This window comes from Lynx rufus, unplaced genomic scaffold, assembly GCF_022079265.1.
Source record: "Lynx rufus isolate CCGP_SWC_20201006 ecotype Redwood Valley unplaced genomic scaffold, mLynRuf1.p SCAF_6, whole genome shotgun sequence".
NCBI lineage: Eukaryota > Metazoa > Chordata > Mammalia > Carnivora > Felidae > Lynx > Lynx rufus.
The window spans coordinates 115,521,941-115,643,836 of NW_025814878.1; the positions used below are offsets into that span (position 1 = coordinate 115,521,941).

General features: G+C 53.5%; 9 protein-coding genes and 1 long non-coding RNA gene across 14 annotated transcripts; 4 read left to right on the top strand and 6 right to left on the bottom strand.

Annotated features, from left to right (window-relative positions):
* The first annotated feature begins 8,175 nt into the window (after positions 1-8,175).
* On the top strand, positions 8,176-55,436 carry TNXB (tenascin XB). The gene is made up of 42 exons (XM_047101946.1): positions 8,176-8,575; positions 8,939-10,777; positions 11,262-11,377; positions 15,912-16,068; positions 16,251-16,514; positions 17,360-18,109; positions 19,279-19,647; positions 20,716-21,009; positions 22,790-23,080; positions 23,435-23,740; positions 25,631-25,990; positions 29,021-29,323; positions 30,569-30,868; positions 32,323-32,610; positions 32,873-33,181; positions 33,714-34,022; positions 34,154-34,456; positions 34,851-35,201; positions 36,732-37,055; positions 37,447-37,797; positions 39,410-39,706; positions 41,457-41,807; positions 42,200-42,550; positions 44,592-44,924; positions 46,455-46,778; positions 47,170-47,520; positions 48,113-48,400; positions 48,789-49,064; positions 50,308-50,595; positions 51,393-51,716; positions 52,016-52,351; positions 52,632-52,754; positions 52,873-53,016; positions 53,162-53,281; positions 53,385-53,528; positions 53,626-53,756; positions 53,889-54,021; positions 54,118-54,269; positions 54,370-54,466; positions 54,558-54,719; positions 54,799-54,962; positions 55,326-55,436. The coding sequence occupies exons 1-42, from the start codon at positions 8,176-8,178 to the stop codon at positions 55,428-55,430; spliced, it is 12,978 nt and encodes a 4,325-aa protein (XP_046957902.1). The 3' UTR covers positions 55,431-55,436.
* Positions 55,437-55,554: 118 nt separating this feature from the next.
* On the bottom strand, positions 55,555-58,150 carry LOC124528377 (steroid 21-hydroxylase). Of its 2 annotated transcripts, none has more exons than XM_047101948.1 (10): positions 57,952-58,150; positions 57,778-57,867; positions 57,520-57,674; positions 57,335-57,430; positions 57,120-57,221; positions 56,935-57,021; positions 56,580-56,780; positions 56,186-56,364; positions 56,005-56,108; positions 55,555-55,914 (listed from the first exon to the last, which is right to left on the bottom strand). In XM_047101948.1, the coding sequence occupies exons 1-10, from the start codon at positions 58,148-58,150 to the stop codon at positions 55,649-55,651; spliced, it is 1,479 nt and encodes a 492-aa protein (XP_046957904.1). In that variant the 3' UTR covers positions 55,555-55,648. The 2 variants fall into 2 exon arrangements, with proteins under 2 accessions (XP_046957904.1, XP_046957905.1); XM_047101949.1 differs by having other exon boundaries at positions 57,329-57,430.
* A 2,871-nt stretch (positions 58,151-61,021) lies between these two features.
* On the bottom strand, positions 61,022-75,913 carry LOC124528092 (complement C4-A-like). Its single transcript, XM_047101452.1, has 41 exons — positions 75,837-75,913; positions 75,499-75,697; positions 74,810-75,011; positions 74,530-74,600; positions 74,361-74,449; positions 74,065-74,147; positions 73,787-73,883; positions 73,521-73,626; positions 73,288-73,420; positions 72,699-72,814; positions 72,417-72,593; positions 72,082-72,264; positions 71,764-71,949; positions 71,490-71,648; positions 71,087-71,213; positions 70,835-70,909; positions 70,359-70,556; positions 70,156-70,267; positions 69,994-70,064; positions 69,579-69,718; positions 69,254-69,463; positions 68,955-69,006; positions 68,749-68,838; positions 68,403-68,612; positions 68,148-68,223; positions 67,829-67,985; positions 67,611-67,727; positions 67,333-67,504; positions 66,902-67,134; positions 66,661-66,828; positions 66,230-66,289; positions 65,140-65,233; positions 64,874-65,060; positions 64,661-64,751; positions 64,450-64,524; positions 62,497-62,599; positions 62,247-62,336; positions 62,065-62,163; positions 61,881-61,964; positions 61,467-61,599; positions 61,022-61,303 (listed from the first exon to the last, which is right to left on the bottom strand). The coding sequence occupies exons 1-41, from the start codon at positions 75,899-75,901 to the stop codon at positions 61,162-61,164; spliced, it is 5,232 nt and encodes a 1,743-aa protein (XP_046957408.1). The 5' UTR covers positions 75,902-75,913; the 3' UTR covers positions 61,022-61,161.
* Positions 75,914-76,527: 614 nt separating this feature from the next.
* On the bottom strand, positions 76,528-82,926 carry STK19 (serine/threonine kinase 19). 2 transcript variants are annotated; one of them, XM_047101451.1, is made up of 7 exons: positions 82,724-82,926; positions 82,457-82,593; positions 78,740-78,835; positions 78,277-78,416; positions 77,371-77,468; positions 77,116-77,263; positions 76,528-76,970 (listed from the first exon to the last, which is right to left on the bottom strand). In XM_047101451.1, exons 1-7 carry the CDS (start codon positions 82,821-82,823, stop codon positions 76,925-76,927), a joined length of 765 nt encoding a protein of 254 aa, XP_046957407.1. In that variant the 5' UTR covers positions 82,824-82,926; the 3' UTR covers positions 76,528-76,924. The 2 variants fall into 2 exon arrangements, with proteins under 2 accessions (XP_046957407.1, XP_046957406.1); XM_047101450.1 differs by lacking the exon at positions 78,740-78,835 and having other exon boundaries at positions 82,724-82,899.
* Positions 82,927-83,010: 84 nt separating this feature from the next.
* Positions 83,011-85,362, top strand: DXO (decapping exoribonuclease). 3 transcript variants are annotated; one of them, XM_047101447.1, is made up of 7 exons: positions 83,011-83,348; positions 83,497-83,865; positions 84,036-84,271; positions 84,360-84,579; positions 84,697-84,832; positions 84,974-85,068; positions 85,151-85,362. In XM_047101447.1, exons 2-7 carry the CDS (start codon positions 83,510-83,512, stop codon positions 85,299-85,301), a joined length of 1,194 nt encoding a protein of 397 aa, XP_046957403.1. In that variant the 5' UTR covers positions 83,011-83,348; positions 83,497-83,509; the 3' UTR covers positions 85,302-85,362. The 3 variants fall into 3 exon arrangements, with proteins under 3 accessions (XP_046957403.1, XP_046957404.1, XP_046957405.1); XM_047101448.1 differs by having other exon boundaries at positions 83,011-83,277; XM_047101449.1 differs by having other exon boundaries at positions 83,011-83,249.
* Positions 85,363-85,419: 57 nt separating this feature from the next.
* Positions 85,420-96,929, bottom strand: SKIC2 (SKI2 subunit of superkiller complex). Its single transcript, XM_047101445.1, is given in 29 exon segments — positions 85,420-85,661; positions 85,750-85,890; positions 86,083-86,301; positions 86,381-86,491; positions 86,647-86,857; positions 87,008-87,134; positions 87,230-87,377; positions 87,717-87,821; positions 87,966-88,103; positions 88,270-88,407; positions 89,121-89,351; positions 91,342-91,452; positions 91,535-91,747; positions 91,930-92,026; positions 92,104-92,250; positions 92,822-92,928; positions 93,118-93,202; positions 93,334-93,480; positions 94,051-94,196; positions 94,421-94,549; positions 94,728-94,856; positions 94,858-94,919; positions 95,019-95,072; positions 95,356-95,430; positions 95,549-95,663; positions 95,751-95,868; positions 95,968-96,077; positions 96,692-96,795; positions 96,875-96,929. Coding segments are annotated over 29 exon segments (3,741 nt in total). The 5' UTR covers positions 96,897-96,929; the 3' UTR covers positions 85,420-85,460.
* On the top strand, positions 86,228-88,780 carry LOC124528093 (uncharacterized). The gene is made up of 3 exons (XR_006966082.1): positions 86,228-86,314; positions 86,980-87,260; positions 87,723-88,780. It is a non-coding gene; the product is annotated as an uncharacterized LOC124528093 (long non-coding RNA).
* A 155-nt stretch (positions 96,930-97,084) lies between the features above and the next one.
* On the top strand, positions 97,085-103,062 carry NELFE (negative elongation factor complex member E). Its single transcript, XM_047102687.1, has 11 exons — positions 97,085-97,195; positions 97,637-97,719; positions 99,122-99,191; positions 99,295-99,440; positions 99,930-100,004; positions 100,127-100,164; positions 100,352-100,695; positions 100,815-100,959; positions 101,114-101,168; positions 101,415-101,517; positions 102,749-103,062. Exons 2-11 carry the CDS (start codon positions 97,645-97,647, stop codon positions 102,844-102,846), a joined length of 1,149 nt encoding a protein of 382 aa, XP_046958643.1. The 5' UTR covers positions 97,085-97,195; positions 97,637-97,644; the 3' UTR covers positions 102,847-103,062.
* A 54-nt stretch (positions 103,063-103,116) lies between these two features.
* CFB (complement factor B) lies at positions 103,117-109,305 on the bottom strand. Its single transcript, XM_047102686.1, has 18 exons — positions 109,242-109,305; positions 108,910-109,143; positions 108,318-108,503; positions 107,999-108,172; positions 107,654-107,755; positions 107,417-107,553; positions 106,981-107,119; positions 106,523-106,654; positions 105,872-105,973; positions 105,646-105,783; positions 105,071-105,168; positions 104,829-104,946; positions 104,428-104,581; positions 104,246-104,322; positions 103,937-104,049; positions 103,700-103,832; positions 103,570-103,619; positions 103,117-103,272 (listed from the first exon to the last, which is right to left on the bottom strand). Exons 1-18 carry the CDS (start codon positions 109,303-109,305, stop codon positions 103,117-103,119), a joined length of 2,307 nt encoding a protein of 768 aa, XP_046958642.1.
* Positions 109,306-109,838: 533 nt separating this feature from the next.
* Positions 109,839-121,416, bottom strand: C2 (complement C2). Its single transcript, XM_047102825.1, has 18 exons — positions 121,282-121,416; positions 120,943-121,149; positions 120,146-120,331; positions 118,243-118,416; positions 118,058-118,156; positions 117,728-117,861; positions 116,476-116,614; positions 115,750-115,890; positions 115,004-115,093; positions 112,031-112,171; positions 111,811-111,905; positions 111,603-111,714; positions 111,320-111,485; positions 111,134-111,210; positions 110,901-110,992; positions 110,570-110,696; positions 110,360-110,409; positions 109,839-110,206 (listed from the first exon to the last, which is right to left on the bottom strand). The coding sequence occupies exons 1-18, from the start codon at positions 121,379-121,381 to the stop codon at positions 110,030-110,032; spliced, it is 2,307 nt and encodes a 768-aa protein (XP_046958781.1). The 5' UTR covers positions 121,382-121,416; the 3' UTR covers positions 109,839-110,029.
* Between the last annotated feature and the right edge of the window lie 480 nt (positions 121,417-121,896).

The following is a 121,896-nucleotide window of genomic DNA, read 5'->3' on the forward strand; positions in this document are numbered from 1 at the left end:
GGGAAACACAAGAAACACCCAAGTCCTTTGCTTTCCTAGTGCTGAGAGAAGAGCAGAATTCTTCCCAGAGTTGGAGGTGGGGAGTGGAGAGGTGGTGACAGGGCAGGAGTGGGGGTGGGGAAGGAGGCTCCAGGCTGTGAACTGGGGAGGCAACCCCTATCCTCTCAGGCCTGCCTTGCTACCTTCCAGCTTCTCTCCTTCCTGCAGCAGGGAACCTGTCCCCCTCCCCCACCCCACCACTGAGTAGGGAAAGATGCAGGATCCAGTGGTGGGGAGGGGGACCAGACAACTGACAAAGGCCCTCAGGGGTGTGGGGCACCAGGTATCTGCTGCTTCCCTTTAGAGCAGGGCCTCCCATCTGGTTCCAACTATGTTCTTTGCCTCACACAGCTGCCCCCTGAGCCAGTGAGAAATCAGCTTTCTTAGGCATCACCCAATGAATACGTGTGGAGGAGACGTGAAGAAGAGATTGTGCACACACACACCTGTGCACACACTCACACATGCGTGCCTGCAAAGATGCAGGTTTATTTGTGTATAAGTGTGTTCATACTTGTATTTGTGGATGAGTGCACACTCCGGTATATTTGGATGTGTACATGTGTTTGTGTGTGCATGCACCCCTTGGTTTGCATGGCCTTAGACACAGAGTGACAGGATTTGAGGGTAGGTCAGAGCCCACCTTGTACCCAAGGCTACACTCCAAGCTGACAGAAGGGCCAAGGGGCCCAGGGAAGGGCAGCTGTCTGCATGCCAGGCCTCTCTGCCTGGACCTTCTCCGGCACGGTGCCTCTTAGTGTGGAAATGCTCTTTCACTGTTGTCCAGCTTTCCCTCCGTCTCTTCTGGGCTGGTGGCGGGGAGCCCTGAAAACTCCCTTTTCTCAGACTCAAGAAGTTTATGGGTAGGAAGCCAGGAAATGTGTGTGTGTTGGTCACCGTCCCTTCCCTCCTCGCCGGTCAGCGTTTCCACACTCACCCTGCCCTCCTCTCTCCAGTCTCTGGTCCAGAAGAGCTGAGCGCCTGCCTACACCTCTCCTTAACCGTTCACCTGGACTGAACCCTCCGTGTCCCTTTGCCGCAGCCCCCTGCCCTGGCTCACCCTGAACACCTTTTGTCTTTCTGTGCGGCCCAATCCTTGCTTCAGTGGATTCCACAAACAGCTGGATACCAGCACCTAGATCAAGACACAGGATATTCTTGGCACCTCAGAATTTCCCCACTATGCCCTTCTGGTCGCTATTCCCCCAAGAGCACCACACCTCTGACCTGTAACACTACTGATTAACGTTGTCCCTCCTCAGACTTCATATAAATACAATTTTACAGCATGTTCTCTCTTGCGTCTGGCTTCTTTTGCTCAACCCCATATTGGTGAGATCCATCCATGTTACTACATATAGTTGCAGTATGAATAAACCATGCTTCATTTAATCCATTCTACTGAGGTGAGATATTTGGGTAGTTCCCGGTTTGGGCTATTATGAGTAGTACTGCTCTGATGGGTATATTCCTGGGGGTGGAATTGGCGGATCATAGGGTTCTCGTAGAGCTCTGGTAGATTTCATAGATTCTGCAAAATGGTTTTCTAAAGTGCTTGCACTATCCGGCCCTGCCAGAATCCACACCTGGCCTCTCTAGCCAGTTTCTGCCTGTGCTGTGGTTTCTATCCAACTTCCTGTCCCAGACACTGTCCGTGGTCCTAGCCCTGACCTTGGTCCTGTTCTTGGTTCTAGCCCTGATGCTAGTCCTCAGCTTAAACTGAACTTTTCACTCACTCATATGGTCAATATTTATCGAGCACCTAATACGTCTAGATGCAAGGATACAACAGCCAAGAAAAAAATCAGGGCCATGCCTGCCCTCATGGACCTTATAATCTAGTAGGTAAGATTGAGTGTAGACAAAAAAGTATTAAAATAATCCCACCAATAAATATATGATTATAAATTGTTATACATGGTACAAATGGGAGTTACATGGTGCTTTGATGTGAGGGGGAACCTGACCTGGGCAGGAAAGGTTCCCTGAGGAAGCAACATGAAGTTGAGACATAAGGGATAAGGAGGCCACGAGGGAAGGGAAGAGGGTTTCACATATACAAAAGTCTGGGAAGAGGGTGAGGGATGTAAGGTCAGTGGGACTGGAATGGAGAGAGGGAGGGAAGTGTTATGGGTGATGAGGTGGGAGAGGTCAACAGGGGCCAGATGAGGCAGGGCTGTTTGTCAGCCTTTGAAAGGAATTCAGAAGAGAGACACTGGAGAGTTTTTAGGGGGAGTGGGACATCCTAGTTGTCTTTGTGAGATTGTATGGGGTGACAGGGGAGCAGAGGGACCAGCTAGGAGGCGAATACAGTTGTCAAGCAAAGGGCAGGTGATGGCTTGAATTCTAACAATGTCAAGAGGGAGAGAAGTGAGCAAATTAAAAAGATGTTAATGAGAGGGACACCTGGGTGGCACAGTCAGTTGAGTATCTGACTCTTGATTTTGGCTGAGGTCATGATCTCACCATTCGTTCATGAGTTTGAGCCCTGCATCGGGCTCTGAACTGACAGTGTGGAACCTGCTTTAGGTTCTCTCTCTTTCTCGCTCTCTCCCTCCCCAGCTCTCTCTGTCTCTCTCTCAAAATAAACAAATAAGCATTAAAAAAAAAAAACAAAGGGCAAATATGTCAAAATATGGTGGTGTTGATGGGGGTTAGGTTTCTAGTTGTAAAGCTGGATGGAAGGTGGCACCGTGAGCTGTGGTGGAGAACACAGTGGAGAAGGGATGGGGCACAGGAAGGGTGACCATAGTTCAGTTTTGGACATGTTGAATATGAGGTGCTCAAGAAGCGATGCCAAGCAAGTAGGCAATTAGATATATTACTTGGAGTTAAGAGGAGAGGACTGGGCTAATTTATAAATTGGGGTATAATTTGGAAATTAAAATCATGGGTCTGGGTAAAAGTACTGGGTGAGTGACTAGAGAAGTAGATCTCCACTATGGTTGCACATTACAATCATCTGGGGAGCTTTTAAAAAATACTGAATAGGGGCACCTGGGTGGCTCAGTCGGTTGAGTGTCTGAGTTCGGCTCAGGTCATGATCCCGTGGTTTGTGGGTTTGAGTCCCGCATTGGGCTCTGTGCTGGTGCTGACAGCTCGGAGACTGGACTCTACTTTGGGTTCTCTCTCTCTCTCTCTCTCTCTCTCTCTCTCTCTGCCCCATCCCCTGTTTGCACTATGTCTCTCTTTTTCAAAACTAAACATTTAAAAAAATTTTAAATACTGAGTAAAATCAGTGTTTCAGTTACTCTAGGCACATTTCAAGTATTCAAGAGCCATATAGCTCTCCTGGCTACCATATTAACAGCACAGAAACAGAATGTTTTAAAATGGAAGATGTGGTGAACTATGTCCAGTGATTTTTAAGACAGGTCAAGTAAGGTGAAGACAAATGTTTCTTAGATTCTGTGACATTGAGATCTTTGGGAGATCTTAGGGAGGGCTGTTTGATAGGTTGAAAGGAGGTGGGGAAGCCAGAGGGGAGTGCAGAGGGGAGTGCAAATTCATGGGATTTGGAGAAATGGAAACAGCAAGTACAGGTAAATCTTTTTTTCTTTAATTTTAATTTAATTTTTTATTTTTTTAAAATCTACATCCAAATTAGTTAGCATATAGTGCAACAATGATTTCAGGAGTAGATTCCTTAGTGCCCCTTACCCATTTAGCCCATCCCCCTTCCCACAACCCCTCCAGTAACCCTCAGTTTGTTCTCCATATTTATGAGTCTCTTCTGTTTTGTCCCCCTCCCTGTTTTTATATTATTTTTGTTTCCCTTCCCTTCCATTCATCTGTTTTGTCTCTTAAAGTCCTCATATGAGTGAAGTCATATGATTTTTGTCTTTCTCTGACTAATTTCACTTAGCATAATACCTTTCAGTTCCATCCACGTAGTTGCAAATGGCAAGATTTCATTCTTTTTGATTGCTGAGTAATACTCCATTGTATATATATATATACCACATCTTCTTTATCCATTCATCCATCGATGGACATTTGGGCTCTTTCCATACTTTGGCTACTGTTGATAGTGCTGCTATAAACATGGGGGTGCATGTGTCCCTTCGAAACAGCACACCTGTATCCCTTGGATAAATGCCTAGTAGTGCAATTGCTGGGCCGTAGGGTAGTTCTATTTTTTGCTTTTTGAGGAACCTCCAAACTTTTCCAGAGTGGCTGCACCAGCTTGCATTTCCAGTACAGGTAAATCTTTTGACAACTGAGGCCATGAAGTTGGGGAGCGAAATATGTGCTGCCTGGAAGAAGTATGGGATTGAGGGAGATGAGATTGTTGTTGTTGTTGTTGCTTTAAGACATAACTTTCAGGGTCTCTTGGGTGGCTCAGTCGGTTGAATGTCTGACTCTTAATTTCTGCTCATGTCATTATCTCATGGCCATAAGTTCAAGCCCCGTGTCAGTTCCACTCTGGGTGTGGAGCCAGTTTAGAATTCTCTCTCCCTCTGCCCTTTCTCCCACTCATTCTCTTTCTCTCTCTCTCTCTCTCTCTCAAAAAAAAAAAAAAAGATGTACCTTTCATATTGTGAAATGCACAAATCTAAAGTGTATAGCTCAATTAATCTTTGAATATGTATACATCCGTTTAACCACCACCCAGATCAAAGTACAAAATATTTTCAGTAATCCTATCCTGTCTTCTAGTAAAGATTAACTCTGTCTGTTTTGGAACCTCATGTAAACAACATCATTTACAATGTTCTCTTTTTATGTCTGGTTTCTTCTGCTAGCATTATGTGTGTGAAATTGTTTATGTTGTTACATGTAGCAGGAGGGTGTTTTCATCACTGTATAATAGTCCATTGTATGATTGTGCCACAATTTGTTTATCCATTGTACTATTAATGGACACTTAAGTTGTTTCACTTGGCTAATATGAAAAAACTTCATGAACATTCTTGTACATGTCTTTTGGAGGATACATGCAGTCATTTCTGTTGGATATTTACCGAAGTGAAATTGCTGGGTTATAGGCTATATGTCTTAGCAAATATTGCCTAACAGTTTTCCAAAGTGGTTGCACTAATTTTTGCTCCTGCTGGCAATAGATGAGAGTTCCATTTGCTTTACATTCTTGCCAATATCAAGCAACAACAAGCCCTTTAATTTAGCCATTCTGACGGCAAAATAATGGCAGCTCATTGTGGTTTTAATTTGCATTTCCCTGTTTGCTAGTTTTGTTATGTACATATATATGTTTATTTTCCATATGTTTATTGGCCCTTTGGATATATTCCTTTCTAGAGTATCTATTTAAGGCTTTTGTCAATTTGAAAGACTGGGTTGCCTGTCTTTTTGTTTGTTATTTTTTGTTTTGCAGATTTTTTTTGTATCTCAGATTTTAATCATCTCTCTCACTCTCCATCAATATCCATCTCTACCTCTCTCCCTCCCTCGCTACCTCTCCGCATTTCTCATGTATTTTATTTCAGTCTATGGCTTGTGTTCTTATTCTCTAAATGGTGTCCCTGGATGGCCAGAAGTGATCAACTTCATGAGTCCTAATGTATCTGTCTCTTTTTTATGGTTAGGTTTTGTGTGAAATCTTTTATGGTTATATCTTGTGTGGTCAGGTTTTAAAAAATCTTTGCTTACTCTAAGTTTGTCAAAAATTTTCTCCTATTTTTCTTCTATATGATACTGTTCTGAAAGGTATTGCTTTACCTTTCATAATTAGGTCCCTGAGATTCACTTCAAATTAATTTCTGTTGGTGGACATAAGGTAGAGACAGATTTTTTTCCAGTTGGATCTTTTCTCATTTATCAGAAAGAGCATCTGTTTTTAATCACAGTGTCACCTTTGTCAGGTGACCGACCACATGCATGTGGGTCTGTATCTGGACACTATTCTGTTCTATCCTTCCTTGCACATTTCTAATTGCAAGGTTTTTGGTAATGTATGAACTGAGGAAGAAGGATTCTTTTATTTTTATTTTTTTACATGAAATTTATTGTCAGATTGGTTTCCATACAACACCCGGTGCTCATCCCAACAGGTGCCCTCCTCAATGCCCATCACCCACTTTCCCCTCCCTCCCACCCCCCATCAACCCTCAGTTTATTCTCAGTTTTTAAGAGTCTCTTATGGTTTGCCTCCCTCCCTCTCTAACTTTTTTTTTCTTCCCCTCCCCCATGGTCTTCTGTTAAGTTTCTCAGGATCCACAGAAGAGTGAAAACATATGGTATCTGTCTTTCTCTGTATGACTTATTTCACTTAGCATAACACTCTCCAGTTCCATCCATGTTGCTACAAAAGGCCATATTTCATTCTTTCTCATTGCCAAGTAGTATTCTATTGTGTATATAAACCACAACTTATTTATCCATTCATCAGTTGATGGACATTTAGGCTCTTTCCATAATTTGGCTATTGTTGAAAGTGCTGCTATAAACATTGGGGTACAAGTGCCCCTATGCATCAGCACTCCTGTATCCCTTGGGTAAATTCCTAGCAGTGCTATTGCTGGGTCATAGGGTAGGTCTATTTTTAATTTTTTGAGGAAACTCCACACTGTTTTCCAGAGTGGCTGCACCCGTTTGCATTCCCACCAACAGTGCAAGAGGGTTCCCGTTTCTCCACATCCTCGCCAGCATCTCCTGATTTGTTCATTTTAGCCACTCTGACTGGTGTGAGGTGGTATCTGAGTGTGGTTTTGATTTGTATTTCCCTGATGAGGAGCGACGTTGAGCATCTTTTCATGTGCCTGTTGGCCATCTGGATGTCTTCTTTAGAGAAGTGTCTACTCATGTTTTCTGCCCATTTCTTCACTGGATTATTTGTTTTTCGGGTGTGGAGTTTGGTGAGTTCTTTATAGATTTTGGATACTAGCCCTTTGTCCGATATGTCATTTGCAAATATCTTTTCCCATTCCGTCGGTTGCCTTTTAGTTTTGTTGATTGTTTCCTTTGCAGTGCAGAAGCTTTTTATCTTCATGAGGTCCCAATCGTTCATTTTTGCTGTTAATTCCCTTGCCTTTGGAGATGTGTCAAGTAAGAAATTGCTGCGGCTGAGGTCAGAGAGGTTTTTCCTGCTTTCTCCACTAGGATTTTGATGGTTTCCTGTCTCACATTCAGGTAGAAGGATTCTTTTAAACAATGGGAGATATTTGAGCTCCTGTGAAAGTTAAATTTTTTTTAAATATTCATTTATTTTTGAGACAGAGAGAGAGGGAAAGAGAGAGACTGAGCGTGAGGGGGGGTAGAGGGAGAGAGAGGGAGACACAGAATCCGAAGCAGGCTCCAGACTCCGAGCTGTCAGAACAAAGGCCGATGCAGGGCTTGAACCCACAAACCGTGAGATCATGACCCGATCTGAAGTCACCCAACCAACTAAGCCACCCAGGCGCCCCAAGCTCCTATGAAAATTGATGGGAAGGATTTAGTGGAGAGTGAGGGATTGAATAAAAGGGAGAGAGGGGGTAATCTTCACCTAAGAAGACAGTGGACGCTGAGAGCCAGATGCTTGTGGAAGGATTGGCCTCACACACTTATCTGCTGATCTGTTCGACATAAATGTGTTGGGTAGCCCCTGGGTGTCAGGCACAGGTATACAGCAGTGCCAGGACAGACGAGGTCCCTGTTCTGATGGAGTTCCCACTTCAGTGGTGGGAGAAAGATAACAGGCAAGTACCTAAACGAACAGGTGATTCAGGCAGCAGTAAATGCCATGAAGAACATAGGCAGGATACTGTGATAGAGAGTAATGGAAAACATTCCTACTGGGCTGCAGGGAAGGTATCTGGGATCAAAGACATGTGAGTTAAGATTTGAGCAAGAAGGAGCCAGTCTTGAAGAGCATCCCAGACGCAGAGAACGTACAGCTAAAAGGTCATTGGGCTAATGTAAGCTTGTAGTATCTGTGGCACAAACAAAAGACCAGTGTGGATGGAACGGTAAAAAAAAAAAAAAAAAAAAAAAAAAAAAAAAAAAAAAGGATGCCCTCTGCTCAAGGAGGGTATCCCTTAGGTTGGGTTGAATGTGGAGTTTTACATGCATGTGAGTTGGGTAGATTGGTTGTGGGTGGTGGGACTGTGGATGTGTATATTGAGGGAGGTGGGGAGCCATCTTGTCTCCTCTGAGAACTGCTCACATGTGTCCTCTCTCCTCACAGCCTCCTGAGTGATGCCAGCCCAATGGTTCCTAATCTCCAGACTGGCCTTCCTGGTACTGCTGGGCACAGTCAGAGCAGGCCCTTTCTCTCCACGGTCCAATGTGACACTCCCAGCCCCACGCCCCCCTCCCCAGCCAGGAGGCCGCACAGTGGAGCCAATAGGGGGAAGCCCCTCTTCTCGGCTTTATGAGCACAATGTGGAAGGAGGGGAGAAGCAGGTGGTGTTTACCCACCGCATCAACCTGCCCCCTTCATCTGGCTGTGGTTGTCCCCCGGGCACGGAGCCCCCAGTCCCTGCTTCAGAGGTGCAGGCCCTGAAGGTCCGGTTAGAGATCCTGGAGGAGCTGGTGAAAGGCCTCAAGGAACAGTGCACTGGGACATGTTGTCCTGCCGCTGCCCAGGCTGGCACAGGTGAGCAGATGATGGTGCGAGGGGGCACAAAAAAAGAGGAAGGTGGGCAAGTGGGGCATCACTAGTCCCTAAAGGACCTTGGTATGAATTAGAAAAAGGCATCCCATCTTCCCCCTTGGGGGTGATGAGTGCAGCTGGGGGCACAAGTCGGAGAGAGCAGCGACCAGGCTTGATGTCAGCACCTCCCTCTCCTGTCCCCAAGCATATGCTGGGGCCTCCAGAAGCCACATGTATTGACTAGGAGCACCTGGACACAAAGATGACCTTATGAAACGAGCCTGGCCCTCCTGGCCAGGGGAGCACTGCATGGGCTCCATCTCTCTCCCCAGAGAGACTGAAGCCTGCCTCTCCCTCTTCCTCCAGGCCAGACAGACGTTCGTAGCCTCTGCAGTCTCCATGGCGTGTTTGACCTGAGCCGCTGTGCCTGCTCCTGTGAACCAGGCTGGGGTGGGCCCACCTGCTCAGACCCTACAGGCGCTGGGGTGCCCCCATCCTCCCCACCCTCAGGCTCCGGGTCCTGCCCAGATGACTGCAACGATCAGGGTCGCTGTGTCCGCGGGCGCTGCGTGTGCTTCCCTGGCTACAGCGGCCCCAGCTGCGGCTGGCCCTCCTGTCCCGGGGACTGCAACGGCCGCGGGCGCTGCGTGCAGGGCGTGTGCGTGTGCCGGGCTGGCTTCTCTGGCGACGACTGCAGCCTGCGCTCGTGCCCCCGGGGCTGCAGCCAGAGGGGGCGCTGCGAGGACGGGCGCTGCGTGTGCGACCCCGGCTACACTGGCGACGACTGTGGGAAGAGGAGCTGCCCTAGAGGTTGCAGCCAGAGGGGGCGCTGCGACAACGGACGCTGCGTGTGCGACCACGGCTACACCGGCGAGGACTGTGCGGTGAGGAGCTGCCCCCGGGGCTGCAGCCAGAGGGGCCGCTGCGAGGACGGGCGCTGCGTGTGCGACCCCGGCTACACCGGCGACGACTGCGGCTCGCGGAGCTGCCCGTGGGACTGTGGCGAGGGCGGGCGCTGCGTGGACGGCCGCTGTGTGTGCTGGCCTGGGTACGCGGGCGAGGACTGCGGCACCCGGACGTGCCCGCGAGACTGCCGGGGCCGCGGGCGCTGCGAGGACGGCGAATGCATCTGCGACGTAGGCTACAGCGGGGACGATTGCGGAGTGCGCAGCTGCCCGGGCGACTGCAACCAAAGGGGCCGCTGCGAGGACGGCCGCTGCGTGTGCTGGCCGGGGTACACGGGGCCTGACTGTGGCTCACGCGCCTGCCCCCGCGACTGTCGGGGCCGCGGGCGCTGCGAGAACGGCGTGTGCGTGTGCAACGCGGGCTACAGCGGCGAGGACTGCGGGGTGCGCAGCTGTCCCGGGGACTGTCGCGGCCGGGGCCGTTGCGAGAGTGGCCGCTGCGTGTGTTGGCCCGGGTATACAGGTCGAGACTGCGGCACGCGCGCCTGCCCCGGCGACTGTCGTGGGCGCGGCCGCTGCGTGGACGGCCGCTGCGTGTGCAACCCGGGCTTCTCGGGCGAGGACTGCGGGAGCCGTCGGTGCCCTGGGGACTGCCGCGGTCGCGGCCGCTGTGAGGACGGCGTGTGTGTGTGCAACGCGGGCTACGAGGGAGAGGACTGTGGCGTGCGCAGCTGCCCAGGAGGTTGCCACGGTCGCGGCCAGTGCCTGGACGGGCGCTGCGTGTGCGACGATGGCTACTCAGGCGAGGACTGCAGCGTAAGGCGGTGCCCGCGCGACTGCAGCCAGCACGGCCTGTGCCAGGACGGTGTGTGCACCTGTTGGGAGGGCTACGCAGGCGAGGACTGTGGCCTTCGTACCTGCCCCTCCAACTGCCACCAGCGCGGCCGCTGTGAGGACGGGCGCTGCGTGTGCGACTCGGGCTACACTGGGCCCTCCTGTGCCACCCGCACCTGCCCGGCAGACTGCCGGGGCCGTGGGCGCTGTGTGCAGGGAGCGTGCGTGTGCCACGTGGGCTATAGCGGCGAGGACTGTGGGCAGGAGGAGCCTCCCGCCAGCGCCTGCCCTGGGGGCTGTGGGCCCCGGGAACTGTGCCGTGCGGGCCAGTGTGTATGCGTCGAGGGCTTCCGAGGACCGGACTGCGCCATTCAGACGTGCCCCGGGGACTGCCGCGGCAGGGGAGAGTGTCGTGAGGGCAGCTGCGTCTGTCAAGATGGCTATGCAGGGGAGGACTGCGGGGAAGGTGAGCAGGCAGCCTTCCCCAATAGGATGGGTCAGGAACTGGGATCCAGAGCCCGTGGGAAGACCTGAGCCCGAGGCCTAGGAACCCAGGGACTGGAGAAAGTGTGAAGGAAGTCAGTTATTGGGGTTTGGGGTGGGGGGCAGTCATAGAAGACAGAGAGCCAGTGTCCACCAGGAGCAGCAGAACCATGGGGGCAGGGGGGTCCTGCAGGCAGGACCTGCTTTCAAATCTCTAATGGGCAGGTTGGAGCTCCTTTAGTTGCTTTTAGAGAGATTCTGTGTTCCCGGAGATTGGGGGGGGGGGGAGGTGAAGGAGACCCCAGGGCCTGTTGAGGCCTCTGCCAGCTTTGTCCCACCTCCAGAGAGGAGCAGGAACTGGGATCCATCTTTTGGTGTGACCCTGAGTAGGGGGGGGTGTAATAGGGGTAGGGGGTGAGGGGCTGCCTTAGGCTAACCACCTTCCCGTATCTCATTCTCCTGGGCAGAGGTGCCAGCCATCGAGGGCATGAGGATGCACCTCTTGGAGGAGACGACGGTTCGGACAGAGTGGACCCGGGCTCCTGGCACTGTGGATGCCTATGAAATTCAGTTCATTCCCACGGTGAGAGCCCAGCTGCAGGAGGAGGTTGAGTGGGCAGGCCTCGGGGGAGGGAGTTCTCACCTCAAGCAGGAAGTTCTAGGTAGTCAGGTGGCTAAGTTCCTGAAGCTCCTATGGAAGGCCTTCTCGTCCTACCGCACACTGGGTCCAGAAGGCCTCTGCAGCATCAGTTCACTGCTGCTGGAATACCTCTGGTGACAGTGAGCTCACTACTTCCAGAGGCTGTCCAGTCTGTTGTTGGTCATCACTGGTAGTTCTTTCTGTTGTTGCTGAATCTAAATCTGCCCCATTCTGACATCCATCCATTGGCCCTAGTTGGGCCTCCACCAGCATCAGAATGTTGCCATTGCTTTCCCCACGTCCTCTACCACAGGCTTTCAGGTATTTGGAAACATCAGTGATCACCACACTCTTCATTCTCTCCAGGCCAGACCCACTGGTCTCTTCACCCCTTTTCCCTAAGGCTTTGTTTCCCGAATCCCACAATTCCTGGGTTCCCTCCTCTAGTGCCTCGTACTTTTTGCATTTGCCCCCAAAATGTGGGGGCAAGGAGGAGTCCAGTAGTTCTCCTGGCTAACTCTGGAGACACGGGCACTTTTTTTCAGAGTCGGTGTGTATTAACTTGTGGTCACAAAAACTGTCAGCTGTTTTCAATCAAAACTGTTTTTAAGTAACTTTTATTATAAAGGTCATGTAGGCTCAGTGTAGAAACTTTAGAAAATGTAGATAAACACGGAAAAAAGGAAAGAAGAAAAGAAAAAAAAGGATAAAAAGATGACATTCAACTATATACACTTTCTCAGCCTAAATATAGGCCTCTGCATGTGGCTCTGTTCAGTGTTATCTTTTCTGGTTTGGGCCAAGCTGTCTAGGCTGTTGCAATAATTTGAGTCTGTGAACTGCTTCTCCCGCCTCCGTGTCATCAGTGCACTGCAAAGCATTCTTTCTCTGTCTCCTTCCAACTCGCTCTTAAAATATTTGGGGGCACCCTAAGGTCAAAGCCTCATGGCCTCTCATTAGAGACCTCCTTTTATGCAGATTGGGCTTTTATGATATGTTTGGCCTCCCAGCTCCAAATCATTTGACATCTCTACTGTCTAGCTCATGTTTTCCTGCATCTTCCCACAAATGCCATGGGTGAGTAGGCCATTTATCCTAATCTCTGCCTGGCCAGAACTCTGGAAGAATGAAAAACTCCCAGGGCCTAAACCCTAGGAAGGGTCAAGGACAGAAGGGACAGTTCAGAGGTGCTGGCTGTCAACCCTACCCTAATTGACCTGATCATTCTTTTTTTTTTTTTTTTTTTTTTTTTTGGCAAGGGAGGGGGAGAGGATGTTCATTCTAAGTCCTTTTGTTATAGCCGCAAGACCAGACCCCTGCCATGCTCTGTCTCTCCTTACTGTCTGGTAGAAACAGAGGCAGAAATCCCAGCTTTGCAGTGCAACCAGTACAGCTTAGATTTTTTCTTCTGTGAAGTGTTTTTGTTGTTGTTTTTTGTTATAAAAATAATATAATCACAAGACAAGAATTTGGCAACTAGAGGAAAAAGCAAATAATTCTTGGCTGCTTCACACTAAAACAAGCACTGTTAACATTTTTAAGTGTTGCTCCCACTCTCTTCTGTGTGCATATTATTTACATAGCTCTGATCTTGAGAGGATAGGACTTTTAAAAGGAACAACTTTCTTAAGCAACTGCAGGGAAAGAAGAATTAAACACTTGAGATAGAAGGGACTTGCAGGAAAGCTTTGTCCTCTGCTCTTAGTAAATACAAACCCATCCTCGGGTGTTTTCAAGAAGTGTTTCCAAGAAGTTTCCCAGCCAAAGCTCTAGGCTTCCTCCCTCACCATGGGGCCAGGTGAGGTCGAGCTGGCCTGGGTCCAGCTCAACTCATCTCTGGGTATGAACCTCTGTCACATTCTGGGTTCCCTTTGAGCCCGGTGTGGAGAATGCTCCTGTAAAGTTGGTCCCCGACACCTCTCTTGGACTCCACGTTAGCCTGTGCTACTGGCCTTCAGACTGCTTTCTAAGCTTTCTGTGGCTGGCCTCTGGAATCCTGCCTCTTGCCTTGGCCAGCGCTCTCTGCCCATTTCTGTTGGCACAGAGTATTGGTAGCTGGCTGTCCTCGGGCACTGCTATCTTCTTAGAAGCCTATCTCTACCTTATCCACTTCCTTTTCCAGAAGCACTCCATCGCAAAGCCCAGCCTCTGCTGTTGCTGGCAAAGGGACACACCTAGTCACTGGAATGGTTTTCAGAACGTGGAAGAAGAAACATTTCTCCTTCTCCATGCATACGTGGCATTGCTACTCTGACTCAGTGGTTCTCAAGGCATATTCCCGGGACCTGAAGCATTAGCATCACCCAGGAGGGAGCTTGTTACACATGCCAACGGGCAGACTCCAGCTCCAGAGCTACTGAATTAGGAGCTCTGGGCCTGGAGCCCAGTAACCTGCACTGTAACAAGCCCGCCGGGGGATTCTGATACACCCCAAGCCTGAGGGAGGACCACTAACTCAAGGAATGTTGCTATTTTGCAAAAGGCTGGTTCCTCTCTGAATGTGAGAGGAAGCATGAGGAAACTCAGGAAGGTGAGCCCTTGAAGAGGAGGGCCCAGCATTCTTGATTTGGCTGTATTCTGCAGCCTAGAAACTGGACTACACCACGCTTTCATTGGGACACCAGACCTCATGGCCTTAGAAAAGTTTGTGTTTGAGGTCTGGTCTGAAAGGTGGAAGATGGTGGGGGACACTCCAGCACCCAAGCAGGGTGGCACCCCCACCTGGAACCATGAAGTTGGTATCAGAAATAAGGTTAGAAACTCGCCAAGGACAGTGAAGCAGCAAGGGACGCCAGCATCTGGTAGAGCCTGTCTCAGACCAGGCAAATGAGAGAGGTCGATTAGACTGACAGTGGCACTTTCAGGGGACGATTCCCAAATTGATCTTAGCAGAGACTAAGAGGTGTCTAAAAGGTTCACGTAGGCAGTCTGAAGGGAGAAGGTGGTCTGAAGAACAAGATGGCTTGTCTTGCTGGAAGGACCAGACATCATCAGGGAGCACCCAAGGGCCGTGTGTGTGTGTGTGTGTGTGTGTGTGTGTGTGTGTGTGTGTTGTTGGGTTGGGGGAATAAGGGGAGAAAGAAAGAGAAAGAGAAAGTTCTAGGAAGGATGAGGACTTCACGGGTCTTCAGGTGAAGCCCATCCAAAGGCCTCCTAGACTGGGGTATCCTAGGGCAGGGTGAGTAGGAGAGGAGCAGGGGTCCTGTGTGCCCGGAAAAATTTTCAACCAACAAAACTCTGACAAAGCTTTCTTTCATCCTCAACCCAGAAATCTCTACGTGGCCTCTCATCTGGTTTTGTACTTTGCTATTTACTGTGTTGGTTTCCCCACAATTTTCTTGGTTTAGGAGAGTACCTTTTGAAATTTCCAATCCTACTTGGCTGGATGGAGGTGTCCTCATCATGGCCAACATAGCTAAACAGAACAGAGCGTCCTTATTAGCTGTCCTAGCTAGACAGCCCAGTGAAATTCGGGGCAGTTAGACTGCTCACAGATGTCCATTCCTCCTGTTTCCCCAGTGGCTGGCACTCCAGGAGACCCTTCTGGAGCTGGTATATTTCCTGTGGGGTCACCACAGATAATCATAATACCTTATGTGTGCACTTGGAGCAGTGGTTCACTCACAGGCATGTATACCACAGAGATTTGGGTAGAGATCTAATCAGCTTTAACATGAGCTGAGGACAGGGGACATGTCTTTCATCATGCCCGGCACAATGCCAGGTACAAAACTGGGAAACGTTTGTAAAGAATTTAGAGCAGGTGGACTTTGTTTTTGAGTGGCCTCCAACCCTGCTCAGGAGACCAGAGAAGTGCCTAATGCGTCATGACAAGGGTCACACCCACATTACCCAGCCAGGGGCGGGTGTCTGTGGGGAGGCTGAGGCTGGGGCAAATGTTGGGCAAGATACTTAATCCTTTTGTACCTTGGTTTCTTCATCTGTCCAATGGGAATAACATGATCTACCTCATACGGTTCTTATGAGGATTAAGTGAGTTGATATACGCAAGTTGCCTTGAATAGCACCTGGTACGGGCTAAGCATTTTATATATTATTTTATTTTATTTTATTTTATTTCATTTTATTTCATTTCATTTCATTTCATTTCATTTCATTTCATTTCATTTTTTGAGAGAGAGAGAGAGAGAAAGGGTGCAAGTGAGCAAAGATTAGAGAGGAAAAGAGAGAGAGAAGCAGGGCTTGAGCTCACCCGATGCGGGGCTCCATCTCATGAACCTGAGATCATGACCTGAGCTGAAGTCAGATACTTAATGACTGAGCCACCAGGTGCCCTGGGACTAAGCATTTTAGATGTGTTTGCTGCTACCACCACGCTCCCCAGCTGCACAGGACCAAGTTCTACACAATTCCGTGTTGACAGCAACTGGAGTTTGGAGAAAGAAGAGATAAGGAAGATTGGGCAGCAGGGGTGAGACTATCAGCCTTAAACCACCTGGTGCTCTCTTTCTTGCAGACAGAGGGGGTGAGCCCCCCATTCACAGCACGAGTACCCAGCTCTGCCTCAGCCTATGACCAGAGAGGACTGGCTCCTGGCCAGGAGTACCAGGTCACTGTCCGTGCCCTTCGAGGGACTAACTGGGGCCCTCCTGCTTCCAAGACCATCACCACCAGTGAGAGCTGGGGCTGAGGGAAGGGTCCTGGTTGGAGATTTGGATTTGAGAGGGGTGGCTGGGAATCTGTCCCCCAGGAAAGCAGAAGGGAGGAACTGGATGGTGACAGAGCTCTTGGAGTGAAAGCTGGTGACTGAAGAACTAGACTCCCACCTGATCCCTCTTCTCTCTAACCTGGCTAGTGATCGACGGCCCCCAGGACCTCCGAGTGGTGGCTGTGACACCAACCACACTGGAGCTCAGCTGGCTGCGACCCCAGGCTGAGGTGGACCGATTCGTGGTGTCCTATGTCAGTGCCGGCAACCAGAGGGTGCGGCTGGAGGTACCCCCTGAGGCAGATGGAACACTGCTGACCGACCTGATGCCAGGCGTGGAATATGTAGTGACTGTCACTGCAGAGCGGGGCCGGGCAGTAAGCTACCCGGCTTCTGTCAGGGCCAACACAGGTATGCCTGGCCAGGGGTTAGGGAAGGACCCAGTTTCTTTGTGGAGCAGCCCCTTCCTTGGGAGCCCATATCTAGGGTTCACAGGCTCCTCTGAATGCACCTGGGCAGGGCAGGGGTAGTCACAAATCACCTGCTGGGGACTTGCTCTGTAACTGGGGCACGGGAAGACAAAGCCCTAGGGTGCTTGGAGGCCTGTTGTAGGAAGGCTGCAGGTTGGAGTAAGGGGGGGGGGAGGGGGGAGGAACCTGCCCCATGGAGAGAAGCAGTAAATAGAAGATGATGTCTGACTCACGCAGATGGGGTAGATTTTGCTTGAAATTTAGACGCAGGCCTGTGCTCACAGTCGGTGGTCAGACCTTGTAGGGACTGGAATTGGGCAGATCAGAGATCCGCATTCCTGTTGACTTTAGGATTGGGGCTGGGGGGAATTTGGTCTCAGAGCAGTAATTTTCCACTAATCCTCAAGGTCTCTTAACAGATGGATATTTAATTTCTTTTCCTGTGACAGAGGGACGCCCACCTCGCTGTAGCTCACATTCTCTCCTCCCACTCCCCTTTCTCTCCTTCAGACACAGGGCCCCACCTGCTGGCTTCTCTCTTCTTTCTAGGGCAGCACAATGGCGGGCTTGGAGGGCGAGCGGGGAGGGGCTCCTGGGACACTGACTCCTTTCTCTGGTTCTCTTTCCAGGTGGGGCTGGGGCACGAGCAAGAGGCCTCTGGCTCCGGTTGGGGGCGGGGTGCGGGGGGGGGTAGTGCGGGGCTGCCATGGGGAGGAGCGCAGGGGCGGTGGGGAGGGGGGCTGCCACTGACCTGCTCTCCCCTTCCCCCTTTTTTGCCCCCGGCAGCACCCGGCCACTACAGTTACCCGGAGGTTCGCCCCCCAGCCCCGCCCCCCAAGCCCCGCCCCCGGCCTGCTCCGGCCCCGCGGCCCCCTCGGCCCTCACGTCCCGCTAGGCCCTCGCGGCCGGCGGAGGATGGGGAGGAGGAGCCTCGGCCTGGGCCTAGTCTGCCGCAGCCCCCCCGGCGGGCGTGGGGCAACCTGACCGCCGAGCTGGGCCGCTTCCGCGGCACCGTGCAAGACCTGGAGCGCCACCTGCGGGCTCATGGCTACCCACTGCGGGCCAACCAGACCTACGCGTCGGTGGCGCGCCACATCCACGAATACTTGCAGCGGCGTCGGGCGGCTGCCGCCCCCGTCGGCTCCCCGGCCCCCCCGCCCCGTCGCCCCCGCCCCACCGCCAGCCCCGACCCCGGCACCTGGAAGCGGGACTCCAACCAGGGCATCTACGGCCTCTCGCCCGAAGGCGTCGATCGGGTGGCTGCGCCCCGCCACCCCAAGCCCGAGGTCCTGGGCAGTTCCGCGGACGGCGCACTACTCGTATCCCTTGACGGGCTTCGCGGCCACTTCGAGCGCGTGGTGCTGCGCTGGCGGCCCCAGCCGCCAGCAGAGGGCCCCGGCGGGGAGCTGACTGTGCCGGGCACCACGCGCACCGTCAGCCTACCCGACCTCAGGCCCGGCACCACCTACCACGTGGAGGTCCACGGGGTGCGGGCAGGGCAGACCTCCAAGTCCTACGCCTTCATCACCACCACAGGTAGCATGGGCTGGGGCCGCGGGACCACCCATTCCCTGCCCAGCCTCACCTGCCTTTGGAGTCTGCATCCAAGAGTTCCTCCCACTGCCTCACTGCTCAGACTGCCACCCCACCCCCACCCACCACACTCCTCGGCCTTCAAGCCCTTCCCGGTCCAGGCTCCAGGGGACACCACAACAAAGCATGCCCTTCTGTGTTCCTAGAAGCCATCTCCACCCCAGGGCCCTCGGGCATACCGGGGGCCAGGGAGACCTGGTCTTTAAGGTTCCCCAGACACTTTGTCAGGATTGCCATCCTGGGCAAGGGAAGGGGCATTTAGGGGGATGGGAGGGTCTGCAAAAACTCACTGGAGCAGTTGGGGTGGGCACCGGAGTGAAACCAGCACTCCCCAACTCTGACTCACTGTAGTGAGGGTGGCAGAAGGCTGTGGTCAGCGGTTACTATTTTCCACAATTTGGCCTTGACCTCAAAGGGACACATGGGGACTGCGGCGTGGGGATGGCCTTGAAACCATCAGGCAGCTTGTGTCTGTGAGAGGTGAAACCACTGCTTCTTGAGCTGTCTTTCCAGACCTCCTGGCTCACTTCATGCTTGTCTCTTCCACAGGAACGATGCCGGGCTCAGGGGAGGGGTGCTCTCTGGCTGCCCTGGGGAGGGTTGTGGACCTGTTCTTCCCCCCTAGGGCCCAGATGCCACCTGAGCTGGATGTACCCCCCATACACACCCTCTTTTCCCTCTCTCCTCACTACCCACTCTCTACTTGCATCCGCCTTCCCTAACACCACATCTCCTCCTTTCTTCCAGGCTTCTCACTGCAGCACTAATGGAAGCCACGACCACCACCCAGTAGGGAAGGGGATGTACTTAGGGAAGGACATGGAAATCTGTGGGGCTGGGGGTCATAGGAGCCTTGTGAGGGGAGGGATGGCCAGATTTAGTTCTTTTATTTATTGCCTGCAGGTTTGTCTGTTTAAGAATGGGGTGGACAGGGGTGTTGGGAGGATGGGGCAGACCCTTGGAAGGATGAGGTGCTCCAGCGAGTGGACTCAGAAGCAGAAGAGGGAGGGTCTATAGGCTCTGAGAGGCTAGAAGGCAGAACCTGGGGGCTGGGATTTCCCTTCTTGCTCTCATTCTTGACTCCCTTGTTTTCTCTCCCTGCCCCTTCCCAGGGTCCTCTCCCTCAGGCCTCTTGGCGGCCACGGATGAGCCTCCTCCCTCAGGCCCTTCAACCACTCAAGGGGCCCGGGCCCCTGAACTACAGCAGCGCCCCCAGGAACTAGGAGAGTTGAGGGTGCTGGGCAAAGACAAGACAGGGCACCTCCGCGTCGCTTGGACTGCTCAGCCTGACACATTTGCCCACTTCCAGCTGCGCCTCCGGGTGCCCGAGGGGCCAGGGGCACATGAGGAACTACTGCCAGGGGACGTCCGCCAGGCTCTGGTGCCCTCACCACCTCCCGGCGTCCCCTATGAGCTGTCGCTTCGTGGGGTCCCCCCGGAGGGCGAGTCCTCTGCCCCTCTTATCTACCAAGGCATTATGGGTATATCCTAAACTCTGTTCAGATTAGTGTCCTGAGGGCGGGGGAGGGGCTGGGCCATCAGGGCTTCTGAGGTGGGAGAGGATTGAAGGGCAGCGCTGGTGTTTGGGTTGGAGTGGTAAAAGCAAACAAGAAGAGAAAAGGTTGGAGTTGAGGGTTCAGAGGAAAGAGGAATAGAAGGGGTCTTAGAACAATGACAAGGTGGGTAGGGAAGGGGAATAGCAGATGGGAGGAAGGTCAGAGGGTACGACAAGGAGTCAAGGAGAGAGGCTGTAGGCTTCTGGCTCTCCACCTGCAGCTTTCTTTGCCTGTGTCCTCCCCAATTCCTGGTCACCCCTCTGTCCCTCCCACCCCATAGATCTCTGTGGGTAGGTGTGGGAAGGCCTCTAGCCCTGAGGATACTGACCCTTAGCCCCCTCTTCCCCTTCTCTTCCCCACAGCCCCCGCCATCCCTTCACTGGGATGGTAGCCCACCACCCTGGGAGCCTGGCCTGAAGTGGACAGTGCTCCATGGTCCCATCAGCCAGTTTCTCCCGGGGATGGAAGTTCTTTAGCGTGGGGGACTCCACAGCCAGCAGGGCATCAGAGATGGGTGAGGTTTGTGAAAACAGTGAGGGATAGGGCCTGGGCTTCCCGACTCTCGTGTTCCCTCCTGGTCCCTCTTTACGGGACTAGGGTAAGTCGCTCTCCCTGCCACTCCAGATCAAGCTCAGCACTAGGAGAGAGGGTGGTGAGGGAGAGAAAAGTCCAAGTGGGTGGAGGAGTCTTCAGCTGCTCCAAAACAGCAATGAGGAGGTTCTGACTCAGGAAGAACCAGGGGGACCTGAAACTCCCTCAAAGGTCTTGGTATGGAGAGGGAGGGGCGGGGAGGCTAGCACAAGGGAAGGGCTAAAGTTCTCATTCCAGAACAGAGATGGCTGGCTACTCACAGAGGGCTGAGGGTAGGAAAATGGAAGCTTTGAGGGAGGGAGCTGTCCAGGAAGGAGGGACCTAATGGGCTGAGGAAAGGGAAGGAGACCAGGGACAAGGCAGGGGTTGAATCCACTTTTACTTTTGTTCCCCACATTCCAGACAGGGATGGGGCAAAGCCTGGGAAGCCCTTGGCCCCGCCACATCTGGGCGAGCTGACAGTGACTGGCATGGCCTCCAACTCCCTGCTCCTGCAATGGACGGTCCCTGAGGGCGAGTTCGACTCCTTCGTGATCCAGTACAAGGACAGGGACGGGCCCCAGGTTGTCCCTGTGGAGGGGTCCCAGCGCTCGGCCCTCATCACGAACCTGGACCTTGGCCGCAAGTACAAATTTGTGCTATATGGGCTCCTGGGCAAGAAGAGGCATGGCCCCCTGGTGGCTGAAGCCAAGATCTGTGAGTGAGAGCCTTCACACACACTCCTATGTCTGCCCCCGTGCAAAGTCTTGAAGGAGGTCTTCCCAGTGCTTTGGGAACTCCAGGAAGGCTTCCTGGAGGCAGTGGTGCCTGAGGTGAATCCCTAAGGGAAAATAGTGGCAGGTCAGGCAGAGAGGTTGAGGAGGGCAGTGCAGACAGAGGGAGCCATGGAGAATGAGGTGGCAGTGAGTGTGGCCCTGTACAATCTGTTTCCTCTGGATGGAGAGCAGGGTACCTGGAGAGCTGAAGGGACTGGTCTTGTGTGTCTGACTGAGGAGCTTGGCACTCATTTGAGGGCCCCAGGGGGCCTCTGAAGGGTTTTAAGTGGGAGTGACATGATTTCATGCTTATCTTACAAATAACACTGAGGCCGCTGCAGAGAATAGCTGGAGAAGTGAGTTAAGAGCCAGCAGGAAATGATGCTGGTCTGGCTGGAAGGGTGGCAGTGAGGCTGGGTGTGGGAGGTGAAGGATGATGAGGAGGCCCAAGAACTCCCATGTTCTAGATCAGACAGTTCCATTCCCTGAGGCAAGGGACAGCAGAGGTGAGGAACAGCACAGCGTGAGCATTTAACTGTCAAATGTGTTTAAGATGTTCTCAGTGCGTCATCACACTTACTGCCTACAGCAGCCCCATGAGACATGCCCGTTTATGGATGAGGAGAGTCAAGGCACTGAGAGGGAGAGGGCACTCAAGCAGAAAGTGGTGGGCTGAGGGGTTATCTCTGCTGCCCTCACAGGTCTGGAGGGCAGAGAGAAGGCCTGAAGAGGGTGCTTGGGTGTCCTCAGTGCCAATGGGCAGGAGCCAGAGTGAGGTTGTAGGGGGAGAAGAGATGGGGCGGCTGGAACCCTGGAGATGGACAGCACTCAGGGCCTGAGCAGAGAAAGAGGAGTGTGCAAGGTAGCCCAAGGAGGTGATCTGGGGAGAGGGGCACGGCCAGAGAGAGTGGTGTCCTGGATGCCAAAATCAAGGGTGTGGCCAGACATGTCAGATTCCATAAGAGTGATTCAGGGCTACAGAGTGTCCGCAGGACTTAGCAATGGCGAGGCCACCACTGACCCCGGGGAGAGCTGCCAGTGGAAGGTGGAGCCGGATTGAGAGGGTGATGGAGGTGCGGACATGGCTACAACCAGTATAGACGTCTCTTTCTGGAATCTGGGCAAGGAAGAGAGAGCAAGCAGGGAGGGTGGAAGCTGGAGAGAGCTAGCAACTGAGAGGAGGAGCTCCTGTCAATGCTGAGGGCACAGTGGCAGGGAGTGAGGGGTTGGTGGTGCGGTGTGAGAAAGGAGGAAGTGGGGCCCAGAGCACAGGTGTGGAAGGCTCTCCCACAGTAAAACGCTCCAAAGATCGCACTTCCCTCTCTTGGAGGAGAGAGCAGCTAGTAGTTAAGCCTGGAAGCAGTAGAGATTGTCCTGGAAGGCTTCCCTGGCTACGGAGACACAGAAAGGGATGGCTGGGCTCCCTTCTCTCTGAAGTCCGTCACTAGGCTGCGGATAGATTCAGGGCCGCACTAGTCCATGAGGTGCTTCTGTGCCATTTAGAAGAAGGCACCCCTTCTCTAGGTGAGCGTAGCCCCATGCCAGGGCACACAGCTTGGCAAGGAGAGGCTGGCTGAATTTTAGTCTCTTGGTCCTCCCTCAGCCATGCGCCTTTGTGCAGGGAACAGCCTGCACAACCTCACCCAGCATCCCAATGTGGGAGATGGATCTCCCTTCTCCTTTGACCTGTGTTCCTCCTTTTTCTCTACCCCTCCTCCCAGTGCCTCAGAGTGATCCCAGCCCAGTGACTCCACCCCGCCTGGGAAAGCTGTGGGTGACAGATCCCACCCCAGATTCACTGCACCTCTCTTGGACTGTCCCTGAGGGCCAGTTTGACTCCTTCGTAGTCCAATACAGGGACAGGAACGGACAGCCCCAGCTGGTGCCCGTGGAAGGGCCTGAGCGCTCGGTCATTGTCTCCTCCCTGGACCCTGACCACAAGTACAGATTCACTCTGTTTGGGATTGCCAACAAGAAGCGGCACGGCCCCCTCACAGCTGATGGCACCACAGGTGAGGGGCAACTACCTAAGCTCCCCCGTGACCCCTCCCAGCCTTCCACACCCTTGCCCTCAGCCAGGAACCAGCTGGGGCCTCCCAGTGAGATGGCGGACTCTGAATCCTGGCCCCACTCCCAGGCTGAGGGATAGCCAGCCTCCCCTGTACTGCTGGGTCCCTTCCATCCCATTCAGCTGTTCCCCGAGGCCCAGAAGATGTATCATACCCTGGCTCTGCCAGACTTCCCAGGAGTTCAGCACTCATGCTGATTGATTAGTGACCCACCCTCCAGGTATGACAACCCCTCCAAACCCCAAACACCAATCTGGGGCTGCCAGTATAGCCCTCAATGGATCCTCTTATTTACAGCCTCAGAGAAGAGAGAGGAGCTCCTCCACCCAGAGTCCCCAGAGCGGCCCCTGCTGGGGGAACTGATGGTGACTCATGCGACCCCAGACTCCCTGCGCCTGTCCTGGACAGTGACCCAGGGCTCCTTCGACTCCTTCATGGTCCAGTACAAGGACGCGCAGGGGCAGTCCCAGGCAGTGCCCGTCAGGGGTGATGAGAATGAGGTCACCATTCCTGGCCTGGAGTCGCACCGGAAGTATAAGATGAACCTCTATGGGCTTCATGGCAGGCAGCGTGTGGGGCCTGTGTCTGTGGTGGCCGTCACAGGTGAGTCAGGGCCACACAGGCCTCCGTCCACTGCCAGCCCCCGGTCCTCTGGGCAGGACCTGGCCCCGGGACTCCTTCGTACTTCTCTCCACCTTCTCTTTCTGGGCTCCAGTTCTGCCAAGCCTCTACCCTGGACTTCCCCACATCCCAGGACTTCTCACCCAGCCAGCAGCCCCTGACCTTCTCCTCAGCCCTGCTTCTCCATCTCCAAGAACCAGCCTCATTTTTCCCATTCCGAATGCCTGGAATCATCCCTCCGCCCCAGGCTGTCCTCCCCACAGATATCCTCAGCCACTGTGTTCCTTCCCCTATCATGGCCTGGCTTGGGGTGCTGTCATTTCTGAGCTTCTGTTGCGGGCTCCCTGCACCTTCCGGCCATTGCTTGCCCTGTTCAGAGCTGGCGGATCCAGGGGACAAGAGTCCCATGTTTCCCATGTTTCTGGCATGAAAAGGCCTCTTCCCAGGCCCCCACATCCCTGGTTCCCAGCCACCTTGGAGCAGGGCAAAGGGCTCCCTCTCAGTCCCCCTACTTGTCCTCATTCTCCCACCTGTCCAGCCCCCCCACCCGCCGCCCTGGGTCAGCACCATTTCTGTGGTTTTGTAGCATCATGGGTGGGAGCATGGGCTCTGGATCCAACTGCCTGGATTTTAATCCTAGCTCTACAGTTTATTCCCTATGGGACCTTGCACAAATTACTAAATCTCTTTGTACCTCAGGTGGGTCACTTATGTGTACCTTATAACGGTCACTGCTGCTTCACACAGTCATTAGAATTAAATCAGTTAACGTACAAACATACATACTTAGAACAGTGCCTGGCACATCGAAACCTATAAGAATGAGCTGCTAGGGGCATGCCTGGGTGGCTCAGTCAGTTAAACATCCGACTTTGGCTTGGGTCATCATCTCATGGTCTGTGGGTTCGAGCCCTGCATCAGGCTCTGTGCTGACAGCTCAGAGCTTGCAGCCTGCTTCAGATGCTGTCTTCCCCTCTCTCTCTGCTCCTCCCCTGCTCTCTCCCTCTCTCTCTCTCTCAAAATAAATAAACATTTAAAAATTAAAAAAAAAAAAGAATGAGCTGCTATTTCTCCCTGATTCTCTCCCTTCCCAGTATCCTTTTTTGTCTCCTTTATCTCCCTAACTTCCCCATTGTTGCCTCCTCCCTCTTCAATCTCCTGTCCCCTGAGTAATACCCTGTGGATCAGGGAGTGGGTTACAGAAGCCAGTCTCCCGTCTCCATGGAGCCTCAGCAGAGACCTAGTTGCCAGACAGTGGATAGGTACCCTCAGGGCTGTGATTCTAGACCCCGCCAGGGAAGAGCATGGCCCTCCCTAGCCTTCTACCCCGAATCTTTCTCCCACTCTTGTCTGAAGTAGAAGGAGGGACAGGACTGTCCAGGAAGGCCCTAGCCAAGGTATATTCTGTCTGGTGTCTTGGTAAGTGGGGTGGGGCAGCTGGAAAGCCCTAGGGAGGTGCTGGAGCTGAAAGGGAAGAAGGCAAATGTGAAGACACCTTACTGCCCCCTCGATTTCAGCACTGTCAGAGGACATGGGAGAAAGTTCCCCAGAATTTCCTTTCTTCCCATCTCAGCTCTTTTCTCAGACTGCGGTCGGTGGGGGTGGGGGTGGGAGTGGGGGTGGGGAACACCCACCCCCACTCCCACCCCCACCCGCACAGAATCCACCAGTACAATTCCTGCCAGCAGTACCTATAGGGTTCAGGGGCCTGTCTCAACTCTCTCCAATGAGTTACTGAATGGCTGATACAAATGCTACCCGAACCCCAAAGCCTATGGCTTGAGGACTTTATTTGCTGGATATACTTGATTGTCATAATTCGCCAACAAAGCAAGTTAGGCTGTAAGTCTGTATCCTCATCTCTTCTCTCAGCCCCCCAGCAGGTTGTGGAGGAGACACCCAGCCCCACCGAGGTGGAGGAGACCCCCAGCCCCACAGAGCCCAGCACAGAGGCCCCAGAGTCCCCCGAGGAGCCCCTGCTGGGGGAGCTGACAGTGACAGGATCATCCCCAGACTCGCTGAGCCTCTCGTGGACCGTCCCCCAGGGCCACTTCGACTCCTTCACTGTCCAGTACAAGGACAGGGACGGGCGGCCCCAGGTGGTGCGTGCTGGGGGTGAGGAGAGTGAGGTCACCGTCGGGGGCCTGGAGCCGGGGCGCAAGTACAAGATGCACCTGTATGGCCTGCACAGGGGGCAGCGCTGGGGCCCTGTGTCCACCGTGGGCGTGACTGGTGAGTGAGAGCTGGGGCCTGCTTCCTTTTCCTCCCACCAGTGGCCCCCAGCCTTCCTGTGGCCATTGCTCTCCCTTGCTGCAGTGGTAGTATGACCCCTTGCCCCCACCACCTCCTCCTACCCCGCCCCTTACCAAGGGAGGACCTAAAAAGAGCAGTTCGCCAGGGACTGGGCTATAACCAGCTTTGTGACCTTTAACAATTTTAAATTTTCTGTGCCTGTTTCCTCTTGTGTAAAATGAGGACAGTAACAGCCGCCCACAGAATTGTAGTGAGGATTAAATGAGTTAACAGACATGAAGCACTAAGAAAGGGCAGGCACAGAGTACACATGCTGCCAGTGTTGCCACAAAGATGATTATAATTATCCTGAGTCTGGGGTTTGCTCTGTCCTCTATGGCTGGTTTAGCTGCTTAGGTGGTCAGATGTGCATGAGGCATTGGGCCTCTCCATCAGTAGCTGGAAACTTTCTTTACCACTCATCCAGTGAGTGACTTTGAAGCAAAGAGGGACATCCGTTCCACTCCCTGCCTCGGGCCCAGGTTGGGGCCACCTGGGCACCACAGAGGAAGCAGCCTGGGGAATCCCTCCAGGGCCTCAGCAGCTGGGGACCAGAACCAAGGCAGACCTCTGGGACTTGGCTATTCTGCTGACTTGCCCACCTCGGTCACAGGAAGGGGTCTCTCTTTTCCCTTTGCTCACTGAAACAGACACACCTTTTTCAAAACAACTTTTAGTATAAGGAGAAAGATTAAACACTTAAAAGCAGAAAAACAAGTTTTCAGAGCATGGTTTCTGTACTCCCACGAAGCCCAACCTTACAGTGACTTGGCTGGCTTAGTTTACAGAACCTTCTACTCCTAATTTCTTTTTGTTCTTCAGTTAGCTCCATTATCAGAGTAGGAAAAGTGATGGGTAGCTGGAGCCTGCTGAGCTGACCAAGGGGCTGTGCCTGGCATAAAGCACATGCTGTACCACTGCCAGGAGAAAATATGTACACAGCCTATTAGAAACATTTCTAGGGACCTCTGGGTGGCTCAGTCAGTTAAGTGTGTGACTCTTGATCTCAGCTCAGGTCTTGATCTCAGGGTCATGAATTTGAGCCCTGCATTGAGCTCTGTGCTGGGCATGAGGCCTACTGGAAGGAAGGAAGGAAGGAAGGAAGGAAGGAAGGAAGGAAAGAAAGAAAAAAAGAAAGAAAGAAAAAAGAAAAAGCGAGGGAGGGAGGAAGAAAAAGAAAGGAAAGAAAGAGGAAGGGAGGGAGGAAGGGAGGGAGGAAGGAAGGAAGGAAGGAAAGAAGGAAGGAAGGACAGAAAGGAGAGACAGTGAGAGAGGGAAGGAGGAAGGAAGGAAGAAAAGAGAAGGAAGGAAGAAAAGAAACATTTCTAAATTAGAAAAAGATTACGTCAAATGCAGCATGGTACTGCCATGCCCATGGGTAGTTGTAGTTCTACCTTTTCCAGGTAAGCCAAGCCACAACAGTAAGGCTTATTTGACAGTGAGGGACAGTTTCTCTTCCTTACAGAAAGAAGTACAGACAGGGCACAAATGAGCAGGCAATGGATGCTACAGGACCTATCAGAGCTAGAAGGAACATGAAATACAATACCAGCTCTCATACCTGGTACTGAGTAGATGCAGCCACTCCCACCCACCTTAAGCTGCCTTCAGCCCTGCCCTCCCCGCTCAGAATCATTTCTGTCTTTCTGAGGCCTCACCAACGGCCCATTTTTAAAGCAGGTTTTATCTGTCTGGAGCTTAGTCTTATCCTCCTGCAGACGCCAGAGAAAACAGCTCTTGGGAACCACACCCAGCAGCCTCCTCCACTGTTTTACTTCTTGGGACCACCTTCCAGGTTTGGTCACTATTGAGGAATGCCGCCCACACTCAGCTGATTCTGGGGCAGTGGGGACCAACAGGTTCTGAGCTCGGCCTTTCCCAGCAGAGTCGTGCAGACCACTCAGTAATTTAGCAAGCATTTGTGGAGCACCCACAGTGTGCCAGGGCCTGGGGACACAGCCGTGAGCAAGGCTAAGCCCCTGCCCATGGAGCTCACATTCTAGCAGAGGGAAACAGACACCAAACTGCACAAATCTGTCAGCGCTACTGAACGTGACAGTGATTAGCCCTGGAGAGAAAAGCCAAGTCCAGCAGGCGAGACGGTGAATGGGTAGAAAGGGGGTAGGAAATGGCCTCTCTAAGGGAAGACCTGAAGGAGGGAGAGGACAAGGCACGCGGGCCTTTGGGAAGAAGATCCAGGGCAGAGGGAAAGTGCCCTGGCCATTTGTGGGCAAGCCAGGAATGTTTGGAATGGGGGGAGGGGGATATGTGAGAGATGATCAATCACTTGGGACCTCAGAGGCTTTTGCCCTGAGTGAGATGGAAGTCATTTTGGGAACAGGCTCTGACTAACATTGATCGGAGGCAGGATGAGGATGGAGGAGGGAGATGATTTAGGAGACCCTGGTAGTCCAGTAAGAGCCGGTGGCACTTGGTGCTTGGGGATGGAGGCAGCAGGGCGGAGTTAGTGAGGGGGCATCAGCTGCTGAAGGGGACAATAGAACTTCCTCACAGGCTAGATGTGGGGTGTGAGAGGACTCGGACAATGCCCAGGATGAAGTTGTGGCTTTGCCAAGGTGGGGAGGCTGTGGACTGAGCAGTTGTGTGTGGGGGGGAGTCTCTGAGCCCGGTTTTGGACTTAATGAGTTTGAGACACAGACCAGGCACCCAACGAAGATGCCAGGCAAACACTGAGTCTGCAGGTCCCGGGAGAGGGGACTTGGAGCACTGACGCACAAGGGAAGTTCAGCCACTTTACCAGGGTCTCAGTGATGGTGCACACCCCTCCCCAGCCCCAGCACAGCCCTAGATCCTGGCAGGGACTGAGTGAGGGGTTGTGGCCAGACAGATGTTGCCAAAGTAGTGTAGTTTTAATCAGAACCACCTCGTGGACGCCACAAAAACAACAGACATAACTACTAACAAGGGAAAGAGGGGCTTTTCCTAACGGTCTCCCACCGTCTCTGTCAGCTCCACAACCGGAAGAGACTCCAGCCACGGAGCCCCCCCTGGAGCCACACCTGGGAGAGCTGACAGTGACAGATGTGACCCCCAACTCCGTGGGCCTCGCATGGACAGTCCCAGAGGGCCAGTTTGACTCCTTCATGGTCCAGTACAAGGACAAGGACGGGCAGCCCCAGGTGGTGCCTGTGGCCTCAGACCGGCGTGAGGTCACCATCCCCGGCCTGGAGCCTGCACGCAAATACAAGATGAACTTCTATGGGCTACATGGTGGCCAGCGTGTGGGCCCCCTCTCTGTGGTAGCTGTGACCGGTGAGTGAGCAGGGATGAGGCAGTCCCCATCCCTGGTTACCCAGAATCCTCCCCACCCCACAACCCTCTCTGAGATCCTGCCTCAGTGGCTTCCACAGGTCCTTCCTGAGGTCACAGGCACCTTACTCTGTTCCCTGGCCCCTTGGCGTCTTCCCCAGCTGGAACCTTCCCTGCCCTCCCAGTCCCCATCTCCATTCTGCCCTTTCCCCCAGGCAGGAATGTCTTGCTTCCGTTTGATCTAAATCCAGTTGCAGACTGTTTGTCTCCCCTGATTGCCCACAGTTGTTCCCTTCCTTTCTCTTTACAACCCTGCTGTGACCTGGACACAGCTGCCACCTTCCCCTGATGTCCTTTTTTTCTAGTTGAGCTTAAATGGCACGCATTCCTTGAATCTCCTCTCAGAGGCCCTTAGCACCCTGGGTGCTATAGCCTGCCTTCCTCCCAGAAGTGGCCCTTGCTCTTAGCACAGGTTGCCGCCGTTTCTTCTGCCAGTGTCTGGTGAAACCCATGGACTCCTCTCAGAGCAGTGTTTTATTATCTTTTTTAAATTAAGTTTATTTTTTTAAGTTTATTTGAGAGAGACAGAGAGAGTGAGTGGGGGGTGGGGCAGAGAGAGAGGGGGGACAGACGATCCAAAGCAGGCTCCATGTAGACAGCGGAGAGCCTCACATGAGGCTCGAACCCGTGATCTCAAGGTCATGACCTGAGCTGAAGTGAGACTCTCAACTGACTGACCCACCCAGGCACCCCTCAGAGCAGTGTTTTAAAATACATAAAATAAAGGCATAGGATTACAGAGGAAGCCAATTATATTGATATTCAATTATCAAAATATTTTAAATTCAAATTTATGATTTAGTAATACAGGAACGTCTTTATTCATTAAATAATAAGAGTTAGAGGATTGTATAATAACATACCCACATTTAGGAGTAGTTGGTCATGGAGTAAACGGTATTTTGAAGTTTCTGTAGTAATTCTAAGGTGATGGGAAAACATCTGTTGATTCCTAATAGAATCACAATCCAATAGAATCACAAGTACTGCTGGTACCTCAGTGGTTTGTCACCTATATTCATCATTGAAGGAAATGCTACATTTCAGTTACACGTCAGGGAAAATATGGATGTAACTGTTTCTTATCTTAGTTTAAGGATCCCTTGAGGCCCTGGGAGGCCAGGAGTTCAAGGGGGAAGTTCTCCTGCCCAAGACCTCAGCCATGTTCTTTGTTTTCCTGGATCCTAGCTCCCCTCCCTCCAGCCCCAACCACAGAGTCCCCCCAGGAGCCACGCCTCGGGGAGCTGACAGTGACAGACCTGACCCAGGATTCTGTGAGCCTCTCGTGGACGGTCCCTGAGGGTGAATTCGACTCCTTTGTGGTCCAGTACAAGGACAGGGATGGGCAGCCCCAGGTGGTGCCTGTGGCCGCAGACCAGCGCGAGGTCACCATCCCTGGCCTGGAGCCCAGTAGGAAATACAAGTTCCTGCTCTTTGGGATTCAGGATGGGAAAAGACGCAGCCCAGTTTCTGTGGAGGCAAAGACAGGTGAGAGCCCCCCAGCCCCCCAGCGGCCTTCCCACCATTTTTCACACTGCCTTATCTCTTTCCTTCTGCTGGTCTGGCCTCTGTCCATCTCTTTTGAGTCATTTGAAAAGCCACAGTGGGACCCCTGGGTGGTTCAGTCGGTTGAGAGTCTGACTTTGGCTCAGGTCATGATCTCGAAGTCTGTGAGTTCGAGCCCCATATCGGGCTCTGTGCTGACTGACAGCTCAGAGCCTGCAGCCTGCTTCAGATTCTGTGTCTCCCTCTCTCTCTGCTTCTCCCCTCCTCACGCTCTATCTGTCTCTCTCTCAAAATAAAAAATAAACACTTAAAAAAGAAAAGAAAAGAAAAGCCACACTGCCTGCCCCAGTTCAAGGAAAACGAGCCCAGTTCCTGGGTCTGCTCCGCCGGTTGATTTTTTCTCTCTTTTCATAATTTCCACTTCTGTTGAATGGGGGAAGCCCCTTCAGAACACTTCCTGGAAGGTGGGACAGACTGGGGGTGCTGGGGGAGGGGTGAAGGGAGCCAGGAGCCCTTTCTGCCTGCCTGGGTCTTGCCGCCATCAACCTTGTGCAGCCGTCACCTCCTGAGAGTTTTGCCATCACCCAGTTTTCTTATGCTACTGGCTTATGCTCATTGCATCCCCTATCTGCAGCCCCCAGAGGACCCTTTCCCTCCTGTGGCCTCTTCCTGGAGCCTCAGAAACTGGGAACCAGAGGAGCCCAGGGCTGGCTGCCCAGCCAGTCTCAGTCAATTCCAGCCCAGCTGTGCCCCTTTCCTGGGTTTCAGTCCAGGCCCTCCCCTGCCCCTGGGGGCTCCCTGATGCCAGAAAACTCTAGCAATAACAATGCTGTCAGCGTCCTCTCTGGCCAAGAAGGCAGTGGGCCAGCTCCTTCTCAGGCCTCAGGATGGCTTTGGGACAGACACCAGATCCTTTCTCCATGTGAGCTCCCCTTCTCCTCCCCCCACCCCAAGTTGGCAGCCCCCACTACTTTCCCAGGTCCTGTGAGGGCCACCTCCATCATAACATCCTGCTTTCCCACCTGCTGTCTGCACTCATTGGGGATCCTGTGCCCCCTCTGATGTCCCCAGGACCCTCAGAATTTCCCCAGGGGCCAGTCAAATCACAAAGGGTAGGCTTCTTGGTAAAAGAAAATAAGTAAACCAAGATGCACCCTACTACGAAAATAGTCTTTAGTTGGTGGGAAGAGTCTGGAAAGTCGGAGGAAAAAGATAAGCAGGAAGCTAGGGATTCTTTTTTCCCGGAGATGTCACACTGGCTAAGTGGAGGGAGGCATGAGCCAGTTGGGGACGGTAGCAGAGATGGGAGGGTGATGGAAATATTTTGGGGAAGCACTGATCATTTGGGCAGTCCTGGGTTTTTCCAGCTCTAGCGGGAAGTAGTCAAAGAGTCATCCTGGAAAAAAATAAACATAAGAATCTTTCCTCTCTTTTAGCTGCCCAAGGTGACGCCAGCCTTGGGGCCCCGCCCCGCCTTGGGGAGCTGTGGGTGACAGATCCCACCCTGGACTCGCTGCGCCTCTCCTGGACAGTCCCTGAGGGCCACTTTGACTCCTTTGTCGTCCAGTTCAAGGACAGGGACGGGCCCCAAGTGGTGCCTGTGGAGGGCCATGAGCGCTCAGTCACCATCACCCCTCTGGACACTGGCCGCAAGTACAGATTCCTCCTTTATGGGCTCCTGGGCAAGAGGCGCCATGGCCCCCTCACTGCCGAAGGCACCACAGGTGAGAACATGCCCTGCAGGGCCAGGCTCTACTCCTGGGACTCCCCCAGGGAAGGCATCAGCAACCTGCCAGGCCAGGGAAGCAGGTGGCCACTTGTGGTGGCTGCCATCACAGTTGTTATTCTCCTTGCACAATCCCATAGCACTGGCCCTATAGGACTCAGCTGTGGCAAAGCCCTGTCTGCAGACCTCTCAGTCCTGCCCTTTGAGGTCACCCAGGCCACCAGAAACACGCAGCTCTTTCCTTTCTGTCTCCATCTCAGAGATCCGGAGTGCGGTGGATGATGCTAAAGCAAAGCATCCCCTAAAGCCCCGTCTTGGGGAGGAGCTACAGGTGACCAGCGTGACCCCAGACTCTGTGAGCCTCTCGTGGACAGTCCCTGAGGGCCAGTTTGACTCCTTTGTGATCCAGTACAAGGACAGAGACGGGCAGCCACAGGTGGTGCCTGTGGAGGGCAGCCTCAGGGAGGTCCGCATCCCGGGCCTGGACCCAAACCGCAGGTATAAGCTCCTGCTGTACGGACTGCACCAGAGCAAACGTGTGGGTCCCATCTCTGCCATCGCCATGACTGGTGAGTGAGGCTGTGGCCAGAGTATGCCGTCCCTCCTTCTGGCTTCAGCTCGCCTGGCCTGACCCAGTCAGGGGATTTCTGAGCTTCCCATTTCCCTTCTTTTAGGGGAAGGGATGAGGTTTATCGAGGCATAATTTACATACAATTTTGTGTGAACAATGAGTGTTGGTAAATGTCTAAGTCATGAAACCATTGCAACAACTGAGATATAAAACATTTCCATTGACCCAAGAAACCCATTTCCCCATGCCCCTTTGCAATCAGTTTTCCCAAACCCAGCCTCTGGCAGCCACTAACTGTTTTCTCTCCTTACAGTTTTGCCTTTGTAAGCATCTCTTTTAACAGAACGTACAATACATATTCTGTGCTTGGTTTCCAATCCCTTGGAAATTCATCCCCCTGTATCATAGTTGGTCCTTTTTATTGCTGAACTCTTGCCATCACGTCCTTCACTCTTTCCCTCGTTCTCTCTTCTTGGAGAGTCTTGCAATGACAGACCGGTCACCCATCTCTCCCTGTCTCTCTGAACCAGCCTCCAGAGAAGATATCGAAACCGAGGCCCTAGGTCCTCCAGGGCCTGAGCCCCGCCTAGGGGAGGTGACTGTGGAGGAAGCCACACCAGACACCTTGCATCTCTCCTGGACAGTGATGGAGGGAGATTTTGACTCCTTTGAGGTCCAGTACACAGACAAAGATGGGCAACTCCAAGTAGTCAAAGTAGATGGTGATCGGAATGACATCATCCTTACTGGCCTGGAATCTGACCACAGATACCTGGTGACCCTGTATGGTTTCCATGGCCAGCAGCGTGTGGGTCCTGCCCACATTGAGGCCCTCACAGGTGAGCAAGGAGAGCTCTGCTACCTTCCAAATGGCTGTGAGAGCCCAGAGGAGAGCAGTGTCCCCATGGTCATCCTGCCTCTCTCTCTCTCTCTCTCTCTCTCTGTCTCTCTCTCTCCTGTCTCTGTTCAGTCCCAAGGGAAGAGGAGGATGAACCTTCAGAACCTCCCATCAAGCCACAGCTGGGGCAGCTGGCAGTGACAGACGCCACCCCCGACTCCCTGCACCTCTCCTGGACTGTCCCCGAGGGCCAGTTTGACCACTTCCTGGTCCAGTACAAGAACGGGGATGGGCAGCCCAAGGCGGTGAGGGTGCCAGGGAATGAGGACCAGGTCACCATCTCAGGCCTGGAGCCAGACCACAAGTACAAGATGAACCTGTATGGCTTCCACGGTGGCCAGCGCATGGGCCCCGTCTCTGCCTTTGGGGTGACGGGTGAGTGGACGGTGGAAGCCCCAGGGTGGGGCCAGCCGGGGGGGGGGGGTCACCTCTCTCAGGTGATGGGTGAGTGGGGTGCAGGAGGTCCCTTAGCTGGAGGCTGAGCCATGGTGCCCTTTGTGCCTCCCCTCGGGGACCAAGGGGTCCTCCTGGGCAGAAAGGGCCTCCATGAGCTATGCTGGTGTCTGTTCAGAGTTCCCCACTGCTGACCCTGGAAGCCCCCAAGCATGTTTTTGAGATGTCAGCTGAGCAAGCCCAGCCAGCCCCAAGCATGGGCTTCTCTGAACTGAATTTGGGGCCCCCAGACATGGTCACAGCTCTCCATTCTCCTAAGATCCAAGGACATCTCTTGGGGATCCTGCCTCATCCTTTCTGTGTGTCTCCTTTTCAGCTGCAGAGGAAGAGACCCCAACCTCTACTGAGGTGGAGGACACCCCCAGCCCCACAGAGCCCAGCACGGAGGCCCCAGAGTCCCCCGAGGAGCCCCTGCTGGGGGAGCTGACAGTGACAGGATCGTCCCCAGACACGCTGAGCCTCTCGTGGACCGTCCCCCAGGGCCACTTCGACTCCTTCACTGTCCAGTACAAGGACAGGGACGGGCGGCCCCAGGTGGTGCGTGTCGGGGGTGAGGAGAGTGAGGTCACCGTCGGGGGCCTGGAGCCGGGGCGCAAGTACAAGATGCACCTGTATGGCCTGCACAGGGGGCAGCGCTGGGGCCCCGTGTCCACTGTGGGCATGACTGGTGAGTGAGGGTGAGAGCTGGGCTGGTGGGGAAGAAGGCCCTACAACACTTTCCCATTATTACCACCTGCATGAAAACAAATACTCGACACAACACATCTTCTTCTGCACATCAGATGGCCCGAGGATCTTGGTAAAGGGCACGCTCAGATGGTGCAGGTTTGGGCTGGGGCCAGAGATTCTCATTCTAATGTGATGAGGATGCTGCTGGTCGCAGGACCACACTTTGAGTAGCAGAACTCCTCACTCACAACAAAGCAATTGGATGCTTTCCTAGAATTTTTTGACAGAATTGTACTTGCATCCCTGATTTCTCCCAGAGGCTCAGCCTCTCTGTAGTTCACTGGAGGCTGAGGGGGAGGGGGAGACAGAGGGTGTTCAGGACGCAGCATGCTGATGGAAGCACCTCCGGGCCCCATGGTTGGGGTATTACCAGACTTAGGATTCCCAAGGGCCAACAAGACTGGATGCCCTGAGCCAAGCACTGTGGGAGTTCCCTGGGGTAAGCCTGATCATGGCAGAGAGACAAGTTCTTATGGTGATGGGGCTCCCAAGCACAGGGAGACAGGCTGTGAACCAGCAGTCAGGTAACAGGGGATATTTGTATGACAGGAAGCCCCAGGGCCAGGCCAGACTGGGGAGCATGCCTAAGCCAGCCTGCTTGCGGGAGTCCACGGGACAGCTGAGAACCGAAGTTGGGCAGAAGTTAGCTTGGTGACAGTGTTGGAGTCAGATCCACATCATAGCTGGTGCCAAGGACTGGAAACTAGTGGCCCATGAGAGGGACCAAGAGGATTTTGTGTGAGATCTTCTGAGTTGGAAAGAGAGTCTTGAGATGGGGGTGGGCGGTAGGAGCAGCTCAGAAGCCAGGGATTTCTCCCGGGGATAGAGAGGGTTGTTGCATAGTTAAGCTAAGGCTGACACCATCAAATGTTCACTGAAAGGCTTATCCTGGCCCCCTGTGAGGAACAGGTGAGACAGGGAGGCAGGGAGCCCAGTAGGGACGTGGAGATTCAGGTGAGAGGCAACGGTGTTGGGGGAGTGCAGGTGAGGCAAGCCAGGCTGGTGGGGCTGCAGGTGTGGGGAGTGAGGAGACCCAGGAGGAACTTGAGAGTGAGTTGCACACTGTTGAGTCTGATGGCAGCTGGGGACAGGAACAGATCCAGGAAGATTCCAGGCTTCCAGTTGGGGAAGGGGGTTCTGAGCTGTTTGGGAGCACTCAACATGAGCTAAAGGGAGTGAGGTGCCAAGGAGACCCCAGTGGAGGGAGGCCCAGGGCACAGTGTGCAGGGGAGGTGGGTGCAGGAAAAACTGGGAGAGGTGGCGGGGTGTGGGTAGGGGTGGGTGAGGGCAGGGCGAGATGAGGGTAAGGGGCAGAGAAGGCCAACATTGAGGGACTGGGAAGAGTAGATGAGTTAGAGCCACTGTGGCCAGCGATGCTGTGTTCCTCATTATCTTATGTTTGTAATACACCTGCTTATACTCTGACCTGCCTGCCTGTCCTCACCTGTCCCTGTGTGTCTCTGCGCAGCTCCAGAATATGAAGCCATGACCACCCAAGCCCCGTCCACCATGGCCCTTGAGCCTCCCATGAAGCCACGGCTGGGGCAGCTGGCAGTGACAGACGCCACCCCTGACTCCCTGCACCTCTCCTGGACTGTCCCCGAGGGCCAGTTTGACCACTTCCTGGTCCAGTACAAGAACGGGGATGGGCAGCCCAAGGCGGTGAGGGTGCCAGGGAATGAGGACCAGGTCACCATCTCAGGCCTGGAGCCAGACCACAAGTACAAGATGAACCTGTATGGCTTCCACGGTGGCCAGCGCATGGGCCCCGTCTCTGCCTTTGGGGTGACGGGTGAGTGGACGGTGGAAGCCCCAGGGTGGGGCCAGCCGGGGGGGGGTCACCTCTCTCAGGTGATGGGTGAGTGGGGCGCAGGAGGTCCCTTAGCTGGAGGCTGAGCCACGGTGCCCTTTGTGCCTCCCCTCGGGGACCAAGGGGTCCTCCTGGGCAGAAAGGGCCTCCATGAGCTATGCTGGTGTCTGTTCAGAGTTCCCCACTGCTGACCCTGGAAGCCCCCAAGCATGTTTTTGAGATGTCAGCTGAGCAAGCCCAGCCAGCCCCAAGCATGGGCTTCTCTGAACTGAATTTGGGGCCCCCAGACATGGTCACAGCTCTCCATTCTCCTAAGATCCAAGGACATCTCTTGGGGATCCTGCCTCATCCTTTCTGTGTGTCTCCTTTTCAGCTGCAGAGGAAGAGACCCCAACCTCTACTGAGGTGGAGGACACCCCCAGCCCCACAGAGCCCAGCACGGAGGCCCCAGAGTCCCCCGAGGAGCCCCTGCTGGGGGAGCTGACAGTGACAGGATCGTCCCCAGACACGCTGAGCCTCTCGTGGACCGTCCCCCAGGGCCACTTCGACTCCTTCACTGTCCAGTACAAGGACAGGGACGGGCGGCCCCAGGTGGTGCGTGTCGGGGGTGAGGAGAGTGAGGTCACCGTCGGGGGCCTGGAGCCGGGGCGCAAGTACAAGATGCACCTGTATGGCCTGCACAGGGGGCAGCGCTGGGGCCCCGTGTCCACTGTGGGTGTGACTGGTGAGTGAGGGTTAAAGAGCCTCCTGGGTTGCGTCAGGTAAGGTTCCATTGGTAGAGCTCCGGGGTGTCCTACACTGGAGAGCCAGGATCCTCAAACCCCACCTAACCCACCCTTTGTCCAGTAACATCTCAGGAAAGTGTGATGTGGTGTCTGGAGTGGAAGCCTTTGAGGCAGTGATACCTTGACCCATTTGTGGCTTTCTGCTTTGCCTGGGCACTCTGGAAAGATCTTTTGTGTGTGTGTGGTTGAAACAAATGCCATGAAATACTAATTCATTCAGCAAATATTTACTATACACGACTCGAATTTACACACAAAAGAGAAAAAAATAGCAAATGAAATCCTATGTGTCCATTGCCATCCTAGTGTTACCTCCTGGCCAGCCTGGCTCATCCCACTCTCTTTCTGCCCTCCTCCCACCAGAATATGTTCTTTATTAACAGCTTAATTGAGATATAATTTACATGCCATAAAATTCGCCTGTTTTAAGTATACAGTTTCATGATTTCTAGTATATTTACAGAGTTGTGCAACCATCAGCCCTATCTAATTTTAGAACTTTCCTTCGGCCCAAGAAGAAAACTGGTGTGCAGATGTGCAGATCCAGGCCACCACTAATTTACTTTCTATATCTGTAGATTTGCCTTTTCTGAACATAGACACGTGGTATCACCCAATATGTGTTCTTCTGTGTCCGGCCTCTTTCACTGAACGTGTTTTTGAGGTTCCATGTTGTAACCTGTAGGTGTACATCATTCCTTTTGTCCAAATAGTATTCCAGTGTATGGATATACTGTTGTAAGCTCATCCCAGACACTCTATACTTCATTGCTTCATATTTAAGTGTATTACTCTTTTCAAAAAGACTAAAAATAGAGGCACCTGGGTGGTTCAGTTGGTTGAGCCTCCAACCTCGGCTCAGGTCATGATCTCGCAGTCTGTGGGTTTGAGCCCCGTGTCAGGCTCTATGCTGACATCTCAGAGCCTGGAGCCTGCTTTGGATTCTGTGTTTCCCTCTCTCTCTGCCCCTCCCCTGCTCATGCTCTATCTCTCTCTCTCAAAAATAAATAAACATTAAAATTTTTTTTAAAGACTAAAATTTAAAAAAATGTTTAAAGACTAAATATAGCCACACTATTATTTTTTCTTTAAAAATGAACATTCGTTAATATCATTACGTATGTAGGTAGTGTTAGTTTCCTGATTGTCTCATAAGTGTTGTTTTGCAATTTGTTGCTGGGATCAGGTCCAAAAACGGGAGGATACATTGCAATTGGGAGAATTGGAATTTTATATAGGGTGATCAGGATTGTCCCTGAAGAGGTGACATTTGAACAAAGAGTTAAAGGAAGTGTGGACATGAACCACGCAGGCATCTGGGGTCAGAACATTCATGCAAAGGGGATAGTCACTACAAAGGCCCTGAGCTAAGAGGCTGCCTACCAAGTTTGACAGACCATAAGGAGACCACAAGAAGTTTGATGATAAGCAGAAATGGGTCTCAAGTTAGGCTTACAGAGCTGGCCCACCTTCTGGTCTGAATCCAGGAGAGCCGGGGCCTCAACTACTTCTTCTAGCAATAGGAAAGCTTCTGTTTGCATCTATTCCCAGATCCTGAAGGGGAGCCCCCTGCCAATACCCTTCTGAAGCCACACTTGGGAGAGCTAGCAGTGACGGACGCCACCCCCGACTCCCTGCGCCTCTCCTGGACTGTCCCCGAGGGCCAGTTTGACCACTTCCTGGTCCAGTACAAGAACGGGGATGGGCAGCCCAAGGCGGTGAGGGTGCCAGGGAATGAGGACCAGGTCACCATCTCAGGCCTGGAGCCAGACCACAAGTACAAGATGAACCTGTATGGCTTCCACGGTGGCCAGCGTGTGGGCCCCGTCTCCACTGTTGGCTTAACTGGTGAGTGTGCAACAGGACACTGGGCCCTGCCCTAGCTGGACTCAGTTTCTCTTTCACTGTTAGTGTTCAGGTATTTTTGTCCCACTGTCCCTGAGACTGAGCCTCCCAAGCTCCTGAGAGTGGTTCTGCTAGTGTCTCTACTCCAAGTCTTTGGTGTTACCCAGACACCTCAGCCTTTACACACAGGCTTTTTTTTTTTTTTTTTGAAGTGAACTCTATACTCAACATGTGACTCAAACTCACAACCCCGCGATCACAAGCTGCTCACTCTACTGACTGAGCCAGCCAGGTGCCCCTACGTACAGGCTTTTTGGTCCTTGAAGAGGCAGGACATCAGGGAAATAACATAGACTCAGGCAGACCTGGGTTTGAAGCCTCAGCCTATTTGAGCTGTGTGACCCCAAGAGAGTCACTGAATGTCTCAGTGCCTCCTTTTCTTCATCTGTAATGAAAGAAGAGGAAGAAAATTAGTCTCTGAAAATTCTTAGAATGAACTCTCATAATTATGAGAATCCTGCCAGCATGTATGCTATTACTTCAATGGTGAGTATTAGTCAAATGTGCAACTTCACAAGGCACTTCGCCTCCTTCATTACTCACTAACAGGGCTGTTCGTTGCTTTTGTTAAGGTCCTTTGGAGCTATTACCCTTCAATGCTTAAGACCCAGTTTCCAAACAGAACAGATAGGAAACAAGATGCTTTTGTAATTCAACGATTAAGGAAGAATGAAGGGGCGCCTGGGTGGCTCAGTCAGTTGAGCATCCAGCTTTGGCTCAGGTCATGATCTCACAGTTTTTGAGTTCGAGCCCTGTGTCGGGCTCTGTGCTGATAGCTCAGAGCCTGGAGCCTGTTTCAGATTCTGTGTCGCCCTCTCTCTCTGCTCCTCCCCTGCTCGTGCTCTGTCTCTGTCTCTGTCTCTCTCTCTCTCAAAAATAAATAAACATTAAAAAAAATTTTTTTAAAAAGAGGAAGAATGAAACCCTATGCAGAACAGAAAAGACAAAAAATCTAAAGGCGTGATGGGTCATCTGTACCATAAATTACTGAGAGAGCTAATACAAGGTCCAAAACAACCCAATTGCAAAGATGATCACATGTGGTCTCATCTCTTTGGCCTCAACTGTGAAATCTAAATTCATCTCTAAAAATGCTCAGTAGGGGCACCTGGGTGGCTCAGTCAATTAGGCATCCGGCTTCAGCTCAGGTCATGATCTCTCGGTCCGTGGGTTCAAGCCCCGTGTCAGGCTCTGTGCTGACAGCTCAGAGCCTGGAGCCTGCTTCGGATTCTGTGTCTCCCTCTCTCTCTCTGCCCCTCCCCCACTCATGCTCTGTCCCTCTCTCTCTCTCAAAAATGAATAAATGTTAAAAAAAATTAAAATGCTCAGAAGCCTTCTAAATCAAAGGAGGTATTAAAGGAAAATACTCACAAAGTAGAATTTCCAAACCTGAGTAGATGTACCTTCTGATGTGACTTATCTGCTATGCTTGGTGGTATTATAAAGCCTTAGTTCTGTCCCTATGCACAGATTTGCTCTGCAGCTCCCAAGGGTTCAATGCATGCATGTGTTGAGTATCATGGCAGTCCCAGCCTACCACCATGGTGTCACCACAAGAGTATGCTCTGTCTGTTGGTTACTGAACATTCAAACCAGGGAAATGATGTCTTAACCCTGGGGAGATGCCTTGGTGTGCCTGGGAGAAATCCAATATCTTTTATGAGAAGGGAACCCACAAGGTATTTCCACACAGTCTCTTTATCTCCTGATCCAGCCCCAGGAAAGGACCAAGAAATGCCAGCGCCAACAGACTCACCCATCATGACTCCCAAGCCTCCCATCAAGCCACGGCTGGGGCAGTTGGCAGTGACAGACGCCACCCCCGACTCCCTGCGCCTCTCCTGGACTGTCCCCGAGGGCCAGTTTGACCACTTCCTGGTCCAGTACAAGAACGGGGATGGGCAGCCCAAGGCGGTGAGGGTGCCAGGGAATGAGGACCAGGTCACCATCTCAGGCCTGGAGCCAGACCACAAGTACAAGATGAACCTGTATGGCTTCCACGGTGGCCAGCGCGTGGGCCCCGTCTCTGCCTTTGGGGTGACGGGTGAGTGGACGGTGGAAGCCCCAGGGTGGGGCCAGCCGGGGGGGGGGTCACCTCTCTCAGGTGATGGGTGAGTGGGGCGCAGGAGGTCCCTTAGCTGGAGGCTGAGCCACGGTGCCCTTTGTGCCTCCCCTCGGGGACCAAGGGGTCCTCCTGGGCAGAAAGGGCCTCCATGAGCTATGCTGGTGTCTGTTCAGAGTTCCCCACTGCTGACCCTGGAAGCCCCCAAGCATGTTTTTGAGATGTCAGCTGAGCAAGCCCAGCCAGCCCCAAGCATGGGCTTCTCTGAACTGAATTTGGGGCCCCCAGACATGGTCACAGCTCTCCATTCTCCTAAGATCCAAGGACATCTCTTGGGGATCCTGCCTCATCCTTTCTGTGTGTCTCCTTTTCAGCTGCAGAGGAAGAGACCCCAACCTCTACTGAGGTGGAGGACACCCCCAGCCCCACAGAGCCCAGCACGGAGGCCCCAGAGTCCCCCGAGGAGCCCCTGCTGGGGGAGCTGACAGTGACAGGATCGTCCCCAGACACGCTGAGCCTCTCGTGGACCGTCCCCCAGGGCCACTTCGACTCCTTCACTGTCCAGTACAAGGACAGGGACGGGCGGCCCCAGGTGGTGCGTGTCGGGGGTGAGGAGAGTGAGGTCACCGTCGGGGGCCTGGAGCCGGGGCGCAAGTACAAGATGCACCTGTATGGCCTGCACAGGGGGCAGCGCTGGGGCCCCGTGTCCACTGTGGGCCTGACCGGTGAGTGATCGGGCAGGGATCAGAGGTTTTCAGGAAGAGCTACCTTTTGTCATCAGTAACCTGGATGAGTCTTCTGCTCTTTTGCTAGTCCTTGAGGATCCAGACCTTGGCCCCCATTCATGCCTTTCCTCTATGGTCTGTGGCCTGTGGTTAGTAGTGTGGCATTTGCTGACATGAAGCTTCATCGTACACACCAGCATGACCTCCTTCTGATGGTCAGCCCCTGGGCTGCTAAGAAGTGTGTCAGGCACAGGCCAAGCACGCGTACACACATGCGTGTACAGGTGCATTTGCACATGCACACACGCAAGCATGCACACACACACAAGAAAGAAAGAAACACGACAACATCCAATCACATTGGGACGATTAAGTAATTAGGCATCATCTAGAAGATGAGCTTTTATGCCATCACTGAAATGTTTTGACATAAGACAGTTACTTGATAATATTACATTGAAAAAGGAGCCCCCAGGTTTTGTAAGGATGCTAATCACAGCCACTGGAAAATAACATGGCATGGCAAGAAAACTGGAAAGAAACACGTCTCACAAGATGCATGTTTTGTGGGGCAGGATAGAATGTTCCAGCCCTTTTCTTGCTTTATTCTATTCTGTGTTGCCCAAATTTTGTTAAATAATGAGTACTTCTTTTATAGTCAGGGAATATTTCCTTTAAACATAATATCTTCTCCTTCCTTGTGCTCTTTTCATCTCTTCCCCATCACTCTCACACTTCTTTCATTCCTAATTTTGAAAAAGTTATTTCTAATGTAAGAAATTAGGGGGGCAAATCACAAGGTGAATTAAATTCTAAAAGGGCAGTCAGGGTGGCTTTTCTAAACCAGTGTGAGCCCAATGCTGATGCCTGGTGAGAGCCCTTCACAGAGATCATCTGCCTGCTCCAAAGGCCGTCGTGTGAAGGCCTCTCCGTGAGCATGGGGCTCACCACCTTTATGACACCCAGTGAGCGGCTCTGGGAGGTTCACTGTCCTCTCCTGAACATACTCCAGACAAAGGAGCGATTTCACACAGCCTCTCTGACTCCTGGGGGATGGGCCTCTTTCTCTATGTGCCTTCTTAGGAGTGTAGCAGGATGGGGAGAACGGGAATGATCAGAAAGTGGACATGATAACAGCTCCCGCCCTGAAGGAATGTGTTACTTTTGATCCACTGGTCAATTTTGTTGCCCTCTGTCACAGCAAATCACAAGCATACACAAAGTAAGGAGGACAGTGTAAGGGACCCACGGCCTACCCCCCACACCCACTATCCGATGATGAATTTTTATAGTCCAGGGTTTCTTTCTAAGTCTACATTATTCTGGTGAAATAATATCAACATTATAGAATATGTTGGTATGGAATAGGGAAAAATAGGGGAAAAAGTCTCTCATGAGAACACCTTTTGACCCAATAATTGCCATTAATAACAATATCAATAACACGTCCTCTCTCTGCATTTCCCATACAGCGCATGTTTTCACATTACAGAGTGGTCATATGATTCTTGGCTCATCCTTTGTTTTTGTACATCGGTTATATTGTGAGCATTTATTTTGCGGCTGCACAACCTGAATTAATCATCATTTTAATGGTTATTTGATGCTTCATGGTAAAAGCGCCACAACAAAGTTAATCATCTTCTGTGGGCCATTTGGGTCCCTGACACATCTTGTTGTTATGAGTAATCCCGTAATGGACCCCCATGACACAACTTTTTCCTGCTTTTTCATAATTTTCTTAGGATCGCTGCCCAGAAATGGGATTATTGGGTCAAAGTAAATGAGAATTATTTTGGCTCCTGGCACATGTCTGAATGACCTTCTGAATGTTTATGTTGCCTGCCAGTCCGTGTGTGATGGGAATTGGGAGCCCTTCTCAGCACTCTCCATCAACGAGTTACTAGCTGGCTAATCCAAAGGCTCTCCAGCCTCTACTCCACGGCTGGAGGAGTTATCACTGGATGCATTTTGTTGTCCTAATTGGCATCAGCAGCAGAGAAGCTGACAACTAAGCCCCCATTCCCCTGTCTTCTCTCAGCCCCCCAGGAGGTTGTGGAGGAGACCCCCAGCCCCACAGAGCCCAGCACGGAGGCCCCAGAGTCCCCCGAGGAGCCCCTGCTGGGGGAGCTGACAGTGACAGGATCGTCCCCAGACACGCTGAGCCTCTCGTGGACCGTCCCCCAGGGCCACTTCGACTCCTTCACTGTCCAGTACAAGGACAGGGACGGGCGGCCCCAGGTGGTGCGTATCGGGGGTGAGGAGAGTGAGGTCACCGTCGGGGGCCTGGAGCCGGGGCGCAAGTACAAGATGCACCTGTATGGCCTGCACAGGGGGCAGCGCTGGGGCCCCGTGTCCACTGTGGGCGTGACTGGTGAGTGAGGGTGAGAGCTGGGCTGGTGGGGAAGAAGGCCCTACAACACTTTCCCATTATTACCACCTGCATGAAAACAAATACTCGACACAACACATCTTCTTCTGCACATCAGATGGCCCGAGGATCTTGGTAAAGGGCACGCTCAGATGGTGCAGGTTTGGGCTGGGGCCAGAGATTCTCATTCTAATGTGATGAGGATGCTGCTGGTCGCAGGACCACACTTTGAGTAGCAGAACTCCTCACTCACAACAAAGCAATTGGATGCTTTCCTAGAATTTTTTGACAGAATTGTACTTGCATCCCTGATTTCTCCCAGAGGCTCAGCCTCTCTGTAGTTCACTGGAGGCTGAGGGGGAGGGGGAGACAGAGGGTGTTCAGGACGCAGCATGCTGATGGAAGCACCTCCGGGCCCCATGGTTGGGGTATTACCAGACTTAGGATTCCCAAGGGCCAACAAGACTGGATGCCCTGAGCCAAGCACTGTGGGAGTTCCCTGGGGTAAGCCTGATCATGGCAGAGAGACAAGTTCTTATGGTGATGGGGCTCCCAAGCACAGGGAGACAGGCTGTGAACCAGCAGTCAGGTAACAGGGGATATTTGTATGACAGGAAGCCCCAGGGCCAGGCCAGACTGGGGAGCATGCCTAAGCCAGCCTGCTTGCGGGAGTCCACGGGACAGCTGAGAACCGAAGTTGGGCAGAAGTTAGCTTGGTGACAGTGTTGGAGTCAGATCCACATCATAGCTGGTGCCAAGGACTGGAAACTAGTGGCCCATGAGAGGGACCAAGAGGATTTTGTGTGAGATCTTCTGAGTTGGAAAGAGAGTCTTGAGATGGGGGTGGGCGGTAGGAGCAGCTCAGAAGCCAGGGATTTCTCCCGGGGATAGAGAGGGTTGTTGCATAGTTAAGCTAAGGCTGACACCATCAAATGTTCACTGAAAGGCTTATCCTGGCCCCCTGTGAGGAACAGGTGAGACAGGGAGGCAGGGAGCCCAGTAGGGACGTGGAGATTCAGGTGAGAGGCAACGGTGTTGGGGGAGTGCAGGTGAGGCAAGCCAGGCTGGTGGGGCTGCAGGTGTGGGGAGTGAGGAGACCCAGGAGGAACTTGAGGGTGAGTTGCACACTGTTGAGTCTGATGGCAGCTGGGGACAGGAACAGATCCAGGAAGATTCCAGGCTTCCAGTTGGGGAAGGGGGTTCTGAGCTGTTTGGGAGCACTCAACATGAGCTAAAGGGAGTGAGGTGCCAAGGAGACCCCAGTGGAGGGAGGCCCAGGGCACAGTGTGCAGGGGAGGTGGGTGCAGGAAAAACTGGGAGAGGTGGCGGGGTGTGGGTAGGGGTGGGTGAGGGCAGGGCGAGATGAGGGTAAGGGGCAGAGAAGGCCAACATTGAGGGACTGGGAAGAGTAGATGAGTTAGAGCCACTGTGGCCAGCGATGCTGTGTTCCTCATTATATTATGTTTGTAATACACCTGCTTATACTCTGACCTGCCTGCCTGTCCTCACCTGTCCCTGTGTGTCTCTGCGCAGCTCCAGAATATGAAGCCATGACCACCCAAGCCCCGTCCACCATGGCCCTTGAGCCTCCCATGAAGCCACGGCTGGGGCAGCTGGCAGTGACAGACGCCACCCCCGACTCCCTGCGCCTCTCCTGGACTGTCCCCGAGGGCCAGTTTGACCACTTCCTGGTCCAGTACAAGAACGGGGATGGGCAGCCCAAGGCGGTGAGGGTGCCAGGGAATGAGGACCAGGTCACCATCTCAGGCCTGGAGCCAGACCACAAGTACAAGATGAACCTGTATGGCTTCCACGGTGGCCAGCGCGTGGGCCCCGTCTCTGCCTTTGGGGTGACGGGTGAGTGGACGGTGGAAGCCCCAGGGTGGGGCCAGCCGGGGGGGGGTCACCTCTCTCAGGTGATGGGTGAGTGGGGCGCAGGAGGTCCCTTAGCTGGAGGCTGAGCCACGGTGCCCTTTGTGCCTCCCCTCGGGGACCAAGGGGTCCTCCTGGGCAGAAAGGGCCTCCATGAGCTATGCTGGTGTCTGTTCAGAGTTCCCCACTGCTGACCCTGGAAGCCCCCAAGCATGTTTTTGAGATGTCAGCTGAGCAAGCCCAGCCAGCCCCAAGCATGGGCTTCTCTGAACTGAATTTGGGGCCCCCAGACATGGTCACAGCTCTCCATTCTCCTAAGATCCAAGGACATCTCTTGGGGATCCTGCCTCATCCTTTCTGTGTGTCTCCTTTTCAGCTGCAGAGGAAGAGACCCCAACCTCTACTGAGGTGGAGGACACCCCCAGCCCCACAGAGCCCAGCACGGAGGCCCCAGAGTCCCCCGAGGAGCCCCTGCTGGGGGAGCTGACAGTGACAGGATCGTCCCCAGACACGCTGAGCCTCTCGTGGACCGTCCCCCAGGGCCACTTCGACTCCTTCACTGTCCAGTACAAGGACAGGGACGGGCGGCCCCAGGTGGTGCGTGTCGGGGGTGAGGAGAGTGAGGTCACCGTCGGGGGCCTGGAGCCGGGGCGCAAGTACAAGATGCACCTGTATGGCCTGCACAGGGGGCAGCGCTGGGGCCCCGTGTCCACCGTGGGTGTGACTGGTGAGTGAGAGCTGGGGCCTTTCTTTGCTCTCTTGATTTCTCCCTTTAGAGATCAGCACTCCTCACAAATGGTCCTTTAGGCCCCTCTCTTTCCTCATATGGTGCTGGTGATCCTGCCTCATGCTTTCATTGAATGAGGATGATAGAGACTGTGTTTAGGGTGAGTAGGCATGTACCCTGTGCTTATAAGTTTTACCTCATAAGTTCCCTGATATGGAACCTCAGACTTGCTTAGTTTTTCCTATATGGCTTCCTCAAGCTCCCTGGCTGGGTGTTTTAGTGACTCAGAATGTGGCTGCAGGGTCTCTGGGTTTGAATCCTGCTCTGAACGTACTAATTGTGTGAATTCACAAACATTTCTTAACTTCTCTGTGCTGCAGAGCCACACAAAATTGGCATGATAATGATATTGGCACCCACGTTGTTGTGTGAGGCTGCTTTGTGAGCTGCTAATAGCAATGCCTGGGACACATTAAGCACTCTAGAAGTACCCGCTATAAAACATTCATTTCATAGCCTGAGCAAGGCAGTCCCTCTCTCTCTTTTGAAGGGTCCTGCCAGTGACCCCTCGGCCTCCTCTGCTCTGTTCCAGCCTCCCAGCCCACAGAGCCCCCTGTGGCACCCCGCCTAGGGGAGCTGGCCGTGGTAGCCGTGACCTCTGACACAGTGCACCTCTCATGGACCGTGGCCCAGGGCGTCTTCGACTCCTTCCTGGTCCAGTACAAGGATGTGCAGGGGCGGCCCCAGGCAGTGCCTGTGGGTGGACACCTGCGTGAGATCACCATTCCGGGTCTGGCCCCCGGCCGGAAGTACAAGTTCCTACTCTTTGGACTCCAGGATGAGAAGCGGCATGGCCCTATAGCTGCAGATGCAAAGACCCGTAAGTGAAGGCTGGAGGCCACCTTCAGCACTGGAGCCTTCCCAGTGTCCTTCGCCCCCTTGTGGTGACCGTTAGAGTTCCTTGTTTCCGTGCTCCACGCTCCAGACCTATTTATTTACTGAGTCCAGTGAAATCCAGGTCTAGGGCTCCCCGCTTAGCCTTCATTCTCATCCTTCTCCCTACTTTTCCTACATCCCGAGGGACACTGCTTTCTTCCTCGGCTCATCTTTTATCCCTACTCCTCTGCCGCCCCACTTCCTAACATGTGGCCTAGCCATTCCCTCTAGCTCCCGGAACCAGCTCCCACAGCCCTAGCACCCTGAGGAAGCTCTGTCTGCCTCTGTCACCATTTCTGTCACTCTCCCATACACCTCTCTCTCTTTTCCAGCCCCAGACACAAAACCTCCCCGCCTGGGGGAGCTGACAGTGACAGACCTGACCCCGGACTCTGTGAGCCTCTCATGGACAGTCCCTGAGGGTGAATTTGACTCCTTCGTGGTCCAGTACAAGGACAGAGACGGGCAGCCCCAGGTGGTGCCTGTGGCCTCAGACCAGCGCGAGGTCACCATCTCGGGCCTGGAGCCCAGTAGGAAATACAAGTTCCTGCTCTATGGGCTGGCCGGTAGGAAGCGGCTGGGCCCCATCTCTGCTGATGGCACCACAGGTGAGTCCCAGCCCTGTACCCCATCTTTTCTAGAGCTGCCTCCTATCCAAGCCCCCAGAGCTGCCCCGAACCCCTGCCTATCCATGCAGTTTAATTCTCCTGCCTTCAGCCTTTATAACACCAAAAGCAAACATTTACTGAGTCCCTGTCACATGCTAGACACTATTCTGAGTATTTTACATGCATTATTTCCTTCATTCGCCGACCGCTGATGTAATAAAGAAAATCCAGTCTTTGGAGCCAAGCAGACCTGTGTTCAAATTCCAACTGCCAGTTTTGTGGCCATTGGCAAGCCACTTCTTTCCCTTGAACCTGAGTTTCTGCACCTGCATAATACTTATGAATAATAATACCTATTGGCACTTAATAAATGATCACATCCTCCTCCCTGTGTCCCAATGGAGGCAAGAAGTGGAAAATATGGAAGGATTTGGCTGCAAAAAGACTATGGAAAAAATCTGCTGTCATTGTGCCCATTACTCAGCCCCCTGAGGAAGGGTGGAGGTGGGTCACTGACCCTTACTCCACTCCCAGGACCATGAGTCACCCTGGCCAGACAGGGATGGGGCACATGGTCACTTGGGGCCTGGGACAATCAGACTGCATAATTCTCTTCCCCAAACCCTCACTATGGGGAGTGACTACAGTCTTCTCCTCTGACCCCGTCATCCAATACCCATCCCCACCTGGGCAGGTCTCTTCTGTGTTCTGCTCTGCCCTTTGTTCTTCCAGTGTTGCCCCACCCGGCTGCCCCGGTCCAGTGGTGTTAGTGCAGGGCTGGGGAAGTGGGTAGAAGGATGGCCCAGGCTGCTTGCAAGAGAGGGGGACGTCCTGGCCAAGCTCTGGCTGCCCAGCCCAGCCCAGTCCTTAGTATTTAGGGGTGTCTCCCTGACAACCCAGATACCCTCTGGGAGCCTTTTTCAGCTCCAGCCACATCCCTGCTGAAGGGGTTAGGAGCCAGGGGGAAACTGAGGCCCTTCTCTACACCCCCAGGCACCCTACCTCACAAGGTGATCTTTTATGCATTTACAGCACCCTGATCACGCCGAGGAGGGAGTGGGCGCAGGAAGGAGTTTGTTCAGTGGCCTCCAGAGGAGAGATCAAGCTGCTCGCTCTCCTTCCTTTGGGCAGACTGCAGCCACACTGCAGGGACCCTTTCCTAGACCCTCATGCCTCCCCGAAGTTGCCAGGGCTGGGGTAAAGGCAGCTCTTGACCAAGAGTTTCTCCTCCCACTCTCCACAGCTCCCCTGCAGAAGGAGCAGCAGCGCCCGCCCCGCCTGGGGGAGCTGACAGTGACAGATGAGACCCCAGACTCCCTGCGCCTCTCATGGACAGTGGCCCAGGGCCTCTTTGATTCCTTTGTGGTCCAGTACAGGGACACAGCTGGGCAGCCCCGGGCAGTGCCTGTGGCCAAAGACCAGCGGGAAGTCACCATAGAGGGCCTGGAGCCTGGCAGGAAATACAAGTTTCTGCTCTATGGGATCCACGGAGGACAGCGCCTGGGCCCCATCTCCGTCCTGGGAGTGACAGGTGAGCAGGAGGACCTGGGGCGTAAGGAGGCCTGCCGAGGGCTCTGGAGGAACGGAAATGCAGTGGGGCCAGCTCTGATGGTAACCAAGGAGCCCATCAAAAGCTGGAACCAGGGCAGGCGTGAGGAAAGGCCCTGGCAGCCGTCCCCAGCGTCCCGGCCCCCACCCTGCTCAGCGCCGCCAGCTGTGCCCCATCACTCTATTGAGGCAGCTCTTTCCTCCCCGCAGGGTGGCCTTGCCAGATAGGGGCAGACCCCTCCTGTGGGTGAGTCAGGAGCACTTTTTGTCAAATGGAAAATAACTGGAACAGAAAGTAGGCAAGGGGCATAGCAACCCGTAGAAGTGGCTGCCATGATGGAGCAGGCTCCTCCTCGGGAGTTACTAACACCCAGCTCAGGTCAGCAGGACGGGGCACTTGGGCCCAACATGGCGGGCGTGATTTGCCTTTCTGGCTCACCAGCCAGCTCCTTCCTCAGCTTTTCTCAGGAGGACCACGTGCCCCGAGCTCAGGGAGTGAGCAGCTATTCCCACCGCAGACCGTCAGCCTAGGCACCCAGGGAGGGTGGGGAGGGAGCAGGCTGTGCAGACATCTTGAGGCGTAAGAAGACACAGGTAGAAAAGGGGAAGCAAGCCCCTGATTCAGACACAGCAAGGGAGCCAACAGAGGGTAATGGGACCACAGTGCTGACTCAGAGAGGCCCAGGGGTGGCAGGGAAATGACAGAGTCAAGAGAAGGAAGGTGCCAGAAGAGCCTCAGTCACCCCTGCTCAGCATCTCCCCTGGGCTTCTTCCACACAGCCCCAGAAGAGGACACGCCAGCCCCCTGGCGCCCAGCCACAGAGGCCCCCGAGCACCCTGAAGGGCCCCAGCTAAGGACACTGGCAGTGAGCGACATAACCCCAGACTCCCTGCACCTCTCGTGGAGTGTGGCTCAGGGCCCCTTTGACTCCTTCGTGGTCCAGTATCAGGACACGGATGGGCAGCCCCAGGCCTTGCTCGTGGATGGCAACCAGAACAAGGTCCTAGTGTCGGGCCTGGAGCCCAGCACCTCCTACAGGTTCTTCCTCTATGGCCTCCATGAAGGGAAGCGCCTGGGGCCCATCTCAGCTGACGGCACCACAGGTACTGCCGGTTGAGGGCCCTGTATCTAGGCCTCCCCACCTCTAGTCTGGGACTGAAAGGGCTAAAGGGGGTGCCCAGAGGTGGTGACACATAAGCAGGGTACTATAGAGGGAGGAAGGCGTGCACTAGCAGTCCTTGGCTCTACACATGCGTGCTCACTGTGGGTCCCACCTGTCAGTGCCAGCCCCGCATTAGCTCCATTTCGCAGATGGGAAACGGGAGGCCGTGGTGGGGTGGTAGAAGAGACTGCCCCAGGCCACCGAGGTGGTGTGCTTCTGTCTCCCACCCACTCTGTGCAGGGCCTGCTCCTGCCGGTCAGACCCCAGGGGAGCCAGGGCCCCGCCTGTCCCAGCTGTCGGTGACTGATGTGACCACCAGTTCGCTGCGACTCAACTGGGAGGCCCCATCTGGGGCCTTTGACTCCTTCCTGCTCCGCTTTGGGGTCCCATCACCAAGCACTCTGGAGCCCCACCTGCGTCCCCTGCTGCAGAGGGAGCTGATGGTACCAGGGACACGGCGCTCAGCAGTGCTACGGGACCTGCGTCCAGGGACCCTATACACCCTTACGTTGTATGGGCTGCGTGGGCCCCACAAGGCCGACAGCATCCAGGGCACGGCCCGCACCCTTAGCCCAGGTAAGGCCCCCACGTTGGGCACGTTCGCGTGCTGCCCCAAAGTGTGGGGTGGGGGGTCTTTGTACTCTGTAGGGTGGGACCTAGTGCCTCAGCCAGAGGGAAGGTCAGTGAGTGGTGGAAGGCTTGGAGGAATCTACAGAGACTTCCTCTTCTAGATCTAGAGGAAAGGGGTGGTGGTGAGCAAGTCTGGAACCACTGGGGCCTTGGGGTGTGGATCCTGGGGCCAGAGGCCCCCTGCCCCGTGCCCTCACTGCCACTCCTTGGCACCCACCCCCCTCAGTTCTGGAAAGCCCCCGTGACCTTCAGTTCAGCGAAATCAGGGAAACTTCGGCCCTGGTCAGCTGGACGCCTCCACCATCCAGAGTGGACAGTTTCAAAGTTTCCTACCAGCTGGCAGATGGAGGTGACACCCTTTTGCCATGTCCTCACCTGCCCTCATTTCTCCTGCTCCCTGCACTCTAACAACCCTGCAGCCCTTCCTTGATTCCCTGGGCAAACTCCCAAGCCCGACATGTTTGCAGGGGAGCCACAGAGCGTGCAGGTGGATGGCCGAGCCCGGACCCAGAAACTCAAGGGGCTGATCCCAGGCTCTCACTACGAGGTGACGGTGGTCTCCGTCCGTGGCTTTGAGGAGAGCGAGCCACTCACAGGCTTCCTCACCACAGGTAGGATGGACTGAGACCCGGGGCAGGCGGGAGGTAGGGGGAGAATGAAGGGAGAGGGAAAAGGGGGTGAGGCCAGCAGGGCTTGGGAAGGTGAGGGGTGGGGAGAGGAGCAGGGGACAGCTCTGAGCCCCCTCCCTTCTCCCAGTTCCTGACGGCCCCACCCAGCTTCGTGCGCTGAACTTGACGGAGGGATCCGCTCTGCTGCACTGGCAGCCCCCCCAGACCCCTGTGGACACATATGACGTCCATGTCACAGCCCCAGGGGGTGAGCGAGGCTGAGGCCTCTGGAGAAGACTCGCTGAGGGTGGGGAGAGGGGCTCTGGCAGGGCACGAAGGGGACAGATGCTGATGCTCACCCCCACTCCCAGCCCCCCCACTGCAGGGCTCAACCCCTGGCAGTGCTGTGGACTACCCTCTGGGTGGCCTTGTGCTCCACACCAACTACACGGCGATGGTACGGGGTCTTCGGGGCCCCAACTTCACCTCCCCGGCCAGCATCACCTTCACCACAGGTACGGCCTGTGAGGTGTGCATGACAGGGGGAGGGAAGGTCCAGGGGAGCTAGGATGGGCCTCGTCTCCATCTTCTGTTCCCACCTTCACCTCCCAGGGTTGGAAGCCCCCCAAGACTTGGAGGCCAAGGAAGTGACCCCCCGCACGGCCCTGCTCACTTGGACTGAGCCCCAAGTCCCGCCGACTAGCTACCTGCTCAGTTTCAACACCCCTGGTGGACAGACCCAGGTGCCCCCACCCCTCCCTCACTGGCCGACTCCCCTCCCGGGCCCCCCTTCAGGAGGTACTGCCCCCTCCTCTTCTTCTCCCAGTGGGGCTCCACCTCCCTCTCCCCTGACCTGCTCCCTGTGTGTCCCACAGGAGATCCTGCTCCCAGGAGGGGTCACCTCTCACCAGCTCCTGGGCCTCTTTCCCTCCACCCCGTACAGCGTGTGGCTCCGAGCTATGTGGGGCGAGAGCCTCACACCGCCCGTGTCCACCTCCTTCACCACCGGTATTTGGGCACTGGGACCTAAGGTCAGGGGCTGAGCAGGCAGCAGGGGTCTAGGGTTTGGGAAGAGGACTCGGCCCCTCATTCTCCTCTTCTCAGGTGGACTCCGGATTCCCTTCCCTCGGGACTGTGGGGAAGAGATGCAGAACGGAGCCAGCACCTCAAGGGCCACCACCATCTTCCTCAATGGCAACCGCGAGCGGCCCCTGAATGTGTTTTGTGACATGGAGACCGACGGGGGCGGCTGGCTGGTGGGTGGCAGACGGGCCCCCGAGGCTCTGCACGGGGCGGGGGCTGCTGAGTCAGGAGCCGTAGGCTGACGGTGCCTCCACCTGCTTCCCTGCTTCCCAGGTGTTCCAGCGCCGCATGGACGGACAGACTGACTTCTGGAGGGACTGGGAGGACTATGCCCATGGCTTTGGGAACATCTCTGGGGAGTTCTGGCTGGGTCAGTGCCTCACAGGGATTGGGGACCGGGGAAGGGGTGGAGGCCCTGTGGGCACCAGAACCCTGATGAGAGCACTCTCCCTTACCCCCAGGCAACGAGGCCCTGCACAGCCTGACAAAAGCCGGCGACTACTCCATGCGCGTGGACCTGCGGGCTGGGGACGAGGCCGTGTTTGCGCAGTACGACTCTTTCCGAGTAGACTCTGCTCCCGAGTACTACCGCCTCCATCTGGAGGGCTACCATGGCACAGCAGGTGAGGGGTGGGCCTGGGGGCTGCGGAAGGTGGGGCAGGGGGAGGGGAGGCCCTCACTGCTCCTTCTACACCTGTGCAGGGGACTCCATGAGCTACCACAGCGGCAGTGTCTTTTCTGCCCGTGATCGAGACCCCAACAACTTGCTCATCTCCTGCGCCGTCTCGTACCGCGGCGCCTGGTGGTACAGGAACTGCCACTATGCCAACCTCAACGGGCTCTATGGGAGCACAGTGGACCACCAGGTGAGGGGCCTGGGAAGCAGCCCAGAGCGGGGAGTGGGTTGGGGCCCAACCTGCTGGGGTGTGGCAGGACAAGTTACCGAGCAGCTTGGCGCCTCAGGGCCCTCATCTGTGAAATGGAAGAATGATGCCAATCTCACCAAGTTATCTGAAGGGGGAAATGAGCACGCTTTATTGGGTGTGAAGGGCCAGCCCAGATTAAGCCTCAGTCTTTGCGGTTGAGGATCATTGAAGCGGGTGGGGGAGAGGAAGGGCGATTGACTTCTGGGAACCATCTCCCGGGAGGGGCGGGGGGGGGGGAGAAGGGGGTGGTGGCAGCCAATGGGATGTCTGCCTTTGACTCCTTCTCAACAACTCCTCGCCCAGGGGGTGAGCTGGTACTACTGGAAAGGCTTCGAGTTCTCTGTACCCTTCACGGAAATGAAGCTGAGACCAAGAAGCTACCGGCCCCCAGCGGCCCGGGAAGGCTGACCACTGCTCACCTCTCCGGCGCCCCAGTATGACTGCCGAGCACTGAGGGGTCGCGCTGAGAGAAGAGCCAGGGGCCACCTTCACTCTCCAGCCACCGGAGGGAGCCTTCTCCGTCAGCGATCTCACAGCACCATGTTTACAGGGGGGGAGGGAAGGGGTTTGTACGGGAGTAATAAAAGGTGAAACTGAGGCATGTGTCCGGCGTGCATCCTGCCCTGTCACTGGTGCTGGCTCGGCCCCGGGGCCACTGCTCCCCGGGGCTGCAGCTGCACCTGGAAAGGCTGCATTGTGAGGTTGATGCCACAGTGGGACCTGGGTCGCAGAGAGGGCAGCGGGCCCGTGGGGGGCAGCAGCGTGAAGGCGTGGAGCAGCCGCGCCAGCACCACAAAGAGCTCAAGGCGTGCCAGCGGCTCGCCCAGGCACACTCGCGCTCCGCAGCCAAAGGCCAGCACTCTCGGGCTGGTGCCTGGGACCAGGAAACGATCTGTGGGCAGAAGGACAGACCCAGGGTTTGGTAGCCGCCGGGACTAGCCTCTGCCACCCCCACACCACGGGCGACCTCCCCGCCACACACCCGGCCGGAACTCATGTGGCTGCTCCCAGACTGTGTCGTCCAAGTGGGCGCCTTGCAGGTTGGGGATGACAACCGTGCCCTCGGGGATGTCGTAGCCTAAGATGCTGAGGAGAGGGTGGAGTTAGAGACCCGCCACGATTCCCCCTTTCCATCCCATGCATCCTCAGCTCTCAGAAGTCACCTGCTATGCCGCGTGGTGCGGTGAGGCAGGGCCAGGGGCACAACAGGCCGCAGGCGCAGCACTTCAGCGATGGTGGCGGTGAGCAAGGGCAGCCGTGAAGGGTCTTTGAGCGGGACTCGGGAGCCTGAAGCCCCAGGGCCCAGTTCACAGTCCAGCTCCTCCTGCAGTCGCTGCTGAATCTGGGAAATGGGAGCAAGCCTGGTGTCTGGGGCCAGAACCTTGTGCTAGCTGACCCACAGCCGCCTGGCCTCCCAGGCTCCGGCCGCTCCCTGAAGCAACCCAGCGGAACCTTCCTGCCAGCTAGGAGAAACCGCCCCCTGGGTGAACAGAGTCTGCGTGAGCGCCCTGGGGGCTGAGTTCCTGTGGCCCCGGCCAGGCTGCCCCCAGGGTGCACCTCAGGGTGGTGAAGCAAGAACGCCACAGCCCAGGAGAGGGTGGTCGCCGTGGTCTCAGTGCCACCAATGAAAAGGTCCACCACAGACATATGCACGTGTCCTTCAAGGAGCCGTCCATGGCCCTTTTCCGCTCTTGGCTTCCCCATCCCTTGGAGCATGTAGTCGGTCATGTCCCTCCACTGGCCTGCCACCATGCTGTCCTGTGGGGGGGAAGGCAAACCAGCCTGAGTGCCTGGCTTGGGGAGAGGAGTCTCAGGGGGGCAACGGGTCCAGGACTGGTGGGACGCCTCGCTCTGAGGCAGTGGTATCCCTGGCTGCGGGCTAGGGGCAGCCGGGTCCACACAGCGTTCCCACCTTGTGCTGCCTCAGCTGCTTCTCTACAATGCGGTCCCTGTTCTCCAAGGCCTGCTTCAGCCTCCGGAGGCCTGGGTTGGGGAAGAACTGGGGCAGGGAGCAAGAGAGTGGAGCTGCTGGCAAGGAAGCCTGCTCTCCCAGCCCTTCCTCCCAGGACCCAGGGAGTCTGGGCTCCACCTCCTCACCCTGAGAAAGGGAACTATGTCCAAAACTTGGATGGACCAGTGCTCCCAGCTTTTCATCAAATCTTGGACACAGTCATGAAAGGCATGTACTAAGGTGTCCTCCTGCCAAAAAAAAAAGGGGGGCGGGGGCAATCCTTTCAGTTCAGGACCAGAGAGGACCAGGGAGGGGCTAAGGAAGGGCCCAGGCACATAGGTGAGAGCAAGAGAGCCTTTACCTTGTCTCCAAAGGTGAGGCAACAGATGACACTGCAGGTGAGGAAAGAGAACTCCTTCTGGATGGCCACAGGGGTGCCGGCCTGGGCTCTCATGCGCTGTGGAGAAGGAGCGGGAACTAAACGGGCCACGGAGCTGCAGGGAGAAGTGAAGCTGACCCGGGGTGCCTGTGGGAGTCCAGCCTCACCTCACAGAACTCCTGGGTCAGCTGCTCCACCAGTGGCTCCATGGAGTTGCGGATGCCCAGCAGCAGGGCCGAGCGGGTGAGTTTCTTGTGAGCCTTCCAGAGCAGGGAATAGTCCCCTAGTGAGAGGTCCTGGTAGGGCTGAGATACCAGCTTATCTGCGAGTAGGGGAGGGGTCGAACTGACCAAGGAAGCCACAGGCCTGACCTTTCCTGCCTCCCCCAGCCTGGTATTTCCCTCAAGAAATGCCCCGATGCTTACAGGAGGGCATCTGGGGTCTGCCAGCAAAGTCCACCCATCTCCTGATCATGGCCTCCTCAATGGTCCTCTTAGAGTTCAGCACCACCACATCTGGGGGACAGCCAAAGCAAGATGTCAGCAGGGAGAGGCCCCTACCTCCCCACCGTGGTGGGGCCAGGGAGGAAGCAGACTCACCTTGCAGCCCGAGGCGGAGCCTATAGACAGGGCCCAGTTTCTGAGTCAGACCAAGCAGATAGATGGGAAGGTCGGGCTGTAGCAGGTGTAGGAAGCCGGGGGCAAGAGGTGGGAGGTGGAGGCTCCTGTACTTCCACTTGTTCCACAGCAGGCGGGCGCCGGCCAGCGCGGTCAGCAGCAGCAGCCCAAGGAGTAGCATGGCCAGAGACCCAGGCACAGGCCCTGGCGTGGCCACTTATAGCTTTTGAGGCCCTTCATACACCTCGCTGCTCGGGCTCTTCTGGGGCCTCCTTGGTCTCCTTCCCTCGGGTCCCTGCCCACTGTCCCGCCCACACAGTCTTGGCAAGACACCAGTCGACCTGGCCTTGGAGAGTCCACATTTTAAAGAGCAAGCTTCTCATCCATCAAGAAGAAAGGAAGGGAAATGCAACGCTGACCTTTTCTCCCACAGCTGGAATCAGTTTTCTGGCTGCAGGTCAACCAGGCAGAAACACGTAGTCACTCTCTGGCCTGAGCCCTCTCGTCTGGCCTGAGCCCACCACCACCCCACCCTGGACCACGTTACTGCCACGGACTTTGTCTCAGGGAGACAATGGCCGTCTCTACCTATATGCTGTCCAGGATCACCTGAGGAACAAAATTAGTTGAAAGTGGTCTGCGTGTTTTTAACTTACAGATGGGGTGGCCACGCGGCCTGCTTTGCCTGGGTCGTCCCAGTGTAATTATTCACTGTGCCGTATTTCAGCCTCAAAAGTTGAAGAAGATGAAGAATTATGTGGTCCCCCAATTTGGAGCTCTTGCTATGTACTTGATATACTCTTTGGTCGCAAGGAAAAGAGACCAACTAGAGCTGGCTTGAGCCAAAAATAAGAATTATTCTCCAAACACAGTGGTATCTCAGAGAACTGAATGAAGAGCAGGAGAGGGGACCTCACTGGCCTTGGAAGGACAGGGACAGGGGAAGGAAAAGCTGAAGAGAGGGGCCAGCTCCTCACTTGTCGCTCCTCCCTCCTCCTTGTCTGCCGCCCACCCTCTGGTCTCTCTCTGTGGTCCAGCTGTGTGTGACCCCAGGTACAGGCAGAATGGGGCTGCCTTCAGGGTCAGAGGCCACAGGTTATAGGTCCAGCCCCAGGGCGAGGGAGGGTTCCTGGTATGACTGAACGTGCCCCCCATAGATGCCAAAGTCCCCAGGAAGGAACCAGATAGCCACAGCTGGGATCATGGGTCCAGCCCTCTCCTGGAAGCTGTTGCCATAGGGGGTGGGGACCTGGCAGAGCAATCAGGAACCACCTTCTTTGAGTGAGGAGGCAGTTGAGGGGCTCAAAGGAGGGGCTTGGGGGAGAGAGCATATCGAAAGGGTGACAGTGCCGAGACGTCAGGGCTGCCTGGGGGGGGGGGGTGGGAGGTGACCTAAGGCCCAGACCATTCCCCAACTCCCCATCCCTGGCTCTGTAAACTGATCCCAGCACCCAGGACTCATTAGACCTTCTCCCCTCGAGCTTTACTCAGAGCACAGGCTATGTGGCTGGAGACCCTGAGTAGAGACACTGGCTGTGCCACCCGCCAGCTTAAAGAGGTAACTGCAGGAAGTCCTGGTGGAAGAGGCTCAGGCTCAGCCTGGACCCATGCCCAGGACCGGGAGGCAGAAGGCAGGGGTGGGATTCCTAGGGTTGGGCAGGCAGTAATAGCTGCTCCCTTCCTCCTAGTCGACCTCCTGGACCCAGGCTGCATTTTGCCACAACTGCAGCTGAATCCCTGGCTCTCATAAGTGGGTTTATGCCACCCATGCTGACTAGTTTGGGAAGAGAGATCTGATGGGCAACTACAGGGCCATGGAGACAAGAGCCCTAGGAAGCCTCTGAAATCCCAAAGAAGGCCAGAACGTCTCAAAGTTGCATGGAATAGGAGGGGACTCCATTCAAAAGAACAGTGACCTGGAAAGCTGGCATGATTCTGAACAAACCTTCACAAACTGACTTGAGATCTGGTATCTTGAAAGCCTGTTGATGCTTGATCTTGTTACCAATGGCATTGTTGCCAGCCCCATCCCTCCACCAGCCCCCACCTCCAAATCCAAGCTTCAGACATAACGGATTACATGCCGTGCCCCCAGTTGTGCCCAGTCCTGCCCCTGGCCTCTGGGCCTTTTATATTCTCTTCTGTCTGCCTCAAATGCTCCTCGTGCACCCCCAGTCTCTTTGCCTGACTCCTCAGCCTTTGGAACCCAACTTACATGTCACTTCCTCCGGGAAGCCTGTCCCTCTTCACTTCTCCCAGATCGGGTCAGATGCCCCAACTGTGTGCCACTTGGGACCATTCAGCTCCCGGGCATCACACACTTCACAGGGGATGGGGACCTGGCACAAGGAAGGTGTGGCAGGGAGTGAGAGGCCCACAAATTGCTGTTGGACGATTGAATGGCAGGCTGCTGAACAGACTCAGCTTCCATCAAAACTGATCTCGGCAGATTTCTCTAGAAGGATTTCTAGGTCGGCCTTGAAGACCCAAGGGGTGCCCCCACACAGGGGGCAGCTAGGCAGGCAGGTGAGAAGGGTTCATCCAGTAAAAGAGCAGTCTCCTTAGTGTACTGACATGCATAACACTGGGAAAGTTACCTAATGCCACTGGTAACAAGACCAAACATCAACAGGCTTTCAAGAGACCAGATGTCAGCCAAAAGCGGGAAACCCCAGAACTCCCAACTGCACAAGGGCAGAGCGGGAAACATGTGGCCAGACAGCCATTCATAAGGCAGAAGAGCTGAGGTATTAAGCTGAGCACAAGCCCTGCGTGAGGCCACAGTGACTGGCTACAGCGGGACAGTGGAGCGCCCCACAGGCACAGCAGAAGAGAGGCCTCGGTGTGGTGCTGGATCCTGTGCAGGCTGATGGGTCACAAGTCTACTCGGGGTGGTCCTATGATGGATTGAGCTCGCAGTGTGTCATCTGGGAGTGTTCAGGGAGAGCTGGATACCCCAAGGGTCATCCAGGCTCTGACAGCCTAAGACCATGCAAATCCTGGCCTGGGCCCCCCTGGAGGGGGGCACTGCAGTCAGTCCTGGAGACACACATTGACACTTTGCCGCCAAAGACCTTTATTGAGTCCCTGGTCCTTCTCAGGGACCACGTCCAGGGGTCCGGGCACAGCAACAATCCAGGCATCACCTTTCCCTGGCTCGGGCTCCTCCTGGGGGAGATGGGAGGGCAGCCCTTACACCTGGCACCCCTGAGAGCCATACACCTCAAGGAAGTCATTGAGCTGGGCGCAGGCTTCCCGATGGCGGGTGCTCCGGCACAGGCGTTCAGAGGGCATCTCCTCAACCCAGCTATTCGAGTCCAGCAGGTACTGGGGGCTGTAGGGGCAAAGGGACGGTCAGCAGGGGTGGGGAGGATAAGCTGGTGGGAGAGGAGAGCATGAAGCACCTGGCTTCTGTGGGGGTAGGGTCTGGGTGCTGGGGATCTGTTCCCTCATGAGGTGTGAGGAGAGCAAGAGACAGAGGGGCCCGGAGAACTCACTCTCCCTTGAGGTCATAGGTAGCCCCGTCCAGACCCAGGATCAAATATTCTTTCCCAGGTTCCAAGCGAAGGCGGCAGGAGGCTCGAACCAGGAAGTTTCGGGTCTGACCAGCAGTGGCCTTGGTGTCCTTGGCTGAGAGGATAATGTGCATGAGGGTTGTCAGAGGAGAAGAGAAGGTACAGGACAAGCAGGGACCAGGGGCTATGCACGGACCCGTTCATTTTGCCCTCACTGTGCCTAATGGGGAGATACAACTGCTTTCCTATTTATGGACAAGCCCAGAGCTTCTAAGATGCTGAGGGGCTTTGAGCTCAGACTCTGAACTTGAGCTATTCCAAGCAGCCAGGCCGCAAACCCTGACCTCAGCTCCCTAGATCCCCCCAGCCCCACCCGCCCAACTATTCCCTTCATACTGAAGTGCAGGACTTGGCTGATTCTGGTCTCGAAGAGGCGAAAGGCAGCTCTGCCATCTTCTCGGAGGACCTTAACCTGGAAGCCTACAAGGGAGTTCAAGAGACGGGAGCACAGGTTTGTCCCACCTGAGGCCGAGAGGAGCAGGCCCAGGCAGAGAGGCCTTGGGTGCGAGGGAAGACTGACCGTACTGCACTCGGGGGTAGTAGCAGGCAAACTTCATTCTGTACCCGGCCTCTTCCTGCAGGCCCCGCTCCAGGGCACGACGCTGTCGAGGACACTTCCCTGGTGTCAGGGGGCCCAGATGAGACAGTGTAGGCCCCAGCCTCGCTGTCTTCCCACCCCCTGCCCCAGGCCCTGGCTCTCACCCTCAGCACACTGGCAGACGTCAGCAGAGCACAATGTGGACAAGAGTTTGCTCTTAGTGGGTGCCCCATAGAAGATAGAACATTTGTGCTCTGGAGAAGAGAGAGGGCAGTTAGAATGTAGGTCCCCCTCACTGCCTCCCCAGTCCCAAGGAGCCACAGGACACCCCTGCCATCCTGCATTGCCCCAGGTCCCAATGTCCCATATGGGGACACCTACTCCAAACCTCCCAAGTGTCTCCCAAGTCCTCACCGGGGTTGTAGTAATCATACAGGGTTGCACTGGCCGGCTGTACTAGCCCCACGGCCACCTCCTGCACAGCTCCAAAGCCCACGCACTCCCGGGAGGTGGGGACCTGGCACAGTGGGGAGGAGCGGTCAGGGGCGCACACCCTGGACCCTGAAGGCCACTGTGCTGCATATCCTTGACCTGTCTCTGGTACTCGTTGGTCTTATCTCCAGTGTCCATCACATTCTATTACCTTCCGGCTGCCAGAACTCTAAGAACTGCTCCCCAAGGTCTCTGCTGACCTCACTGCCAAACAGTGACCTCATTCCAGTCTCCAGTGCCCCTGGCCCCTTGGCAGAGTCCCACATAATGGACATATTCTGCATGAAACTCTCCAAGCTTAAGGTTAGTTTTTAAGGTTTTTAAGGTCATCCCTGGTTCTGACCTCGCCATTCCTGACCATCCCCCTTCTTCCTTCCCAGAGGCGCATTCCCTGGCCCTGGCTCCCCCTGTCCCCTGCACTTCCCTGAGGAGGTCTCAGCCACTCCCTGGCTTTCACCAAACCCTTCCAGGCTGATGATTCCCACACTAAACATTCAGCCTCATTCTTGCATTAGGATTTTTGTGGGACCTATAAGTTCTCCAAATTCACTCTGCCTGCCCCTGAAGCCTACCCACACTCCTGACAGCCTTGCTTCCTCACCGATGCAACTGGGTCCTCCTTTATCTGTCACCCTAACGGCAGCTGCTGTCACTCTCCCATGCTCCATGACTCTGCAGCTCACAGCTTAGACCCAGACTCCTCTCCTCACGCACACACTGGTCCAGTTCAGCCCCTACCCTGCCCCTTTCCCTCTTGCGCTGGGCTGCCTAGGTCAACTCCTTGCCTAGAAATCTTCCTGGCTCCTCATCTTCGATGGTGTTCAACCAAACTCCTCTGCCTGGCTTCCCAGGCTAACAAGGTCTATCTTCCCTGACCCACACACACCTGGCTAATGGTGTTACAGTATCGACACAGCTTTTTCACATTTTCCCCAAGAGATTACAGTTGATGTTCAAAAAATGCTTGAGGGCACTCAAAGGGTTAATAATTCTTTGTTTTAGCCAAATAATGGCACGAAAAGACAAAAACTCATCCAAGACCAGTATCACTTTATAAAAGAAAATACATTTTAATATCAAAAACAAACCCCAGGGGCGCTGGGGTAGCTCAGTCAGTTGCTTAACTGATTTTGGCTCAGGTCATGGTCTCGCTAGGGCTTGGAGATGACAGTGCGGAGCCTGCTTGGGATCCTCTCCTTTCTCTCTGCCCCTCCCTGGCTCTCGTGTGCACATGTGCATTCTCTCTCTCTCTCTCTCTGTCTCCCTCAAAAATAAATAAACTTTAGGGGTGCCAGGGTGGCTCAGTCAGTTAAGCATCCAACTTTGGTTCAGGTCATGATCTCGCAGTTCATGAGTTTGAGCCCCGCATCGGGCTCTGTGATGACAGCTTGGAGCCTGGAGCCTGCTTTGGATTCTGTGTCTCCCTCTCTCTCTCTCTCTGTTCCTCCCCTGCTTGCACTCTGTCTCTCTCTCAAAAATAAATAAAGGTTTAAAAAAATTAAAATAAATAAACAAACTTTAAAAAACAAAAACAAAACCAGAAAAAACTAGGAAGGTCAACAACAAAAAACAAAGGCAGCCCTCAAGTTGAACCAATTCAGCTTTATGAGCAGCTGACTCTCAAGTCCTTTCCTGCTGACTGGCACTGGCCCCCACGCCGCATTAGGGGCTCAGCCCCATCGCCTACAGGCAACACAGACTCCCGGGCCTGCCCCTGACTCTGCTCTGGCACACTTTTGTCCTGTCTCCCTGCTCACATCCCAAGTTCTCTCTAAGAGCACTGGCTGCTCATACAGCTGTCTCCTGGGAAACTTCGTAACACATGCTCAGTAAATCTAGTGTGGTCTATTCCCTGCGTCACCTCTCCCTGCTCACCGAGTCAAAGTACAGCAGGACGTGGGGCCCCTCAGTCTCGAAATGACTCACGTATTGGTCAGAGAGGGAGGTCAGCTGTGGGGAAGGAGAGATGGTCACAGGGAGGTGGCCCCGGGCCCTGTACAAGACAGGGCTCAGCAGCTGGAATGGCTTCAGGGATGGAGCAGGGCTCCAGAGGGCACAAGGGGTCCCTCTGGGCAGGTGACCGCACCTTCTCCAGGTCAGCACGCAGGGCACTGAATCCACTCAGCAGGGTGATATCAGCAATGGCCATGCCCGAGAGCCCCACCTTGTCTTTCCGCCTGCAGAGACATGTCCAGGTCCCACTTGCACTGGGTTGCAGATGCCCAGCCCCAGCCTCGGTCCTGCTTCCGTCTCCCAGCCCAGCAGCTCCCCCATGTCGGGTGCAGCCCCCAGCACCCACCAGATGCACACGGTGTACTGCACTCTGGACTCCTGTTCATCAGCCACCTTGGGTGCCTCCCGCCGCCGGCGGCTCCGCCGTCTCTCAAACAGCTGCAGGGGTGTCACGGTCTGGGAACCGGTGTCTGGATCATCCTTAGCTGGGAGCTCCTCATACACATAGTCCTCATAGTCCTCATTTGCTTCCACTGCACAGGGATGGCATTGTGGCTTGGCCCCTGTCACCAGCCCCCTGAGGGCCCCACAGCCTCCAACCCCAACACTCACTTGTGTATTCGACATGGCCCATGACCGTAACTTCAATCTGAAGATCCTCACAGGTTGTGTTCTTCATGTCCAGGACATTGTAGGTACGAAGGATCTGGCTCGACAAGGAGTGAGAACAGAGGACATTTGGGGCCCAGGCCTTTCTCCAGAGTCACAGCTGGGGCATCTCCTGGGCTGAGGGATTCCAGGCCTTTCAGCCCCTCTCACCCCTCCTGACCAGTCCATAAACATGGGAGGCCCGGGAATTGGGTTAGCTTGTGTGTCATGGGGAGCAGGGACCAGTACTCAGGGGCAAGCGCTCTACACGGTGCACAGAGGAGGCTGGGATGGAAAGCTCAGGAAAGGCTTCTGGCCAAAGCTTGAAGGAGAAGAATGAATGTGTCACTTGGGGAAAAAGCAGCGTAAGGACACTGAAAGCGAGGAGAACTATGTAGATGAGTGGTTTTGTCTGACCGGGGAGGTGGGCAGGGGTTCGATCGTGTATGTGGAAGAGTCTGACTTTTCTCCAGGGCTAATCTGACTAGTGTTGTCAGGAGGTTGATCTCATGGCAGTGTGGACAATGGATCAGAGGGGTAAGATATGGGGGTAGGGAGAAGTTCCCAAATCATCGTAGCAGAGTCCAGGAAACAAGTGACAAGAGCCCAGGGTGGCAGGGGAGCAGAGGAGGAATTACTGGGACCGTAAGGAAGTGCTGGGACGGGGACACTTAAGATGGCCTCCAGAGTGGCGGCTGGGCTCTTGTGGGGAAGGGGCTCTGTCAGCCAGATGAGGGGCACAGGAGGAAGAAGGGGTTTGGGACGTGCCATGTCTGAGGTGCTGTGGGACACATGGGCCTGTGACTCAGGGGAGCAGCCTGGGTTGAGGTGCTGCGTGTGTGCACCGTCAGCACTAAAGGGTAAAAGGAAATAGCAGGTGCCCAGAGAAGGTAGAGACCAGAGTGAGGGAAAATGCCCAGGAAAGAGCAGGGGGGCCACCAACCTTGTGGTGTCTCTCTCCTTCCCCAACCATGAGCTCTGCCCTCAGGCCTCCCACTCAAGACCACAGCCCCTCCCTGTTGGGCCCTAGGCATCCAGTGCTGCTGGCTCTCACCTTCAAGGTCCCTTTGCTGTTTCCTCCTATCTTCACGTTAATCTTGCTGCCCAAGGAAAACTTGCAGGAACAGAAAAGGGAAAGGATGTCAGAAAGGCACAAGAGGGCACAACGTTGCTCCAATTTACTTCCTCCCTGAAAACCACCTCTTCTCTTCCACCTCACACTCTCACACATCTTCATGTACAGTCTCACCTCAGCCTCCTAAAAACGCTGTTTGGTACCCTCTGCATTTATTAATTTTGAGGTGGGAAAAATGAAGCTCGGAGGTTATGTGACTTTCTCCAGGTCACACTGCAAGTCTTACCACGAGGATATCAGCAAGAGAGGCCATGGGGATTCCACAAGGGGGGAGGTGGGCTGGGGATGGCTTCTGGCCTGGCCGCAGTAGGCCCAGGTGTCATGGCAAGCCAGGTGAGGGAGTGGCTCACCTCCAGCTCCTCCTCTAGGCCCTGAACTTGGTGGTTGTTCAGCTGCAGCTCATGGGACTTGAACCCATTGCGGCCTATGGAGCTGAGAGTCACATTGAGCCCCCTCTCTTCCATGGTGTGGGAAGCAATCCAGTATGCAGACAGAGCATCCAAGGCCATCACCGTGTCCTGGGGAGGTGAACCAGGACTCAGGTACTTGGTCTCAGGGCCACCTACCCCAGAGCCCCAGGGCAGCCCCTACCTGGGTGCTGCGGAATCCCCCTTGGAAGCTGCCCTGGTGAGTAAGCCAGGCTGCAGCATGGTCGGCCGTCTCTGACTTGCCCTCCTGTAGCAGCAGGTGGAGCAGGCTGTAGGCTGTGGTTTCAATCCACAGGGCTGGGGCCTGGGGCAGGGGGTCTGCCGGGCTGTGAGGAGCCAGGGTGGGTGGGACGACATTGCTCTGAGAACCAGTGACTGAGCCCCAGTACACATTATCTGGAAGTGAAGGGAGATCCACAGGTGAATGGGGGCCAGGTCCTTGTTGCCTGGCCCTGTGACGCTCTCTGTGTCGGGCTCTCCGGATTCTACCCCAATTATCTTGCTTATGCTTTCATTCCCTCTTGAGGTGTTCATTCAATTTCTCCCTTTGGGCACACTCAGGGGTCCCTGGCTCATTGCCAAAACTTGACTCACCTCCAGTCTTCTGGGCCATGGCCATGAGATTGTTGTGGGCAACACGCCGCAAGTCCTCGGGAGCCTTGGTGAGAGTCAGGGCGTAGGCAGTGATGGCAGCTGCATGGGCCCCCAGGATCCCAGCGCTTGCTCTCTCTCCCAAGAAAGTATTTGCTTTTGAGATGGAGGTTTGCTAGGAGAAAGTGGGAAGGCAGGTCACAGAGCTGGACACCTGGGTTCCTGAAGAGAAAGGGAGAGAGCTGGGGAACAGGAAAGGGCAGACCCCTAGGTGCTCTTACCACTTTCTGCTTCAGCTGCTCTGCGTTGTCGTCCTGGAAGACGGCCAGCCCATGCTGAAGGGCGATGACCACAAAGGCCGTGAGTGCTACAGTCTCATCATCTCCCACCAAGCCCCCCTAGTTGAAGGGGGTAGAAAAGGAGATGTCAACTAGGAGCAGGGAGGGGCAAGGAGAGTCCTCCCACCTAGGCTCCTCTGTCCAAACTCCCAGCCCCGAACCTGCATGGCCCTGTGTATGACCGGGTGGGGGTCCTGGAATGAACCGTCAGCCTGCTGCTGGGACAGCAGCCACCTGGCCGTCTCCTGCAACTTTTCAGGTGAGCCGCCCACCTGCTCCTGAGCCAAACTCAGTACCTTCAGCACAAAAGCCGTGAGCCTAGAGGGGAGGAAGGGATAGTGGGGAATAGTGACTGGTCCCTGTAGGGGACACATCCCCATTCCCTCAGACACCTGGTTATTCACCCTCCCAGGGTACCTGGCTCTGCCCCCACCAGCCCCAGCCCCTCTCTGAGACCCAGAAACACTCTCCCAACCTCACCAGGTGCTGCTGTCCCGTTGTATCCAAGCCCCATAGGAGCCATCTGTCTTCCGAAACTGTTGGATCCGCATGTAGCCTTGGAGAGGAGAGGCAGCTGCTGAGGCGACACTCACTCTCCCACTGTATGTGCCCGAGGCCACACTCCCCATTCCCACCAGGTGCCTCCCTTCTTCTCCCCTCTAGCCACTTGGGTTGCCCCTCTTCCTTTAACTGCCCTCTCTCAGCCCCATGCCTGCTTGCCCCTGTGCCCAGAACCTTTCTGGATCAGATCCACAGCATGGTCCTTGGTCTCGGGGGGCAGTGTGCTCCACTGCTCTGTCTTGTCCAGGTAGCGGGAAGCGGCCAGTGTTGGAGCCAAGAGGATCATGGTTTGTTCCCCGCAGCCGGTGGGAACTCTCAGGAGGGAGGCAAGGCCTCCTGGCGACAAGGCCCCTTTAGAGCCCAAAGTGTCCAATGGATCTGAGGCTATAGGGGAGGTGGAGGGTTAAGGATCAGAGAGCAGGTCTGGGAACCCATTGGGATCATGGGATCAAACAGGGGTCTGTGGGTTTCACATGAATCTGAGGGTGCTCCCGGGAAGAGACTGGAGGACAGCTCCCACCTGTAACCCTGACAAAGCTGCTGAAATCTCCATCAGGAATGATATTGGGATCAGAGTTGCCAGGAATCTCCAAGGTCCGGCCTCGGTGGTCTGTGGAGATGGGGGAAGTTGGCAGTCTGTTTTGCTGCCCATACTGCCCCCCACCCCGCCCCCACCACCTACAACCCCATTAAGACACTAATGGCTGGAGGCAGGGGGCTGCTCACCCAGGGGATTGAGTTCATAGACCATCTCCTCCGTGTGGATGGCCCCTTCCTTCTGTCTCAGGGAAAACATAGCTGTGAGAGGTCACATAGTACCACAGCCTGCCCTTCCCAGGGCATATTCCCCAGGACTTAGAGTTTGAACTTCAGGGACAGAGTTGAATCAGAATCGTAGAAGATGTAAACAGACCAAGGCATTGGGTTTGGGTGTTGGGTCTCTGGCCTGGCCAGCAGAGAGGGCGCAGGGGTGTGGGGGTATAAATCTGGGAGCCTGGGGACCTGGATTCAGGTGCTCCACTCACCTGAATTTGTAGAACCTTAGACACTGCATCCCCCACAGGGAACTCCAAGGACCCTCGAGCCACCACCTTCAGGGACACAGCAGCAGCTGCCATGGGCACCACAGAGAAGCCAACAGGCCGGGCAGAGCTCGCAGGTACCAGTACACTCTGGGCCAGCCCTCCCCCTCCAGCCAGGCACAGCCCCTCCACTGGGGTCACATGGACGCTCACCTGGGTGCAGGAAGACAGGGATGGCCAGAGCCTCAGCCCAGTTAGGCTCCTCACCCTTCACCTGCCCCAGCTCCCACCCACTCCCCTGTGTGCTCAGGCTCCTGCAAGGCCTCACGGTCAGATTTTTATCCAGGTAGTTGTAGAGGACAGGTCGCAGCTCAAGCTGCTCAAAGCGGCGGACAGAGAGGGGCAGGCGGAGGTGCAGGTGGAATTCACGGAACACTCGGAGCTGGGCCGGTGTAGCCACACACAGGCCTGAAGGACAAGGCAGGGAGGGATGGAAGAGGGGGCAGAGACCAGAGGCAGGGGGCACCATGGCCGCAGGGCCCCAGGCAGGAGGGGCAGGGGATGACCCAGATCTGCCCCCCACCTGCCGCCACATTCTAGCCTCCCAGCCCCAGTGCATGCCAACACAGACTTCTCCAGCATTCTGCCCCAAGTCCTATACTAAGAGCAAAGGGCTAAGTGGGGAGCCTAGGCTGGAGGGAGACAGAAGCAGGAGGCCTGAGGTCCAGGCAGGGCAATCTCACCTGTGCTTGCAGACAAGCTCACACCATGGATCTCCCATGTGGTCAGAGAGTCAGGAAGCACCTGTGACAATCTGTGGTGGGAAAGGAGAGAAGCCCTGTCACACCCTAGGCTGGCTGCAAACACAGCGCAGAGATAAGGCCAGGCCCACCGCACCCCCTCACTGGTAGAAGCGGTCCACTGTTTCCACTCTCCAGAGCCAGTTCTCTGGGAAGAAGCTACGCACAGCAATGTCATCTTCATCGATCAGGTCCTCCTCCTGCAGGGCCTCTAGGACTAGGGAACCACAGTGGAGGGGAATGAGGAGGGGACCATTCTGCCCTTCCAGGTGCTCCTTCCTGTCCCCCAGCCCCACCCAGAGCCTCACCTCGGGCAAGGCCCCCCTGGCTCCTGGACTGGGACTTCTTGCGCAGGCTCTCCGCAAACTGGCAGCAGGACAGGAAGGGCTCCTGGCAGCCTGGCTGCCGCACACGAGCCGCCCGCTGCTCACAGGAGCGTATCATGGGCAACCGTGTCAGCCCATCCTGGCAGCAGCGCCTGGCTTCCTGGGAAGCATACTCGCCCACTGCAGGGCCAGGTGAGGGTAAACGTGGGGGAACCGGAAGGAGATACATCCCATTCCCCACCCTGACCTCCAGATACACAAGGACTCACCCTGAGAGATCAGGAACTCAAACGAGGCCAGTGGAGAGGGCCTCCATCCACATTCAACCCCAGAACTCAGGTCTCTGGCCCCAAATACCATATACAGGCTCACTCAGTAGCAGAGCAGCCAAGAGGCAGAACCCACTCACCCTGACCCTTGGGCCCAAGTGGAGAGCTACATAGGCACCCACAACTCACGCTTCTCATGAATCGCCTTTTGGAAGTTCACGTTTCTCTTTTTCCGGGTTTTCTTCTCCTTGGGACAGCTCATACCTGGTAGAAAGCAGAAGTGCAGCCAAGAGTAGGGTGTATGGCCTCTCACCTCCCCTCCCTGCCCCCTTTCACTGGCCCAGCCCATCCTGCCAATCCTCTTCCCATTTTACACCCTCAGACCCCTCCTCCTTCCTGATTTCCCTACCACCCAACTCCCCCTTCCTCCTCTGTTCTCACTCTTTCTGACTGAGGTCAATACGTCTCCATCAGAAAAGGCCAGACCAGCTGCCTCAAACACCTGACGGGCATTGTCCCCACCTCCAGGACCACAGCCAAGGTCATAGCTGTTCATAACTTCGAAGACCTGGCAAGAAAAGGCCGGAATGTTGCAGACAAGTTGAGGGGCCAGACTGGCGCTCGGCTTCAGGTGAGAAGGCAGGGTACGAGCAACCGTGAAAGACATACAGAGAGTAGGGAAATAGAGACCACAAGGGGCTGGGCTTGGGGGAAGACTGGGGGTAGTCCGTGGGGAGCTTGAGTGAGATCTAGGGGCTGGGACCAGGGCTCAGGGCTCAGGACAGCAAGAGAATGAGCCACAGAGAGGAGGGAAGGCTGGGGAGAACAGAGGGTCTTGACAAACCTTGCCCATGTTGAGGGGTTTGTGGGACCTCCCACCCACAGCATACAAAGCCATGTCCATAGCTCCCAGTGCCACCAGGGCTGGAGAATCTGTTTGCAACTGGAGCTTTACAGGCTCCCCAGGATGATATGTCTTGCTGCTGTCCACATTCAGCTCCAGCTGGCAGAGGCAGGAGGTAGGGGGCAGTCAGAGTGGGGAGAGCTTCTTCATTCCCTCTTCTTTCTCTCTTAACCCCCTAACACACAGACACACCACCTCTCCCAATGCCAGTTACCTTGCCCTCACAGGCCCCGGCCTGGACGTCCACTCGAAGGGAGTTGGCCACTGGGATGCCCCCATGATAGTAGAAGGCCACAAGGTAGAAGGAGGGTACCAAGTGACGGTCCACAAACACAGAGACTGAGGTCAGTTCCCCTCTGGGCTCTCGATTCACAGACACGATCCGGCCCCGGGATAGGATCTGGGTCAAGAATTGTTTCCTCTTCACTGCACATCCCCAATCCTGAAACCATTCCCTCCAACCCCAAGGGTTCTTTCCTGCCTAAGATCCTCCCTGCACCCCCCCTCTCTCGACAACCCAGCTTATGCACACCATGTAGTAGTAATGAGAGAAGCTGTCCCCACTGATGCCCACAGCTTGCAGATTCAGGTTGAGAGTGTCCCCGACACGAGGGGGTCGAGGATCTGGCCGCACAATGGACAGGAATGGGGAGCCTGAGCGTGGGGCTCTCACAGCAAACCTGCCTATGGCTGGATGAGGGGAGCCTGCAGACACCTGGAAAGAAGAGCAGGGCAGGCATAGGGTCAGTGGCAAGGACCCGGTACCCAGCTCCTTCCCCCAGCCTGGGACATGGATTCTTAGAAAGCCAGCCAGCCAGCCAGCCTTTATTTCCTTCTGCTACCCTGTCTCACGAGTGGGAGTCCTACCAAGAGCTGCACTTCTGAGATGGTCGGAGAGGTAGCAATGGGAATAATGACTTGGCCGCTCCCATCTGTGTTTCGTTCAAAGTCCTGGATTCTAGAAGCAGATCCAGAAGACAACGTGGCAGAAACTTTGACAGGAACACCAGAAGCTGGGGAGCCAGACATGTCTCGGACCAGGGCCTAGGTGAGTGAGGGTGGGACAGGCAAAGGAGAGTGGCCAGTGAGGCCGTGTGCCCTCCTGGCAACATCCCCTCCCCTGACTCATCCTCCCCTTCCAGATGAAACCTGCAGCAGAAAGGGGGCCCCAGGCACGAGGTGTCGCTTAGTCTTGCTAAGATCCAAGGAGAAGGGAGATGACACAAAACGCCAAGATGTGAGCTCTGCTTCCTCCATCTCTCCCCCTGCAAGACAGAGGTGGAAGACAGAAAGCCATAGCCAAGGAGAGAGAAACAGGAGAGCAAGGGGGAACACAGCTCAAGTGTTTCCTGCCCACCAGACAGTGAACCCCTTAGGGCACAGGTCACCTTATATTCATCTCTGTTTGTAGAAGCCAACACAGGACCCAGCACACAGATAGTGTTACTATATGTCTGCTGGCTGGCTGGAGGGATGGATGGAGGGAGGGAAGGAGGGAGGGAGGGAGGGAGGAAAGGAAGTATGGAAGGATGAGTGAAAAAAGAGGGGGGGAAAAGACATCTTCTCCCAAAACCACCCAGAAACACAGCTGGGGAGAGACAGTCTCCTGGATCTTCCCTGGCTTCGGGTATAAGACAAGGGTAAGAGGAACAGAGGATGGTGTCGATGCTGGAGAACAGAGGGTCAGCTCAGAGGTCAGAGGCAAGGGTCTGGGATCATAATCAGGGAAACCTCTCACCTGGAGACTCAATGATGGCAGCTGCAACATAGAGGCGCAGCCCTGGGAGGTCAGCAACATTAACCTTAAGCTTCTCAAGGGCACCCTGAACCTCAGCCTTTGAGAGGGAAATATGGCACTGGCCATCTACCAGCTGGGGGAAAGAAGAAAACAGGGTATGGGTGCGATTTGTCTCCCACTTCACTTCCCCCACACCCTCCTCACCTTCCCCACACCCCCACCCTCCTTCCTACCTTGGTCTGACTCTCCAGCCCCCGAAGGAAAGTCTTATCACCATCCTCACCCAGGAGCCCGAAGCGCACATATGCCACCCCTTGCACTGGCTTCCCATAGATGTACCTGCCGCCACAGAGAGATCAAGAAGTTAGGTCTAGGAAATAAGGGCAATGTCCACGGTGGGGAGGGGGGCACGCTGAGGCAAGGGGGAGGCAGGGCTTCACAGTTCCTTCATACTGAGTGGCGAGCCGTGGGTGCCCCACGTGGGGGATGGGAGAGTTACCTGGCCTGGACGTCTAATTGGATTTCATCAAGAAAGCCAGGCGTTGTCAGGATGTAGGGCTTTCCGGGAACAATCTTCACCTCAAAGTTGGGAAGGACTGACCCGGGGTGAAGGGGTGGCAGGTCAGACTCTAGTGAAAGGACCCTTCAAAGACGTCCCTCCCCTCCGGGCTGTGGTACCCATACCTCCCTGCTCCTGCCCTGCCCCCACCACCTCTCCTTCTATCCATATCTCCTTTAGGAAAGGAGCTGCCTGTCCCTCGTGTCTCCAGCTCTTACCATACTTCTTCACCTCAAACTGGGTGCTGCTGTTAGATTCTCGGCCGTCTGAGAACCGGGCTGAGATCTTCCATGTCCCTGGCCTACAAGTGGGAGAGGGACTCAGCCCACTTGTGCAAGAGGCACACAGACAGCCAGAGGCCTGGCTCCCGGGAGGAGGACTGACTGGCAGGGGGTGGGGGGGGGACCCGAACTGGGGGATGTGGGGGAGAACTCGAGGTCTGACTGGGCACTGGAGGGGGACAGCCAAGGGAAATAGGAATGGGAGGGGCCATCTCCAGGTGGGGGGAGCTCACTCTGAGATATCGGGAATCACAAAGTCATCCTGGAAGAGGGAGGAGGGAGTGTACACTTCCTTCTTCCGCACAAGGAGGCCATGAGAGTTCTGCAATGGGAGAAGTGGTTATGAGAGGGAGGTCAGATTAGCAGCCCTGCTGAACAGAAGGTCAGAGGTCAGGGTCTCACCTCTACTGTAACTGTAAGAGTGTCAGTGGATGGGCGCATGTTCTGATCCAGAGCAAAGACTCGGTACCGAACTAGGAGAGGAAGGCAAGAGGTGAGCAGGAATCCATTTGCAAAGGGTGGGTCCGGCCCCCATTGCTTCCAGGGATTGAGGGGAAGGACAACAAATATTTGCTAAGCAGCCTTCCTGTGTGGCATGATCAGGCTATCTCACTTACAGGGTGTCAAACATGTCTTGAGCAGACTGGGTGACAAAGGTAGAGGCCCTAGGGCTCAGACTCACCCCGCTGGCCAGGGTTATAAACGGGCTGGTCAGTCTGCAGAAAGAGATGCCCTCGGCGAGAGGAGAAACGCAGGTTGACACCCTGAATGTCTGTATTTCTGGACAGATAATTCTTCAGCCACGGTGACTTGGCCACTAGCTGGACCTCAGGGCCACCAAGGAGGAGGTGGAGGCCACAGCTTTCTGCATCTTTCAGGGAGACCTGTCAGGAGATGGAGAGGGAGCAGATCACAGAGCAGAAGGAAAAAGCCAGAGTCTGAGATAGAAACAGGAAAGGCAACAGTGTGGAGATGGGGGGAGAAGAGGAGGGGAGGGAGGCTAGTGAGAAGGCAAAAGCACTTATAAGACAGAGGCGGGGACATCTGGGTGGCTCAGTGGGTTAAGCCTCAGACTTCGGCTCAGGTCATGATCTTGAGGTTCGTGGGCTTGAGCCCCAAGTCGGGCTCTGTGCTTACAGCTCAGAACCAGGAGCCTGCTTTGGATTCTGTGTCTCCCTCTCTCTCTCTGCTCCTCCCCCACTTGTGTGCTCTCTCTCTCTCTCTCTCTCTCTCTCTCTCTCTCCCTCTCTCTCTCTCTCTCTCTCAAAAATAAATAAGTAAATGTTAAAAAAACAAGAAGAAGACAGAAGGGAACAGGGTGACAGGGTGGGAAGTGCTAAGAAGCAGTAGAAGGGAGTGGAGTCCAGTTACCTGGAGGCTGAGGAGCACAAAGTCTTTTTCTGAGCTGAGGGTGAAGTCCACCTGTGGGGAGCAGAGTGCTTTCAAGCCGGATGGGTTTCTCAGGAACACTGATCCTGTCACTACCTGTCCCCGGGGAGCATCCTGGAGCTGTAGCCCCACTGATAGAGGAACCCCCAGGTGAACCACAGAAGGAGAAAACAGGAGCAACCTAGGGAGAACAGGAAGGGGTCAGCATTCAGTGACACTCGGGCCCCTCCACCCCTCACTCCACAATTAGGTCCCCCACGCCTGCTCTCCCATCACCAGCCCTGTCCCACTCAAGCACTACAGTGTTCTTCCTCCAGGACCTGGGCTTCTGCAGAGACAAGGCGAAGAAGTTGGACATCCAGATGAGCCCCCAGAGGAGCCTCATGGCTGGAAGATCCAAGAGAGATGAGACCCGTCTGTCTGCCTCCTCCTTTCTAGTCAGCCCAGAGCTTGGAGCAGATTTGACTCTGGACCTTGCTCCTCCCCTGGCCAAACTAAGCTGGGAAACCATGTGACAGGCAAGAAATGCAACTGGCCCTAGGCCCAGTATTTGGAGGGGGTAGGGCACACACCCCGGGCACCTGGGTCTCTGAGAGAATCTGAGGAAATCCTGGCTTGGAGTTACATATTGTCCTTCCCTGTTAACCCCTCTCACCCAGAGCCCTGGGCAGCCCCCCTACTGCATGTATCTGCGTACATGTATATAGAGAGATGGTCCAGTAGGCATGGGCAGAGTAGAGACCAATGTGGCTCAGCACGAGGGGGCACAAGACACTTCTCTCATACCACAACCCCCACAAAACCTGAATGACACCAGGCCTTTGCTTTGTGTAGGCCTTAACAGAAATTCTGTGGTTTAGGAGATCGGGCATACCTTCACCATCCTACAGGGAGAACCGACCTTAATGTACTTATTTCTCTGAACAATGAGGCAAAGCTCAGGCCCAAATTTGGCTTGAACTCTACCCCCAAACAAGGCGCCCAAATATACATCACATTAAACAAAAGACATCCAAGAAATAGCACAGGCAGAGAAGTACTTTATTTGCAGTGTTAACCCAACATGTAAGAAAAGAGAACTCTGCCCTCCCTTATCAGGCTCCCCAGAAATTCCATTTTCCTATCCCAAGAGAGTAACAGCAATACTTTGCTGCATAAAAGGCAACAGCCATGGCCTTGGCATGGTTTCTGGCTCCACTTCCACAGAAGGGCAGAGAACCATTGCCCAAACCCCACCACTGGGTCAGAGCCCAGGTAAATAGCAGCAGTCACATCTGACCCTTTGTGCAGATGCAAACTCAACACCCATCCTGGCTCCCAAGGTGACCCTGTCTCAGGCACCACTGGACAGTACTCCTGGATCCCTCTCATCCCACTCCAGGGAGGTATGCAATGATGAGCAGAATCCTCACGTCTCTGGCAGGCGGAGGAGAGTTCCAGAAGTGGTGGAGACACTGTAAAAGAAAAGACAGGGCTGGAACCAGATACTCAGGCCAACAGTCTGGGGAAAACTCAGAACTTGGTCTGGGCTGGTCCCAGAAGGGAATCCGACCTTGGGCCATTGCTCTGTCATCTACCGGAAGCTGGGGGTAGACTCACCAGTCCACCAGCTGGGCTCCAATGAGATCATGCACGTGGTAGGTGAGGCCAAGTCGCACCGCTGCAGGCGCCCGCCGGCCCAAGAGCTCTGATAGGAGTAGCTCTCTGTACTTGGCCTTCCGGACCATGCCGAGGACAGCCTGGCGCCCTGGAGAAGTGGCAGAGGAGAGGGGAAAGGTGAGTAAGGCTTGGGCCCTGAGGAGCCACTGAAAGCTGTTCTTGAGGGACTGAGGGCTTGAGCTGCGAATGGAATACCTTTAACAAAATATTTGATGAATCTCCCAGCTCCAGGCACAGCTAGCCACCAACTCCCAGCATCTCGGACAGTGAGGACTCCAGCATTCACCAGCTGCCTAAGAAGGGTGGGAAGCCAGGAGGAGGCCTCAGCTATGAAAACCATCTCCCTGCCCACTGATGTTTGGACACTAAGTCTCCACAAAAACGTGGGCAACCCTGCAAGGGGACTAGATAACAGAAGCCCACTCTGGAGTGCTCCTCTGCCCACACCTTGCCGTTCAGTGCCCCATGCCCTTGCCTCCACTCCCCTTACCTGGATTGCCCCCCCCCCCCGACTTTCTTCTTCTGTATTACTTGTTCACTAAAGCAGCTTCTCCTCGCAGAGGCCCTCCTTGACCACATGCCCTGACACACTCTCAGTCCAACCCCCGGGGAGAAATGAGGGCCTTTCTTCTGTACTCCTGCCCCTGCCTACACATGCCTCAACACGGCTCCATCTTACTAAAAGGTTTATAAAATGCTTTCACATGTACCATGGGTTGCAAAATAGGGAGCCTGAGCCAGATAAGGCCCCCTGAAATGGTATTTTTACTTTACCCTTGCCCGGTCGTTTAATGTGAAAGCTTTAGGGGCATCTAAGCTCCTACCATTTCTTCATTCTCTTAGTTTCAGCAAGATCCACAATAGGCATTTATGGTGCCTGCCAGGCCTCTAAATTCATTGGATTAGCCACCCAGATCGCCTGAATTTTAGTTCAAGGCCCCAGGTAGGATAGGCCTCCTCTCTTGGGGGAGTACAAATTTAGGGCATTATACTAAAAATAAGAGTCCTTTTTTTGGTAGGTGCACCAGAAGGAAAAGGATGGGATCAGAGGGAGGCAGAGAAATGTCAGATGCCTGATTCTGTTGATGCCCCAAGTCTCACGTGATCTCTGGGTCCCTGAAGCCGAAGGTCTGTGTCATTTGGTCCTGCTGGAAGCTAAGATCCCCACAGGCTGGAAGCACTGAAGCCAGAAACTTCTGCACTGCCCCAGCATATGGTCGGCCATCACAGGCCTTGAGGACCTGGAACCAGAGATGGGAGATGTGGTGTGGCTCCACCCTCAGCCACGGACCTCCACCTCCAGGACATTACTCTTCCTGTTTTCTCTTTCGCTCATCTTTCTACTTCTCATACTTTTCCTCCTTTTCCTCTCCTTCATATTACCAGAACCCTGTGCCCTCTCTGTGAGATGTGGAGTAGAATTGTCTCTTTTTCTTTTTATTTCCACTCTCCAATTTCCCTGCCTACCCCCCACACCCATCTCTCTCTCTCTCTCTCTCTCTCTCTCTCTCTCTCTCTCTCACACACACACACACACACACACACACAAAACAGTTACACGCACTCTGGTCCTGTAGTCCTCAGTGAAGATAATTCCATGAGCGTCCAAGTCAAAGCCTAGCTGGATGATTCTGATCTCCCCCTGCTCTTGAAGCTCCTTCTGTCTCCAGAGAGATAGGAGTAAAAAGAAGGGTATCAGGGTAAGATACTCTGCTATACTCTGGGCACTTTTGGGTGGGGAGATTTTATTGCCAATACTGGGGAGTTTTTCTCTAAGCAAAGGACAAAGTGTGGGGAGAGAATCAGGTAGATTATTAAATAGTCTTTTCAAATCAGTTACCCACCTTCCCATCCACCCACCTCATCCATTGCCTATCAAACAATCAATACATATTTTCTAAGACCAATCATATGCCAGACACTAAAATAAAATAGTGATTAAGACATAGGCCCTGTCGGGGCGCCTGGGTGGCGCAGTCGGTTAAGCGTCCGACTTCAGCCAGGTCACGATCTCGCGGTCCGTGAGTTCGAGCCCCGCGTCAGGCTCTGGGCTGATGGCTCGGAGCCTGGAGCCTGTTTCCGATTCTGTGTCTCCCTCTCTCTGCCCCTCCCCCGTTCATGCTCTGTCTCTCTCTGTCCCAAAAATAAATAAACGTTGAAAAAAAAAAAATTAAAAAAAAAAAAAAAGACATAGGCCCTGTCTTCAAGGAATTAACAGTCTAGATGTGGGGTGAGGGAAGGTGGGAAAGTAGGGAAAATATTTGAAGAGATAATAGCAAACCCTTAATTGCATAAGTATATTAATCTACCTTTCATAAACTCATAAACAGACAAAATAATCAGTACAGAAATAACTTTCATTAATACCTTCAGTTACTAAGAAATTGATAATTAAAGAAAGCATATTCTCTTCAAATATACATAGAATATTTAGCAAAACTGACCACATAGCACAAGGCAAGTCTCCATAAAATTCAAATGACTGAAATCATATTGTGTATGTTCTCTGGCCACAATACCATTTGTGTCAGAAATCAGTAACAACGAGGTAATATGAAAATGCTTCAAATTAAGACATACATTTATAATTAACTCTTGGTCAAAGAAAAAAATCACAAAAGAAGTTAAAACATATTTTAAGCTGAATAATAACTAAAATATGTGCCCAAACTATATACATCTGCATGTACTTAAGATAAACTACAACCTGACAAGCATATACTAGAAAGGAGGAGATGATGAAACTAATGGGGGAAAAAAAGTAAAATAAACCAACAGTAGAGGGGACACATTCATAAAATAGAATGCATATGAGAGAGCAACAAAGCTAAACATTAATTCATTGAAAGATTATTAAAACTGGTAAGCCACGGGTGAGACTGATCAAGAAAATGGGGGAAGGAACTAGAAAAAGCACAGATAGTCAATAAAAAGAATGAGAAAAGGGTAATCACTACACATCCAATAGTCAATAAAATGAACTTTACACCAATAAATTTGAAAATTCAGATCATAAATTAAATTCCTATAAACATAAAACTTTTTTTCCCTAGAACAGAAAAAAACAGGACATATTTATAAAATAGAAATCTATGAAATTAACTGTAGCTATGTGAAACTGAGAAGAATCTCAAAAGTATTCATCTAATAAGATATAAATACATACATACAATAGGATTTTGTTTAGATCAAGATCCAAAATGAATAAAACTGAGCTATGTTGTTTACAGGTAAACACATAGGTGGTATATAGAAAATCCAAGGAACAATTATCACATCAGTCAGGATCACAGTTACCTCCCAGGGACAAAAGTCATGTTGACTGGAGAGTGATGTATGTGGATATTGGCTGTGTTCTGTAGTCTGCCCTGGGTGGTGGTTAAATGGGTATCTGCTTTATAAACATTCTGTAAAGCGTGTGTGTGTGTTTATATTTTCCTTTGTGCAACTTTTAAAGCTTTTTTAAAATTTAGGCTATCATCAGTAAATTAAAAAGAACAAATACTCTATAAGGAGTGGTTCCATCTAACTCACTTCCTCATGAAACTGGAGCTAGTCTCCATCTTCCTTTTCTTTCCTCTTTTCCTCCTGACAGGTTGCCATTAATCTTCCGCCTGCTAAATCCAATGGACAGACTTTGGATATTATTTTACTTGATCTCTTTACCAACCATTGCCTTAAACCACAGGTTCTAACACTGCCAACTACTCCACCTCCTTGAAAAATCTATTTGCTTTCTCAATAGGCCTATTCCGGGGTTCCTCCTACCTCTAGCAATTCCTTCTCAGCCTCTTCCACCGACTCCTCTTCCTCTGCTTTCCCCTTACATCACTAAGAATCACATGGGACAGTAATTCAAAAATGTAGGTTCCCAGGTCCTACCTCAAGAGATTTTAATCAGTTAGCCTTAGGTGAGTCCCAAGAACTTGTATTTTTGAATAAGCAGCCCAGTTAAATTTTTTTTTTTTTTTTAATAGTAGGTGATTCTGATACAGGTAAAACTCAGGACATACTTTGAGAAACACTGCCTTAAATGTGGGTATCTCTCAGCTTTATAGATTTGGCCCTTTCACTCTACACTTGAGGTCCTTAACCTTGGACTCCAGAGGATCTGTGAAACAACCCCCCTGCCCCGACAAAAACCGCACATACACCTTGTATGTATGGGGCATATATGCATTTTTCTAGAGAGAAAGAGCCATAGCTTTCATTATCTTTTAAAGTTTATAAAAAGGGGGGCGCCTGGGTGGCGCAGTCGGTTAAGCGTCCGACTTCAGCCAGGTCACGATCTCGCGGTCCGTGAGTTCGAGCCCCGCGTCGGGCTCTGGGCTGATGGCTCAGAGCCTGGAGCCTGTTTCCGATTCTGTGTCTCCCTCTCTCTCTGCCCCTCCCCCGTTCATGCTCTGTCTCTCTCTGTCCCAAAAATAAACGTTGAAAAAAAAAATTAAAAAAAAAAAAGTTTATAAAAAGGTTAAAAGTTACCCCTCTACTCACTCTTCCTACCCAATCTCACCCACATCCACAGACTGAACCACTGCTCACATCTCAATGACTTCAATTCTACAGCACTGGCCCAGAATTCCCTCCAGTCCCTCATATCCAACACACTTGCCTTTGGATGTTCCCCATGCACCTCCAACTCCTACAAAATCAAACATGTCATCTGCCCCAACAACTCAGCGTCCTCCTACTCTGTTCACTCACCACTCATGTCTGTCATCGAGAAAACCTGAGTTATCCCTGACTCCTCTTCCCACTGTCCACATCCCTCACCTCCACCCATCCTCGCCCTCCCTACTACACTTCCCTAATTTAGAACTTCACCAGTTCTCTGTCGCATTGTCTTCCGAGCCCATCTCCCTGCCTCATCTCACTTCCCCCAATCCACACAACACCCGTTCCTTCTGCTGGTTAACATTCTCTCCTAGCTCCTCGCCTTCGGTGTAAGGCAGAAACAACACTGATGCACAAGGTCTGCCGCAATCTGACGTCTGCCTGCATTCCCAGCGCTGTAAAGCTCCAACTATGCCCAGTGACTCAGTTTCCCCAAGAGATTAGTTCTTCCATTTCCACGATGTGGCATGCTCTCTACTGCCGGCGGGTCTTTTAACAGGGTATGTGACATTTTCCTAGGTCCCGTAGTGCCCGGCCTGGAGAGACCTGACGCCTGCAGAACCGCAGAGCGGCTGGCTGACCGCCCGGGTGTCTGAGTGTTGGGGGCCCTCGGGAGCGTGCTCGAGGCAGGGAAGCGACTTCCGTCCGTCGCTCCGACGCCCCTCACCAGCTGCCGGTCGGCCGCCGTCCGGTCGGGCACGAGGCTGTACACCTGGCTCCTCAGCGCGATGGGCGGCAGCGCGTCCTCGAACAGGCCGCGCGGGAACAGCTGCACCAGCTCGGCGACGGCCGCGCGCGCGGACCCTAGGCGGAGAGAGCCGGTCACCGAGACGGGAAGGGGGGCGGGGGGCGCGGCGCTCCCGTCCAGCGAGCCGGCGGGCGAGGCGGCTCCCAGCAGGGCCCTTCCGCCTCGGCACAGGGTTGCCACGCCTACCTGACTCGCCCCTGAGGGGGTCCGCCTCAGCCTGCCCCTGTTCCCGCCGCCTCTTCAGCCCAAAGGAGTCCGGGACCAGGCGATGTCTCTTCCGGCTCATATCCCGGGGTCTCAGGTTGCCAGGGAAGAGATCGGTGTTGAGGGAAGAGGACGCGAAGACGGCGTCTTCCGGCGCAGAGCAGTGACGTCGGGCTCCCTGGAGACCGGCCGGCCGGGTGGAAGGACTACGTGGGACGAGGAAGGTGTCAACTCGCCGTCTCGGCCCAGCCAGGAGGAGGGCCGCCGCACGCCTGCTCGGATTGGCTTCCTCCGCTGGCACTCCGGGACGGGAACGCGTGGGCGGCGCGGCTAGCTGCGGGCGGCCGGGTCGTGGTCCGCCTCCCCGGGTAAAGCGCACCCCCTGCCCGCCCCCGAGGGGTCTGCCCGTCCCTGTCGCCGAATGATTGCGTCTAGGAGTGCGGAAACCACCCTTGCATACCTCCCCGACTTCTGGACACACCTGCCGTGACGTCTTAGCTCCACAGAGGTAGAGGTCCAGGTTGGCGGGCTCTGAGGTAACCAGATCCTCGATCTGAAGCCCAGGCAGCCTTCCTCAGCTGAGTTTGGAGCATCTGGAGGTGGGGGTGTAAGTCAAGGGAAAAGGTGGGATGTGCACCTAGCCTTGGTTCTGTTTCAGGACCAGAGCCTGGCCATCCGGAGGCCAACTTAGTCCTGAACCAGAGTCCCCCTTTTCCGGGCCTCCTTTGTAAAAGGGTAACTTCCCAACCCCCCAGTTCTCAGGACCTCATGGATCGCAGAGGGACCAAGAGAAGAGGGGAAAACATAGAGGTAGCTGAGCCTCGGAACAAACTCCCCGGCCCAGCACCCTCAATGCCCACAGACCCCACCCTGTACTCTGGGCCCTTCCCTTTCTACCGGCGCCCTTCCGAACTGGGCTGCTTCTCCCTGGATGCACAACGCCAGTACCATGGAGATGCTCAAGCCTTGCGCTACTACAGCCCACCCCCTACCAATGGTCAAGGCCCCAACTTTGACCTCAGAGACGGATACCCTGATCGATACCAGCCCAGGGACGAGGAGATCCGAGAGGGGCTGGATCACCTGCTACGTTGGCTCCTGGATCACCGAGGCCAGCTGGAGGGGTGAGCAAAGCATAGCACACAAGTAGATCTAGAGACCTGCACCTACCCTCTAATATTAGGAGAGTGAAAACTGGAGTTCAGTCTTTGGAAAGAATTTAGGATATTCTTTGGGGAAGTCATCTGAGTTAATCCTTGTGTCAGACCTTCAGCTTCTAACTCCTCCCTCTCAGGGGTCCAGGCTGGCTGGCAGGGGCCATAGTGACATGGCGAGGGCACCTGACAAAATTGCTGACGACACCGTATGAGCGGCAGGAGGGCTGGCAGCTGGCGGCCTCCCGCTTCCAGGGGACACTGTACCTGAGTGAGGTAGAGACGCCGGCAGCTCGGGCCCAGAGGCTTGCCCGGCCACCCCTCCTCCGAGAGCTTATGTACATGGGGTACAAGTTTGAGCAATACATGTGCGCAGGTGAGAGTTGCCCCTGCTCTGTAGCCCCCTCCGCCTTCCCCAGAGACTGAAAGCCCCCACCCCTGTTGCTGCTTTTCTCCTTGTGCAGACAAACCTGGAAGCTCCCCGGACCCCTCTGGGGAGGTTAACACCAATGTAGCCTTCTGCTCTGTGCTACGCAGCCGCCTGGGAAACCACCCTCTGCTCTTCTCAGGGGAGGTAGACTGTATAGACCCTCAGGCCCCATCCACACAGCCCCCCACCTGCTATGTGGAACTCAAGACCTCCAAAGAGATGCACAGCCCTGGCCAATGGAGGAGCTTCTACAGGTTCAGGATGGGGGTGGGCAGGGTGAGAACCTAGAACAGACAGCTGGAAATTAGACTTGGGGGAAGAGGCTGGACGGTGGAGGAAGGGTCCTACTGACCCCTTGCCTTTCCTGACAGACACAAGCTTCTGAAATGGTGGGCTCAGTCATTCCTTCTGGGCATCCCAAATGTCGTTGCTGGCTTCCGTAACCCAGAGGGTTTCATCTGTTCCCTCAAGACCTTTCCTACTATGGAGATGTTCGAGTATGTCAGGGTAAGGCAGTGGTGTTACAGCTCCCACCTATACTCCCACACCAAGACCACAGGTCCAGTGTCCCGGGTCACAGTCCACCTTGCCCCTTCTCTGGCCTCACCTTCACTGCCTGTGTTCTGCCTCCTCCTCGGCCCTCTGCAGAATGACCGTGATGGCTGGAATCCCTCCGTGTGCATGAACTTCTGTGCCGCCTTCCTTAGCTTTGCCCAGAACACAGTTGTCCAGGACGACCCCAGGTGAGGCATTCATCTGTCCCTGCCCTCCGGGTCCTAGAAGTTTGCCTCCAGTCCTCAACTTGCGACTCCATGTGCCCCCTAGGCTCGTCTATCTCTTCTCCTGGGAGCCTGGCAGCCCAGTCACAGTGTCGAAACATCAAGATGCACCCTATGCCTTCCTGCCCACGTGGTATGTGGAAGCCGTGACACAAGACCTCCCATCACCCCCCAAGACGCCTTCCCCCAAGAACTGAGACTTCAGAGGGGCTGGTCCTGTCTCCGTGTGCACAGATAAAAGCCTATTTCTAGGTGGTTCTTCCTGCTGTGTTTTTTGCGCCGAGTTGTCCCTGCCCAACAGTTGAAGTACACACAGGTGGTTTGCTGTTTTATTACTACATTTTTACACAGGCCACTCACTGAGTGTATAGGCTGGCTGCAAAGACGATGTCCCTCCGCAGCAAAGTAGCTGCCGTCTCCATCTTGGCACCTAGCACAGGTTCTCCTACCAGGCGGGCCGCCCCCCTCAGCGAGCGACACATCTCGGCCAAGCGCTGGATGCAACGGACCACCAGGCCCTCAGGAGTCCCCGACAGCCCTGCCAACTCAGAGAAGGGCTGTGGGGGAAGCAGGGTGAGGACTGAGTGTGTTAGACCTGGGTAGCCTCTCCCTTAGCCAGCCATCCACAAAGCCCCAGTTACTCACCATGCCCCGGGCCCACTCGTACACCACCTCTACCAGCCCAAAATTCAGCTCCCCGACAAATTCCTCCACAGTCTGGTTCAGGCCACAGGCCACCTGGACCTCACCAATCCGCTTGGCCACAGCCCGGACACGTTCCACTCCCTGCAGATGGCCAAGGAGATGCTCAGACCCTGCCTTCCTTCTTTAGGAGTGCAGAGCCCCAGATCAAGGAAGAAGCCATTCCAGCTCTTTGAGGCACTTAACAGGGCTGGAGGGTTCACCTGGGGAATACTTGGGGGTGGGGATTGGGAATGCCACAGCCAAGGGAGAGAAAGTGGGGTGGGTGTCCCATACCTGTTTGAGGGTGCTTGGGAGCTGCTCCCCAGGGTCCCCAGGGCTCTGGCAGACCAGGCCAGAGAGCAGGGCTGCAATCTCTTCTGGCCGCAGGGCACTCAGAGCGTTGTCAAACATGAGCTCAGTGAGAAGCAGCTCGTGACTGCTCATGGCACAAGCCACCCGCCCTGCCAGCTTCACGGTACCTGCCTCGTCTACATAACCCAGGGTTCGGAGCACCTGAAGAAAGATGGTAGGTGTTGGGAGCCTGTTCTCTTCTCTGTCACTAGCCCCCTGCCCCCACCCCTGCCCCTCCCACCTCTACTCGCTGGTGATACTCTGGGAGCAGCAACAGTGACTGATCTGACAGCAGGAAACGTAGTCGCTCCATCTCCTTCTGTATCTGCATTCGCTCCTGCAGCTTCAGGTACTGCAGAAAGCCAGCAGCAGAAGCATGTTAGCCTTCCCCTTGCCCCAAGGCAGGAAGGCACTGAGGACAAGGGCAGAGATGGGGTGGCTGGTCTAGAGGAGAACAGAAGGGAAAATTCCCCCTCTGAGCTTGGGAGCTGGCATGCAGGACCCTACCTGGGCAGAGAAACGGGGACTGTGCACACACTGAGCCCCCCAGATCAGCTCCTCCAGCTTCCGGGCCCGGAGCCCTCCCTCAACCACTGACACATCCTTGAGCTGCAGGTCATTGACAGGGTCAAGGGTAGGGGGTCCCGCTGGGTAGGCCTGAGCCAAACGCAGCAGTTCCTGGACAGCAGTGGTCACAGCCGCAATGGGAGGATCCTTCCTGAGGAAGGAGCAAGGTCTTAAGACCTAGGGCAAAGTGTTCCTTTCCAGAGAAGCCTTCTCTGGCTGGGGAGACACCCCAACCACCCCTCCCTACACTCCATTACACGGTCCCCTCCCCAGGAAAAGGATCTCCCCAGCCATCTCTGACTTGAATTTTGGTTGCTGCCTCTTGCTGAAGTCCTCCAAGATCTTCTCCCCATTCACCCGGAGCACCTTGGTGGTGATGGCAGCCATGTCTCCTGGCTGGAGCTTGGCCACTGTGTGGTCACAGGGCCCTGTGAAAAGGGAAGAGCAGGGTCAACCCTTGCCGTGGACCCAAACATCCTGCCTACACTGCTGTCAGGAACCCGGATATCTGCCCCATGCTCACCTTCAGGCAGGAACAGCTTGAATCCCACAAGGTCATCTGGGTAGGGCACATCTGGGGTGGCTGGTGCCCTCTCCTGTGGGTCCTCAGACACAGGCTTATCACACAAGATCAGGGTTGTAAACACCCTGCTGGTGGAATTTGAGGAGACCTAGGGTAGGGAGGCCAGGCCAGGGCAACGTGAGGAGTGGACATCAAAGATAGAGACCAGGTCCCCACCCTCAGGGAGGGACCACAGAGCAACTGCAGAGTCCATCTCTGGGTTGGACTGGTAGCCAAGTCAATCTGAACAGTCTTCAGGGGTGGGAGGGAGGAGGGTAGTGGGGCCAGGGAGGACAAGGAGGTAGGCATGAAGTGGTGGCAATGGGAGAGAAAGGAGGGCAGGAGGGGAAAATGAGTACACTGCTGTGACTACAATTGCCCCCACCAAGTAAGGAAGATGGGAGATGTGGCTCCCTCCCTCTGGGGTCTAAATTTCCATTGCCCTCACCTGCAGGATAACACCCAATGTGTTATGATACTCCTGATTCTTCACAACCACCACCCTTCCTGCTGAGAGAGATTTCAGCCCATTCACAGACTCCATGATGCGTCGCTGAAGAGCGGGGACATGCACAAAAGGGATAATGAAGGAAGCATCACAGGGACACTGAGAATAGGTTGGGACTAGGTTCAGGAGCACCCAGTGTGTGGCATTCTCTTCCTCCCTTCCTCCATCACCCCCACAACACTCATTCACCTGGATCAGGCTCCGGGTCTCTGTCAGTTCCTCCCCCCAGCTGTAATACTCAGGCAGGTCAACCAGTTGGCCAGTCGTATCAGGTTCCTCTAAGGTCCCTAGTCTCTTGGTCAGTTCAGCTAGAGCCTGTTCATGGGCCTGGGTGGAAGTGTGGCAAGGTATGAAAGGAGAGTCTCCAGGCCCAGGATGCCACGCTCCCCACCTTCATCCCACCTTCTAGGTGGTCTCTAGATATCCACCTCTCAGCCTGGCTTCCCTTGTCCCAACATGCTGCCGGGTATACTGGTCATCCCAACCTCCTCACCTTGCTGTCCTTGCGGGATGGAAACTCGGAGAAGCTCCTCTTCATCATGTCTTCCACCCTGAGGGCGTCCACCCGCAGCAGGTTCAGGATCATGGTGTATGTGAGGCGGAACTGAGATTGCAGCTGCGATGGCTTTCCCTGAGCCACATCAGAGAAGCAGTGAGATTGGCGTGGGACCTGCTGCCCCCCAGCCAGCCCTCTGGGGATCAGCTCTGCTCGTAGCAGATCTAGTCCCCATGCTGTGACCATGGGACCCTAGACAAACTGCTTACTCACCTCCTCTGCGAAATAAGGGAACAAAACTAAATAAATAGACCCTCAAAGGTTTTACCTAGTTCTGTCTTCACAATGACAAAAGACCACAAGGGATGAGATTCAGTCTAATCCTTGGATTTGCTTGCTCTGACCTTGGTTTCTCCCAGGCAAAAGAAAAAAGTACAGTTGACCCTTGACCAATAGGGGTCTACCTACACGTGTATTTTTTTCAATAAATACTGTCCAGTTCTGTTAAGTATTTTCTCTCTCCTATAATTTTCTTCACAACGTTTTCTTATCGCTAGCTTTATTATAAGAATGCAGCAAATAACACATATACGAATAGGTGTTCATCATCTGTCTGTTATTGGTAAGGCTTCCAGCCAACAGTATAGGCTATTAGCAGTAAAGTTTTTCGGGAGCCAAAAGTTGTATGTGGATATCTGACTGTGCAGGAGGTCAGTACCCCCTAACCCTACACTGTTCAAGGGTCAACCGTAGAAAGAAGAGAGAGGGGAAGAGGGTTGGAAGAGAGAATCCAGCAGGTCCCCAGAGCTGGGGCCCTCCCAGCTCAGCCTCATACTGCCCTGACTCACCATCATCATGCGGTGCAGGTCTGCCATCTCAGGCACACGGCCCTTGCAGAGCAGGATGACAGTGCCGGTGGGGTCCAGGCCCCTCCGGCCTGCCCGACCTGCCATCTGCACATACTCTCCAGGTAGCAGATCCCGGAAGGTGGAGCCATCGTGTTTCCGCATAGAGTCAAACACCACTGTTCGAGCAGGCATATTAACACCCATGGCAAAGGTCTCCGTGGCAAACAAGACCTGGGATGGGAGAAGATCAGTAAAGGGGCTACACACAGACACCCAGCCCTGGCCAAGTGTACCTTACTCTGTAGCCAAGGCTGAGTAGGCACCAGGCATGGTCCCAGTTAACTCACAGGATCTCATTTAATAACTCTCAGAGCAAAACTATAGAGCAAGTACTATCATTTTCACTTTGTCTATCTGGCTGCCTACTTCTTTTCTTATAACCCCCATATCCAATTCCCATCTCCCCACCGTCAATCATCCCAATGTATTTAGAGTATCTTTTTGTGTGAATGTATTCTTCCAGATTGTATCTTGTTTTGGGTGCATATAATCCATGACTTGTGTTAAAGGCCATTATACCCTAATTCAAAAAGATATACATACCCCTATGTTTATTTCAGCATTATTTACAATAGCTAAGATATGGAAGCAACCCAAGTATTCATCAATACGTGAATGGATAAGGAAGATGCAGTGTGTATGTTAGAGTATTATGTAACCATAAAAAAGGATGAGATCTTGCCATGTGTGACAACATGGACAGACAAATAGGGCAGAATGTATGCTAAGTGAAATAAGTCAGAGTGGGGCGCCTGGGTGGCGCAGTCGGTTAAGCGTCCGACTTCAGCCAGGTCACGATCTCGCGGTCCGTGAGTTCGAGCCCCGCGTCGGGCTCTGGGCTGATGGCTCAGAGCCTGGAGCCTGTTTCCGATTCTGTGTCTCCCTCTCTCTCTGCCCCTCCCCCGTTCATGCTCTGTCTCTCTCTGTCCCAAAAATAAATAAACGTTGAAAAAAAAAATTTAAAAAAAAAAAAAAAAAAAATAAGTCAGAGTGAAGAAGACAAATACCATATGATCTCACTCATGTGGAATCTAAAAAACAAAACAAATGAATAAAGAAACAAACAGCAGAATCAGACCTATAAATACAGAGAACAAACTGATGATTGCCAGAAGAAATGGACAAAATGGGTGAAGGAAAGTGGGAGATACAGGCTTCTAGTCAAGGAATGAGTAAGTCACAGGCATAAAACGCACAGCATAAGGAATACAGTCAATGATATGCTGGTAGCGGTGTATGGTGACAGACGGCAGCTACAACTGTGGTGAATACAGCATAAAACATAAACTTATGTTTATTTTGTAAACAGACAATGAATTACCATGTTGTACACCTGAAACTAATGAAACATTGTGTGTCAACTACACTCTAAACAAAAATAATTAATTAATTAATTAATTAGCTAATTTCTCCACATAGTGTTTTCAATGCCCATCCCCATTCCTGTGGTTATACCTAATCCATTGTTTCCAGCTCCTGCAGAGCACCGTGGCATGCATCCCATACAGTGACCTCCCTGCTCTCCCAGTGAAGGGTACCTTGGTACCGCCAGCATCCTACCACAAGATTACAGCCAACAAAGGAGAGAGGACATGTTCCCTCAGAGACTAGGGTGAGAACTTCTTCGCAGTATATATCCAGACATGGAATTTAGGATCAAAGAGTACATTGTACATATTTTTGCCTCATGAATGCCAGGGTGCACTCCAGACAGGCTACACCTATATAAGAGTTCCCATAATCCTCTAGTCTCCTACGTCTTTGGCAACACTTGGCCTTAGCCAGTTTCCTAAATTTTACCAGTCTAGTAGCTATAACGTCATCTCTCGTGACTATTTTAATTTGCATTTTTCTGATGACTAGTAACTTTTTGTATGCTTGCTAACTTTTTGGGTTTCCCTTCTGAATACCACCTGTGCCTATTCTGTGCATCTCCATTTTAAGATAGCAAAGCTAAAGTTTGGGACGGTTAAGTAATCTGCCTGGGGTCACACGGTGAGTAAGTAGAGAAGCCGGGATGCACACCCAGGCAATCTGGACCTAAAGCCCAAGCTCTTAACCACCGCACGGTCCTATCTGAGCCCTGCCCCTCCACCCTCTGGGCAACCCGTAAGGGAGCAACAAGTGCTCTGAAGAGTCCCTCTTCTACCAGTGTGTGTACCTTGACCAGGCCTCGACTGAAAAGCATCTCCACGATCTCCTTAAGAATGGGCAGGATGCCACTGTGGTGCACACCCAGGCCACGGTGCAGGAGCTCAGACATGTGCAGGACCTGCAGGGAGCCAAGGTCCATGATCAGGGATAGGGTGGTGGAGAATCCTATCCCCATCAGTCTTCAAGACCCCCATCCACACCTGGGGCAGCTGGCGGTCAGAGCCACGGAGGCGAGCAAGGCAGCGCTGCAGGAAGAGGTGAATTTCACTCTTCTCTGAACTTGTGGTGAGGTCCAGGGAGGTGAGGCCCGAGGCTTGCTCATCACAGCGACCCCGCGAGAAGGTGAACACGACCACAGGCAGCTGCGCACGGGTGCGGAGGGAGGCCAGGAGGGATAGGTACACACCGCGGTCCTGGGGAAGGGGGAAGAAAGCGGCAAAGGTTGAGTCCCTGAACCAGTCGGGGCCAAAGTGAGGGGAGGGGAGGTAAAGCAGTATCAAGTCAGATGGTACTCAAAGCTCAAGTCCAAACCTCTGGGGAACGAGGGAAGAATGGAGAAACAGGGGCAGCAGGCACAAAGCCTACCGGTTCTCACCTGTGCAGGCCCCCCCTGATGCGTGGGCTGTTTGGCCCCAAAGGTCTGGGCATGTTTGCTCATCCGCTCCTTCTTGGCCTCCACAGCTGCATAGTACCTGGCGCACAGGGAGGGTCACTGATCACAGTCACACCCGGCGGACTCAGCCCTGACTCTGCCCCATCACCAGCTTACCCCTTTGTGTGGAAGGCACCTCGGGAGTCCAGCAACAGAAAGAGCTCCCCCTGGGTCTTGGGGCTGTTCCCCGTGAAGAGATAATGCTCCAGGGGTACAGGACGGGCAACAGTGCTGATCACATAGATCTGGCGCCGTTTCAGTCGCCTGAATGGGTAGAAATGAGCAGGTCAGTGGCAAGAGTGCGAGAAGTAACCCACATCCCCACCACCTTCCCCCTCCAGCTTCACCCAGTCTTTTTTTTTTTTTTTTTTAGTTTTTTTTTAATGTTTGTTTATTTTTGAAAGAGAGAGTGAGACAGAGCATGAGCAAGGGAGGGCCAGAGACAGAGGGAGACACAGAATCTGAAGCAGGCTCCAGGCTCTGAGCTGTCAGCACAGAGCCCGACATGGGGATCAATCCACAAACCATGAGATTATGACCTGAGCCAAAGTCAGACGCTTAACCGACTGAACCACCCAGGCACCCCAAGCTTCACCCAGTTTTTTCTGAGACCCAGACTGGAAGGTGGCCCCATCATCCCATCTCCCAAGACACAAAATGATCTGAGTCCAAGTGGGGTCCTGCAGTCGCCTGAGTCAGACACGTGCCCCAGCCCCAACCCTCCCTCCTCTCCACCCCCAAGACACTCTCCTTGCTGTGGCAGTCTTCACCCCCACCCCTAACCAAGGAATGCTGCAGCCCCCTTCATCCAAGCATCCCAGGGCACGCATCTCACCCGATCCAGTCAGCGAACTCAAGGGCATTGGGGACGGTAGCACTCAGAAGGATGATGGAGACATGGTCAGGGAGCATGATAAGCACTTCCTCCCACACAACCCCACGCTGGGCAGAGAGAGAAGACCGGTCACTGTCAGCTCAGAGGGGACTGCCCTTCTGCCCCTGGGGAAGCGCCCAGGGTTACATTTGAGGGCAAAGAAGGCAGTTAAGGTCCACAAAGGTGTGTGCACCAGGATGTGCGATCTAGACCCACAGGAGAGGACTACTGGGGTGTGGGGCCCCCAGGCCTCTTACCTCAGCATCGTTGATGTAGTGAACCTCATCAAAGATGACCCACTCTAGGTCCCGGATGACATCTGAACCGCTGTACAGCATGGAGCTGGGGAGAAGAGGCCAAAGGCTGATTCCCCAGTGACTCCTGTCTCCACCCTGTTCTCAGTCAACGTGCTGTCCAGAGCAGCCTAACCTTCCTGACCAAAAATCCACCCGTGTTAAGTGCCTATCTCTCACCGAAGGATCTCTGTCGTCATAATGAGGCAGGAGGCCTCCGGGTGCAGCTGTACGTCCCCAGTGAGCAGCCCCACATCTCCGAAAGTGTTTCGAAAGTCTCGGAACTTCTGGTTGCTCAGGGCCTTGATGGGCGAAGTGTAGATGGTGCTGGGAAGAGGGCATGAAGTCAGCACCACCTCCTGGTCAGCACTGCCCTTCCACCCCAAGCCCCCACAGAAGCATGCCAGAACCCAGGTGCCTCCCTTCCCCCCCTGAACTGGCCTCACATTCTCCTTCATGACACGACCCCACAAAAACTCTTCCTAAGCTGACCCAGGTCTCCTTTTTTTTTTTTTTTATTTTAAACATTTATTTATTTATCTTTGAGAGAGACAGAGTGCGAACAGGGGAGGGACAGAGAGAGAGAGGGAGACAGAGAATCCCAAACAGGCTCTGCACTGTCAGCCCGATGTGGGGCTCAAACCCACGAACCATGAGATCATGACCTGAGCCCAAGTTGGATGCTTACCCAACTGAGCTATCCAGGCACCCCACGCAAGTCTTCTAACTGCTCTCCCCGCCACACCTTCCCACTCCACTCCTGGCCCTATCTCAGTCTTTCCCCAAACCTCCCATCTGAAGGATGAGGTAGCGGTGGGAAAGAGATGACACTTAGAAAGGGTGCAGGAGAACACAGGGCCAGCTGGTGAAGGAAGAGGCTGGGGAGGGGACCTATACCGTGTCATGTGTTTCTGGGCAAGGGCAATGGCATATTCAGCCACAACCGTCTTCCCCGCAGATGTGTGAGCTGCTACAAAGACAGAGTCATGCCGCTCCAAGTGCAAGATGGCCTGTTTCTGAAACACATCCGGCTCAAATGCCCACTGTGGGAGAGAGAAATAGATGGGGGCCAGGCCGGAAAAAGGAAAGGGGCCCTCCTGCCTCCAGTTCTAGGGGCATGCAAGGTGGCTCTGGCATGCCAGAGCGAAGCAAGGCTGGGAGTGAGGCCCAAGACTAAGCTAGAAGGCATCTGGCCTCTGTGGGGAGAGGAGATGAAGGGAGCAGCGGGGAGGAGGTAGGGGAGCATGTGAGGACTGGGCCACACTACCTGGAAAGCAGGCTGGGGAATGAGGCGGTAGAAATCACCAACAGGGGAGGTGACATCCACAGGAATAGCCCACTGCTCCTGAGGCAGGGGTTTGGGGGGCTCTGGGGGGGATTCAGCTGTGGATGCTTCCTGGAAAAGCCAGGGGTAGAGATGATAAAGATACAGTCAGAGAGCTCTCTGTTACCACTCCTCCCCAAAGATGCTCCGGTTTTCCTCTTAGACCCAACCAAGCCAGCCGCCCCACCCCCACCCCCAGCCCCCCAGTAAGGCCTCTTCTTTCCTGCCTCAACTGCCCAAAACCACCAACCTTCAACACTAGGTCCTCCAAGCTGCTTGCTCGGGCCAGGGAAGCACTGCAGGGGGGTGCTGAAACAGTGTCTCCTCTGGGAATTCCTGGCTGGCCCACTGTCTCACTCTCATCCTCATCGCCCCCCCCCCAAATCCAGAGGTTCCAGCAAACGGCTGAGGCTGAGCAAGCCGGGAGCTGGAGCCGGGTGATCTGAGGAGCAAAGGCAAAAAGTGAAACCTGGTCATGTCCATCTCTGTTCCACTGGAGAAGGCCACCACTCCTACACTCCACCTCAAAACTAAAACTCACCCTTCGGTGCAAAGTCCACACCTTTCTTGAAGCCAGGTGGGACAGTAAGAAGATCTGAAAAACAAGGACAAAGAGAATCAGCATTAGTGCACAGAGTCATACAAGTCATACGATACCTAATGCTACAGGATGCCATTCACAGCAGAGACATTGAAAATGGGGTTCTTTGCCATCTTTCCAACAGATGACAGTAAAGACTGTTATGACAAAGGTGCCTTTCCCTAATTTTCTCAAAGGCACAGAGGACTAACAGTGGCCCACTGATAGGCTTGGGCCCCTCTTCCTCAGGGCTGACTCACAGCCCTACTCCCAAGGGTCCATCCTGGCACCGCCTCACCTTTCTCAAAGTCTATCTCTTCCTCAGCCTCCTCCCGAGTGCTCAGATCTGTTATGGTAGGCTCATCCATTCCACCTGGGGAGAGGGTAGACAAACAGGGATTCATGGGGTGGGGGTGATACGAGATGGGTGGGGAACCCTTTCCTGGAGACTGAGGGCACCCTCTCCTACCATCCCATTTTCCACAAGTCACCTGGCCAGAAAGGGTATTGTGTTGGATTCCCCCACAGGGACTGGGAGACGGGCCCTGGGGGCCGGCGAAGAGACAAGGAGGTGGTGGCCGATAGGTTTGTATTCTCCAGCAGGACCTGAGGCAAGAGACCACAGCCCCAGTGAGGCTGAGCTTGCCTCGGACCCTTTCCCAACTCTGCTTCTTACGGCCCCTGACCTCTTACCTCTTTGTAGCCCAGTATCTGGCCTGTGGTTGGGTGTCTTTGGGCCTGAAGGTCTGAGGGGACAGGGGCCCCCAGTGTGGCCAGGAGGGACCAGGGATCCATCTTCCTCTGCCATTTTCTGCAGAAAATGAAAACACTTTTCAGGTCTTCTTTCTCTCCTCTCCCAGTTTCCTTCAGGGGCCTATCTCCCTAGTCCAGGCCCCTCCAGACCCCTCACCGGGCTGAGTGCTCCACACCATGCAGAGGCAACCAGGCTGGAGATGATAAAAACAACTGCTCTGTTTCCTGCTGCAGATCGGGGGCACAGGGAGGGAGGCCGTGGGGAAGCTGGTAAAGGACAAGACGAAAGGCATTAGGTAAGGAGAGAAAAGAAGACATAGACAAAAAAGAAAGTGATGTGATTTGTGTTGAAACCAGAAATGGTAGACATTCTAGACCGACTAGGACTGTCAAGCTGAAGCAATGTTTTCCAAAGATTATCTTGCTTTACAGGGCAAACTACCTGCTACTGATTTACCTGGAGCAGTGGTTACTAAAACAGTACGATACAACATGAAATACAATCATTCCACAATCTCTGGGGCTGCGCTTAAGAATTTGTATTTTTAAAAATCCCCCATCCCCACTAATTATGATGTACACTTAAATTTGAGAACCACTAGTTTTAGGAAAAGGGGGCCCAGGACTAAGGATGAGAGTCAGGGCCTCAAAGCCTAGCCACAAACATAGTGCCCTGGTGCTTGGAGACAGGTGACTCCAAAAAGAAAAAACACATTTGGAAGCACAATCCACTGGGCTGGGGTCTGTCCAGCACAAGGCAGGCCCAGATGACAGGAATCCAGAGACAGGAGAATGAGGTTATGCTAGGGTCCAACAGTAAGGATGGTGGAGGAGGTTTTAAGCTCAAAGTGGGTCAAAGGTTAGGGTCAAAAGTCACTCACTGTGCTCTCTGGAGCCCCAGGCACATTCAGCAGCTCCCAGTGCCCTGTGCATCCCAGCTCCACAGGCCGAAGGGGCAGATCCAAGGGATCTGGAGGAGGCAGCACTACAGAGAGAAGGTCAGAGGTCAAAGGTCAAGGGCCACCCCCCCTTAACACTCGTTCTTTCCACCCCCTCCCCCTCACCAAGTCGCTCCGTCTCCATCATCTTGGAGCCCAAGCAGCTGCAGGGCAGACCGGAAGTGCAACGAGAATCCTAGGGGTAAGCCCCGCCCCAAAGCGGGCGGAAGTGGAGGCGACTTCCGTCACACACCCCCGCCGGGGTGGGGATGAGCGCTACAGAGAGGCTGACCTGAGCCGGGGAAGTGCCGGGCGGAAGTGTGTAGCCTTGAGCCGTCTTGGTTACCGCGTTCTCCACCCCTCGCGACGTCATCGCTCTGAGCCAGCTCTCCGTTGCCCGCGCGGGCGCCGCCCGAGACCGTGAGACCCCGGTTACCGCCCCCTCAGGTAAGGTGTTCTCCTTCTCACCCTTCGCCCCTTTTTAACGAGCTCCTTCTCTCTTCTTCCCCTTTTCGTTGCTCTGAGAGCGCTGCGGGGGTTCCACTGCCTCCTGTACCGTTTGGAACCCGCGGTTGCCATACTAACCCCAGCGGGGGTAGGGGGTGTCTGATGCCATCGTCTTGGCGACGGAAGGGGTGCTTCTCCCTTCCCGGGCCACTTGGTCCCTCAAGGTGCTGGTGGCCGTGATTCCTGGAGAGAAGAGGGAATGCTGGTTGAATCCGACGAGCGGGGGCTTGGATGGCAGCCTGGTTTAAGCAAGGGGTAGGGAGAGGCAAAAGACAGGAGTAGGTAGGCCTGGAAGGGTGCGGTTGGGTGCAGTGTGGACGGCGTGTGAACCCTGGGCGGTGACAGTGGAGAAAGATGTCTTGGGCCCTGCCCCTGAACCAGGAGCCACCATGTTGGTGATACCCCCCGGACTGAGCGAGGAGGAGGAGGCTCTGCAGAAGAAATTCAACAAACTCAAGAAAAAGGTGAGGGAGTGTGTGGGGGCGTGGCCCAACCTTTCACAGACTCTACACTCTTGAGAACACCTGGGGTGAGTGTGAGGGATGGGGGGTTCTTCCAGCTCATACCTGGAGACATACCTCCTCTCCGCGAAGCCTCACAAGGGGGCTCTTCCCAAGTCTTGATGTATGCCTTCTCTCTTTTCTGTGTATTCTGCCATCGAGTTGTGTAACTTTTCCATGGCTTTTAGTACCACCACAGGGGTGGTAATCTCCAGGTTTGTTTTTTCAATTCTATCCGAGCTCTTGCTGATAGCCTGCAGATTCCCAGTGTTGCAGCTAGCTATCATCTATCTATTCTAACTTAGTTCCTTTTCTTGATCTTCCATATAGGACTGACTATATTCAGTTTTCCCATGTGTTTGGAATCAAAATCTCCTCTCTGACATCTCCACTATTTGCATGGCCAAACGTTTGCCAAGTCTTCTTGATTCTTACTCTGAAGTAATGTCTTTTGTTTATTTTTTCCCGCGTATTCCGTAGATCAAGTTTTTGCTGACACTCACGTAGTCTGTTGTAATGGTTTCTCAAGAAGCTGCTCAGTGTGTTTTTGGACAGACTTCCTTCACTCTTATTAAAATGAACCACTGAAATCAAAAAAACTCTGTCTCTTTTTCTCAAAACCTGTCAGTGGTTTCCCATTGTCTATACAACACAGCCTTACCTTGGCATCTCTTTCTAGTCAGGTAGAACTATTCACTAGTCCCAAAACATACATTCCCAAAGCCTTCTTATTTCCACATCTTTTCCAGTCTGTGTTCTTTGTCTAAAATGCCCTTTTCTTTCAATCTGTTTTGCATAGTTTCTACCCAGGGTCCAGTTTAATAGTCATTTGGCATCAGATAATCTTATTTGCTCTCAGCTACAAGCAATTTGCGCCTCTTACGATCGCTCTTGATAATTGTGTCTAATGGTCTTATTTCTCAGACTGTAAACTTCTTAAGGGGAGGAACAATGTCTCATACTCTTGCATACCCCTGTTACAAAGTAATGGCGTGTCCTTGTTAAATATGCAGGGAATGAATGGATGAAGCCCCCTGAGAAAGGCATGTAGGCTTGTGCTTACTTATAGCTCATATCTTAGGGTTCTGGTCCATGGTCAAATTCCTTTTCTTCCATTTCAAAAACTGAGGCTTGGCAAAGCCTCTGGATACAATGGTTTGGCTAGATTACGTATCGCTGGTATTGTAGATGATCCAGTGAATCGTGTGTGAGTGGTAGGGCTGCCTCAGTGCACCACTCCAGGGACACCATTTGCATTGTTTTCTGAGAAAGGCGTCCCCTGGAGTGAAGTGTCCAGGGACCTTGGGAGAGGACCTAGCCAGGGACTGGCCCTCACCAACCCCTCTCTTCTCGCTCTCATTCCCAGAAAAAGGCATTGTTGGCTCTGAAGAAGCAAAGTAGTAGCAGCACAGCCAGCCAAGGCGGTGTGAAACGCTGTGAGTGACGGGGGGAACTGGGGATAGACTGGAAATGGGCAACATGGCGCTGACCTCTCTCAGACCGTGGCCAAAATAATGCCTCCTTCCCTCACCACTCCAGCACTGTCAGAGCAGCCTGTGGTGGACACAGCCACGGCAACAGAGCAGGCAAAGCAGCTGGTGAAGTCAGGAGCCATCAGTGCCATCAAGGCCGAGACCAAGAACTCGGGCTTCAAACGTTCTCGAACCCTAGAGGGGAAGTTAAAGGTGAGCACAAGCAGAAGGATTGTTCAGGGGCCCCTTGACTTCAGAGGGCGTCCTTCCAAGTTGGAGTGGAGGTAACATCTAGGGGGAAAGTAATGCCTATTCAGTTCTGGGAAAATTGTCGTACCAGTCCGAGTTTCAGGTTTCTTATCTGTAAAATGTGAAGACACTGACTGACTTCCAAATTCCGTATCTCATACATTCTGTGGTACATATTCGAGCTCCTGGGTCTTGTTGTTCTGAGAAGTTGAACAGGTTGAAGATGTCAGCAGGTCCAAGAAATGTACAGATAAGCTAAATGCTCTATGTATATATTAGGTCGCTTAAGAAAAACACCACATAATCAAATAAGAAATGCGCAAAGGAATTAAAAGGGAGGATAAAAGGCCAGAGGAAAGCCAAGAAGAGGGTGAGGGAAGAGGAATCCCTTCTGTCCCATGGTTAGGCAGCCTTCTGCTCTCACATTGAAGTAGACCTCTACGACCTTCCCAGGACCCTGAGAAGGGGCCAGTCCCCACTTTCCAGCCGTTCCAGAGAAGCATATCTGCTGACGACGATCTGCAGGAGGTATGGTTCTCAACTCTCTGTCCCTGAGAGGTTGGGGAATGAGGAAAATGAGAGACCCACATATTTGGGGTCACATGCCATCAACTAGGACTCATCTTAACTGTCCTTGGTTTCTTTTGCAGTCATCCAGACGGCCCCAGAGGAAATCTCTGTATGAGAGGTTAGAGAGCTAGAGAGAGGACTGAGTCCCAATTGGGGGAGTAGGGGAGGTCAATTGCCTGGATCCTTGGGAGGTTTAGGGCTGGAGTGGAAGGAGCTGGGGCTGCAGAGGGAGTGTTGAGTCTCCACAGGGTCTGGGAAGATGAAGTAAAGGGCCCCTTTGATCCTCACTGTCTGCCTCTCCCCAGTTTTGTGTCTTCCAGTGATCGGCTTCGGGAACTAGGGCCAGATGGGGAAGAGGCAGAGGGCCCAGGGGCTGGTGACGGTCCTCCTCGAAGCTTTGACTGGGGCTATGAAGAACGTGGTGGTGCCCGCTCCTCAGCCTCCCCTCCCCGAAGCCGCAGCCGGGACCACAGTCGTGAGCGGAACCGAGACAGAGACCGAGATCGGGAACGGGATCGAGACCGAGACAGAGACCGAGACCGAGATCGGGAACGGGATCGAGACCGAGATCGGGAACGGGACCGAGATCGGGACAGGGACCGCGATCGGGACAGGGACCGTGATCGAGAACGAGAGGGCCCTTTCCGCAGTGAGTGATCTGGGCTGGTAGGAAAAGTGAAAGGATTCAGGCAGGTCCCACTAAAGTGGCCTCTTAAAGTGGAGCCTGAGATGGGTTGCATGTTGTGACTGTGACTCCTGACCCCACAGGGTCGGACTCGTTCCCTGAACGCAGGGCCCCTCGGAAGGGGAATACTCTCTATGTGTATGGAGAGGACATGACACCCACCCTCCTCCGTGGGGCCTTCTCTCCCTTTGGAAACATCATTGACCTCTCCATGGACCCACCCAGAAAGTAAGGATGGTAGTGGGACAAGATGATAAGTCCTGGGAGGACCTGGGTTTGAGGGAGAACACCAGCCTATCTCCGGTGGCCTATGAGCACTGGGTTTGGTTGGGTCCACAAGAGCCCATAGGCCCTCTACTGATCCTGTTTTCTCTCATCCTAGCTGTGCCTTCGTCACCTATGAAAAGATGGAATCAGCAGATCAGGCCGTTGCTGAGGTTGGGACTTCCCAGACCTGTTCTTCCCATCCCTACTGCCATCCTCATGTTTTCTCTTTAAAACACTGGGAGCCAGGAGGAAATCATTTCCTCTTGATAGAGGAAGTCTTTTTCTATCCACACAAGAAATGTATTCTTAGATCCTTAGTCTGTTCCTAGGATGGCAACTCTTGGAAATTCTCCTTTTCTTTGTCTGTAATGTTTCCCCCCCCCCCATCCTTTACCTCCACCCCTCTTCTTCCCCAGCTCAATGGGACCCAGGTGGAGTCCGTACAGCTCAAAGTCAGCATTGCCCGCAAACAGCCCATGCTGGATGCTGCCACTGGCAAGTCTGTCTGGGGCTCCCTTGGTAAGAATGGATTCTTCCTCTTTCATCCTGTTTCCCACAGCTCACCTCCTCTCTTTGCTCCCCTGCATGTCCCAGGATTCCCTAGAGTTGATAGATGTCTGGATCTGTGTGGAGGCCATGGGAATGAGAATTGTCAGACTCTCTGTCAGTTAGAGATGGAGGAAGATTTCTTAGTGTGAAGGAGAGAGAAGGATTGAGAACAACTCCCGAAGCAGTAATAACTGGAACAGGGAAGAAAGTGGAAGTGAGTGAAGTTAGTGAGTGAGGTTAGTGAACATGACCGTGTTTATTTTGAGATGGAGTATAGTTGGCTTTATAAAATAAGCATTTGAAATTAGAGATCTGGAACTTATGTGTGAAGTGAGGACTGAAAACATGGATCACAGTCCTCTGTATCACAGAGTGGCTGCAAAATGGTAGTAATCTCAGGGAAGATTGAATTTGAAGAAAAAAGTTACGCAGGCCTGGGCCTGGGGGATATTCAGGGAGCAGCATCAGAGGCCGTTAAAACCAAAGAACACAAACTATGGAACCTGGGTAGTGATAGAAGTGTCAAGGTACAAAGATCCAAGAGAATGGAAGCTGGTGTGGGGTGAGTGACTGTAGTCCCAGAATGGCAGGGATAGAATCCTCCGAGATGAGATGCAAGAGGGACATGTCGATGTAGGGAGGAAAAAAAGGGGAAGGAACAACCTGAGGCTCGAAGAATGTTTTAGGCCAAAGCCACACCCAGAATGAGCTCCCCTATTGAGGCTAGTAGCATTTCTTAGTGTGAATAGCCCACTATACCTGTTGGCTTTCCTGGCAAAGGAGTTAGGCAGAAAGGGGCGTTCAGAGCAAGAGTGGCCCTCCAAACTAAAAGAAGGAACGAGAAATGACTAACATGTCAACAAAGGGCTACAGAGATCTTCTAATTTTTAATATTTTGATGTAGCGGGTTAACATCATTCAGTTATGACAACGATTACCTTTGGGAGCTGTTCTAAGAACAAAACATTCCTTGGAGTATCGGCATGTGCCACAATAACAGCATGTGCTCCTTGCCATGGGGATGGGTTGGCCTAAGGGAGCCAAAGGGGACAGGCCAGCCTGGCCACCAGAGGGCAGCATTGAAATTGGGCTTCCAAGGGCCAAAGGCAAGGAGTGAGCTGGTCAGACTCTGAGCCTCTGGCCTCACCAGTGCTCAGGTGCAATGCTTCAGACCTTAACCAATCCTTTCCTCCCTCCCTAGCTGTCCAGAACAGCCCTAAGGGTTGCCACCGGGACAAGAGGACCCAGATTGTCTACAGTGATGATGTCTACAAGGAGAACCTTGTGGATGGCTTCTAGGGAATGGAGCTGGATTCCGTGTGCCTCATCTGCGCCAACACTGGTCTCAGTAAAACACTGAGGTGGAAGCTCACACATCTCCCTCAGCCTCTGGTTTTTCAGCACTTGGGATTGGGGTTGAGCCTTTAAAAACGGCTGTTAGATTTTATCTCAGTTGTAACACATGGCCAGTGCACGTTCCCCTCCCCCTTACCCCAAAAGGATCTTGAACACAGGTATTGTCGCAGCTGTTTTAATTTGATCTCATCCCCCTTTCCAGCAGGAAATCCCTTATAGAAAATCCAAATCCTCTTCTTTGAGTTTCTCCCTGAGCCAGGGCAGCACTTGGAAGAGGTTGATGTGAAAGTCTCGGGCATGAGCAGGTACCTGCCGCCACCGCCTCTGGTCTTTGCAGACATCCACTACACCCCAGCTGATCACACCAACCTGGAGAGGGCAAGGGGATGCCACCAATCATCTGGTAGAATTCCTTCCTAATCCCAGGAAGCTCAACTACTCCCAAGTGCATCTGAGTTGACCTAGAAGAATTAGACTGGGGACCCAGCTCAGTCCTGCTCTCTAGCACACAGGCCAGACATTGCCCCAACCCGGCCATTTCAAGAAGTAGATGTAAGGAGGCAGGCTCTGTCCTTCCCTTTCCAGCCACATGCATTGAACTTTCCTGCTTTAGGGCCCATGCTGACCACTTGGCATCTCCCCACAGACAGGAGAGGGGAAACTCACTTGAATGAAGCGACTCCTCTTATGAATAATCAGGGGACCACCAGAATCACCTACAGGAGAGGAGAGGCTGTAGGAAAAACGATTCTTGGGCTTTAGGAACATGTAGCACAACCAAAGAGCCTTCTCTTACCTTTGCAAGTGTTGGGGTCAGTATAGGGATCCACCCCTCCAGTGCAAAGGAACCTGGGGGTGACCACTTTAGAGATGTCCTTGACTTTGTCATAGCCTAGGGCATATTGAGCATCTCTCTCACAGCTGGATTTCTGTAGGTGAGGTATAAAGCATGGAGGAGAAAGGGGTGATAAACAGAGCATGCTTAGGAAGAATTGGGGCCTAGAGGACCTGCTTAGGATCCCATATTCCTCACCTTTTCCCCGTTCTTGATGTAGACCTCCTTCCGAATCATCGACTTCTTCCTATCTTTGGACAACTCTGACACAAACAGAGCTTTGACATCCTTTGCAGGGAGCAGCTCTTCCACTGGACAAATGGACAGTAGGGGTCATTTTAGCACTCTCTCTGCCCCCCACCATCTCTCTATTGCCTTTGTCACTCAGCAAATGTCCTTCAACCCTTTTCTGTGGGCTGGAGACCAGGCTGGCTCCTGCAGCACCCTGTCATGCCCCACTTGTCTCTTGGCATCATTCCCTTGTGCTACTTTCCCTGAATGTCTTACTCTGTTGCTGGCAGGTGGTTGACAGTGGAAGCCTCAAAGCTTGATTTGTTCCCTGGGTGCAGGGGAGACAAATAGGCCTGTTAAGGGAGATGGGGAAACTCAGGGACAGCAGACTTGACCTGCCCCAGGCCTGTAGCCCCAATTTGCCCAGACTTTTCTCCTCAGGGGTTCAGAGGGCTCACCTGAGAGTCTGGCCATACTTGAGCTTCTCCTTGAGTCTGATAAGGGCCACATCATAGTCATAAAATTCAGGAATGCCTTCTGCTTTTTTCCCATTGATGTCGTAGTTAGGGTGAAATAGGACTTTATCTATTTCCAAGTCCTGCTTCATCCCTCCTAAGGTAAGAGAGTGGGTATGTCAGGACATCCTACTTCTCTGGGCAGCCTCCTGCTTCTGGCTCCACATTCTTCCTAACTCCCAAGTCTTCTGCCCTGCCCCCAAGCAGCCCAGTGTGCAAGGGACAGGGCTGCTTTGAGGACCAGGGGAGGGGGGCAGGGGTTGGAAGGGTGGGCTCCTGAGGAAGTAGAAGGTGTTGCCCAGGGAGCACAGCTGAAGCTCAGGATTGATTCACTGCATCCTTACCCACGCTGACCTTGATTGAATGATTCCGATCATCCACCGTGAAACAGTGTGCTGCTGTCAGCACGTAGTACTCAGACACCACGGCCCCCATACAGGTCTCATGTCCTTTCAAAGGGCGCTGGGAACAGAATGGCAGGGGGGAAAGCTTAACTTCCACAAACACCACATTTTGCCCTTCCCCTACCCCCATTCCATCTGACCTCACCTCCCACAGGTCCCCACCACCAGGAAGCTGTGCTTACAGTGACTGAGATCTTGGCCTGCCACGGTTGCTTGTGGTAATCACTACCTTTCTTGTGCTCCCAAACCATTCCACAGAGTCCCAGAGTCCGGGTTTCATCTAACAAGAAAGGAGAATGTGCTGAAACCTGGGATGCTCGGCCTTTCGGGGAGGCCCGCCTACACAGCTATGAGGAGCAGAAGCCCATAAGGAAAAGAAAGGGGCATTTGTTTTCTTACGTTGGGGGCAAGGAACTGTGGCAGTATAGTGAAAAAAAGTTGGAACTAAGAGTTGGGAGACCTGGCTGTTTTCAGGCCCAACGCTTGCTTGCTTGCTGTGCCTGGGCTGCTCTTGGCCTCACTTTGCACATCTGTGAAATGAGAGACTTGACAAGATCTCCAATGTTGTTCAGAACTCGGTGATTCTAAGATCAGGAAGTGGATAGTGCCAGGAGACCAGAGTGTGACTGAGGTAGAGAAGGAGCAATGAGAAAGCCATCCCAGACTGCCAAGGCTTCAGGAGGAGAGGAAGTATGAGTGACCTTGGGATACCTGGGGGACTTCCTGACCTCTTTATACCCTCCTGGTATCTTCCTACCAAGCATTTGTTTGAAAACATCTTCCAGGTCTTCCATGTCCTTGACTTTGAACACATGTTGTTCTTTATCCTTCTTGGAAGCCAAAGCATTGATGTTCTCTTGGTTCACCAGAGGCCCAACCCCAAACACATAGACATCTGAGGGAGAAAGAGGGAGGGTGAGTGTCCAAGCCCTGGGGGCAGGAGCTGAGAAAGCAAGGTGCTGGGTCCAAGGCCAAAAACTCACCCAGATAATCCTCCCTTAGGTTTTTGCGATCCCTCCCAATGTCCAGCAAGCTCCGGATCTCATGAATGACAGAGACTGGGTCCCCACCCATGTTGTGCAAGCCTGCAGAAGAGACAGGGACCGTGAAGGTGAGAGGCAAGTAAAGAAGAGGGTCAAGGAAGATAAATTGGCTAGTAGTGACACATGGCTGGGTAAGCAGGTTGTTTTTTTGTTTTTAATGGCTGAAGGTAAAATTTCAGCTTTTTAATGTAAAAAATTTTTTAATGTTTATTCATTTTTGAGAGAGAGTGGAGGAGGGGCAGAGAGAGGGAGACACAGAATCTGAAGCAGGCTATAGGCTCTGAGATATCAGCACCAAGCCTGACAACTGGGCTCCAACTCACGAACTGCAGGATCATGACCTGAGCCGGATTCAGAAGCCCAACCAACCACGCCACCCAGGTACCCCTGGGTAAGCAGGTTAAGGGGATGGAAGTGACAGACTTAAGAAGGGTGTCTCCTTGTAAAGGGTCACAGGAAAGATCAACATGGTTGGGGCCCTCAGTGCTGCTCAGAGCCCCAACCATGAGTCTAGTGTTACATGTGAACCAAACAGCCATACACCGGTATGAAAGGGTGGGAAGCCTGGGGCAGGAAAAGGTCCCTTCTGACCATCAGTCATGAGAATGATGACGTGGCGGGTGCGGTTCCAGCCTTCAGGGGGTTGGTTCCCCGGCCAGCTCATCATGTTGTAAATTGCCTGGAGGGCCTTCTTGGTGTTAGTGCCTGCCTTCAACTTGTGATCTGTGAAAAAGGAAGATCTCACCTTGCCTGGTCTTCCAAGTCATCTATGAACATTCAAGGCCTATCACAACTGAGATACCACATTTTTCAGTTTTTTGAGTTGTCACCCCGCTGACTTCCCTTTGACCACAAAGTGACCTTCTCAGCCCCCAAGTTCCCAGTAATCCATATTCCTCAATGAGCCTGCTGTCCAACCATAGACTGCAAAGTGGTCCACCCTGCCTTCCCACTTGGTCTCACTACCTCCTCCTCACAACAACCCTGAACGTTTTGACTTCTCTGACCCCAAAGTGAACTCCCCACCAGTCCCTTCCCTAACCTCTGACCTTCATAGTTGATATTGTCGATTGCCCTTGTAACCCAGTCTGCATCGCTGCTGTTTTCATCGGACACTCTGATCAAAATTTTGGGGACTGTAGCATAGGTCACTAGACCATATTTTGGCTTCACCCCATAACTTGCCACCTGTGGGTTAGGGGAGCAACGGGTCATGGCATTGAAAGAATACTATGGTTGGGAGAGGTCAGCAGCTTTTCTGGGACAGGGAAAGTTACAGTCAGAGACTCAAGGGCTGACTGATCACCCTGAGGCTGATGGATGATTGGGTTAAAGGTCAAGAAACTGCTTCCAGTAAAAGGAAGGGAAGGAGGACAAAATAGGACCAGAGGTTTTCTGGGACTTGTGTCTCAGAGGGTCTGGAGACATCAGGGAACTAGTCCTGGCTGGGCAGTGAGTTCACATTCAGGGGGGAAGGGGGCCCACCTTCTCAATGAAGTCTTTGAGACAGTTCTTGGCCCTTGTGAAGTTGCCGATCCCAATGCTGTCTGATGCATCCAACACCAGATAGATGTTCATGGAGCCCGAGGGGTCCAGGATAATCTTCCTCTTCTGTTGTTCCCCTGGGTGCCACCAAAGAAATTCAGGCTCCAGCATGCATGGTTCTCCTGGCCCTTCATCCTCCCCCAATTTCCTGCCTCCCTCCCCTCTCTGCCTCCAAACCTGGGCTATGCCCATCCTCAGCATCTACTCCTTCAATGGTCTCCGTCAGGGAAGACAGGAAGGCTTCGGCTACCTCTTCGGGGATGTCATACATAAAGGAGTCTGGGAGAGGTCAGAAATCAGGTAAAATGTCTGGGGGTGTTGGCAAGGGTGTGAGGGTCAGAGACACAGTGGCCAGTGAGGTGGGATGGTGGGTTTCCAGGATGGGAAGGGCTCAGTAGTGGAGGAAGTTCTACAGGCAGGTTTAGAAGTGAGGAAGGAGCTGGGTTGCATTAGGGGGAACTGGTGTAGGGATATGAAGATAAAAGAGCAGGATTTGACCCCTGGGCATGGGTCAAGAGTCACCTTGGCAGGAAGGTTCTGTTCCACTCCAAGAGCCACCTTCCTGGCATGTTCGCTGCTGGGATCCACGAAGAGTGAGACCCCGGTTGCAGTAGTAGGTGACTCTGTCTTCAAGGCGATAGTGGTTGCCCACCTTCCTTGTGCCAAGGGGGATGCCTGGGTTAGGGCAGTACCCCGCTGCAGAAGCATGAAACATGGAGGTGAGGGCCAAATCCTGAGGCCCAGATGGCACGGTAGAGCACAAGAGTTGTGGTGCTGGTTCCTCAGGCTGGAACATGGTCAGGGAGAAGACACCATCACCAGGGGAGGGGACACTTCTCACCTCCATCATCGCAGATGGCTGTTTGTCCATCCCACCGACCAGTTGCTTGGCAGGTGCGATTGGCAGAGCCCCGGAGAGTGTAGCCATCATAGCAGCGGAAAGAGATCTCATCGCTCAAATTGTAGTAGGGGGTCCGGGGCCAGTATTCCCCATTCTCAAATCCCTGTGGTCTTGGGCAGCGAATTGCTTTGGGAGAGGGAGACAAGTAGAAGTTACTGAGAAGGAAAGGGCTTCACTTGAGAGTTTCCCTCCTGGTCTCAGGGACCCCGTCACAGAGAAACAGTGCCTTCTTGGTCCCACAGACAGCATCAACGCTCAACCTATGATGACTCCCGCTTCTCCTCGCTTCCAATTTCTGAGTGTTCTTTTTACTGCCAGGGTTGCCTGACACAGGGTAGATGCTCAGTGAAGATTCACTCCCTTTCTCCTCCCTCTCTCCCTCCTTCAGCCCTAGACAGCTCCTGTGTTTGCTCAGCTCCCCCTGCTAACCTGCCTGGCCTCAATGCAACTCTAATAGTATGCTAGTCTGGCCCCTGGTCACCACCTGTTCCACCCCTCCATTGACCCATACCCACCCTCACTGCCCTCCAACCTCTGCATTCTGCCGTCTTGACAATCTTTTGGTCTTGGGTCCGCAGGGTGCTCCAGGACCCTGTGGATCTGCAGGTACGAATCTGCACAGGGTATGGGTAGAAGCCAGAGGGACACACATACTCCAGTGCCTGGCCCTCCTTGAGAAGCCTGAAGGAGCCACCTTTGATCTCTACTCCTTCCAGAGAGCAGGAGCCTTGGGGCCCAACCCCAGTCAATGGTGGTATGCTCCCACCTAAAGAAAAAGGCTGATGAAGCCCAGCCTCCCAAGGCCAAGGAGGAATACTGGGGGCAGCAGGAAGTGGTGGGGGGAGTGGTGACCCTCTCTCTTACCTCCAGACAAGAGGCCCAGCACCAAGAATACCAGGCAGAGTTGGGGGCTGAGACTGCTCCCCATAGCGATGGAAGGCAGGAGAGAAACCAGGTATGGGGACAAGATGGTCTATCCCGGCTTGTGCTGCCTGTGCTGGCTTGATGTCCAAACAAACTTCAGACCTGGGTCTGGTCGCACACCCTTCCCCTGCCCCCCACAACCTCCAGCCTTTTATGCAATCTGTGTTCTGGCACCTGTGGCTAACCCCACCTACCCACATCACTTTCCGGAATGTCCAGGTGGGAGGGCCCCCACCGAGGTGCCAGTCAAGGAAATAGGAACTGCATAAGCCCTACCCTTTCAATACCACCTCTCAGCTCCAGTTCCTCCCCAGTAATCCCAGACCACCCCCTTAGGGACCAGAAATAAGGCTGGCTCACTCCCTGTTGACTCTGTTATGGAGCAGAGTCCACCCACTGTTTGTCCAGCAGGGTCTCTGACCTGCCTCCCTGTTGTTCCTGGAATCATTCTGGAATCCTCTGCCCCCTGGCCAGCCCCCAGGCAGAGACACAGACAGATGAGGAAATCATCAATTTTTATTAATTTCAAAACTGGGAAATTCCACATGAAAATGAAAGGAGAGTGAGCCAAGCACAGCAGAGGGTGGGGCCCTGGGGTTTCCGCAGCTTGGATGTGCTGCATGGAGTCCTAGAACTGGGAGCATAGATAGGTCATGGGGTCTGATAGAAGTTCAAGAGTGGGAGACTGACAGATGCTGGCAAGACAACAGAGGAGTCAGTAACCACAATTAGAGGGGCAAAAAGTTCAAGATACCCTCCAGGTGCTGCCTCAGCCAGGGCTGTAGGCGAAAGAGATTGATGTGAAAATCTCGTGGTGGTGGGATCTTGCCCCTGGGGGCCTTTTGGCGGGAGTTTTTATTGCTGTTGCCACAGGGGTTGTAGAGACCCCAACTCACCAGGCCCACCTGGAAGAAGGAGAGAATGGGGTGAGAGGCTGTCACAGCCCCAGCTCCAAGCTTCAACCTCCCTGGCTCATCCAAAGGCCTCCCTCAGCCTCCTTCAAGGTCAAGATTCTGTAGCCCGAGTCCCATGAGCTTCCTTCCCCCTTCTCTCCTCACCTGAAAAAATCTGTATCTCCGCTCAAGGAAAACTGCTCCCCCAGATTCTCCTGTCAGAAAGGAGGGGCAAGAGACTGTCATCCTGACTCACCCTGCTCCCTTGTTATCAGGGCAGTGCACCAGTGCCCTGGCATGCATGCTGGTCACAGGGACATTGGTGGACTTTCCCTCAGGAATCCAGGCTCGTGGGTGGGGGTGGGAGGGGCTCACCCCTGCAGGGATTGTCATCATTCTCGGTTCCACTGCATAGGAACTGGTCTGTCACCACCTCTCTGACATCCGTCAAGTCAGGGAACGTGGTTCTGTCTTGGGAGACGACCTGGATGCAGCTTGTCCACTGTGGCAGGGGTGGAACAGAGAGGAGAGAATGAGCAGTCCCGGGGGACACCGAGAAGTTCAACTAGGCCTGGAGGAGGGATAACACAGGGTCAGATGGAGAAAGCAGCCAGAGCTGGAGGAGGAAGGGACAAAGAGAGACTTTTGAGGAGCTGCCACAGAGGAGTCCCATTCCCCCGCAGCATCCCAGACTTGAGATCCTCACCTCTGTCCCCGTCTTGAGGTTAATGTTCAGTTTGCTCCCATTCAAGGCCACAAAATGAGCAGGAACACTCAGTTTGTTCAGAAGTTCACTTTCTGTGGTCAAGGAGAAAGGGGTATGGTGCTGGTCCCTTTACCCAGCATCCAGGCTCCAGATTGGGGGCTGTTGCACAGCCCATGTCATCACTCCTAAGCCCTGGTCCTAGCTCCTCATGCACCCTAAGCCCCAGCACTCACCATGGTCTCGGCAGGTGCTGCCTGGAGGTCTCCGCAGAGCCAGATTTGCCTCCACCGTGCAGGGAAGGCAAATGGGCCTGGGGAGAAGGACAAGGGTCACACAGACGCATTCTCTATGTCCCCTCCTCTGGGACTCCCCAGAGCACTCTCCCCCAGAGGATGCCCTCTCATCCCAGACTCCAGCACCTGGCATGGGTGGACATCTTCACCTTCTGGGCCAGCTTCAACAGGGCAATGTCATCACCATAGAACTCCAAGATTCCCTGATTCTTTTTGGCAAAGACATCAAACCCCGAGGAGATCACGGCCTTCTCAATACTGAAGTCTTTGCCCCACTGGGAGTTAGGATCCCCTGTGAATAATATGGCAGATTAGGCTGGCCCAGGGCCCCTGAAGGGGCCAGGGACTAGGAACAAAGGGTGACAGCCCTGGCCATGGGCTCAGGAACCTGGTGTGGGCCTTGCCTTACCCACATTGACCCTCCACAGAGAGCTGTTCTCAGCATGGCGGAAGCAGTGAGCAGCTGTCAGGACCCATTGGTCTGAGATGAGGGCCCCCCGGCAGGTCTCCTGGCTCTTAGGCTGCAGGGAAACAGGTGATCTTCAGGAACTGCTATGTCTCTGGCCCATGGCTTCTTCCACCTCTGGGATCCAAGCCCCATCCCTCCTTCCTGGTACCTTAATAGTGACATGCCAGGGTGTCCTCTCCTGGGCAGAGGCATTGGCTGACATGTTCCCCACCCCACAGATGGTGTCTGTGAGCTTGGAGACATCTGTGGGTATTGGGAGCAAAGGGGGAAAGAGGTATGTGAGGGGCACTGTGAGCACGTTCCCCACCTGGAGCTCTTGCTGGCTCCTCACCACCCACCCCACTCTGAAGAGGGCAAAGCGCACTCACCCAGCATGTGCTCAAAGACCTGGTACAGAGCATTTGTGTCCTGTAGAATGAAGGCATGGCGCTCACCATCCTTCTTGGACCCCAGTTCATTCAGCTCTTTCCAGTCCACATCCAGCTTGCCCACCCCAATGGCATAGATGTCTGATGAGAAGAAGGAAATCACCAGAATCTAGTGGCTGAAGGGCTACCCTGTGAGACAGGAAACTATCATTTGGAATTTACTGGGTCCTACAAAGCCCTAAATAAGCTGGACCCTCACCCCCTACTACCTATCTGAACTCACTTCCTACCACTCCTCACCCTTCACTCCCTTCCATAGAGCCTCCTCAAAGTTCCACAAATTTGCAAGCACACTCCCACCCCAGGCCTTTTGTATAAGCTATGCGTCTGCCTGGTTCACTCCTTCTCAGGCTGTCCCCATGGCTCACTTTCTTACCTTTTCAAGTCTTGACTCAAATGTCACCATCTCAGCAAGGCCTTCCCTAGGATCCTTGTCTAAAACTGCAATGCCTCAGACAATTCCATTCCCTCTCTGTTCCATTTTATACCTTGACATGTGTCACTATCTACCATGCCATATAGTTTCCTTATTTGTCTTGTTTAATGCCTACAGTGGGTAGAATTGTGTCCTTCAAAGAGATATATTCAAGTCCTAACCCCTAGTACCTGTCAATGTGACCTTATTTGGAAATAGAGTCTTTGCCTAAAGCCTCCAGAGGGAGCAGGGCCCTTCTGATAACCTTGATTTTGGACTTCTAGGCTTCTGAATGTGAGAGAATAAGTTTCTGTTATTTTAAGCCACGCAAGCTTGTGGTTGCAGCAGGCCTAGAAGACTAATACATGGTCCCTCCAGGATGACAACCCCAGCAAGATATTTTTGTCTGTTTTGTTCACAGCTGCATCCTTAGAATGGTGTCCAGGAGAGACTTTCAGTAAGCACATTTATATGACTGAATAAGGAGCTCATGAGCATGCATGGAGGCAAAACTTCAGATCTGGTTCCTCTGTAAAGTGTAGGCTCTGAGAGAGGGGCCTGGAGCCATCTCTTCCCACTGGAGAATTTGGACCCACACAATCATCCGCGCCCTCCCTCCCAGCCAGCATGGGTGCCAGTCAGAGCTGCCTTGGGGTGGTGGCCCACAGACTCCAGTCTTCCCCCATGCTTTGCTGTGGGACATAAGCTTAGGAATCCCCTGGGCTTACACCAATGGGTTGACAAGGCATAAAGAAATACAAAGTCATAAAGTGCTCACACCTGAGTTTGGGTAAACCAGATTGACACCCCAAGAATAGGGGGGTGCAAAGGCACCCTGAGAATAAGGAGGTGCAAAGGTGCCAGAAATAGGGCGGTGCGAAGGTACCACAAAATAGGGGTGCAGAGCCCCCAAAATAGAGCCAAAGGCCTGAAATAGAAACGGCACAAAGGTGCCCAATACATAGGAATACGAAATGAACAAGATTAGATATTCAGGGTGAAAGCACCCCAAATTTAGTACTATAGCAGAAAGCTGCTTTCACAGAAGGATAGGGCCGGGTTAGGTAAACTGGTGAATTGGACTATGGACCGCTGCACTGCAGGCAAAGCAGCCCAGAGCAGAGATGGCTAACAAAAGAAAAGGTGTCTTGTCAACCCTGAGGTTATTTGTCCTACCTGTCTCATTCCCTAGGCTAGCTAAGATAAACAGAGGTGCTGCCTCACGTCGGCTGTAAACAACCCTCCTCCCGACTGTCTGGCACCCGGATTTTGTTTTGTATTAACCCAAACCCCCAACCACTAATATCCTCAAGACCCCCTTTCCCTCACGTCCACAAGTTAATGTTCACAGATTCATTGTCTCTTTGTGCACATCCATTGCCATGTTTGTAAGCCTTCTGATCCTAATAAAAATGGGGCAAGGACCTTATTCAGGGCTCTGGTCTTTTCCCGGACATTAGCCATCTCTCACTTTCAATCCTGCGTCCTGCTCTTTTGCTAGACAAGAGAGAACTTTAGACCCAGAGTCTACGACACTTTGCATCCCTTTTGGCCATTTTTGACTCCCAGAGGATCCTGGGTGGCATGCAAAGAGTGAGATGCTCAGACTGGGAGATAAGGCTTTTCTCAGGAAGCAATCTATCCTCAGGCAGGCCAGAAGTGGTCACTGTGAGGGTTGGACAATTATGTCCATGTGTTTTCTGTGACTACGTCCCTTCAATTCCTGCTTCTTTTCAATAAGGTGTTTTGAGCATTTAGCTGTAGCCCAGTGACGCTAAGGAGTTTGGGAGGAGAGTTTGGGCTTTGCCTTCCCGAAGCTAGAGTTTTAAAAAGGAATCCACTTGCCCCTACTGGGCAGGTAGGGTTGGTGGCATGAACAAGAAAGAGAGGACCCAAGGGGAAAGTGAAACTTGGAGGCTCAAAAGATAATCCTCACTTATCCAGAGCACTTCTGTCTGAAATTCTTTTCTGGTCAAATATCAGTGCAATTTGTGTTTAGTCTGAACCTGAGGAATTATTCCTTTCAAACCTACAACTGCCAAAGCATTAGTTATCTGTACCCCTGAAAGAAGAAATGCCAGGGACAGTCCCTACAAGGAATCCAGGCCTTTTTCCTCTCTGGAGAGGTTCATGGCCACAATGGTGGCAGTGGCCACTCACATACACTGTTCCCCTGTACCAGGTAAGAGCTGAGCATTTGCCCCTATTTGCCTCTGAGGTAGGTGCTAGGTAGGTCCTAGCACCCTCCCCCTCTAGTTTCTGCAAATGCAGAAACTGCCCACAGCCACGGCCAACCCAAGATGAAACCAAGGCTCAAAGGCTAAAACTTCGGGGCCATTTGACTCCAGATTGTTCGGTATGACTCTAAGCTGCCTTCACACAGAACGACAGAGCCTGGAGTCTCACTAGAAACAAAGCCAAGGTGTGGACCAGACTGCTGGCTGCCCAACTTGTGCCCCTGAAGGGGCAGCACAGCTGGGGGCGGGGTAGAGGCTCACCCAGGTAGTCGTTCCTCTGCTGGTTGATGTTCAAGATCTCTTTGATATTGTCAACAGCCAGCTTGGGGGAGCCACCCATGTTAGACTTTCCTAGAACGGAGGGAAAAGAATTGTCCATCTGGGGTGTATGTCCAGACTCCCCATAGTCTCCGAGGAGTGGGCATTCAGCCTGGGAATCTCAACCTTTACCACTTCCCGCGTGTGTTTCAAGATATGTTATTTACTGAAATTCTCTACATTCCAGGCACTGGGCCAGGAGCTTCATAAACTGTATCTCATTTGATTCTCCTGAAACCTCAGGTAGTGTAGGTATCCTAATTATACAGGCAAGAAAACCAAGTTCTATGGACACGATCAAGAGATAAATGGCATAGCCCAGAGCCACTACACAGTCTGTCCTATTTGTGCGCCTTGACATTCCTGCCCCAAAGCCAACCCCCTCCCCCGCCAGCTGACTCAAGGCAACCTCCCAGGTAGTAACAATAATTGATATTTGTAATCACAAAGCACTTTTACACAAAGTACTTCAATTGCTGTCCATAAACATTGTGTAAGGGAAGGAGGGCAGCTATGACTATCATCATCATCATTGTCATTCCATTGTCACCATCAACACTATTTCTACTACACAAACAAGAAACTTAGTCCCAAAGTGGCAGAGGGAGAGCCAGAATGCAGGTGTCCTGACACTACATCGGTGCTCCTTCCACTGTGCCAGACTCACTCGCAGAGATGACCATACTCACCATCTGTCAGAAGGATGATGGCATGTCGGATTTCCTGCCAGGCCGCCGTGCTCATTCCAAGGCGTTGCATCTGGTTATTCATCATGATATGGACACTATCTAAAGCTGCATAGGTGTTTGTCCCAGTTCCATTTTCATGGTCTGGATTATGTGAAGAGGAAGGACTGTCTTAAACACTTCCCACCTGGGAGAAGGGAATCACTCTCTTCTCCCAACCATTGGAAATGCATTTATCAACTGGCTTGATAAACTCGGACCTTAGCTAGCCAAAGGTTTGGCATCATTGCCTGTTCAAACATTAAAAACCTTTCCCCTTAGATAGACTGCATAACCCAGTGGCCACTCTATACTCTCAAGATTCAAAGATGGAGTTTCCAAGGAACCTGGGTGGTTGTAGCCATCTGGTCTCTACCACCCGGGTAGTTTCATAATGACATGGGGGAGACTCCAGTGGTGAGCCAAGAAAGCCAGCCCATGTAGTTCTGGCATGAGGAAGGAGCCAAAGACCTGTGTGAAGGATTTGGACATGTAGCACATTAGAGTAAGCCATGAGCTGGTGGGAGCTGGGAGTCGGCCACCACGAACCTGAGGAACCTGAGCCCCAGAGCCCTGAGACTTGAATGTCACCAAAAGGCCTCGCTCTCTAATTTGTCCCGAATCTCTTTGCAGGCGCAGACAGCTTATCCTCCCCCCTGCCTCATCGCCTTCATTTGATGACACCTGTACCTTTATAGTTGACATTGTCCAGACTGTTGATCACTTCAGTTGCATCCCTCGAGTTGTCGTGCAGAACAGACATGATGATTTTGGGCTTTGATGCAAAGGTGATTATGGCGACACTCACATTGATCTCAAAGCTGAAAATCTGTGAAGGGCAAGTGAGAGGCCAAAGAAGAGAGGGTTAGAGAGCAAGCCAAGGGTTCCAGAGGAGGCAGAGAGCCTGGACCAAGGCTGACAGAGGCAAGGGCCACAAGTAGTCACTTACTAAGAGACTGCTGATTGCAGGGAGCCAGGAAACTGATATTTGTGGGCCATCTACTGTCTTTGATAGGCTCACTCACTCCTCATGCATCCTTACATCAATTCTGGGAGGGGGTGAGAAGGCCCTATTTTACAGATGAGGACATTGAAGCTTATTGCCTTGCCCCAGATCACACCACTGGTGCAAAGTGGAGGTCGAATTTGCACCTGTCCACATGAGTCTGAGGCACTTCTCTAACTGGCAGATTTTGCTGCCCCACAGCTTAGTGAGATACTACAGGTCTTAAGAGACTCTAAGGAGCATAAAAACTGCCTTGTTTACTGTAGGTAAACTGCCTTGTTTACTGTAGGTGGGAAGGAAAACATATATCTACATAAACTATTGTGAAAAGTTACCAGGCAAAGTGCTGGCAAAGAATCTATACTAAGTGGCTTCCAAACTCTCCTGTTCATGCATCTCATCATTAAAAACATTTTGAGCACATATCTAAATATAGGTATATATATTTATAAAAAGTGACTCATATTTATAAAGCATGCCATTCAAATATATTATACACATTTTAAATATTTAAAAATTTGGAATTTTTAAAGGAAAATCTTAAATATTAAGTTATCGGTTTAATTTAAATTGAAATTATTCAACAAGGATACCAGTACTTGTCTACCATACCGCACTGGATTATTTTGTATACCCTTCTGTGGAGACCACCATTCTAGATGATGGGTTCCTGGGAAGTAGGACCTCAGCCTTGTTCATCTTTGATGTCCCCCAGCACCCAGCACCCAGCACAGTGCCTGACACATAGTAAGTATCCCAAGAGTGTTTGTGCGATCCTATAAATTGAATCCACGATTCCTGCATGGAATACCCATACTCTAGGAGGGCTTTTTGGAGGAAGTGGGCTGTAAGTGGGATTCTGAGGAAGGGAAGGAACCAGAGAGAGACAGTGGGCATAGGAAGGCCTCCTCTGTAAACAGACTCCGATTTCCTGACCCTGTCCACCATGAGACTGGCGCTCTCCTTGAAGATGTGAAAGTCATCTTCGGCCACACTCTGAGAGGCATCCAGGAGCAGGTAGAGGTTCAGGTGACCAGAGCGCTGGATTTGGATTTTACGGCCCACGCTTTCTGTGAGAAACATGGAAGGGGTTGATTCACATCGTCACCTCCCACCAGCCCTCTTGCTAAGGGATAGGGCCTCCCTGCCTCCCCTCCAGTCAGTTCAGCTGCCACTGAGCTTTCTGGAAGCTCTGAGCATCTTCTGGGAAGACTGCTCCTCCAATCCCAGGCCCAGCACCCTACTGTCCCCACCCCAAACACTCACTTTTTTTCTTCTGGGTGGGATTGGTGGCTCCAAGTAGGTGGGACAAGGAGGCACCCAGGGCAGGGGCCACATCCTCAGGAAAGTCATAAGAGTAGGGCTCTGTGGGAAGAGCCACTGAGGTCACTCAGAGTCAGGGGTAGGATGCCCAGGGAATCTCTGGAGGGTCAGGGCAGCTGGCTACTCACGGCGGCATATGGGTTCCGTCCCACTCCAGACCCCATTACTCTGGCACTCCCGCTCCGCAGACCCGGTCAGCACCAGATTTGAGGAGCAGCGGTAGGTGACTTTGTCTCCAAGGCCGAAACGAGACCCTGTCCGCACGGCGCCCACCGAGATGCCCGGGTTGGGGCAGTAGCCAGCTGTGAGTGAACAAAGGAAGATGGCAGTGAGCAGGGGCACCCCTCCTCAGCCTTTTGGCCCCGCTCACCCACTTTCTCCCTCGGGGCTCTTCCTCCTCTCCAGACCTGTGGAGGCTCTGTGGGTCATTTGGCCTCCTCCTTGGGAGACACCACAACTGTGCTTCCCAAGGGTATGTGTGGAAAATCTTAATAGGGCAAAATGTTTAGAACTCAGTGGCCTCAGATGCCAGCTAAAGCATCCCAGTCCCAACCCAGGGACTCAGCCTGCATCCGTCCCAGAGCCCCAGGGAAGATGCTAGCTGACAAGCCCTACACCACCACAGATACTATTTGCACTTCATAAACCACAGTGAGGCATCACTACACACCCACCAAGATGCTAAAACTTGGATAATTCCAAGTGTCAGAGAGGATGTCAGGCAACCAGCACTCAGATACATTGCTGGAGCCTCTACTAAAACTAAACAAATGCCAATCTGCGAGTGGACAATTCCACTCCTAGACAACATGCTCAAGAGAAGAAAGTTCATATGTGCACCAGCAGTTATGTATAAGGACGCTCATAGAGCTTTACTTATAATAGCCCCAAACTGGAAAGAACCCCAATGCCCATCAACAAGAGAATGCATAAATAAATTATAATCTATTTGTATAAGGAAACTACACAGCAATAAAAAATAACAAATGGATAAATCTCACGGGCAGAATGTTGAGTAAAGGAAGCCAGATGCCAAAAGAACATATTCTATATGATTCCACTTGTATGAAATGTAAGAATGAACTAAAATAAACTATGGGGACAGAAGCCAGAGTGGTGACCCTGCGGTCAGCAGTGGACAGGAGGAGCCTCCTACTTTACCGGACGTGTTCTCTACCTTGAATGGTGATTATACTGGTGGATACATGTGCAAAAGCTCACAGAGCTGAATACTTAAGATTTGTACACTTTAGGTAGATTGCACCTCAATTTTCAAATCGATTCTATTTATGTTTGAATCAATGGCTATTTGGCAGAGTCATGAATATAAGTAGAGAACCAATGGCTGGCCCACTGGGTCACGGTATGGTCCTACCATCTCGTGGACTCCGTGTCTTCTGTATTATGTGCTCAGAACTATCATCCAGGAAGCTCCCAAAACCCACAGGCAATGTGGCTCCAGAGACTCCTGGGAGCCCCACTTCTATCAAGCAGAGCCTCCCCACCATTGACAGGGCCAGTAATAACCATGACAAAAGTATATGTGTCACTTACCAGACCCCAGGGACTCTTCTAGACACTTACTAACATCAACTCACTTAATCCACACAGCAACCTCATCTGGTGGCCACTCTTACTATCTCCATTTTAGATGTGAAAATTGGGGCACTGAGAGGTTAAATAACCTGGCCAAAGGCTGCCCAAGTCAGAGCCAGGCTTGGACCCAAACTGGCAGCAGGGGCAGGCACTAAGCACAGCACTAGTCTTGCTTTGAGGTATTTGGAAAAGCTGGACAGAGTGTGTGAAGCCTTCATGTCGGATCCGAGGCTTAGCACCACCTGCCTCAGCCAGGCTCCCTGCAGGCTGGTGATGTGTGACCTGTAGACCTCAATTTACCAAAATTCAGGAAATATTATTTTGGCATCGGAAACACGAGGCCCCTGTCCCCACAGAGGCCCCCCGGGCACACATCTTACTCCAAGTTTCCCAGGAGACCCCAGCCGCCATACAGCCATCAGTCAGGGCACTCACCACCATTGTCACACACAGCTGTCTCCCCATCCCACATGCCATTGGGGCGACACTGGCGCACAGGCGAGCCCCGCAGTGTGAAGCCGTCCTCACACTCGAAGCTCAGGTTGCCACCCACAGGGTAAGACCCAAGCCGTGGGGTGAACATGCCATTCTCAAAGGAAACAGGACCTGGACAGCGAACAGCTGGAGGGAGAGAAGGGAATGAGAATATAGGCATGGATGGATAACACCTGGGCTGAGGGATGCTCATTTTGGGTGCATGGGAATAGCCAACTGGTTGTCAAAATATTGGGTTGTTGTATGTGAAATCGCTGCTTGTGGCAATTGGTTGAATTTTGGCAATTTCACACAGTTCAACCTAATAGATTGATAAATAACCACTTCTCTCAGCCCTCTGAGGGCATGGTCACCCCAGCCTCTCCCCTGAGGTCCTCAGATGTCCCACAAGTGGACAACCAAAGGCGTAACACCTGGCACGACAAGGGACTCCGGCACATATTCTGAATGATTGGGACTATGCAGTCAATTGTTAAATATTAAAAAAAAAAAATCATCCCAAGTGTTTAAAAAAACCCGGCTTTAGTACCCCACAATCTCCATCAAAGCCTTCCTCTAACGCCTTGCTATGGACAATGGGCATTTTCCCACTATGTTGAAAAGCCCCATGGAAAAGCATCTCGGCCATCCCTGCACATCACCTAGTCAGGGTAAGCCCCACCCTGAGCAACTCCTAAATGGAAGATCTGGAGAAGCCACTGGTGGGCACCCTAAGCAAGGCCCACAGAGAGCCTCACGTTTGCAGACCGCCTTTGTCAGCTGGGTGGATCTCAGGGTCTGCCACCGTCCGTTGCTCTTGCACAGCCGCGATGCTGGGACTGGGTAGCGGCCCACGGGACAGGAGTAGGTGAGGACACTCCCAGGGGCCCAGCCATGGCTGAGGGTGAAATTGCCACCGGAGATATTCACGTTCTGAGGGCAGGAGGGGGTGGCTGCAGCCAAGCCTGTGAGTGTGGGACACAACACAGAAATGGAGAAAAGATGAGAAAAGGAAAGCAAGAGAGATTGTCCATTTACAAGTGGGAACTCAACCTGGGCAGCACAGGGACCCCAGCATTCCCCTCCCCTGCTCCTACCTGGGTACAGGGACAACAGGCAAAGGAAAGCCATCAGTGGGTCCATGGTGTCCACCTTGAGGCAGACAGAGGCAGAGAGCCCGCAGAGGGAAAAGGTCATCTGACTTCCCGAAACCCAGAGCTGGCTCAGCAGCTGCTTTATTTGCTGCCAGAGAAGGACAACGAGGGAGTGGCAAGGGGGATGTGCTCTTAGCATGGAAAAAAATCAGGGATTGGAGACTGAGCTGAGAGGGTGAAGCCCTTGCCCATCTCCCTAATCCCCAAATATCCTAGTCAGTTGATCTGCACTATAAGCTTTTCCTACCGCTCTCAGCCTGCACACCCCTCACACACACACACACACACGCACACACACATGCTCTTGCATGCGTCGTCTCAAGCACGCAAACCCACAAACCATCCAAGATATTGCAAAATTGTTTATTTAAGTAAAGTTTCAGTTTTCTCTTGGGTGTCCAAGTGGACTTTATTTCCTGAGAGCCTGGGACAGCACTGTGTTCTTGAACATAAATCTCCAAGGAATGGAGGCTAATTTTCTCAGACAGTCTTGATAAATTGGAAGAATCACAATCTTGTTCTTCCTTGCAACCTCTAGAGTGAAATCTGGAGGTAAAA

What these genes read in the sequence shown, in the direction of transcription:
- TNXB (XM_047101946.1), top strand. Translation starts at nt 8,176, where the DNA reads ATGCCAGCCCAATGGTTCCTAATCTCCAGACTGGCCTTCCTGGTACTG. An exon ending in CTCTGCCTTTGGGGTGACGG is followed by an intron (nt 41,808 to 42,199) that starts GTGAGTGGACGG and finishes TCTCCTTTTCAG; the next exon opens with CTGCAGAGGAAGAGACCCCA. An exon ending in GTCCACCGTGGGTGTGACTG is followed by an intron (nt 47,521 to 48,112) that starts GTGAGTGAGAGC and finishes GCTCTGTTCCAG; the next exon opens with CCTCCCAGCCCACAGAGCCC.
- CFB (XM_047102686.1), bottom strand. Translation starts at nt 109,305, where the DNA reads ATGGGGAGCAGTCTCAGCCCCCAACTCTGCCTGGTATTCTTGGTGCTG. An exon ending in GCTGGGCCTCTTGTCTGGAG is followed by an intron (nt 109,144 to 109,241) that starts GTAAGAGAGAGG and finishes CTTTTTCTTTAG; the next exon opens with GTGGGAGCATACCACCATTG. An exon ending in AGCCATCTGCGATGATGGAG is followed by an intron (nt 108,173 to 108,317) that starts GTGAGAAGTGTC and finishes ATGCTTCTGCAG; the next exon opens with CGGGGTACTGCCCTAACCCA.
- DXO (XM_047101447.1), top strand. Translation starts at nt 83,510, where the DNA reads ATGGATCGCAGAGGGACCAAGAGAAGAGGGGAAAACATAGAGGTAGCT. An exon ending in CACCGAGGCCAGCTGGAGGG is followed by an intron (nt 83,866 to 84,035) that starts GTGAGCAAAGCA and finishes CCTCCCTCTCAG; the next exon opens with GGGTCCAGGCTGGCTGGCAG. An exon ending in CAATGGAGGAGCTTCTACAG is followed by an intron (nt 84,580 to 84,696) that starts GTTCAGGATGGG and finishes CTTTCCTGACAG; the next exon opens with ACACAAGCTTCTGAAATGGT.
- LOC124528377 (XM_047101949.1), bottom strand. Translation starts at nt 58,150, where the DNA reads ATGCTACTCCTTGGGCTGCTGCTGCTGACCGCGCTGGCCGGCGCCCGC. An exon ending in AGCAGCTGAGGCAGCACAAG is followed by an intron (nt 56,781 to 56,934) that starts GTGGGAACGCTG and finishes TCCCCCCCACAG; the next exon opens with GACAGCATGGTGGCAGGCCA. An exon ending in CGCACCACGCGGCATAGCAG is followed by an intron (nt 56,109 to 56,185) that starts GTGACTTCTGAG and finishes CCCTCTCCTCAG; the next exon opens with CATCTTAGGCTACGACATCC.
- NELFE (XM_047102687.1), top strand. Translation starts at nt 97,645, where the DNA reads ATGTTGGTGATACCCCCCGGACTGAGCGAGGAGGAGGAGGCTCTGCAG. An exon ending in AGGAAATCTCTGTATGAGAG is followed by an intron (nt 100,165 to 100,351) that starts GTTAGAGAGCTA and finishes GCCTCTCCCCAG; the next exon opens with TTTTGTGTCTTCCAGTGATC. An exon ending in GTCTGTCTGGGGCTCCCTTG is followed by an intron (nt 101,518 to 102,748) that starts GTAAGAATGGAT and finishes CTCCCTCCCTAG; the next exon opens with CTGTCCAGAACAGCCCTAAG.
- C2 (XM_047102825.1), bottom strand. Translation starts at nt 121,381, where the DNA reads ATGACCTTTTCCCTCTGCGGGCTCTCTGCCTCTGTCTGCCTCAAGGTG. An exon ending in CCTGTTGTCCCTGTACCCAG is followed by an intron (nt 121,150 to 121,281) that starts GTAGGAGCAGGG and finishes CCACACTCACAG; the next exon opens with GCTTGGCTGCAGCCACCCCC. An exon ending in TCCCACCCAGAAGAAAAAAA is followed by an intron (nt 117,862 to 118,057) that starts GTGAGTGTTTGG and finishes TGTTTCTCACAG; the next exon opens with AAAGCGTGGGCCGTAAAATC.
- STK19 (XM_047101451.1), bottom strand. Translation starts at nt 82,823, where the DNA reads ATGAGCCGGAAGAGACATCGCCTGGTCCCGGACTCCTTTGGGCTGAAG. An exon ending in CTGAGGACTACAGGACCAGA is followed by an intron (nt 78,417 to 78,739) that starts GTGCGTGTAACT and finishes CTCTGGTTCCAG; the next exon opens with GTCCTCAAGGCCTGTGATGG. An exon ending in GGAGCCCAGCTGGTGGACTG is followed by an intron (nt 76,971 to 77,115) that starts GTGAGTCTACCC and finishes TTTCTTTTACAG; the next exon opens with TGTCTCCACCACTTCTGGAA.
- LOC124528092 (XM_047101452.1), bottom strand. Translation starts at nt 75,901, where the DNA reads ATGAGGCTCCTCTGGGGGCTCATCTGGATGTCCAACTTCTTCGCCTTG. An exon ending in TGCCATCATTGAGTCTCCAG is followed by an intron (nt 72,815 to 73,287) that starts GTGAGAGGTTTC and finishes TCTGTCTTGCAG; the next exon opens with GGGGAGAGATGGAGGAAGCA. An exon ending in GGGCCCCCTTTCTGCTGCAG is followed by an intron (nt 72,594 to 72,698) that starts GTTTCATCTGGA and finishes TCACTCACCTAG; the next exon opens with GCCCTGGTCCGAGACATGTC.